General features: G+C 38.6%; 4 protein-coding genes across 10 annotated transcripts in view; 2 read left to right on the top strand and 2 right to left on the bottom strand.

The window, feature by feature from the left end:
• LOC148359621 (glutamate receptor 2) overlaps positions 1–4,006 on the bottom strand; it is a 72,245-nt gene extending 68,239 nt beyond the window's left edge. For 2 of the 4 annotated variants that reach the window (XM_088343280.1, XM_088343281.1), the window contains exons 1-2: positions 3,638–4,005; positions 3,403–3,543 (exon numbers count right to left, since the gene is read on the bottom strand). In XM_088343280.1, coding sequence (XP_088199406.1) covers positions 3,403–3,543; positions 3,638–3,740 — 244 coding nt within the window. In that variant the 5' untranslated portion in view covers positions 3,741–4,005. Of the gene's footprint in view, positions 1–3,402; positions 3,544–3,637 lie in introns of all 4 variants that reach the window. The other 2 variants (XM_088343279.1, XM_088343282.1) reach the window with 2 other exon arrangements.
• Positions 4,007–8,337: 4,331 nt separating this feature from the next.
• On the bottom strand, positions 8,338–38,106 carry glrbb (glycine receptor, beta b). The gene is made up of 10 exons (XM_088343283.1): positions 37,750–38,106; positions 32,204–32,347; positions 25,849–25,955; positions 23,927–23,994; positions 21,234–21,460; positions 18,096–18,178; positions 17,873–18,013; positions 16,291–16,443; positions 13,969–14,270; positions 8,338–10,242 (listed from the first exon to the last, which is right to left on the bottom strand). Exons 2-10 carry the CDS (start codon positions 32,326–32,328, stop codon positions 9,946–9,948), a joined length of 1,503 nt encoding a protein of 500 aa, XP_088199409.1. The 5' UTR covers positions 32,329–32,347; positions 37,750–38,106; the 3' UTR covers positions 8,338–9,945.
• Positions 38,107–45,010: 6,904 nt separating this feature from the next.
• pdgfc (platelet derived growth factor c) lies at positions 45,011–111,005 on the top strand. The gene is made up of 6 exons (XM_088344053.1): positions 45,011–45,539; positions 84,631–84,823; positions 94,777–94,957; positions 107,309–107,501; positions 108,577–108,794; positions 110,153–111,005. The coding sequence occupies exons 1-6, from the start codon at positions 45,425–45,427 to the stop codon at positions 110,294–110,296; spliced, it is 1,044 nt and encodes a 347-aa protein (XP_088200179.1). The 5' UTR covers positions 45,011–45,424; the 3' UTR covers positions 110,297–111,005.
• A 26,120-nt stretch (positions 111,006–137,125) lies between these two features.
• The window catches only part of ocrl (OCRL inositol polyphosphate-5-phosphatase), a 21,709-nt gene continuing 14,655 nt past the window's right edge, over positions 137,126–144,179 (top strand). For 3 of the 4 annotated variants that reach the window (XM_088343284.1, XM_088343287.1, XM_088343286.1), the window contains exons 1-6: positions 137,126–137,515; positions 139,270–139,349; positions 141,370–141,461; positions 141,673–141,711; positions 142,022–142,135; positions 143,928–144,128. In XM_088343284.1, coding sequence (XP_088199410.1) covers positions 137,474–137,515; positions 139,270–139,349; positions 141,370–141,461; positions 141,673–141,711; positions 142,022–142,135; positions 143,928–144,128 — 568 coding nt within the window. In that variant the 5' untranslated portion in view covers positions 137,126–137,473. The remainder of the gene's footprint in view (positions 137,516–139,269; positions 139,350–141,369; positions 141,462–141,672; positions 141,712–142,021; positions 142,136–143,927; positions 144,129–144,179) is intronic. The other variant, XM_088343285.1, reaches the window with a different exon arrangement.

A 144,179-nucleotide genomic window follows, 5' to 3' on the forward strand; every position in this document is an offset into this window, starting at 1 on the left:
TTGGCCGGTCCAGATTTTGTGAATGAGCGAGTGAGTTGTCTGTCTCTATGTTCCCTGCAACTGGCTGGCAACCAGTTGAGAGTGTCCCCTTCTCACTGGCCGGAGATAGCTGGGATGGGCTCCAGCACCCCCGTGACCCTAATGAGGGTAAGCGGTGTAGCTAATGGATGGTTAATAGGGCAGATTTTTGGTAATTTACCTAGTAATTTTTTTCTGTGAATCACAGTGAACACTCTTAACACGGTTTACTTTTCATTGTCTTGCTACTTGACAGATTTGTATTGTGCATCATGCTCTGCATTCTGATTGGCTAACGGGTGACTTCACATTGATGTTTGAAAGTATTCTTTGGATGTACTTGTAAAAACAGAATTTTGATAAGGTAGGTTTATTTGTTTGAGGGACACTTTTTGACCACTAGTTTTCGCTGTATTGTTTAGTGCAACCGAAAATGAGTACTACAAAGCACAAGGAAGAATATAAACTACTGAGACTCAGAGTGATCAACCTGCACCACCTTTCTCTTATTTTTTTTACCCAGCTTTCACAAGGTTTTTGGTTTTCGGGTACCCATTAAATACAAGATGGCGGACAATCTTGTAAAATACATACAAATTTCTTGACCAACGTTTATATGTTAGTTCATGTGATTTTCGTTATTATTCAAATCAATGTTATTTTTAATGTTTTTTTTACCACTGGGGGTGCTAAATAAAACACAATGTCCCTTAAGACAAATTAATGCGGCTGTAAAAACATTTGTTCTTGAATTTCAGTGTATAATAGAGTATTTATTGTAAAATAATTGGAAAAAAAATGTTTTTACATATGTTGACTTGGAGAGGGATGGGCGCCACCAGGCTGTACTTACCCAAGACACACCCCAGGAAATGGTGCCCCTACAGCCTTAGTGGTTAAGGGATCCAACCAACTTATAATAGCTTTTTTATGATATACTTCATTAATTCATTTATACTTTACAACTTTCGACAATCATGGGTTATTTTGGGAACAAAAACCCCTGCGGTTAACAGGACAACTCTACAATAGAATTCTTTCATTTTGATTTTAGAAATGTCAAGGTAACTGAAAATAAATGCAACATTGCACATCAGTATGTTCAAGTTGTGTTAGGCTACATCATGTAGACCTTATTGGCTTTATTTATCATTAGATGGCTTCATTTTGATGACTTTTCCTCACGTTAATCAAAGAAACAGAATTTGAGCTGCGCAGCAAACTGGGAGCTGCTCATTTTTATGCGGCAGGAAAAAAAATAACTGTGCTATAATTCTTCTTGTGGAACCACGATGGAGCTGAAGCACATTCAGGTTATGCTGCAGAGTGTTTGTATGCTGAGCACTTTGATAATGGTCGCCCACTTGCATCAGGCTGCAGAGTGTGAGAGGTTGCATGCTCTTGCTTTTTTAATGCAAATTAAATGGATTGGACGCTGCCGAGCACCAATCACACGGCTTTAATTTCTATGTTGAAAGGAGCAGTCGCATAGCAACCAAGTGTTTCTACGTGGACTATAAATGAGGAGATGTTATATAAAACCAATGGTACAAAGTCAAAATGAAAATAAATGATCATTAAAAAAAGTAAAAGCATATATGATTAAAGGTAGCAAGTAATAACTACTAAAAATGCCTGCCTTCGTTTCTTCTGGGCACTCCGGTTTCCTCCCACATTCTAACAACATGCCCGTCCAAATTGTCACTAGGTGTGAATGAGCGAGTGAGTTGTCTGTCTCTGTGTGCCCTGCGATTGGCTGGCAACCAGTTGAGGGTGTCCCATGCCCACGGTCAGAAGATAGCTTGGATGGGCTCCAGCACCCCTGCATCCTTACTGAGGATAAGCGGTGCAGATAATGGATGGATGGATGGATAGATGTCACTGTATTGTGTTGTGCAACCAAAAAAGTGCCACAAAGCAAAGGGAAAAATAAGAACTCCGGAGCCTCAAAGAGGCAAAGGGATTTTTTTTGCCAACCTTTACAAGGTTCTTGTTTTTTGGGGGTACCCATAGCAGCAAGTTGGTGGAAAATCCTGGACTGTCAAGGAGATGGGACCGAGATTAACTCCCATGGGCGTTATTTTTGTTTTCTGTTTTGTCAATTGTTTATCTAAATTGTTTATTTTGAATTCATTGTAACATTGTATCTGATAAACATTGGGGAAAAAAAAATGTCAAGCAATCACTCATCTCAGGTCCCTCTAGGTGAATCTTATGTTTTGTCAAGTAAAACCAAATTTTTTGACCTGAAAGTATTTTATAAAAAATGCACGGTATTATAATATTTCATGTATTTTTGCTTATTATTTAAATAAATATTTTTGTTAATTAATACATTCTTTATCTGTTTACCCCTAGGAGGCCCTTAATAATACACAATGTTCCCTTTAACAACGTGGTAGAAATTCAAATAATCTAAACTTAAAATAACACTTTGATCATATGTTATACTTATAACAATAATAAGTACAATTTAGCAATGAACAAAATGCAAGATTTAAAATATATATATATATATATTCGAATAAAGACATGGACAAAAAAACAATAACATCCAAATAAAAAACATTTGAAAAAAAAATAAAGAAAAACAACACAAGAAAGCGATTGAAAATTATTCATTTTTTAACTAACTGTAAAGAAAATAAAAATATATTTTAAAAGAAGATTTAAAAAATTATAATCTATTATGTATAGAAAGATCACAATTAAAAACAAAACAAAAATGAAAAACACAGTATATAACAATAATGAAATTTAAAAGCGGAATAAAAAAATCTATCTAGCGAAACAATATTATGAATCTCTGTTTGTGCGTCTGTCTGTGTTTGTATGTGACTTACAGGTTCCGAAACGGCTGAACTGATTTTTGTCAACATTTGTAAGGTTGTACTTTCATCAACAAAATCAATAAACATCTGCTTCCATGTGGTCTCGCACACCCTCTGGCAGCAAAATTGGATACTGCACCTCCTGACCACTGACCACTCCAAGCAGCTGAATCCTATCTTCTATCAGCCCGGCAATGCCAAGCCATTTTGTTTGTAAAGGAACAAATAAAGTCAAGGGGTGCTTCCATCCCAAAAACAAAGACACTCAATCTCTTGACAGGCACCTAAGGACTTAATTCCAAGCAATGAGAACGATGAAGACGACAGCGAAGAAGCTGATGCATTCGCTTGGCTCACTAACGACAAAGGCTGCTAGCTATGTGTGGTGTTAAGGATGTGAAGGAATGGAAAAGATGGATGCAGTCGTTGCCGTGGTAACCAACTTTACCTCCTCTCCCCACCTACCGCCATTTCCCTCCTTCCCTTGCATCCATCCAACCACGCATCCATACCATATGGCACGACACCATTTTTTTTTTCTTAAGGCACTCACAGCAATTGGTGACAGCGAAACTGTTTGCCACCTCCAGGTTGTCGATGTGAGGCGTCAGCCGGAACTCGGCCGTACCGAACTGGACCATGCCTATCCGGAAGGCGCTGTATTCTTGATCGGCGCCCCTCGGAAAGAGACCCCCTATGTGGGTGGAAAAGGCACACACCAGTCAGTCTTCCAAAAACGCAATGCGTTTCATATTTGGTGGACATTTTTTTCATTTTGGTATACTCACCGATTTGGACGCTGGGAGATCCTCCGTGTGCGCATCCCCACAAAACAAGGAGAAAGGACACGGAGAAATGCACAATCTGCTGCATGGCCGCGGTGGTCCGCATCTAACGTACACACACTCAGGGAGGGGAAGCAGGAATATTCCAGGAGAGAAATGGTCAATTAAGGCGTTAAATCCCTTGCATTGTTTGTTTTTCTTTTCCGGTGCAGCCGGGCGTGCGATTGATAGCGACTGATGTTGGAGGAAGAAAATCAAAAGGGGGGGTGACCCCAGTAGTCTAGGAAAAGAGGACCCTTAGCGACGGAGCTGCAAGCGCGGCTGATTCCTGCTCCGAGTGCGGCGCTCCTCTCTCAGCATCAGCCCCCCCCATCCTTTCTCTCCTCCTCCTCAAGCCAAGAGCCGAATGCTAATGAGGCAACGGCCGAAGATTGCCGAAAAGGGAGCGGGTCACTTGAGTGACGTCAGTTGGGTGCACCCTGCATGAGAGAAGTGTCGAGACAGGGAAGTTCCTATTTGGTTAAATTGTTTTGATAAATAATGGTTTCATATAAATTAAAATACTATTTCAAGACAAGTACTAACCCTTTTTTGGAGTGGTCATGAATGACAATGATTTATTTTAACTGGGCTAGCAGAAACCGATTTTAAAAGAAAAAAAACAATGAATACATTAATTAATATGTAATAAAGGTGGCATGGTGTCCGCCTTGCAGTTCAGGAGTTCCAGGTTTGATTCCAGCTCCTGGCCTCCTGTGCAGAGTTTGCATATTCTCCCCCAGTTCCCAGGTACTCCGGTTTCCTCCTTAATTTCAAAAATATGCGTGCCATGTTGGTTGGTGACTCCAAAATGTCTCTAGGTACGGACACACTAATATATATTATATTATATATTATATAAACAATGCCTCATATTGATTCTCACAGCCATTCTTGAAGAGTAAATACATTAAAAAAAAAGCAAAATCACCTTTTCCATTGTCTCACTATAACGATCTATTTTAACACACACCATCTTAGGGTGTATTTCAGCACCATGGACAGCAGAAATCCCTCATCACATTAATCAAGTCAAAAACATGGATTCAGAAAATACAGCAAAATGTGAGGCTTAAAAAAATCAAATTCTCCCATAAAGGCTCCCTACAGGACTTTCACAAGACCTGGCAACCCTTTTTATTACACATAGACACTCTAAAGTTAGATAAAGATGATCATGAGCTCTGAGCTTAACCCTTTCTAATATTGTAATTTATTATTATCATATTTCTTTATTTTAATTTCTTCTATTCCTAATATCATCCCAAATTTAATTGAATATTACTGTTATTCTCGAATGAATGTATATGTTTTGTTATCAAATATTATCTATCATAGTACATTTGTATCCCCTTTTCTTACTCTATGTATTTACTTAATGTTATTTTAGTTTTTTGGATGGTTTGAATATGTGGCTGAATGCGATGTTGAGGTGAGATGTGGCATATGTTCACGTTTTTTTCAATCGAGACACCTGTGTTTACAACCTGTTTAACACTAGCATGTATGTCCTCTGTTTCCCTATTTGTGTACAACCATTAAAGATAACATTTAAATAAAATATTTGAGAAAAAAAACCTCAATTTCATTTGAAAACAAAACACACAAAGCAAAAAGAGGCGTGAACATAAAGATGTTTACACTTGAAGCACGAAGGTGTTATGAAAGCATAGCCGTCAAGTTTAATGTCAAGCATATCCTGTAACGAGGGGTTCAGAGGAGCGAGTTCTAAAAATCGACAGGGGCGTTTATTGGTGTCAGCAAGAGTGCTGATAATGTCAAAGGGCAACACAAAAAAATGCATGAAAGAATGAAAATAGGAAAGCAAGGAAGGTGGAAAAGAACAAGAGGAGAAAACTGGACAAAAAGGCAATAAAGATGAAACAAGATATAAAGGAGTGATCTGGTAAAAAATATTTAAAAAACACCGAAACAAGAAAGGAAAATAGCCAAGAAAAGTGTGTAAAATTATGACGTGAAGAAAAAGGGTAAAAAAGTATGAAAACAAAGGCAAGACAATTACTTTGAACCAGAACTGGGGTACCCTACTTGGACATATCTGCTTTCAAAATACCAAAGGCTGGACCAACACAATTTTGAGATACTGCAAGTTATCTCTTAGCCCAGCAATACATGTTTGAAAAACCCTAATGATGGATGCTATGGCTTGTTAAAAATTATGGGGAGATTAAATGGGTCGAATGTGACTATTGAGCGATAAAATGACTTTGGTAACTTTTTATCCCATCTTGAATCTGTAAAACTATTTATTCATAGTGCATCGCACCACACTCCTAGTTTCTGTAAGTATACTGCTTTTTTCCACATATGATATTGAACTGCTTTATTGCCTATCTGATTTCAGTTTGTATGGGGTTGTATAGTATTAATGTGTGAAAAATTGTTGAAAAATTATTAAAAACTGTGTTTGAAAAAAGGCAATACAATTGTAAACCGTGGTTTGAAGGCAACTCCAAGTGCACATCATTGATGTACTATGGTTATTATCTGATGGTCCTCTACCCACCACTGCCTGCGTTGTGGCCTCCTGCGAGGCAGTGGCCTGGTGAGAGGTCATGTCTGATTAGTGCTTGCCCTGTGTGATATAGGTTAGCACGCTAGGATACCAAATACACACACACACACACAAGGCTACTCAAGAAGCAACAAAGCGTATCAGGGTGTATTACTAATGTCCTAAAACAACAGAGAGATCTAGTGGCCATCCTTTATTTTCTGCCAATTGAAACGCTGTTAAATTGCCCAAAAAATTGATAACATAACAAAAGAGGCATCGAGGCAAGTTAGGATGCACGACTTGGCTGCAACCACTAGAGGTGCTGCGTTTTTTAATGCATTGGATTTGTTCATTTTATGGATAATAGAAAAGGAATTTGGACGGGGTCACTCAGCAAGAAACCTGACTATGAGAAAGGGGTTCAAATATTAATTTTGTCTCCATCCATCATTTGCGCCGCTTATCCTCAGTAGGGTTGCAGGAAGGTTGGAGACCATCCAAAGCATGTACAGACAGTGGGCAGGGGACACCCTAAACTGGTTGCCAGGCAATCGCAGAGCACACTGAGGCAGACAACTCATTCACTCATTCTCAACAAGGGACAATTTGGACTGGCCAATTAAACTGAAATGCATGTTTTTGTAATGTATAGGACGAAACCGGAGTGCCCGGAGGAAACACACGCAAGGACAGGTAGAACATGCAAATCCCGCACAGGAAGGCAGGTAGCTCAATTTGAACCCAGGACCTCAGAACTGTGCTGCGGACATGCTAACCACTCAGCTGCTGTGCCACTCTTATTCCCTTTTCCGTCCCATAAAAATGAATCCTTAAAAATGCTTTGCCCTTGGCAAATTGGAAATGATTCCCAGTCACCCCTGTAAATTCTGTTCTATCATTGGTCACAAAAGCAAGAATGTTCGCCATACCTTTGGCTTTCAAAGTCGGCATCTCTCTTGATTCATTAAACCAAGGGTCTCAGACTCAATTTACTTAGGGGCCCGTCGGAGCTAGGGTGAGGTTGGTCCAAATTGGGTTTTCAACAAAAAAAAGTTTTGTTAAAAAACTTTACACTTTGAATAAAAATCCTAAACAAAAATTTAAAAAAACATCAAGATTTGATGAAAATGCTTCAATCAGTAATAAATTAATCCATGATCTGCTAGGGCTTCACTTAAAGGGGCAGTGTGCATTATTCAGTGCTTCCTAGTGGTGAGAAATGTCATATTAATTCAAATAATTAGCCAAAATATATGAATCATAATATCAATGTGCATTTTTCTTTAAAAAACTGACAGGTTCCTACTTATTTTCATAATATGATTGTCTGGCTTTGCTGCGAAAGGTACCAGGAAAAACAAAAAGGCTAAAAGGCTGGGGAAAAAAAATAGAAGAAAATAATGCTTAAAGGTCACTTTAAGTCTTTGTTGTTTGTATTCTTACTTGTGATTTTAAGCACTCGCATCCCGTTGCACAACAGAATACAGAAAAATTTTGTGGTCAAATAATACAGACCAAGGCAGGGGCCTCAAACTAAGGTTTGAGACCCTTCCATTAAACACCAGCAGACAATCAATCAGTGCAAGTATGATTAACAGATAATGAATTAAAAGTATTCCCTTGAAAAAAGGTCCTATTTATAAGAGGGACAGATTACATTTTAATATCTTGTTAACAAATAGTTTGGTCCAATGTCTTGTTTTGTGCCAATTTCCAAATTTCTACTAACAATATTATGCAAAAAGAACAATTCAGATTGTTTAGTCCTTTTCATATTTAAACATAAAGCTAAGCAAAACTGCAGGTTATAAATAAACAAATTAGCATTAAAAAAACTTAGCTCCTGGTTGTACTTCAAGCTACCAGTCCAAATGTTTTTCCCTATTCACACTGTGGTCTACTCGTAGTGATTACTCCAGGCAACTTTTGCCTCATTTGTCAATGTAATGGAACACATTCAGCATTGGACCTGCAGAAGCGGCTTCCTGAAAAAAAACATCCCGTGCTGAAAGAAAACATAGGTAAAAATGTGTGAGGTATTGTTTGTCAGGATAATCCTATGTGAACAAACCGCAAAAGTCGGCTGTTGGAAAACGTACACGCGTCTACTTTTCTGGGTCACATCAATGATAAGCATCCCGGCAGCTTTCAGTGTGCGTCACATTCTGTGAAAAGTTGTCTTTTTATTGAGATTTTGCTTGCAACCTGTGTACACAGGTGGAAAACATTACAGTAGAAGGGTAGCAGTGGGAGGGGCCTGTCACTCAAGAGGAAAAATATTAAGGAAACTCCCACCCGAAAAACGTTTTATTGAAAACGACTTCTCGGGTGTATTTATATGTTCACACGCATGCATTTCCCGGTTTTAAAAAACATGCAACATAATGACAGAACGTTCCGCTTGGCGAGTTGAAAATTAAACAAATAAGCTTATGATAAATAGAATCTATGTACATATGTTTATAAATATATATAGGATATTTATATAGAAGACAGGGGTGGGCAAACTGAATTTTCTCAATGTCAATGTTTAATTTTTACAACAGTTAAAGTAGATGCAGATGACAGGCATTCATTGTAAAATATGAAAAATATATTTTATTCAGATATTAATTTAATATTTTTGAAAATAGTGGTGTTCAATTTTGATTGCGTCAATAACCCATTGGCATTTTATAAAATATTGAATCAGATTCAGATCTACTTTATTGTCATTCTAGTACACGTGTATACAGAACAAAATGTCGATACATCTGACCCGCAGTTTCCTTGAATGTACAGATATAAATAAAATGTTGTATTGAGTTGGAGTATTGAGTACTAATAATATACTAAATAATTATGGCTATGTATAGTATTTTACAGTAGTGCAAATAGTGCAAGAGGAGCAGCTAACCATGCGCCTGAATTTTTATTCAATGTCATTTGCAAAAAATCAAAAGTTGACTTTGTGAAAGAAATTCCAAGTTTATTCTTAAAGCATGAATATACATAATTATTTTTTCAAATATAAATGGTTTATTTTACAATTTACCATCAACAAATTTATCCATAAACTGTTTTACATTTTCATCTAAGATGATTTTGATATAATTTTAAATTGGGACAATATATTAACAGATAAATAAATCTGTTCCCATACTAACCACAGTTTTGGAACACAGTGTTAAATGCAATATCCTGGTTGTGTATAGTTCTTATTTTAGATGGTAATACTTTATATTAGATGTGACTACTTAGTATATTTATATTTATTTTTTGTTGTATCTTTTGCCCACTGAAGTGCGAGTCTGATTTGGTTGTAGAAACAAATTAAAATCCGATGTGTTTCGGATCTTTAAAACTGTAAAGGCATATAGCGTTCCACATTATAAATCGAGAAAAAGTTAGATATAATTTGTAAAAACAAAATTGCTATGAGGATCTTGAGCTCAGAAATGTGTGAAGTGCTGTTCCAATAAATTATCAGTGGGCCAGAATAAAAATACAAATAATTGAGTCGGTATGTGTTCTCAAGCCTGTCCTTTGCCCACCCCTGATACTCTTTTCTCTTTTTATAGACATTTTGCATTTGGTAAAGCTGTTGACTTAATCATCAGCAATTATGATAAATAACATTTAGATAAGTTAAATTGATTATATAGTTTTTCTTTTGTCGGGGGCAGGGATTAACACGCTTTTTAGGGAAGGAAGCACCGTTTTTGTTTTTAAGTTAAAGTGGAAGGGATGTCGGTTTTGTCCAGGGTGTCAGCGATCACAAGTAACAGGACCAATAGATGACATTGAAGAAGAGGAAGGAAAAAGGAAAGAGGGCCCGGGCGTACAGGTCCACGCGCTTAGCGGCCGACGGGATGACGGGCTTTGGAGGCGGCGGCTTCTTGTTGTTCTTGGCCTGCGATTTCCCACCGCCGGCGGCCGTATCGATTGGCTTGCCGTAGCAGTCAAAGTTCGACAGCTCAAAGTCCCGCGGGAGCGAGCCCACGATGCTGAAATCGTTAGTGCGCAGGTCTGACTTCGAGGTGCACACCTTTTTGCAGCGCGTCTCTGCGACCTGAGAAAAAAAATACACTGCTTTTAATTTCTGTTACACAGTTGGAAATTAAATGATAAGGATCAGAATGTGTTTGTCTACATTTTGAAGCTGTTGCCATTGTGCATACATGTCAACTTAAACGTTTACCCTGGAGTTTATAGTTGTTATTTTTTATCATTTCAACTTGTATGTCCTCCAAAAAATTTTGAAAGGAGAAGCCCTCGAATTTAGTTTCACTTGTCTATAATGTCAATAAAACCAATTTTTTTCAACTGCAATAATGTGTTGTGTGTTATTTATTATTCGTAGATCTATAATTGTAATTTCGTTACGGTAGTATACTTTGAGTCGGTAATGAGATCATCTAAGTTTTACCCCTTGTGGGGCTTTTATGAAGGTGCGAAGCTCCTTTGTGGATTTTAACTTTTAGCTGGTGGTTCTGGTCCCCATTAACCACGAAAACAGAGGGGTCTCTTTATTCCAAAGTGTTTCTGTCGTGATCGATTAATCAATCAGTTATAATCGCGAAAGTAAGCAGGAAAAAAACGACAAATCCAAAGAGAAAATACTCAAGAATCAGAATGGGAATCTCTCCAAGATGAATATGCTGAATGGATTAAATCGTCAACAAAAAGGTCCTCATTTCTTGTTCTGTGTTCTGTGTAAAAAGGATCTGAAAGTTGCTGCTAGTGAATGCTGACAGTGAGAGTTTTCAACCATGTGAGGAAAGTACATACAGAGTATCGGAAAAAAATAGGAACTGATACTCTGATATCTTTGTTACAAGTTTAACTAAATTGTGACATTTTCTGTGCTAGAGTAAAAAAAACATCTGTAGAACATATGAAGTCTGTGAAATACTGCACTGCTACACTAAGTTTACTTTAAGTAAGAAAACAACTAAGAAAGATGCTAAAAGAATTGTTTGTGTTATTTATTTGGCAAATAAAATAACCTCGCTCACACAAATTATTATTCTAACATATTATAATATTATTATTATTGATTCTATATAGTCAGCTGTGGTTAAATAGGTGTCGTGTTGAATTTGCAAGGATTATCATCACTTAATAAGCGACATTGCAGTCCTTTATATGGGGAAGAATACGCTGTGGTTGACAGTTATGGTCGAAGTATGTATTCAATTACACTGGGAGAAGTACAGACCTGTTGGATAACTCCATCCATGCACACAACACTGCAGCCAGGGAAATTCAAATAACAGTGAGACTATTTATATGTATCCATGGTATTTCTTAGCCATCAGTTGCTATCCCTAAAGACCCGCGGGTAAACAAAACATAATCAGTTGAAGCCATTAAACTCATCTGAGCTTCATCATGTTGATTTGCTTTCAATAATCATCGCTCATTAAGGTACAATGGAAGTGGTGTCATCCTCCTAAAAAACAACTGAGGTGGACTCCAGAGGAGTCTTGTTTCATCCCTATTAGCACACGATTAAGCGGGTGAACGACATGCACAACATCAGACGCGAGTTTCACACAGAAATTGTACAAATTTTCCGAAAGAAGGCGCGTGACTGTTTTGCATTTAGATGACATCTGAGCTGTTTGCTACAAAGCCTCATTCCAACGTCTGAAAACACCAAATCTGTTTTTAAATCAATGTAACTTTTCACAGTTTGCCTGACATGCTCATTCAGGTTGAAAACTGCATTTTAGCAAAACATCTTTAAACAATAATCCTAATGCAGCACGCTTTTTTCATAAACAGAAAATCTTAACATAACTAAACATAACCCTCTCGTATTTTTCGGACCACAAGTGTTATTTTTTTTCCAGATTATTGCCGGTCTCAGATGTGATTTGTAATTGCTTTGGAATATTTTTGATTTGTAACAATTGTCACTCACACATGGCCTGCATTAAAATCCTTCATCAACCTCCCAAAAGATGCATTTATCAATGGTGGTGCCCGGCTTCATAACAGTTGTTTTGTAGGGTAAACCCTATAGTACAGTAACCTAATACTTGTGAGTAAATTATGCTTTTTTCTTTGTGAAACCCTAAAACCGTCAGGCTTTAATTATAATTAGATATACAGCATGAATGGCAATACATTTTTTTAAAAGAGGGACGTGAATAAGTATACCTTTGTCAGAGTGGATGTGGTGGACAGAGCACTGATGGATTATGTAGTGGTTAGGAAAGGGATGTTAAGTAGATTGTTGGATGTGCATGTTTACAGAGGTGAAATGAGTGGTTTGTCCGATCATTTTTATGCAGAAGGAAAACTGAAAATAGATGGATCGTGGAAGGCAAGTTATAAGAACAGTGTGAGGGAAGAGGTAAAAGTGTCAGAGTTGAATAAGGCAGAAAAGGAAAGAGAGTTTAAAGAGTGGATAGGGGAAGAGTATGAACGGATTAGTAGAAGAGAAGTGAAGGGTGTGGAAATTAAATGGAAGTGGTCTTAAAGAGGCAGTGTTGAGGAGTGCGAAAGAAGTGTGTGGAATGAGAAAGGTTGGTCGAGGTATTAGGAAAGGAAGTGAATGGTGGAATTATGAGGTCTCAGAGGCTGTGACAGAGAAGAGACATGCCTTTGAGGAGTGACTGCAAGATAAGAGTGGTGATGCGTATGAAAGTTATCAAGTGAAGAAAAGGTTGGTAAAAGCGGTAGTTGAAACAGCGAAAAGGAAAGCAAATGATGAATGGTGTCGAAAAATAGGAGTGAACTTTCATCCCATCTGTGCACTGATCTTCCTGTTGGTCACCCCTCTCTAGGGATATGACCAGGGTAGATAGATAGATAGATAGATTGATAGACTGTCGAGCAGTGGCCAGAAACGCAAGGCTTGCGAGGCTGATGTGACTCCGTTTGTTAGTACCTCTCGCTCGAATTAACTTTTGTTAAGGCATTTACGCCGGGAGTGCAACACTGTGTTACTACCACTAGCGGCAGAAAATGTCATGAGAATACATTTTCGTGTCTCTTAGCCAATGAGATAACACAGACTGCACAGGCGAGTGTCTTATGCCATTACGTAGTGATTTTTTTAAGGTTGCACAAGTTATTAAAATGATCAAACATTGCATTGAGGACTCTTAAGAGGAATATTGTAAATTTCAATGTCAAAGATTCACATCTGTGAAATGGAATGTAGGACAAATAATAACCACTGGTTTCTAAATGTTAAAACTGTGCCTACGATATATATCTGAAGGTTAACACATCCTTATTCTTATTACCAGTATTTAGCGACATTTGTACATAGCAACATAGCTCGTTATTCACGAACAAATTAACGTTCAAAATGAACCTCAAAGACTTTACGTAACTGCAGGAGGGGGACATTATTAATTGACATATTAAATGAAATCAAACATCACACAGTGAAATAAAATTAGAAATAATGTGGAAAAGAGACTTGGCAGTTTTGTTGAATTTTGTCTTAAATTATGGTGTAGCTCTCACTGAAAAAAAATCTAAATATTTCCTGTCTGCCATGGCTCTTTGAAATAAAAACATTCCCAACCTAAGTTATTTTGCAAGTCCTGATTTTTTGAGGGAGCAGATTAAAGTACTGTTATTAAGATAATACTGTAATTTCTAATAGCCCATCCGTGCACTGATCTTCTTGGTCGGGTTGTTGCTAATTTTGCATCCAAAAAGATGCAATCACATTTACATTATATTTCAATATTTGTGTTCTCTATATGGATTTTGAATGAAGATTATTTAGTTGCCACAATTAAAGAAACCCGTGGTAGCCGGATTTACTAACATGCAAAGTGCTGACATGAAGTGGCGTTCCCCCAGTGCCGTTGACGGTGTTGTTCCTGGTAGTGGCATTTGCAGCGACCTTGCCCGCCGCCTTCTCCTTGGAAGCTATCTTGGCCTTCTCAGCCTCAATGCGCTTGGGGCTGTTGAGCATGACCTGCACAACAGCATACTCCACCAGCGAGGCAAAGCCAAACAGAAGACAGGCTATCAGCCAGATGTCGATGGCCTTCACGTATGACACTTTGGGGAGCTCCGAAGCCAGAGATGTGCATTCCGAAGACAGCGACAGCACTGACAGGATACCTAAAATAGGTGATACACAATGAAGAAATCAGCTAACATGGCTTGTTTTGCTTTAGAAATGTGAACAGTGTATTTTTATTTAAGACCCTGACCCAAATCTGGAAGCAAACTGTCAAAGATGAATACTAATTTGAATCATATCGGATAAATGAACCACAAAGTTGACATCTTAATGCAAACAAATCTTAAACCTAATTTTAGCAGACTTGAATATAATGCTATTAACGTGAAACTCCAATTTTAGAAATGTTTTTGGTGTCAAGTGATAACATAGTGAACATTGTTTACAACATGACAAGTCATGTTTATTTGTATAGCACTTAATCATAAAGAGTCTCAAATGGCTGCACAAAACACAGATTAGACGTGGCACTCAAGGATAAACACATAATAAAGACTTAACAGAGATAAGATAAAGATAAATTGAAAGTCTGGATATTAAGGCAAAATATTTACAGGATAGTATTTGGAGACTGGTTAAGTTGTAATTGCGTCAAAAAATAGTGCAACAAAATCCCAAACAAGAAGATATATAAGAAATTAATACCCATTTTTCTATACATAAGCAAGATATATATTTTTCACAGTCCAGCGATGGGTGTATGAAACAGTCTCTGACCCTTATACCCTATAAGTAATCTTGGAATCTCTTTTCAAATAATAACCACGGCGTGAATACTTGATTTCAAAGTGAATCCCTTACTGTTATTTGAAACTTTAACACAGTTTTTAAACTATGTGTGCGGGGTTTGAAAAACTGGTAAGTAAACTTGACACCAGACTGGAACTTGTGTTTGAAATTCCAAACCATGTTTACAACTCCATAGTAGTTGGATTTATAAATATTAAATCTTGTTTTGCGTTTTAGTATTTTAAATAATACAGCTAAAAGCGTTTTTGTGTACATGCATGATTGCTTGCTCCCCTCTAGGAGGGCCTTAATTGCTTATATCTTGGCTACGGCTAACCTACCAAATTGGTAGGTGGCCATTTTGACCCCCATTAACCATAGCAGCTTCATTTCCTTTCTCATGGGATGCAATAAATACACATCCCCACCTCGCCTCATTACAGAATCTTGTTTTAATCACACTACAACTTTTCTTTGATGCGTTTGCAGCTGGTGGCTACATTCCCTTTGCGCCAAAGCACAACTTTGGACGATCAAACAGAGACAAATGCACAGAGCAACAAATGAGAGTGGCGGCACACACCTGAGTGTTGAGTGACCTGCAGTGATCCCATTTAGAGAGGAGTGAAGCCGATGCTTCCATGCGGAGTGGAGGTGATGATGACATGAAGGAAGTGATGATGGACGACTGCCAGTGGGATGGGGGATATGGATGACAACGCAAGTCATGCACTACATACATGCCTTTGATAAGAAGTTGCAACCCTTTCTTTAAAACTGCACTTAAGGCTAAAAATGATTCTTTGAAAACATTGGCTTGACTTGGAATATGGATTTGAAACCTTACACATTTCGTTTTTTGGTATCAAATTACTACAATCTACATTTCTGTTTGCTTCTATTATACTGTGTTTCATCTCGGCAGTCTTTTTGAAGCCATCCTATCATAAAGCAAACTAGATAATGTTGGGCTCCAGTTGATGTCATCAGTTCAAAGATTCACCTGGCCCTGAATATGTGTCTACGCAGTCCTTGGCCTGCTCTCCCTCAAGAAGGACTTCAATCCAATCTGTCAAGCACATGTATTGATGGATGGCATCCAGAAGCGCACGTGTGCATGCCTCCTGGATAAAGTCCTTCACGCTGTCCAGATGATTGATGGCACGTTGGCGTCCGTAAAAAAATCAGTGATCCGCCAAAACACACAAATGCCTCAAGAGTTTATCTATTTAGTAACACAGTTGGCTTTCACACCTAATTACCCCACTACAACGAATGTTGCAATTTTGACACACTCAGACTGTTCTCACTTGGATTTTTTTTTTTTTTTACTTTTCTCCTCAGCTGCAGTGGGTGAGTGCATAAACCAGAGAAAAATAATCGCCTTACCCAATGGCACTCTAGCAGCGCTCGCGTCGGGGTTAATCCAGAAGGATAGCCAGGAAAGCACCACAATGAGCAACGTGGGAGCGTAGACACCCATCATGTAGAAGCCCACCTGTCGCCGCAGGGTGAAGATGACCTCCACACATGTGTAGTAGCCTGCCGGAAAAAGAGTAATCATCCATCCATCCATTTTCTGACCAACTTATACTTAGTAAGGTCGCAGGGAAAGAATAATCAAACGTTTGCATTATAGACAAAAACATACAATTTGCTAAAGGTGGGGTGCATTGTTTGAGGTGTCCTTAAAATGTTAAAAAAGCAAATATTTTATCTGTTAAGAATGTGTTAACAATGCCCAGCTGAGTTCAATGAGACCTTATGCTTTATTTTACACTGCACCTATCTGCTTTTATCTTCCTTTTTGCAGAACTATTCAGGGCGGAACACATCAAGTTAGAGAAATGGGGCGGGAGGGAGTGCGTGAAAACGGTAAAAGTAACAAATGGCCGCCAACCCAAACCCCCAAAAAGTTGAAAAAAGAAGAGTTTATCGAGCGTGTCTAAGAAATGCACGTATTTACACGGGCATTATTAGTGAGCTGACTGTGGCTGCAATAATGACACAAACCAAGAGATGGTGGCAGAGAGTTCCAAATTTTATACAGCTTCTGTAAGGTTAACATTAGGATTCTCTGAACTAAAGTATTAGGGTTGACTAACTGCAGAAAAAAACACTTCTATTTGACGCAAAGCATTTGCTAGTTTTTCTTCTAACACTATAAAAAATCTTATTCAGTCCCTTAAATTATTATTACTATTGCAATTTTGCTACAATAAAGCTCTTGAATGGTATGTAAAAAAAAAACTTTGAAAGTAGAGTTAAGCCATATTCACATTTTACGAGACATTTGTAATTTCTTTCTGTGATAAATTCTTCTTATTTAAATGTGCAATGTAAAAAAAATGGAAACTTAAATCACCACTGCAACGTGTGGGAAAAAAATGCAACTGTACCTTTCATTATGCAGATCCAATTTCAGTATAAAAATATTAGCCAGTCTTGCAGGAGTAATGCATCGCAATTAGCTATAATGTTAATCTTTTCATGAACAGCTGTTTAATTCTTAAACGGTCCAATGAAAACGCTATTAGAAAGATATTTGTCAAAGACTTCACTATTGGCTGGTTTGGGCGTATCGTTCAATAGATCAATTTTATATATATATACAAACACATAAAAAAGATAAATACAAAAATATGATCTGTGAATATGGAGATTGATGGGCGCGACCAGGCTGTACTTGCCCGAGACACACCAAAGATAATGGTGCCCCTACGACCATAGCGGTTAAGGGATCCAACCAACATATGTTCAGTATGCTCTAGCTACATACTAAGGCGCCTCCATGTCTGGCCTCTATCATGTTCTCTAAAGTGTCAGTCCAAAGGGACGTTGATGTAATACATAAGTGTGAATCTTAAATGAGCCTTGCGCTGCAGCCTGTCTCACGTAGAGGCAATCTTTGCGTCTGGCCTTGTTGACATGGTAACAAACATCCAGATCGCTCACAACACAACACCGGTACCTGTTCCTGCGTAGAACTTAGTGCAGTTTCCGTAGTCTATGTCTTCCTGGCGGATGTCAAACTGGGGCAGGGCAATGGCGTCCATTTGCACGGGATCTCCCGTTTGCCACATGAACTGCAAGTCGTCTGTGGTATAGCCGACTGGATTGACACACAAATGTCACACATAATGAAGTTGGGTACGAATTGAAACCTCAATTTGTGCGATTCTGTTTTGACTTACAACTTTCCAATTGCATTTTACACCTCTGGGTGTCCATGGGAAACAACGCCAGGTCTAGCGGACAAGACAGAGTGACGGAGAGCCTGTAAATTAGAGGAAAATATTTTAAATGAAGTCTCATTTGCAAATGAACGGGAGACTCATTGGTGAGAGATTAATGGGCAGAATTTTCTAGATCAACAAACTATGAAATTACAACCGCACATGATTACCCCCTGTCTACAGACACCTTAGGGAAATTATCAAATAGTCTTATTGCTTTTCTTTTAGATTTTGCTACCGCTAACACACAGTCAAGTGAATTCACTGGGCAATTCTAGCTGATATAAAAATTATTGTTAATATGCAAGCGCTAAAGATGGGTCCCCTATATTGAGGCAACTCATCGAAGGGATTGTTTAATGCTGCATGCTACTCATAATTGGAATAAGCCTCAAAATTTTGCCTTGTCAATGTCGACTGAAGGACAATTTTTGTTGACATTTAAGTGTCCTGTTTTGAATGATTTATTTTTTAATAAATATATATTTATTTATGTATATCACACTTTTTTTCCTAAGGAAGAATTTACTGTTAGGTGCGCTTCATACATGAGGTTTTACAGTAGTATATTTGAGTATTTCTGCAATGATTGATCAGTTGAAAATATCCCTGACCATAATTGCAAAACACAGGATGCAACGAAAATCTAACCCGGGTTGCGGTGGTGAGAGCTGCAAACTCTAACCACTAGACGACCAGTGCTATAGATCAGGGTTTTTCAACTGGTGGGTCGGGACCCAGAATTGGGTCACAAACCTGTTATGAGTGTGTCGCGGGCCTTTTCCTTGGTAAACTAATGCTTAAAGGAAACAACAGGAGGTCTATTACACTCCTTAATAGTAGATGGAAATAATGCCCCGCTCGATCTTGTCTTCCTGTTCAGTTAATCAGCGCCATTCTGATAGTGTTTGAAAGGGACCCCATTTCATTTTATTGTGATTTTGTTGGTTTTATTTCTTTTTCCTTACAATAAAAATGAGTCACAAGAAAGTTAGTGATAATGGGAAGGAAAAGTGTAAGTGACAACGTAGAGGGAAACAATTGCAAAATATGCAAATGGACAAGTGTTCAGACATTGAAGCACTGCTGGAAGGTACAGTAAAGTGTTTAAAAATGTTTAGGTATACGTTTTATCAATATTTGTGATACAAATTTATTTTAGTATGTTACTAATTTACTTCACTTATATGAGATAGGCTTATATGCGAATATATACAGTGCCTGAAGTTGTTTTTGCTTTGCTGGTCATTTTGTTTTTTGAGAAATACGATAAATATATACTTTCCTATATCTACTTTTAACTGCACAATTCTAGAATTCGATACATTTGAGAATTGAAAATGTTTTTTTGATTTGGGTCTTAGCTTGTCATTAGGGTGGAATGGTGGGTCCTGAAGCATGACCATTTAAGAACTACTGATAAAGATGACGAAAAGGATTTTTATTTTATCTCATTATTACACAATTTCTATTGACGTACCAGTGATAAATATTAGAGAATGGAGAAAATAGAAAGTCGTACTGAGAATTATAAATCAACACACAAAAAGGGAAACATCTATTTGGTATATCGGATGATGAATAAGACTGTGATCATAGTCTATGTTTCAATAAAATATTTTAATATTGGCCACACACATTTAACGTTGTCACTTAAAGATTGTTCACATTACCAACTAAACGCGACTTGATTTTCCTGTGTGAACGTGCCACAAGAGGACACATGACGTCACACGCATACTTGTGACGTGACCATACCACTGAAGTTTCCGTCCGCGCACAGTTGACAACAGTTCTTTGTAGGGTCCAATGTGCCCTCTGATGGTGTTTCATTTGTCACATGAGAAATGTAACTGAAGCCTAGAAGTTTCCTGTAGCATAGCATCTCCATGGCCCCTTTACTGATATGACAGCTCTAAGATATTTAAATTTGGTGACAGGTATTAGATCTCTGTGGTTGATGGTGATGTTTGTGGTGATATCTTGGGAATTGTTAGTCAGTACTTTTGTTTTTTTCTGTGCTTATTTCCACCTCATACTGGCTTGATGCTTTGGCCAGGCGATAGACCAGCTCTCCAAGCTCCTGTTCGTCTACTGCCAATCTGGCAATATCATCCGCAAAACGAAGGTTAGTGATGTTGAGTCCTCCAATACTGATTGTACTTTCATGTTCCTCAAGAGCTTTGGACATGATCTTCTTCAGGAAGATGCTGAATAAAATTGGAGAGAGAATGCAGTCTTGTCTCACACCGACTGTGGTTTCAAACCACGCTCCAAACCATCGACCAGTACCACAATGTTGGAATTGGCATATAGCTGTTCACTCGCCTGAACCAGTTTCTGGCCTATGTTGTACTTCAGCATGGTGGCCCATGGACTGGCTTGCCAAACTCTGTCAAACACTTTCTTGAAATCAGCAAAAACATGATAGAGGTCTCTCTGGTTTTGTTGAAAGTTCTCACATAGGATGGGCAGATTAAAAATGTTTTCTGTGGTGCTCCTTCCCTCCCTGAAAACTGCCTGTTCTTCAGGTAGCACGTTTTCAGCTTTTGGTGTCAGTCTGTCGCACAGTTGAAGAATTTTATTTGTAACCCATGGTTCTTCTCCTGGTGTTTTATCTACAATTTATTTTGCTGTTTTAGTCATAGTCTCTAAGAACTTGGTGGTCAGGGTTTTGACATATTTGTCCAAGGTGAGCAAAGGAGCAAACTTCCAGCCAATAAATGACGTGAAGGTAGCATCTTATTAATGTTTTCGCATATTTAAGCCTTTCAAAAACTGGATTTAAAACATTTTAATGCCAATGAAGGCGTTATTTTTAAAATATTGAATTGAATATCTTTTAAGACTTTTCAAGGATCTGCGGGAACCCTGTCAGATAGACTTTACCAGATGGGATACAGGTCGTGCCTGTGCAAAAAAATCTGATTTTCCTGTGTGAACCTAGCCCTAAAATACTTATTTTGAGCTGAGAATAAGTTAAACTAAATTTTATACCGATTTTTGTTGAGAAAGTAGGGGTGCTCAAAGCACACGATTGCACATTATACTCAAAAATATACGGTAGATGATAAACAATTCCATAAGGTAAAATACCTCATACTAATGAGCACGTCACCGTTGCGGAAGATGAAAAGGAGGATGTTCTCCTGTGTGACATCGTGGAAGTTGGCACTTTTCTCATTGGCGAAAAACAAGTCTGGTTTCCACAGACATTTGAACATTGTAGGGTCCACCGTCAGCGAGTCGGACTTGAAGTCCTGCGGTAGTTTAAGCCGCGGGTCGTTCCAACGCTGCCGGAGGAAGATGTTGACACGGTAGTCCTGCAGATAATTTGAATTAACTCCATGTTATTTGGATAATTCAGTCGTTTGTGAGAGAGAAATTCAAAATGTTGGTAATCAAGAATAGTGCAGATTTAAAGAAAAAAATGCTGGAATTAATACAGCAAGCATTTAACGCATGTTTCAAATTATATTTACCTCCTGTCAAGCTTTGATAGCAACAAGTATCAGACATGGCAACTGTTGCATACACGTGTTATTCATGGAAGCATACAGAGGTTATCTGATGTTTTGATCCATGCGCAAACATACAAACATACACACACACAGATACACTGCTGACTTCATAGAAGCCCTGCAGCTGCACACCAGACGGCCTCTTCACATGCACACTCCTAACCCCTAATAAGCTGGACTAAACTCAGGTCTGTCCTCCCTGCTGCAGGCCAATACTATTTCCAGGGGAACACACACACACACAAATACACACGGGAACTGCAATCTGCTTCTCTACTCATGTTTGGCCCATTAGAATGATCGGGAATTGATTAAAAGTGACAGCAGCTCTAAACATACAAGACATTCTTTGACCTCTCAAGGCTGTTTCGACCTCCCCAAAAGAAAAAATGAATATTTTCTGCAGGGGCCACCTGTTGCATTGGCACAAACATGACAGGGTAGATGCACCATCAAAAAAATAATATAGCTTTTATTTTATGTGTGTTTAATGATATTTTCTATACTCTGATGAATCCCGCCTGCCCAAACTGAACTGTGTGTTGGGGATTTTTAGCTTTTTGTGATGCAGATTCATTAATCCCAGCCGTCTCTCATCATCAGAATACGTCTGTTTTGTTCCCTGGTTTGTCAGGGTTTTGTGCGCTTGTTCTATGTAATCTAATTTGTTTTTTTAAGAAAGAAAACTGGGAGTTAAATCATTTGTTTTTAACGCACGGCTGTTACACAAAACCACTTCAAGGCAGTGTGCCAATACTCCAAGTATGTTTCTACTTTAGCGAGATTTCAAAGGCCTGCTGTAATTTTTTCAGGTCCACTCCGGCTGCTCTGACACACCTTTTGCCTTTGTACAAAGGCGCAAGGTGATGAAGTAAATCTTTTCTTTGGCTCTGAGTCAAGCTTCTCTTCTGGAGAGATTTGACCCAGCCAGCAAATAGCAAAATTGAGCCGCAGCGCAAAAGGAAAACAACTGCCACGGCGTTGTATTAGTCATCCTTGAAGCGATGTGCTAACAGCAGCATTGGGTGGTGGGGTGAATGATGGGAAGAGGCTTGTCGTGACATTGCAGACATAACAGAGGGAAACCAGGGAAGATGAAAGGGTCGGACTCTTGTGTAACTGCTATTTGCTACCTTTTGCTAGGAACTTTAAATGAAAACTGATGCCATATACAGAGTGAGCAAGGATTTTCTACAATGTCGCTGTGACAGTTGCACCTGTATCCCTATGAATAAATGCCTCTGCCTCCACTGTCTCCATAGTGACTAAAGCCTATGAAGTACACTGGTGCCTTGCAATACGAGGTAAATTAATTGCATGACGGTACACCAATAAAAATGGTGTTTATGAAAATAGATTTGCATCTTATTACTTTAGTATTCAAAAACATCTTTGAAGAAAAAACTTCCCAAAAAAAATCTGCCATTTTTCTCAACTGTTAAACTTAATAAAGGAAAAAGAATTGTGAAACTACAACTATTTGTTTTATATTTAGAAAATATTTTTAAAAAATATTCGGTGGATTTTACTGATCAGAAATTAAACCTTCTTAATATCGGTAAAAACCTAAAAAATATTCTAACAAAACCTTTTTTCACAGTTTAATGCCACTGCTAATTTAGCCTATCTACAGTATTGAGTCTTTACATATAGGTGGTGTCTTCCTACAATAAGGTGATGGTGAAAAATGCTAATCTGGTTTTCTTTAGTATACTTCATGCATTTATGATTTTTTTCATGTTAACTTTGAGCGTAAACATCAACCAGGAGTGGCAACAAACAACGTAAATTAAGTTTTGAGGACTGGTTTTCGAATTATGGAATATGGCTTCATTTTGCGCTTGCAATTCAGAGCAGGAAAAAAACATAAATACAGTCAGACTGACCTGGAGTTAAAAATAAAAAGAAAATAAATAATAAACATTTTTAGTCTAAACTTAAACCAGATGAAATCATCAACTGATAACCTTAAGTTCACCTCTTACATTTTGAATGCATGTCCAAAGATTCAACGTGTTTAATTAAGTTTTGGTTCATCCTAAAAGGCTACGCCGGATTTTAGTTGTCAGTTTATGTCCACTATAAGATCTTCGTTGGTTGTTTTCTGCACTGTCCTTGAGTCCCATTCAGTAATTAGCATTCATAGTCAGTGTCCTTTACCAGAGATAAAGCCATCCAATGAGCAAGTTTTAAAAAAAAAAACTTGCCCTCACACTCATCGAATAAAAGCCAGGCTCTGAAATATAGCCTGTCAAGGTAAACACTCACCATGGTCGTCTCTTGGATGGAGCCAAAGCTGTTGATGAAAATGTTCACTCGGTCTTCCACAGGGATCCCTGCATTTGAAACAAAATACAGCAGCAGTGAGGTCATGTGTTTTACTTTTAGATATGGTCTAGTAGCTGCAACCTGATCAAAGGAAAAGGTTTTATAAGCTTTGGTCAAAGGAATGCACAGTTATTTTTTTTAAGAGATCATGACACGCTGCTAATGGATGACTTTGGGGGGGTCACTCTGGAATTGAGAGCAGATGTTACGCTCACATAGGCGGTCGATTAGGCGGGCGGAATCACCGGCCTACTCTTGCCAAAGACCTCAAATATGTATACCAGGGGTCGGGAACGTATGGCTCGCAAGCCAGGAATGGCTGTTTTGATGAGTACATCTGGCTCTAAATTAAAATGAGAATGCTAACCTTCACTCCGTCATCTCGAATGTATTGTACGCAAAGCTGATGCGACACTACATATGATCTGTTCAGTCCACAATATTGAGGGCATAATCTCAACTACAGTTTACAGTTACACCAACGGACCCCGTTTCGGCTGTAAATCTCTATGTCTTCATTATCAAACACTCTGAAAAATAAGCTTTTTTCTGGAGAGCAGGTTTGGCGGTTTTATTGAATTTTGTCTTAAAATAAATGGTGTGGCTCTCTGAAAAAACTAAATCAAAATATTTTGCTTTCATGGCTATCTAGGCCAAAAAGGTTCCCGATCTACCAGGAGACAACTGTTATGGACATTGATCAAATATTCTCTGCTTTTTCGGGAACGGTTGTGGTTGGACATTGAGCCTATATTTTACCAAACACGATGGCTGCACGATTAACCGAAATCTAATCAAAATTGCAATGCAACGTAGTGTTCTGCTTTTTTTTCAAAGATTGATAATTACATTTTTGTGCATGAGGTAGTGTTTGGCCAACCAGAATTATTGCAATGTTGGGTTTTAACAGCGCCGCCCAATCAGAGGCAAGTTTTAACAACACTAGCCAATGAAGGCGAAGAAAGGTCTGCAAGCGATGTGTGCGCAACTGTGATAGGCTGGTGTATGCGGTCAGTCAAACAGCCGTTGTGGGTTGATGTGCGCAGTTATCCAACAAAACAAACGACAGTGCAACGCGCCAGAGCCAAAGAATTACTGATCACCAGCGGGTGCCTCGGGACTTGTTGAAACGCTACATTTTTGACTTTTGCATTCCATTTATTGCGGAGACCTATCTGAAGTCGCGGTTACCCGATGCCAGGGTGCAGATTCTGAAGGAGAAGCACTCTAATTTCGTGATACTTTTGTTTCATGACAATAAAGACCATTTATTGAACTGCAATTCTGTTTTTATTTGTAGATCTTGAGTTATTTTTTTTACAGTCGTGTTGCCTCTAGGTAAGTTTGCACGTCACGATGATAGGGTCTTACAAAAAAGAAAACTAGCACAGAAAATGCACTTTTGTTTTAAAAGTGAAAATCTGATCAAAATTGCAATACAGGTCTGAAAAATTTAAATAAGGTATTTTTCCAAAATCATACAGCCCTACTATACTATACTGTAATATTTGGTAAAATGTATATGTGCCGAGTTGATATATATTTTGTTTTACATATTGTTAAAATGAAAACACGTTTCCCTTCACTCTTAGGCCGAAAAGTGAGCTTTTGAAATCTGATCTGGAAAAGATACCCCATTTAGAACACGGCATCAATAGATTGCAATCCAACACAGCATATAAGCGAGTGTGAGAGTTTTGGAAACACTACAGCTTTCCTTGATCCCTGCTCGGAATGAAGATGAATTCAGAAAATCTTCTGACTAGCTGTTGAGAAATTAGCATGGCAGCGGCAATCCAGCGGCCTTTGTAAAAGCCAGACTGACAGACAGATGGCAGAGATGAAGAAGTATTCAGACTTGCCTTTGAAGTTTGGCCGTATTCTGGGATCGTAGCTGATCAATAACCTGTTCAAGATGTTACTTGTGGAATTGGCAGGCACGCGGGCCAGATCCTCAGATGACAGTTGCCTGCAAATACCCCCAAAAAGGGAAAGGAGAGAGTGAGAGAGAGGATGGAGCCGTCACATTAATGCTCGGCACTCTACACTCTGATTTAATTAAGATTCCAGAACTGACTACCGACATTGGATTTAATAAACGTCTGGCTTAAATGGGACCACCCGAACAATGGACAAATTGATGCAATTTGTCCTTTGGCCTAAGAGAACGTCTGAATTTCAAAAGGCTACAGTCAAATCATATTTATGTCAAACTCCATCTACGAGTAGGTGTGTCTCTTGAGTGCCTGCGTACAAATAAAGCATTACACAAACGTTGATGATATTTTTCCAAGGCTACTTTTTAAAGACAAAATGAGTTTCTAAGCAGGCTGTCTAGATTTGTCGAATTGTGACATATGCTCTTATATCATTCAACAAGCCCAATTATAGGCGCTGCTCTCAGCAGCTGGTCAAATAACTATGCTTCTGTTTTTGGTAACTTTCCCTTGCAACACCCTGGCTTTAGCCCTGGTTGTCCAAACACAGTGGTACCTCTTCTTTCTAGCATAATTTGTTCCATTATCATGCTATTAACCCGAATTGCTCGTGGATTGAGCAAATCTTCCCGATATAAAATAATTGAACTACTTTTTCCGCTCCTGTCCTCCAAAAGCATCTAAGTAAACAGCTATAAAACACATCTTCCTGATCACTCATGACACATGTAAACAGAAATTACACAAAAAGAAACACAGTAATAAGATCAAAAAGATGATGCTAACAAAATAAAATGCAAGTTTATTATGAGCGGCATAAGGAATGTATGCATGTGCTGTGGGGGAAGGTGGGGCGATTACAAAGAAGAGGAACAAAAATCAACTTATATGTTTTCCAAGTATTGTATACCTTTTCTGATCGTTTCACACTGTGTACACCGTGTAACAGGTTTTTTGTGTGATTTTTTTTCTTTTTAAAAAGACAGATCTAAGCTGGATCAACTCTTTTACTGGTAGCAGATAATAATAATAATAATAATAATTTCCTTTGTATTGTCATTCTTTGTAACAATGTACACAGAACGAAATGTCGATACACCTGACCCGTTGTAGCGAGTCGATGCAGCCGCAGCCAGAGGGCGCCGCCATTATACCAATTAGGTATGTCTCGGCCGAGGCGCGAACCAGATGACAATGTCATTGTAAATTGCTAATATTTTCTGTTTTGCTTTGAGTAAAAAGATGCTCCTTTGTGTTTGTTAGGTTTATTATCGCTAAAATAAGAAGATTTGCAATCATTATTGGGGGGAGCAATTTGCTGAGGTCAAAAGGTATGAGATTGTTTATGATAAGTAAGCATCTACTGTATAGTTAAAGTTGAAGTAACTGTAACCAGGGATGTGATTGAGGTGAGGAGAAAAAGTCTGAAACCTAGCCGGGGGTTTGGGGGCCCAGGGCAGAGCCCAGTGAGGGGGGGCAATGCCCCCCCAAAGCTCCTGGGTTTTAAGCAATTTACTTGTCCAAAACCATGCTTAAATTAATAATTTAACATCTTTAGAAGATTTAAATAACAAAATAATTTGCCCACATACCTGATTTTTTTTGTAAATACTGCAAGGTCAGTTCAAATGCAGTTCAGACCCTGCAGCTTGTGCAACGATGTGCCCAATTTATGCAATTTTTCTAACGGCCACCAGGGTGCGCCAGAGCAATAAAGGAAAGAGTGAGACAGTCGGATTTGTTTGCTACGCAAGTGAAAAAGTCGGAATTCCGACTATAGTCGGAAAAATCACATCCCTGTGTAACTTTAAATAAACCTACACCTAAAAAATGTATAGCACTTTTTTTGCCTGTAGTAGTTTTATGTTCGGATGAAGGCCTTTTTGAATAAAATATTATGTAATGCAGAAGTGGTGGGAAATAGAATGGAAAGATGGATAGGGTGAAACGTGCTCTGGATGTGAAGTCCGTTAATTTAATGGATGCAAGAGTGTGTGCAAGACTGTGTGCAAGGGATAGATGTGAATTGCGAAAGATAGTAAGGAATATTGATAAGATATCGACGCACATGATGCCGAGGGGGTAAACCAGTGTATGCTGTCAGGCCTCTCGGCTAATGAAGGGTTGCATGGCACAGCAACTTACCCTTTGTTGTGCTTTGTGATTAATGTTCAGTGTCATGTTGGAAAGAGCCAAGGAGAATGAATGTGTAGTGAATGCGTTCTTGAGTCTAGCTAACTCCCACTAGGGGATTTGTCTTCAGTATTTATATGAAATGAAATGAAATGAAATGAAATTGTTTATTGAAGGTATTGTTGGATACATTAATCAAAACATGACACAAAAAGAAAAACTAATGCTGAGAGTGAGCATGGCCAAATATGGTCACCTTACGCCCCCTCCCCTAAGGAAATTTGACAGATCTGTTTCTGCCAACCTTTGCTTAAAGGTTTGCACCGTATTTGCACTAATAACCCGGTCAGGCAAAAAATTCCAAATTTTTGGTATCCTGAAAGAAATAAAGTTTCCGTGCAAGTTGCTGGTAGGTCTAGGCACCCGTAACTTATATCTGTGACCACGTAAACCATCAACACGACAGAACTCAAAAAATTGATCAAAAGGCACATCGATCATTCCATGCAGTACTTTGAACACAAAAATGAAATCAAATCGAATTCTACGGAGCTCCAAAAAGTCCAAGTTCAGTCTTTGTAGTCTTTCCGGATATGACAAGCTGTGCATCCCAGGTATCCGCTTCGTATACCGTCGTTGAACTCCTTCCAGTAGGTTAATGTCCTTGAGTAAGTAAGGGTTCCACACAACGCTGTTATATTCTAACCCGGGTCTAACATAAACGCAAAACATTCGAACTAAGAATGCTGGGTTCTTGTTGTAAAAGTTTCTGTAAATGTTTGATGCTATGTTATTGGCTTTGTTGGTAATTTTGGCGATATGCGTGATAAACTTTAAGTTTGCAGTAAGAGTGACACCCAGATCCTTATGTTCAGTAACAACATGCAAATCATGATCATTAATGTTATACAGCGGAACAGAACCATGTAAAAACGACTGTGCTAAGCATTTATGAGATGACAATTGCAGTTGCCACTTTTCGGACCAAAGAAAAACTGATTTAATGTCATTTTGGAGAGAATCAATTGTTCCTGTCACCTGGGTTTTTGGTAAGAAAGCCGACAGTTTAGCATCATCGGCAAAAATTGAGATGTCACTACTTTGAATGTCCTCAGGTAGGTCGTTCACAAAAAACAGAAATAATAATGGTCCTAGTACTGAGCCCTGCGGTACCCCACTACAAACTTCCGACCACGCTGAAAGAACATCATCAATTTTTACGCATTGTTTACGATTTGACAAATATGCTGTTATCCATTCAAGCAGTTTTCCCCGAATACCATAGCATTTCAGTTTTTGTAAAAGCTTGTTATGAGACACTTTATCAAAAGCCTTGCAAAAGTCTAAGTAAACAACATGACCAGCCATATTGTGAACAAAAAACATACTGGTAATATTATTCAAATGAGCTATTAAGTTAGTCATGGTAGAATGTCCGGACCTAAACCCATGTTGTTTAAACGTAAAAAGATTGTGCTCCTGTATAAATTTCCATATGGCATCTGAGATAATTTTCTCAAACACTTTACAGACGCAGCTAGTCAAGCTAACTGGTCTATAGTTGGCTGCACTTGTTGTGCTCCCCCCTTTAAAAATCGGTATGACAATAGCACTAAGCCAGTCCTCAGGCAGCTGTGAATCCTCAAAAGATCTAGAGAACAGGTAAAATAATGGTTCACATAGAAAGTCAGCTAGCTTTTTAAGCAAGAAATTTGGAATTTTGTCAGGGCCGGCTGAACATTTGCTGGGAAGTTTTATCAAGTATCTGTGAATTAACTCCTTTGAAAGTTCCACAGAATTTAGAACAGCTGAGGTTCTGCTGGGAAAGTCGGGTGAAACCCCATTGTCACGACCAAAAACACTGGCATACTGATCATTTAATATACGGACATTGTCAGCATTATCTGTAGCAACGGTACCGTCAGATGCCTTCAGGTTGGGAATAGATGCCCTAGAAATTAGTTTACGGTTGATGTATGAAAAGAATTTACGAGTATTATTAGCCTCTAAAACTTTATTTTCCTCAGCCACCCTTTCCCGCCTGATGGCCCTCCGCAGTTCCCTTGAAGCATCTTGATAACTTTCCAAGTATGCCAACTGATCACGTTTATAAAGCTTGTGAATAAACTGCTTTCGCCTATGCAATTCAGCTATATCACGATTGACGTGAGGTGTAACAGCAACTGAGGGTACGTATACAGATATCAAAGTGTAAACAACAGATTTAAATATTGCCCACATTTCTTCAATATTCCCACAACTATCAAATAAGAGGTACCAGTTGACACTAGACAGAAAGTATCTCATGCCATGTAGATCACAGTCTTTAAAATTTATGTAGTTCTGAGCAGCGGTATCTTTTTTAAGAGCCAGGTTAAGTTGGAAAGTAACAGAATCGTGATCACTGGTAGAGAAACTCGGCCCAACGTCAATGTTTTTAACCAGATATCTGTCAGTGGAAAACACAAGGTCTAATACATTGGACCCCCTGGTTGGTTTATCGACATATATATTATATTACATATGTATATATCCATCCATCCATCCATCCATTATCTGCACCGCTTATCCCCAGTAGGGGTGCTGGAGCCCATCCCAGCTATCAGTGTGCAGGGGATACCCTAAGCTGGTTGCCAGCCAGTCGCAGGGCACACAGAGACAGACCACTCTCTTGCTTATTCAAACCTAGTGACAATTAACCTGACATGCATGATTTTGGAATGTGGGAGAAAACCGGAGTGCCCGGAAGAAACCCACGCAAGCACGGGGAGGATATACAAACTCCCCACAGGAAGGTTCGATCTCATGACCTCAAAACTGCGAGAGATGGGCAGAGAGAGTGAGAGAGTGAGAGTGACAGAGAGAGTGAGAAAGAGAGAGAGAGACAAGCGGTGAGGCGTTTCAAGTGGTCTCTAGCGAGACTCCTCGTTCTTCGTATAGCAAAGTCTAATTTTGTTTGAAATAATACTCGTATACCGAAACTCTTGTGTTTGGAAATGCTCGTATAAAGAGACTGTTTGTCTCGCCTTACGAAATTGTTTCATCTTTTTTTTTTTTTTTTAATGGAATATGTTTTGTCTACCTAATATGCATGCAGATTCTAAATTAGAATCGGGAGTAGAAAAACTAGCTTATGAATCCCTTCATTTGATTGATAGTTTGATCTCAACTTATCAAGGATCCGCACGCTAAAAATCCCCTTGGCTTTTTCTAGCCAGCCACAGCAACATGTAAAGACAGTGCGGATGTTTGAATGGCGGAGGCGGAGAGGCAGCAGAAGCAGGTCTGGCAGGAGAGCAGAGAGGAGAAAAGCCTCCTCCCGTGGGTGGCAATGAAAGCTCCTGCCAAAGAATCCTTGCGCCCCCCTTCTCCAAGCACTTTACATGTCATTATATAAACGTTATCCTGCACACAGAATTGGCGTGAGAGCTGTGGAAAAGTGTTGTGTGCCGTTTGTGTGTGTGTTCTTGCCATGATCAAAGTAAAACACATAATTCCCGCCAGATAAACATCCTTTTTCCCTCAGCCTCACTCTTTTAACAACCGCTGCAATAAAGTGGAACCAAGTGGCTCTATAAGAGACGAGAAGTATGTCATACAGCTTACATTACATTTGCTACTATTTAAGGTAGCCTTTAAATATACCATCTATACTGTTTACAGTAAGTGCTTATAGGCATTTATACTTGTGAATGTATCGAGAGAGTACTTGGGGCTGGTTGGGACACTAAAGAGCCATTTACCACTTTAGTTGATCAAACAAAAACTGTCAGATTATCCCATCCATCCAATCCAAACCTTATTCTGTGGGCTTTGTAGTTAAATGCGCTTTAATATTGTCTTATAATTAAATACCACATTTGGATGTTTCAAAAAGAGCCAATACTGCGTCAAGGTGTTTTTTTTTTTTAAGAAAACCACCTAGGATATGTCCCATTAGAAATATGTTTTTAGTACTGTGGTCTTTTAATTTTGGCTTTTAACACCACATGAACTAAATATATATTGTACTATACTGGTGCCATTGCAGCCTACCCCCTCCCATCTGTAGTCAATAAAATCCCCTTGCCGCTATGGGTTTCAAATTGTAATCTAACCGCGCTGCAGCAAGTTTTGTATTGCAGTTGTGTTAGCGTGTTGTACTTACGACGGGCAGTAAACTTGCTTCCCTTTCTTCTTGCCCTTCTTGTTTCCCTTTTCTTTGGCGGATGCTCCTTGGAAGCAAACGCACAGGACAAGGAGAAAGACCACCAGCGACTTCTTGACACCCATTCTGTGTGTTGAGTGGAACCTGGCAGGGGGGTAATATGAGTTAAGAGGCTTAAAAACAAAAAGATGTTTTTGTCGTATTTTAACAGGGTAAAACAACCAAGATGAGAGGAGTAATCAATAGCAACATAGTTCCCCAAATTGGCACCCAAAAAGGAGCATAAAGCATGTTTATTTTACTAGAAATGCAAAAAAGTATATATAAAACGAAAACAGACATGAGAGTCAAGTCAAGTCATGTTTATTTGTATAGCCTTTGATCACAAGGCGTCTCAAAGGGGTGCACAAACCACAGACTACTGCAAACTACAGATTATTGTTACACCATCCCCTGATCTAAAACCGTCACCTGATCTAAAACCTCAATGTGACGAAAATGAAGAAAACTAAAGAAAGGACCGCACAACAGGCAATCCCTCTTCCAGGATAACCAAGCTGCAATGGATGTTGCAATAACAAACTAAACATTAAATTGAAAATAAAATACCAGAAATGTAAAGTATATTATGAAATAACAAATAAAATAAAAAGGTTGACCATGTTGCAATGGATGTAGCAATAACAAACAAATATATATTGTCAACATAAAATATATGACATTCATAAGGTAAAGAATATACAGAGTACATTGATTTAATTGGTCAATGAAAAAAACAAGCTTCTTGATTAAATGAAGTCACCAACTGCAAAAAATGACATTTAAGTGTTTTCATCCATTCCATACATCCATTATCTGCACCACTTCTCCTCAGTTGGGTCACGGGGGTGCTGGAGTCCATCTCAGCTATCTTCAGGCATTTAAGTGTTTTATTCATGTAAAAATAAAAATAACATTCAAAAGATTTATTGGTAGTAGAGGGAATAATCAAACTATCCTTCCTGATGTGATCGAGACTTTGTAAACTTTACTTCAAGGTAATAGCATCTCATCTTAGGTCTGGCAATCATCTAAATATGTGAATATATCTAAGTGCCATTCTCCAAATGCAATTGCTATCAACCTGCGTACCTTGACCGATTCCTAATTCAGTCTCTGTTGGAGCAATGTGACCTCCAAATGGGGACACCTTCAATTAGTGTCCATTTAGCAACAGCACAGTGTAGTACGCGACTATCATGCTAAGCAGTGCCCCTGTCATCAATACAATTTGATCCTGTGTTTATCGTACAGCCAATCCATGCGAGAGGTTGAAAACACAGCAAATCTATTAGGATGCAGTTTGTGTACGCAGCATAAATCGACCGTGTGATGCAGTGGCCATTGTAACAGTATAGGAATGTCGCAGACAAACTTGCATACCGGGCATTAATATAACAGTTTATTGTCCAGGCAGACTTTGTTGGCCAAGACCTCAATACATGCTCAGTTTATTGTCCAGGCAGACTTTGTCGGCCAAGACCTCAATACATGCTCACAGCTGCTCGTTTATCATAATATTCGTAAGCAGAAGTCGTCCCCATAGCCCTGCACACAGCATTTGATGTTATTTTGCCTCGGAAAGGTCAATGCCGCTTCATTAAACAGGGCAGAAGTGGAAATGATCTTGGTAAATCTGAAACATTATGTTAAATATGTTCCTTGGCTCATCAAGTAATCTTGTTTTGCTACAGGTGAGATATTAGTATCAGTGCCATTGGATGTATATTAAGTATTTGTACTTGTATTCACTGATAAGCACAGTCCTGTATTTACTTAATTTACCTTTTTTTTTTTTTATATACATACAAAATACGATGTATACATTTTTTTCTAGTGTCTTTATGATTCAGTGAAGACAGGGCATAACTGAAATAAGTAAGAAATTTGGAACTTTGTTACTCTCTGCCTTCATCTCCTGCCTGGCTTGTATCATCATTGCAGCCTCAGTCAGCTTATTCATGATGCGCTTCCATGTATGTGCATTTCTTAGAAGCCCTCGAATAAACTTGTTTTTTCCTATTTTGTGGGGCTTGGGTTGACGTTTGGATTCTACTAGAAGCAGGTCTTTTCTTACTTTCACCATTTTCATGCTACACTTGACAAATGGGGGAAAAACTGCTAGGACAAGCATCACGTCACTCTCCAACTATCCCCCAACCCCATTCCACAAACCTAATGTGTTTCGCCCTGAACACCTCTGCTAAAAAAAAAAAAAAAAAAAAAGCAAATAGGCGCGGTAAAAACTAAAGCATAAGGGCTCTTTGAACTTAGTTGGGCATTGTAAACGCATTGTATAAATATCTTCTTTTCAAGTCTTATGTAGACATTTAACAACGCACCCCACCTTAAAAGTTAAATGTTAAAATATGTGTAGCATTTTATAGTTATTAATCTTTACATGTGAAATACAATTGATATCTGATTGTCATCTCCTTTACTAACCCATGCATTGCTACTTTTCTGAAAAGAAATGTGTTAGATGTCGAAAACGATTTTTTCCCAGTTATCTAAAATCAAGTGTTATCTAAAAAATACAATGAAGTTATGAGAAATCCAATGTAATCATTGGTACCGCTGTGAAATTTGGTGAAAACTTATTAAGATTAAAGGAGGAATAATGCACTATTACTCAAAGGTTCATTGAAATATTTAATGAAAAATGATTACAAAATTCCCACATACTCCTCTAACCCTCAATTGTAGCTTTGTAACAGGTAGCATCTCATTCAGTCGGTTAATTAAAAAACAATTAAGGCTTAGTTGTCAACTTCAGCTGATGCCAGTGACAGACTGCGCTTCATAGAGAAAAACGCTCTTAGCAAATAATTAAAACGTCGCTGGACATGCCTTCAAAGCTGCGAGCCAACCAGAAATCTTTCCTAAGTGACTTTGCCTCTAGCTGAAGTCGTCTCTCAGTGACCAATGAACGGGATCGCCCTCGTTCTGTTTGATCACGTCAGTGTTTATAGAGCTGACTTTGTCGGAGTGGCAGTCTGACAGAGAAGCATGAGCTGTAGTAAAAATTCAAGGGCATTACTATATTACCACACGCTGTAGATGACACATATGAATGGTGTTGATCAAGACAGTTGCACTTCCCTCTGCACCTTTGACCGGAGATAACATACATTGTTTTGCAAAAAATGAAAAATTAAGTACACACTTTTGAATGCAACAGGAATAGCAGACTCTCTGTATTTTTTGAGTCCTGTGATTAATAGTACTTCTGACAGAACGATACAATATTAAAGCTGCCAGCAATGATAAATGGCCCCTTGAAAAATCCTCAAAATAATAATTAAATTGTTATGCTCTCACTGTGCCTTTACTTAAGGCCATAGGCTTTGGAATTTTGTATAACCCATTTGTGGGTTACCGAAGCTGACTGTGTCGGAGTAGCGGAGTCCAAAAGAGAAGCATGACGTGTAGTAATAACTCGAGGGTAATAACATAGCGCCACACGCTTCAAATAAGTACATTGGGGCTCATTTGGGGGAAAAAAGCCTATTACACAGTGACATTGATTAAAAATGCCAGGCAAGGCTAACACAGAAATAATCACCAAACATTGAGGTACATATAAGATTTTGAAACTATACTAATGTCGGTCTTTTCAATTTAGGCAATAAACTTCTTTGTTCAACATCCCTCCTTAATAAATACCAGTTGGAGCTTATATAGTACAATTGCTGGGTATAACTTTTAAAGTATGCTATCAGAGCGGCTGTTTGAGAGAAAAATTGTCCAGTTTAGTAGGGATGTATGATGGTAGATAGCCCATTTTTCTAAAAAGCAATGTCAGTATGTACCAGTATACAAACTATTTGAGTATTTATTGGCACAAATTTCCATTTTGTTTTGTTTCCTTGTCATATATGACATCTTAATCAAAACTTGTTCCTGGATTTATTTTAGAATATTATTAGAGTATTGCTGCTAAATGTCATTGCACTTTTTCCATTGCATTTACATTCCTATTGTTCTGATGCACTTACAATTCAGGCCACTCTTCAAGCACTACCTTGTAAATATTTTAGCTTATTTATCCTAACATTCCCCTTTTTTCTTATTTTCCTCTTTTAAGTATTTATAACATGTCTATCCCGGATTACCACACCTAATCTCATTGTAAATAATTCTTACTATGGTGTCTTAAATGGCAATAAAGCCACTCCTATTTCTAACTTAACAAAATGAAAACTGAGTAGTAAGTGGACATTAATTTTTGGTGCAGTGTTTGTGGTTTAAACTATTTATAAACAGGCCATACCTGATAACTTAAAGTTTTCCCCTGTATTTTATACTTTTTTTATCATTTTAAATTGTGTATGCCATATAACAATTTTATACGGGAAGAACAACTTAAAAACCTCGTTTTTCTTTAGACCGATATTGTCTTATCCATTTTGTCTCAAATACGGATCGTCTCGGTCACTGGTAGCAGATAACAATGTCATCATAGATTGCTAATATTGTCGCAGTACACTAGCAAATGTTATCCTTGATCAAGCGTTATGTTTTTATTCTACATAGTTTGTATGGCTGTAAGGAAATAGGTGCTGCGTTGTGTTTTTTTTCGTTTTTTTTTAATCACTTAAGGGGAATTGCAATTATTAAAGGAGGTGTACGGAATTTGGAACTTTGTGACTCTCTGTCTCCTGGCTTGTCATCATTGCAGCCTCTGTCAGCTCCTTCATGATACCGTGCAAGTATTTTCCTTTCTTAGATGCGCTCGAGTTGACTTCTTTTTTCATCTTTCTTGGAGTTTGGGTGGGCATTTGGTCTCTACTTGAAACTAATACAAACAGAAAAAAAATGTGGGGACGAGCATGAAGTCCAACCCACCGGGTAACCCCATTCCTTATGTGTTCCGCCCTGAACAGCCTTGCTGAAAGTAAGTTAAATGCATATAGGCATGGTGGGTAAAAAAACTATAAAGGCTCTTTGAACTCAGTCACGCAATGTTAACACATATTTTATCGAAAAATATTTGACTTTCAACGTTTTAAGGATATATAAACTACGCTATTATTAGAGAACATATGTAACTTTTGGCTTTTTGATGGTACCTCGGACAACACAAACCGCGCAATCCACCTAAATTGAGTTGATCTCAGTCATGCATTTAGATCAAATACGTATGCAAATATGTATTGTTATATACCCTAAAGGTGCAGTTGAACAAGTTTGGACCTTGGTGGAGGTCTGTTGTCAAGTGCCTTCCTGGTAAAACGTCACAGTTCTTCTATCAGCTTGTGCAGGTGTGTCAGCTCCGGGATAAACAAACAAAAACAGCTTTCTAGATGCATATATACAAGAGAAAATGCTGCATTGGAGAGAAAACGGCGACCACCATGTTGGGGAAGGGCGGGGATGGTGGTGCCAGCACACGCAAACACGTACACAAGAACCCCAAACACCCCCTCCCTCCCTAAAATGGCGGCCAGCACAAACGTAAACATTACAAACGGCAGGTCCCAAAAAGGGAAAGTTGAATTCATTACCTGTCAGACTTTTGTTGAAAAACTCCCAACCGGACCGTGTGGCATAAGCTAGCTTGTGCTAATGGTCGTTAACGTCGGCTTCCCGACCAGTAGCTGCTGCTCCTTTCCATCCTTTTACACCCACGGGGGCCTTTAAAGCGTACTTCCACGGCGGGGCTTCTATCTTTAAAGAAGAGTCACATCCCCGCGACCAAGTAGCATCTTGGCGGCGTCTCTTTTTTGCATGTTGTTGTTTTGGGAGAGAAGTGGACGAATTTCGGATGCCCAAGATGGAGGCTCGCTCGATGGACGGTTCGCGCGCGCGTGCACCTGTCATGCAACGTGCGCAGTAGCGGCTGCGCAGTAGGAAGCCCGGTCCCATCAGCACCACGGAGAGAGAACGCGCTTTTAGCTCCGCCTCCCCTGCTGCTTTTCCCCTGACTGCCGAACAATCACGTGATCCCCTGAGAAAGACGAACGACGTGGCCGCTTGAGGTGTGTCACGGAAGCTGAAAATATGTTCTGCATATTGTCAGGATCATGAATAATGTATGCACTTTTATGCTCATGAGGATTGAATGCAAACATTGTGCTTCGAAATTAGAAGCCGTTTGAGCAGAAACTTAGGTATTTAGTGACAGGATGTAGGTGTTTTCAAATGTCCCTACTTTTTAGGCCAAAAAAACAGTGAGAAAACTTTGATTTGAAGTAAGAAAAAGAAAAAGAAATGAAAATTAGAGATCATTGCTGTAAATAAGGTAAACAAATTCTTGAGATTATCAATTAAAAACTCATTCAATGCCAGATGTTTCTCTCAAAAAGCCGGTGCCAGACAATTTTTGACATTTGGAATCATTTTTAAGGCCTCCAGAAAATTATTTTTTTTAGCTTTATAGGAAATATCAAAGGGATCCCAAGAGCCAAAAGATATACGCAGGTTCGAGAGCGCTCTCCATTCGGGCCCCGGTGCTTTGGAATGCTCTGCTTTCTGATATTCCAACTGCAACCTCCGTGGAACTATTTAAATCTAGGCTAAAAACCCACGTATATTCTCTAGCTTATGAATGACCTATGTTCCATGTTGATAATGTATGTGTATTGTTTGTTGATGCCCTTGCGACATCCATTGCAGCCTGGTCATTCTGGAAGGAGGGTTACCTCATGTTTGATCAGTGCTCAAGGTTTTTTAATTGTCATCAAACTGCAGTTTTGACTTTTTCCTTGCCCTCAGATAGTTTTGGATCAGGGAATGGTGTAATAATGGTCTGTAATTGTCTGCAGCCCTTTGAGGCTTCTTTTGATCAAGGGCTAGAAATAAATAGATTTGACTTGACAAGACTTGACCATTATCATTCAATAGGGAAAAAACGTTTTAGGTAACTAATAGTTGAACATTGCTAAATTTCCCAAAAATACTTGTTTCCAAGAAAGCTTCCAAAAAAGCAGCTTTTTGTGAAAGGGTGCATTTTGAGCAGAACTTTCACTTCAGCGCTTTTATTCTTTTTTTTCTTTTTTTTTTTGCATTTCCAAAATCTCCAATATATAAACAATGCTTTCCATAAACACAAGGGCACATTGCTTGTAAAATCACATTTTATTGCGAGAACACTGAATTTATGCATAAACTTTGCAAGAACTTTTCAGTGCCGATATTTCTGCTGATCACAGAATTTCGGTCACCATGGGGATTGCGTTCCTGCAGACATGCGCAAAACGTCATCTTTCTCTGCCCCCACCATGATAAAGGAACTTCATCATATTTTTTAGAAAGAAAAAAACTCTGACATGGCGGGGATTCCACTATGAAAAGAAATACACATTCCTCGACCCATGATTTTTATCATTAAAATTAACATTGGTATAATAGCCTAGCATTCTGATCAATGTTTTTGTTTTAATACATTGGATGCAAGGTTTTTTTTACCACTAGGAGACACAAAATATTTAACACTGTCCCTTTAAATGTTTTCCTTAGGCACAGCAAAAGAATAGAGTGACCAACCTCATATCTTTCAGATTTAATTTAAGTACCTGCTCAGAGCCTTGGCTCGAAAAATGCTGGTCTACTAGTGGTCTTGAATTCACAGGTTTGAGAGCATACTGCATTTGGGCCCTAGTGGTGTGGCGATTAAATTTGCAAACTCAATTGAACTGTTTAAATCTAGGCTTAAAACACACTTATATTCTATAGCTTATACTACACACACACACACATATTATATATATATATATATATATATATATATATATATATATATATATATATATATATATATATATATATATTCACAACATAAGCATAAGGAAGAAAAGAGATCGTACATATTTCCTTAATTTTAAATATAACAAAAAAAAAGTTTATTTTCCATGATGCATCGTCTTTAGAAATGAAGAGGCCTACTAATCCATGAACAATTGAAGACCAGCAGTTTAAATTAGAATCTGCCAGAGAGGCCACAATGACTATTGATTCCCTCTTTTGGCCTCGGCAACATCACGTAATCAATCAATCGAGTTTTTACTGCGACCAAAAAAAGAAAAAGTCAGAACCTTAAAAACAATGAAAGTTTGAACGCAACATACAATAAACTGCTTAAATATCAAAACTTGCATCGAAAATATATATTTTGTTTAATTGTATTCTGATGATAAAGAAACAGTTTCAAGAATATTCAATCTTGGCTCAGATACTGTATAGGCGCTTCTTCAATGTTTTATCCTGCCACCTTTTATTCAAAGTATTCTGATTGCTAAGAACTCTAAGGCTTTTGTTCGGAATGCACAAATCAATATACTGTAACGGGATAATAATGGTATTGCTTTGTGATAGAATGCTGACTTGAATGTTTATTCTATGCTCCCGGATGCCCAAGGGCGTAGCAGACTGTTACAGTGGCAATCAAACTTTGCTTTCTTTAAATATTGATCATTTATCGAGTATTCTGCTTACTTCACTCACTGAACTCCTGGGGTGTTAACATATTTGTTCAGTGCTTGCCAAGATGATATAATTTATTTTATTGTATCAAGAAATTAGCATATTAGGTGTTAACAGGTGTTAATCTTAATTGCCATTTTAGGGATTACTATTTTAAAATTAGGAGATTAAAATATGCACATGTGTAAAAATCAACCAAAATTACCCAAAAGCAAAACATAGACAAAATATATTGTAGTAATGACAGCAGTATGTAAGTAAATAATTTGAGAAATATTTTATTTTTGATTTTCCCGATAAATATGATGCACATTCCCGTACAGTGTTTAATATTTTATGTACTAAAATGCATTTTCATTAAGTGTTTTATAGTAAATACATTTTGGTTCTGAAAAACAGTATTTTTGTATAAATGTTACATTACTTACAATATTTAAAGGGTGTATTATTTAGGCATCATATTAGTAATGAAACTTCATTCATTTAAAAAACAGTTTTGTTTTGATCAATAAGCAAAAATTGTATGAACTATGATGTAAATGTGCCTTTTTATATACTCCAGGCTAAAAAAATTGATTTAATTGACATAAACTGAGGCGGGAGCTGGAATGTCTGTCATCCCGCTGCTACAGGTAGCCCCAAAAAACAAAAAAACTTGTGAAAAAAGGAAAAAGAAGATCGGTGTGGTTTGGTCACATTAGGTTTCTGTAGTTTCTATTCTTCTTTGTACTTTGTATCACTCATTTTTGGTTGCATTACAGAATACAGCAACATCTCATGGCCAAATATTACAGTGTCCCATTAAATATTGTTCATTGTTATTGATGTTGTTTTCCAGGATTTTAATTATATTTCTGTAGCGCAGTTCACATTCACCTAATAAGCAAAAGGTCCCTGGTTCAAGACCAGGTGGAAACATATGTTGGCCTTGAGAGGGATAGGTGCCACCATGCCGTACTTGCCCAAGACACACCACAGGAAATGGTGCCTCTATGACCCTAAGTTTAAGGGATCCAGCCAACTAACCAACAATAAACCTCCACCAAAATGAATGCAGTTGTAAAACATAGCATATGAATAATAAATAAAATATGCATAATTTAAAAATCTAGGTGACGCATTTGACCCCAATCTGTCCTCCCAAACACACTTTATGAAAATTACTCAAACAGCTTTTTTCCATCTTCGCAACAGCTAACAGCTAAAATTCGCCATATGCATATGGGAAGATAATTTATGCATTTGTTTCCTCCCGTTCTCTATTACTCTGTACTACTCTCCGGTCCCCCGAAGTCCAAAATCAAGAGCCTGCAGATGGTACAAAATGCTGCAGCGAGGCTTTTAACTAAGACAAGAACGTTTGATCAAATTACCCCGATTTAAGGTAACCTGCATTGGCTCTCTGTTAGCTTAAGATGTGATTTTAAGGTTCTTTTGGTATTCTACAAAATCATGCATGGACTAGCTCATATCTTTCAGATTTGCTCTTAAAATGCTGGTCTACTAGTGATCCCAAGAGCCAAGAAGAGAACCGCAGGTTCGAGAGCATTCTCCATTCGGGCCCTGATGGTGTGGAATGCTCTGCCCCTTGAAGTTCGATCTGCAACCTCAGTAGAACTGTTTAAATCTAGGCTTAAAACACATTTCTATTCTATAACTTACGAATGACCTATATTTCCTGTTGACAATATCTATGTATTATTTGTTATTGCAACATCCATTCCAGCCTGGTCATCCTGAAAGGGGGATTACCTCATGTGCGGTCCCCTCTCAACGTTTCTTCATTTTCCCCATGTTGATAATTTTGAGTTTTTCTTTGCCCTCATGTAGGTTTTAGATCAGGCGATGGTGTAATAGTAGTCTGTGGTTTGCAATAATCTGTGGTCTGTGCAGCCATTTGAGACTCCTTGTGATTAAGAGCTATAGAAAATAAACATGACTTGACTTAAAAAAAAATGCACCGCATGAACTACAGTTCATTCAAAGATCGGAAAAACAACAAAGAAATTATCTACATGCAGCCAAAAGAATGCAGGTCAATCCGAATAAATAATGCTTTACAGCAATAATTTTTAAATGTTTTACATTACCATTCAATTTTATATTTCTTTTAAAGAAAAATAAGCAAAATAGCCCCTTCTTGTACACTATTTGACCTTCTGTGAGGACAACGCTACCATGTGTTTGTTTAGTTTGACGGGACCTGTCTCCCTTTTGTATACATTCTCATCAAAACCTGTCCTTTATGACCCTGCATGAACCCCTTGTTTCTAATTTGCTGTGTTTATTATACGTTCTCGCATCAAAGCTTGCGTCTCTGCTGGACCACCATGAAAGTGCCAATCAAAGGAGACAAAACAGTTCAGTAGACTAACCCTCGAGCGTTGTGTGTGCGTATTACTCTGTGTGTGGTGGCACAGAGAAAAAGTAAATGGGGAGATTCAACATTGGTGAAGTGCTGAAATCTGTTGAGGACCTTTGCGGAGCTGGAATGTGATCCAGTGCCGCTCTCTGCAGCAACATAATTTAGAAGAACAATTGAAATTCCTTAATTTTTATCTGTTTTTTTTATGCTATGCTATGCTAGGCTATGCTATGCAATTCAGTCTATGCTTATGCAATATGTCAATATTTAACGAAAAAATGTCTAGTTAATTACGGACTCATCCTAAATTTAAAAATTTCAAATAAATGGAGAGTAACAATATTTTTAGAGTTGGGGTGCCTTTTTTGAGGTGTCCTTATAAAAGTTCAAAGTTAAATATGTTCTCTATTATATGTATATATATATATATATATATATATGTGTTAATAATGCCCAACTTAGTTTAAAGAGCACTTATGCTTTATTTTCCACCACGTTTTTAATTTTAGCAAAGATATTCGGGGTGGCACACATTAGATAGGCGAAATGGGGTATGGGAGGAGTGCTGGAGAGTCAAATCATATTCAGGAGGTAGAGCGATCGTCTTTGATTCGATCGTTCGGTCTTTTGATTCCTGGCTCCTTTGAGTTAACTGTTGAAGTGTCCTTGGGCAAGACACTGAACTCCCGATAAGCAGGTAGGTGCCTTGTATTGCTGACTCCCTATCGGTGTGTGTGTGTGTGTGTGTGTGTGTGTGTGTGTGTGTGTGTGTGTGTGCCAATGGGTACGTGTGGAATACATTGTAAAGCGCTTTGGGAGTTCTTCAATGACTTAAAAAGCGCTATATAGAACCAATCCATTCACCAGTTTACCATTTTTTAGTGTTAATGTAGCGTGAAAATTGTGAAAGTAAGAAGAGGCCTCCTCAAGTACAGTCCAAACGCCAACCCAAACCCTAAAAACGATGAAAAAAGAAGAGTTTGTTTGAGTATGTCTAAGAAACGGTGTACTTGCATTCAAATCATGAGTGAGCTAACAGAGGGTGCAATGATGGCACAAGCCAGGAGATGGCAGCTGTGAGTAAAAAAGTTCCAAAGTCCGTCCAGCTCCTTTAACGTGATCAAAAAACACATTCAATGCACAATATTGAAAACTAGTATTTATCAATTTTATTATCACTTTTATTATAACTAATGATCCGCTCAAATAGTGCAATAATAGCAAAATAATTAGCATGCATTTTGTATATACTCATAGGCTAAAATGTTAATTCCCCTTGTAGAGATCAAAGAGATCAAAGCCAGCAGCCAGCTAATGTTGTGACTTATTTCATCTGCAGGTAAATTGTATCCGTTTTTACACTCATTATTGTTATTATTTCTATTTTCTCATATATATAAAAAGGATGATGTTGGTTAAAATTCAGACTAAAGAAAAATATGTTGAATTCATTGTAAACGTTAAAAAACCACTACACGATCTCTTGTTAAAAGTATCTTGTTAAAATGGACGTAAAAATGTATTGTGATATTCTAAAATGTATTTTATGTAAATTGAAAAGAAATATGCTTTGGGCAGTCTACAGAGCGAGCTGCCAACGAGATCAAAACCAGCAGAGAAGCTAATGTTGTGACTCATTTCATCTGCAGAAACTGTAATAAAAACCTAATCATCCAGTTCAGCGTGAATGTGGATCTTTGGTGGGACAGGTACACCGCGGTTACATATACATGTATGTAGTTTCTTAGTTGTATTCCGCTGGCAACTGTGTGGACAACAAAGTAAGAATTTCATTGAGCAGGGAAACGTGGTTATTTACTCTGCATGACAGTAAACACTCTAAATTTGTCTTCTAGCAGAGAAACCCTCCAAGTGAAAATGCTGTGCTCGCGCGCAGCACTTCAACAGTTAACATGGCCGGGGAGTTTCCTTTCCTTCTAGTTTCTCCCTCCTCCTTCCTTCCCAGTTCAAACTTCTTTCTCTGTTCGGCACCTGTTGAGCGGCCAGTTTCGCTCACAAACCGAAGAAGCTCCAAAGAACTTCTTAAACAGACTTCCACTCAACTCGACCCCAAGTGGGAGATGACGCCTTCTCACGCGCATTTTTACACGAGAAACAATTAATTGCTGGATTATTTTTATTTCCTATCATTTTGATATTTTAAACTGTTTCATTTTTGGCTTTTTCACTTCATGCACCTTTAAAAACAGAATTTATTTATTTTTTTAACATTTTTGACAACTTTTTGACCTTCCTCCCTATGGATTGATGGTGAAGATTATGCGGATTATAGCGCGCGTCCGTGCGCCGAAGCAGCACCGGTGCCCCTGCTGATCTCAACGGTCCTCCCCTTCTAGAACCCCTCGCTGCACCACCACTCCCAATTCATCCAAATGATCCCTCCATCATTCCTCCTCCTTCTCGCGTCGCTTCTGCAACCAAGTGGCTCGGAGGCTCAGTCAAGTCATGTCAGCAAATTTAACCCTGCAGGCGGCAAAGAGCAAAACGGTCAGTCGGCGTCTCTTTGCGTCATCTAACTTCTACACACTCACGTTCATTCTAACTGGGCTTACGGCCAGTTTTTTTTCCTTCTCTCCAAAAGCACATCTTGTTTGAGTTTACTTGCGATGAATGGGTGCGTTTCATTCACTTCAAACAAGGCAGGATATGGAAATTAACTTTTAAAATTTACCCCAAAAAATTCCATGTCAACCCCCCCATGTTCCCATGGAAGCATGCAATTACAAAACCAAGGCTTCTTGTACAACATGATTATAGGAAGTTTGTCCGGATGTTTTTTGCCCGGAGTGCCTCGTTGAGCACTCTAAATATTGGGATTCATATATGGTTAAAGTAACCAGTGTGAATTTTCCTCACCAATTGCAAGAATTTGAAATTCAAAAGACATGCAATGTATTGTTGGTTTTTGGTTGAGAGGTCTTTAAATCATTGTTTTTGTTGTTGTGGTTTTCTAATTAAAATTAAACAGATAACGTACTTGCATTTGGGCAGATTGGTTGGTTGGTGGGTTGGTTGCTTGGATGGTTGGACAGTTGAATGGTTTGATGGCTGGACAGTTGAATGGTTTGATGGCTGGACAGTTGAATGTTTGGCAAGTTTGTAAGGCTGTTGGTGGTCCATTGCCTGGCTGACTTGTTGGATTAACAGGATAGGTTACTGATTTAACGACTTCCTAATTGGTTTCTTAGTTGATAGGTTTGTTCCTTTATAGGATGGCTTATTGGATGAATCGTTGATCAGTTATAATTACTCGCTGGTTGGTTGGTGGAATGGCGGGTTATGGAATAGCAGGTTAATGGAATGGTTGGTAAGTTTTTGTTTGTAAGGCTAGCACTTGTTGGTTGTCCATTGCCTGGCTGACTTTTTGGCTTGATAGGATGGCCTAATGATTTTACGGCTTGCTAACTGGCTTCTTAGGTGTGTTCCTTTGTAAAGTGGCTTATTGGATGACTGGTTGATTAGCTATAATTACCCGCTGGTTGGTTGGTTGTTTGGACAGGTTTGTAGGTTGAATAGTTGGTAAATTTGTGTTTGTAGGGCTTACACTTGTTGGTTTTCCATTGCCTGGCTGACTTGTTGGCTTAATATGATAGGTTACTGACTTAACGGCTTGCTAAATGGTTTCTTAGTTGATAGGTTTGTTCCTTTGTAGGCTGGCTTTTTGGATGACTGGTTGATTAGCTATAATTAACCGCTGGTTGGTTGGTTGGTTGGTTAGTTGGCGGGCTGGTAGGTTTTATGGTTGGACGGTTGGACAGTTGAATGGTTGGTAAGTTTGTGTTCGTAAGGCTAGCACTTGTTGGTGGTCCATTGCCTGGCTGACTTGTTGGCTTAATAGGATAGGTCAGTGATTTAACGGCTTGCCAGAGGGTTTCTTAGTTGATAGGTCTGTTCGTTTGTAGGCTGGCTTATTGGATGAATCAAGGCTGGCTTATTGGATGAATCGTTATTTAGCTATTATTACTTGCTGGTTGGTTGGTGGAATGGCAGGTTAATGGAATGCCTGGTTAATGGAATGGTTGGTAAGTTTTTGTTTGTAAGGCTAACACCTGTTTGTTGTTCATTGCCTGGCTGACTTTGTGGCTTTATACGATGGCCTACCGATGTAACTGCTTGCTAATTGGTTTCTTAGTTGATAGGTGTGTTCCTTTGTAGGCTCGCTTATTAGATGACTGGTTGATAAGCTATAATCACCCGCTGGTTGGTTGGTTGTTTGGGCGGGTTTGTCGTTTTAATGGTTGGCAAATTTGTGTTTGTAAGGCTAGCAATTGTTGGTTGTCCATTGCCTGGCTGACTTGTTGGCTTAATAGGATGGGTTACTGACTTAACGGCTTGCTAAATGTTTTCTTGATTGATAGGTTTGTTCCTTGGTAGACTGGTTTATTGGATGACTGGTTTATTAGCTATAATTTCTTGTTGGTTCATAGTCTGGTTTGTTTACTGATTTTGGTGGATGGCTGACATGTTTTTTTTTGGGGGGGGTGGATTGGTTGTTCAGTTGGTTGGGTGGCTATTAAGTAAGGTTGATGGTAGGTAAACTGATTTAGTAGTTAGATAACTGACTGGTTGGCTTTTGTTTGGCCTCATTTGTCTGCATTTTTTAACTGGTTGGACTCAACTCAATTCATTTGTTGTTCACTCACTTCCTTGTCCAAACATCTTGTTAAGCACCAGAAGAGTTGGCTGCTCTGTTATGTTTAGCAGGCGTTGATCGAGGAAAGTATTAAAATTAGGCTGCTGCTTATACTACAGCACTTTCTCTTGAAGGATGATGCAGCCCAAACTCTCTTCAAGTCATACAAAGAGACTGAAGTCCTTTAAAAAATAGGGGGGAAAGTTGTTTGCACAGCGGTGTTAGGCTTGCCCTGTTTTGTTGGCTAAAGATTATACTCCAACAACAAGCACGCACATGGAGTGATAATCTGAGCGTGGAGCAGCTCTAATGTTTCACACTTATTAAAGTGAGACGACTTGAAAGGATGTCCACAGCTGCACTTCTAAAAAAGAAGTTTGTTTTTTCCTTAAAACCACAGCTAAGAGCAAAAGGATGTCTACGGCCGTCACCCGGAATGACCTCGTTTGTGGTCTGATTGCAGTCTGGTTGCCATTCTGATGCAACTCTTTTTTCAAACGTTTTATACTGATTTGACTTCAGGCTTGGTGTACCCAACATCTGTCCTGCTGCCTGCTGGTTTTAATGGTAGCCATGATTTTCAAAAGGAAAAAAAATGGCCGAGTGATGACCTTTTAGATTGGACAGAAACATCCCTGCATGGAAATATAGACTTTAAACGCTATGATGTTTGTCTTTGTGACTATCGTTGATGTCGAAAATTCACGCCATAGGAAGATTCTCTCAACCTTAATTGTTAAGGCAAACCCTTTAACCTTACCATTGTTACCTTAACACCGGACGTAAAACCCAAGTCAAGGCAAACATAATTCTTAGTTTCAACACTAAAGCTTTCACTCTTAACTCCCACTAATCCCTATTACCAAACTCACACCTTAAACCTCAATTCTAATGCAAACCCTATAACCTTTACTGCAAAACAAATCAGACTTATTGTTGCAAGCATTTGTTTAGTCTGACAAAAGCTCTAAATAAGTGACACACAAAAGTACACATTCTTTCAAATCTGTCAAGTGTCTGTTAATTGATTTTGACCATGTTTTATTTCTGGACTATTCATTTAGAATTGACTGAAATGGGTAGGCATTCCCTCACTACTGTGGAACTTTCTCACTCTGTCACTCTTCTACAAAAGAAGCAACAGTCAGTGAAGGTCTTTCAGAACATGACTTGACAATTAAACTGATGGATAAAAACTATATATATCAGTGCTTAGTATGTTTTTGGGCGGTTATTCATCAATTGTGATGAATTGTTGGTAATATGTGAATGTTGACTTAGTCATCACGGTTATAAGATCAACATTTAGAGATGGATATTCAATCAGGACTGACAGGCTGTCTGTATTTTGTCCAAATTACAGGCATCCTTCAGTGACAAACTAATAGGTCCCTAATTAGCACAGATGTAAACCTGTTATTTTGTTGTCCCTTTAAGTTTTTTGTCACTCAACATAAAAATGTGAACCTGTGATAAACTGAAAGTACTGACTGGGAATGAGGTAGTTCACTTTCAGTAGAAAGCATATACAGTGGCGCTAAAACATAGTAAATTCATTTGTTCCCAGATTGAGCTTGTATCTACAATTTCTGCTATTACAAACTGATTTTTCCCATAAGTAATAACTCAAAACCGATTAATCAATTCCCAGCCTCTCAAATTAATCCAAGTTATCCCTAAATAGCTATAAAATGCATCTTCTTTTGAAATAAGATGTAAGTTTTTTATTACTATGAGCATTTACCACAGAGGACGTCAATGGTTGCTAACTAAACACAGTTTTGCAATAACTGCGCGGTGATGGGGGACTAGAAGAGAAAGGTGCGAGAGGAGTTGCAGGATGATACGTAAGCACTAACTGTACACTTAGAATTAATTATACTCTAATAATAAATGAATTTAATCTAAATTCAAAGGGTTACTGAAATGTGTAAGGCAAGTGCCATTAAAAAAGCTGTAACACTTAACACTTTTCTGGGTGTTTCTTTTCAACAAAAGCAGCAATTTCCTCCTACCTAGCCAACACCTCTCTAACTTCCTTTGTAGACATCACCTCTGGCTTATCCTCTTCCTTGCTGCTGATTTCTTGCAACACCTCGGTATGTTGCCTCGCCTGTAGTTCCTTAAACTCCTCTGTTGTCAGTTCCCCCTCTAACTAGGACAAGATGATGCTAGCGGTGAGTGGTCTCAAGCAGCTGGCCTTCTAGGGGTAGCACCTGGAAATTTTGGGAACTTGGATTTTCTCTTGTGTGGGGATGAGATCTTGCCCCAAGTGGAGGATTTCATGTATCTTGGGGTCTTGTTCACGAGTGATGGTAGGATGGAACGGGAGATCGACAGACGGGTCAGTGCTGCGTCTGCCGTCATTCGGACCCTGTACTGGCCCGTCGTGGTGAAGAGGGAGCTGAGCCGAAAGGCAAAGCTCTCGATCTACCAGTCGATCTACGTTCCTACCCTCACCTATGTTCATGAACTTTGGGTTATGACCGAAAGAACACAATCCCGGATACAAGTGGCCGAACTGAGTTTCCTCCGTAGGGTGTCTGGGTTTTCTCTTGGAGATAAGGTAAAAAAGCTCAGTCATCCGGAGGGGACTCTGTGTAGAGCCACTGCTCCTCCGCATTGAGAGGAGCCAGTTGAGGTGGCTCGGGCATCTGATAAGGATGCCTCCTGGACGCCTCCCTCGGGAAGTGTTCAGGGCATGCCCCACCGGCAGGAGGCCCCGGGGGTGACCCAGGACACGTTGGAGAGACTAAGTCTCTCGGCTGACTTGGGAACGCCTCGGGATCCCGTCGGATGAGCTCAAGGAGGTGGCTGGGGATAGAGACGTCTGGGCTTCCGTTATAAGGCTGCTGCCCCCGTGTCCCGACCCTGGATAAGCGGAAGATGAGGGAGGGATGGATGGATGGATGGATTTTCTCTTGTATGTTGGGCAAGAATTTTGGCTCCAAAGACATCTGGTATCTCTAATTTCTCGCAACAAGAGGAGCACTTATGTAAAGGGGACACTTCAATGAGTTAATATTGCTTATTAGGGCAGCTAGGCAATTTAAAAAAGGTTGTCAGTACAGAGGTAAGATCTAAAGCCCTAGCCTAAGCCGGGCTTCTTTCTCGCTGCCTTTTTTTTCTTTTCTTTTTTATCCACCTGTCATTGTTTTTCTCTGCCTCTTTCTCACATAAAGTGCTGTGCTAGAGTCCTTAGGACCTACTGCTGCTAAAGTTTATTGCCATATTTTCAACCTGTCAAAATGACAGAGGACCTTAAAATGTTCACGCCAACTCCTAAAAAAACAGACAATGATGGAAAATTGTCAGTCAATGTAGGCTCTGCAGACACAGAAATAGTATAAAACATATACAATATTATACAGTCTTGTTTAACTTGGATCTGGCTACAAAAGGCGGGTTTTAATTTCTTATCAGAAATTACATCTCCTCCCGAGTCCTCACACAAAAAATATGACATTTCGGCTTTTTAAGTAAATTGTTCGTCTCAGGCTTAATTGGGCTTTAATCCCAGTGGGGCTGGGTCGATTTGGGCTGGGTTTTTTAGGCCAATCTTACCTCTGTTTTGGTACTCGTTTACCATTTTGGCCCTGTTTTTTTAAATCCCTCTCTCTCATAATTATTTCTAATTTCCTCAAATTTAAAAATACTTAACTCTGCACAGTATGCCAAAGTCAAACATCCAGCAATATACCCACGAAACACTCACTGTATCTGTAGATGAATCTCAGATTAGGGGAGTCTTCAAAACCCACATGGGAGTTAAGTGTTACCAGTTCACGTTCCCGTACAAGGCCAGGTTTCTCCGTGCCCAAGCCCACCCATAAATGCCGTCCCCCCTGGCCCTGATCTTATTAGTAACAAACCCTTCGCCGGAGATGCGGATTACCTCCATAAATACTCCTTCGTACCCCCCTCCTCCGTATCCCCTCTGCCCTGAGCAGCGCCGGAGGAAGGTATGCGTGCGCCGAACCCGACCCGCAAATGATCACAGGGGCCGCTGTTCCGCTCCAGATTACCAGATTAAACTGGAAGAGTGACAGGCAGGGGGTGAGCAGGGTCACTCGAACAAGCATTACTGAGAGGGGGTGCGGAGGGTAAAAATTTAAGGGTGGGGTTCAAAATAAAGAAAGATATTGTGCATTCATGAGATTACCTTGGAGACAAATACCTGCTTTATAGTGGAATATTTTAGGAAACATCAAAAGTGGGGATTCTGGAGAGCCCACTTGGCGACGCAGGCATGAGTCACGTTTTATTAAGGCAGGAGAACCCATCGGGGTCCCAAGTTTTCCAGATGTAAAGGTCGTGATTGGATGTTGGAGCATGTCCAAGTCCTGGGTGGCCGGGAAAAGTGGGATTGAGACATCAGAGCCAAAGAAGACCTGTCTGACTTGGGAATGTCTGGGACTGGTTGAGTAAATGCCACGCTCTAAATACACGCTGTGGGGCTCGGGGTTTAGGATATGTTTCATAGGATATAGACTAAGTGTTTAGAGGGGTACTAATAGTGCATTTTAAGTACAGTAGTTATTCATTTTTTCTGAGGCAAACGCAATCAATATTTGTAATTACTATGTAACAAGGATCGATACCTTTATTTTGAATTGAATTGAATTGTCTGTATTGTCATTGATTTCAACATTTTGAAACATTGTATGCGGCGACATTAGAGTTTATAAATACTTTATGTATTCTATTCAGTAGATAACAAACTAACTACATCATTACTGTTCTTAAAAATACCTTTACGTATCTACTTGCGTCCATGTACCTGTTTCAATTGAAAATGGTGTTTAAATTACTTACTAAAGATACTTTTAATGCTGTCTCGACATCGTTCAATTAACACTGACTCCAGCAGTAATACTGTAAAAAGCATTGTTGAGTTTGTTACTCAAAAATGTAAGTAGTTGATAATTACTTAATTTAAAAAGTAATTCCAACCAAATATATGCATATTAACTGTCTCTCTGATTTCAGTGTTTTATCTTATCGTTGTATGTTTAGGCTTAGATGAGAGTAAATACAGTAGGAAGAATATCTACATGATAAGAAATTCAGTGCTGCGGTATGGCGGATGAGTCGCGTCCGCAGCACAGTTTTGGGGTCATGGGTTCAAATTCAGCTACCAGCCTTCCTATGCGGAGTTTGAATGTTCTCCCCGTGCTTGAGTGGGTTTCCTCTGGGCACTCCAATTTCCTCCATAATTCCAAAAACATGCATGCCAGGTTAATTGGCTGGTTGAAATTGTCCCTAGGGGTGAGGAAGTGATTGAGTTGTCTGTCCCTGTGTGTCCTGCGACTGGCTGTCAGCGTGTCCCCTGCCCACTGCTCGAAAATAGCTAGGATGTGCTCCAGCACCCCCACCACCCTACTGAGGAGAAGCGGTGCAGATAATGGATGGATGAATGGATGGATGGAAGAAATTCAGTGGATCTACAGAGCAGAAGTCAATGGAAGGAGACCAAGAGGAAGGCCGCGTTTGAAGTGGGTGGATGGTGTTATGAGTGCACTGCAGGAAAGAGGTCTAAATATAATGGAAGCTAGAGCTCTTGCTGGTGATAGAAAGGAGTGGAGAGGTGTTGTGAAAGGATAGTCGGATTGTGGACGCATTCTTAAGGATGGGCTGGGCACCCGTATGATGCGGCAGGGGTAAACCAGTCAAAGCTGTCGGGCCCTGCTGTTGAACAAAAGAGTGTGTTGTGTCACCCTGCCCCGAGTGACATGGCCGCTTTCTGGTGTCCCATTCCATCAGGAGGGACGAAAGCATGACCGACTTGGGTGCCGAGGTGCCTAACTTGTTTGGGTGTTTGGGCAATTGGGTTGGCCATGGTCCAAAAATGTTTGTGTGTTTTTTTTGTTGTTATTTATTTCCCTTTTATTTTCTTTGTTATTGTATGTGTGTGTCTTGCTGTCGGTCACCCCTCTTGTGGGATATGACCAAGGTAGATGGATAGATAGATAGATAGATAGAAATATAAACACTTCTCAGGGATTGCCTCTAATGGTTTAAGACGAATGTGACAACATAAGTGAAGCAAGAGTATTAAACAATCAGAGGATACTATAATTAATGATCTGCAATTATAGAATAGCAGAGTATTGTAGCAATGCGACAAGTAGTAATGACAGTAGAGTTATAAAATGTTATTAATCGCGCGTTACAGTACTCGTTACTGAGAAAATGAAATGCATTCCAAGAATGTGTGGATTGTTCACATTTATTACTGTGACTTGTATGCAATCTTCTGTGACATTTCTTGTTTTAATACCATCATATCCCTCTTGTGTGGAAGAGGACGCGTGACGTCTCACACAATGCATTGTTTGCAGAAGTACTCATGGATTCTAACGCTGTAGCGTATCTAGCAGGTGGATTTATTGTGCTCCCAAATATCCAAAATAGATCCAAATTGTATTCAAAACTCACTTTCCCTCCATTGAATGGTTTCCCTCTTTTTGTCCACCATGACGTATTGATTTCTACGCTACAGTATATGGAAGAACATGGAAACTAACCTGCTGCCGTGAGAGAATTAAAGATTAATTAATTGAAGGTTCGCAAGTGGGGAAAGCTAAAATATGAACTCCGACAAGTTTTTATCCATGTGTTTTACTTTGTGATCAATACTTGAATAAACCACACCCAAACTCAGTTTGCAACACTTGTATTTTTGAATACGGAGACTGGTATGCTTGTCTGTGTTGTATGGCTGTGTTGTGCAGAAAAATACCCCTCTTAATTACCCCATCATGAAATGTCCCCCCTCACACCAACATTACTAAAACTTCTTTGCAATTTTTGTGGGACAGTAATAGAACAGTAAAGCACAGCGCATTTGCACCTTGTATGCATGCGGGGGGTTTGTACATGTTTTTTAATTGCAAAATTCAAGCACTCTTTAAGTATTTTCAAAGCCAATTTTCCAATTTATCCAGTGCCACTGAAAAAAATAAATCAGTTGAGATTCATGTATTTAAAAGATTCGCAGATATGTCTGTGATTTACATATGCAATTCTTAATCTTGCATGTGAATTCATTTGTCAGGACCAGAACGGAAACAGAACCCGCTTGCGTGACGTTTACCACAAGTTTTATTGAAGGAAAGAGAAAGGGGTGCGCCCACGATCCGGTGTTTGCTGTAGGCGGGAAGCAAATCGCTCTCATAATCGGATTGTGATCCGAATACGGAAATGGATCTTCTGTAGCGGGCGACGGAGGTGTCAGGAACGGAAAACAGGTCGATAACAGCGATAGGAGAGCAAAAACGTGGTCGTGGTCAGAAACGGCTCGTAATCCGGGACGGGAGAGCAGACGTGGTCGGGATCAAAAATGGGTCGTAAATCGGGACGGGAGAGTAGACGTGGTCGGGATCAAATCAGGTCGTTGCCTGAGACCGACGGGAGCAAAAACGGGACAGGTTGGAGTCAGGGTCGAAAAAGGCTCGCCTAGTGAAAACAGAGGTGCGCAGGTGGACTGACAACAGGGGATTGACCGGACTGGATTTAAGTAGTGACAGGGAGCCAATCAGAACCCGTGGCGGTTGGCGCCAAATGAGCGGGCACAGGTGATTCACATCTGTAATCATGACATTATTAAGGCTTGTGATTTATAGATCTTGAGTAAATCACGATAATACTTGTGGACCCGAACAATTCCTTTGTAAATATTGTTGAGACAAATCTCTCCCCTATAGGTGTTGGGTAAAAAGGACATGTAATATGTAGGTTACATTTTCAGAGGCAAGTTATTCCCATTACAATTTACTCCTGTGAAACTGTAATTTTCGTCATGGCCCATAATAAATGTCCATAACTGATACTTAATCCTTTCATAGAGCCCTGTTTAGATGTACCATGCAACTGTCCTCCTAGGCATGACCCATAGGGGGCAAGGACACTTCATAGGTCAATGCCATACAAACTAATGCCAGTTGCTGTTCTTCATGAGGGAAGAAAATATGCAACGGCAAATTGAAGCCACCAGAGAGTATTGTCTGTGTTATTTTTAAGAATAATTATTGGGAAGGATGGCAACAATTTCAGGCATTTCCAAGAACTTCACCCAAAAATGAAATCCTTGAAAACACAACAATAAAATTCAAGTATTTCAAGCACCCGTACAAACCCTGAACATATTTACTAGGATCGTCTATATACCAAAGTCCCAGATTCGCCTACCCCTACTTTTAAACTCCTGCCTTGGAGATCAATTTTAAAACCTTACACCTTCCTTGTAAAGGAAACTTAAAAAAAAAAACTCTTGTTTCTAACCCTTCAAACAATAAACGTACATTTGAAAAGGTGGCGGGCGACCCCAATGCCCTACCATAGCGTTCCCGCCCTACCTTCCAGACTCCTGAGCGTGCAGAATGCGCCGACTCAGCACACGTTTATATAAATAGCCGGCAGGCAGGGCGGCTGTCGATGAGGAAAGTGCCACTCGGGCCAAAACAATAAGCAGGATAAGTGATGTCATGAAATAATGTGGCGCCTCGCGACCCGCTTCCTTTTGGGGGCCTCTTATCGTTTGAGGCTGATGAAACTGTGCCGCCTCATTTCCGCCGCCCCTGACGGGGAACAATAACGTTGCGCCGTGAATAAAAACACTCCTTTTGGCAAAAATATGAAGGTAATATCTTGCACCTGGGGAATACTGGAATTTTCCTTTTGGCGGTTTTGAGGCGTGTCTGAAAAGGAGATGGTGATCTTCATTTGGCCCACAACAAATGTTTAATTTATTAGTCGGATAATCTGTTGAATAATCAATGAATGGGGTAAAAAAAAAAAAAAAATTCAATCAGTTATATCTAAACCAACATTAGTTCACATTAGGACCCATCATCTCATCTCATCAGCCGTACCGCTTATTCTCATTAGGGTCGCGGGGGGGCTGGAGCCCATCCCAGCCATCTCCGGGCAGTGGGCAGGGGACACCCTGAACTGGTTGCCAGCCAATCGCAGGGCACACAGGGACAGACAACTCATTCGCTCATTCACACCTAGGGACAATTTGGACTGGCCAATTCACCTGACATGCATGTTTTTGGAACGTGGGAGGAAACCGGAGTGCCCGGAGGAAACCCACGCAAGCACAGGGAGAACATACAAACTCCGCACAGGAAGTCTGGAGCTGGATTTGAACCCACGACAGGTTCCCATGACATGAACTGTGCCGCACAAGCGCTAACCACTGCGCCGCCGTGCTGCACTACATTAGGACCCATAAATCAATAATGATTTAATTACTGACTTGGCCCAGAATGCTTCAGAAAATATGCAAAAATGTTGATTCCAAAATAGAGTAAGATACTTGCGCGTAAATATCATCAACATTTTGTCAAGCATTTTTGAAAATTGCTGATAAATACTAAAGGCTAAATCTTATTCATCATTTGATTGACAGAGAAAAAAAGCAATATATAAATTTGGCATAGAGAAAAAAATGTTTTACTGTCCAACCTTAAAGGTTGTCTCCGTAACTTCAAAACATTCTAAGCGCTGACGCCATCTTCTGGCTGAAATCATCAATGCAGCCTCTGTCAAGCTTCTTGTATGGCGCATGCACATACGTGTCTCCCTAAACTCTTATTTTCATCTTTTTGGCAGTTTGAGTTGGCATTTGGACTGTTTTTTGAGTTGATGTAGTCCTTTTCTCACTTTCACTATTTTCATCTTGGAAAAAGGAATACCTTGAACATGAGTGTGGAATCGCTCTACTAGCGTCCACCCCGCAACCCCCTCACCCTACCTAGTTTCCCACAGGCAAAAGCGCTCTGTAGCTGGAACACCAATGCTAAAAGTAAGCTCAAAGCAGATAGGCGTGGTGAGAAAAAATATAAGGGCTCTTTGAACTCATTTAAGCATTAAAACATGCACGTTAAATTACGAACATCACTTGTAACTTACAACTGAAGTTTATGTGCTGCTCCTTTTGAATAAAAGTCTCAAAAGATGGGAAATCCTCCATATGATAAAAAATTCCAAACAATAAAAAAAAAAAAAAATGAATAAAGAAAAATAAATACAGATGGCTTGACTTGATGTAAAATTGCTAATACTATTTTTTGGAGCTGTGGTGTGCGGCAAATCAGAATCCTTTGTCTCACTACTTACGAACGAGATGTGTTACCCCGCTCTTTGTTTCAACAGTCTCATACATAGAAAATCGAATGTAAATGGCGTTTAGCAAAACCCAACTTTAAAATTTCGAGTAAAAATAAGAGCCCTCTTATATTCATCCAGGCCTGCTTGTCAGAGCACATAGGTGTCAATCATCTTCTTCTTAGGTAGTTTTCGCTTTTTTTTGTCTTTGTCTTCCCTCCTCGTCCTGACCTGCTCCCGCTATGTAATTTCATGCTTTTGTTTGCTGCATTCATTCTCTAATACCTGTTTTCACAGCATCTCACAGACGCTTAGGTAAACTGTTTCTCGTGAACTTTTTCAGGGAGACACTTTGAAAAAAGATCAATACTGATTTGAATAATGTGCAAAATACATGGACTATCATATAAACTTGCATTTTTAAATACTTGAAGGTTGATGAGTTTGTATTTATTTTACATAAGACGAGACTGTCAAGGCTGAACAAGTCAATGATAAGTAACATTGTGCAATTTGGTCACGTCTCTAGTTTGTATTCTTATTTGTGCTTTCTAGCACTCCCTTTCGGTTACACTACACAATAAAGCAACAGCTAGTGGTCAAATATGACAAAGTGATCTTTTATGGTGCATGTCAAAGTCCAGGCCTCCAGGCCACGTCAGGCCCCCGAGAAGGTTTTTTTCAGCCCCTAAAATCATCTTGATTCATTATTGTATCACATTCCGGTTACGTTGAAAAAGTGGATCCCTTAAATCAATTGTTTTCAACTTGTGGGTCAGAACCCAAAAGTGGGTCGCGAACCCATTTTCAGTGGGTCACGGGAAGGGTCAATTACACTCCTTAACAGCAGATGGCAATAAAACCCTGCTTAATCTGTTTTACCTGTTCAATCAATCAGCATGTTTGAAAGGGATCACATCTCATTTTACTGTGTTTTTTTTTTTTTTTTTTTTTTTTTTTTTTTTTTCTGCATACTTTTTCTTGTGTAATATTGTTTACCTCAAATGGTTTGAAGGGTTTTAATCTGGACTCTTTACTAATATATTTATTTAACTATATAATGGAATAATTATCGATGTTTATTTATTTAATGATATTTTGAATTTATATTAGTATATAGCTACTTTAAAGCATATTTGGGGGGTTGCTTATATGCGATGTAGCATTATATCTGAGTATATACTGCAGTGTTTTTCAACCCTTTTTGAACCAAGGTACACTTTTATTTATAAAAAAGTTCCGAGGCACACCGTCTGTCAAAAATGTTTGAAAATGAAGTTATGTCAAATATTTCACTCTACTACCTCATAAGCAGATAATTAGTATATAAAAAGAAAGAAGTACCTATGTTTTTATTTTTTACAGTGTAATCTTAACCCGCTTTGTTAAATATATTAAGTTATTAAATGTACTGTGCTACCTCATGAGCAGATAATTGGTATATAAAAAGTATGTAAAAATCTACTGCCACCTACTCATATGGATGACTATTACAGTTCCTCGTCTAAAGATAGCAAAAATACTCAATAATGGCCTGATTTTTCTGGAAAGAAAAAATTGGGCAAATTCCAGCGGCACACTAGACAAGGTCGCACGGCACACTAGTGTGCCCCAGCACTCTGGTTGAAAAACACTGATATACGGTACTTGAAGTCGTTTTGCTGGTCTCTGTATTTTTTTGTTGGTTTTTAAAGGGGATTGTTTTTCTACTATCTCTGCTTCAAATTCCACAAATTTTTCATTGGATACATTTTACAAGTGGATTTTTTTTCTTAAATGGCTTGTCATTAGAGTGGAATGGTAAGTCCTAAAGTCAGACCAGTTGAGAACCAGTGTACCAGACTATATCTCCATCCATCCAGTGCCTGGAGGAAACCCACGCAGGCACAGGAATAACATGCAAACTCTGCACAAGGAGGCCAGTAGCTGGATTTGAACCTGAAACCCGCAATACCCGTTCATCCGCTGTGCCCCCCAAAACCATATATGTAATTTTAAAAATGTTCAACATTCTATCAGTCTGGCCCTGGCTTGTAGCTTCAATTTTTTTGTTTCTCCCTTCCATCTGTTTGACTTTGAGAACCCTGCTTTAAGGTCAAACTAGTGGAAAATGTTCGAGGCGTCGATAAGTGTTGTCTAGTTGTGTTGTACTCTAGTTCTAATCTTGTTCCTGCCATATGATATAAAACACTTCAAAGTAATTAATGAGCATGTGATCCATTCAATTTTCTATACGTTTTATGCGTGCATGTCAAGTCAAGTTTAAAGTTACAAAGCTTCCTTTATAGTACCGAGCGGGTGGTTTTGACGAGTGCCCAGAACACAACACTGCCTTCACCGAGACTGAACTTCTTGGAGCGTCGCCCCAAACTTCCTGGTCCTTGTGCTGACCTTGGACCTCGTCTCTGCAGGGCATTTTATCGTGACCCCTGAAGAATCCCACAGTTGTATCCCGCATTGCCCCAAACTAGACTAAGCAGATCGCTGCAGTACCGCTATAGAAACGCGCTTATACCTGAGACGCATTTAATATTTCATGACAATTCTCAGTGCCTTCTATGAAAGAAATTGCAATACTAGCAGAAATTGATCTGGTTCTTTCTTTAAAATAACATATATTTTAAATTCCTATGTTAAATTTCATCATTGCATTTGAGTATGCAAATGTTTTAGTATTCTGTTATTTTTGAGGAATGATCAAATTGTATGTTTTTTTTCATTTAGTAGCAAAAGTATTTGAATGTAATATCAATAGAATTGTTTTTTTTGTCCTTGAGAACAATATAGTGAAAGATCGTATGCAACGAGATTAGACATGAGACTCCACGGTAAACACGTAATGTAGACTTTAAAGAGAAAAATAGGATAAAAGACTGTCAGGATTGATAGTCAAAAATAATTAAAGCTGAGTGCAATCATAGTGCAATGAAAAGTAGTGCAATAACATTTAGCAGCAACAAAAATAAAACAAAAATGAGTCACAAGATATACAGACGCTCTCCTACTTAAGAACATTCGAGTTACGAAAATCGGTAGAAACGAACATTTTTTTTCAGGATGTCGAAAATTACTAGGACATTGCTGTAAATTAGATTTTGTATTATGCACAGGACAGTACTGTAGTGCTTCTTTCCACCTCTACCAGCGAGTGGCACTGTGAGAGCTCACCCAGCTTCCACCCCGAAGAAGAAATCCGCCTTCCTCTTTCTAGTTTGTGTGTAAACATACTATACTATATCTCTAGTGCGCTAAGAACTTTGACATTTTTATTGTTTAGTATCTTGTGTATCCATTTAATACGGTTGGTGTGGAAGTGTAAAGAAGAGGCGAGCCGTTTCTTTTTAAACGAAAGTGGAATAAGAAAGCTTGATGTGGTTGGTAAAATGGTTGGATCGCCTTAATTCGGCCACTTTCTACCACGGAGAAGGAGGGCGCCTAACTCTTGAAGCTCATCTTCGAAAAGTAAGTTAAACTTAACCTTATTTATCTTTATAGAGCATATTATTTTATTCAATGTTTATTTTTTTAGTAAAAAACAATACATTTTTCTTATACAAGCCTTAAACATACTTACATAAACCTTAGACATACATTCCATACAAAATATAGCACTGAACCAACTTACAAACAAATTAAACTTACGAACGATCCAGTTCGTAAGTAGAGCAGCGTCTGTATACTTTTACAGTTTTGCGTACTTGTTTAGGATGGTGATGGCCCTTGGGGAACAAACTGGCCTTGAGCCTGTTTGTCCTCATTTTTATTTTCACTTTATTCTTTATACTTTTTAATATTCAGATCTTGAAAAAAATACTTAATTTCTATCAAGTGCGTTTGTTTTGGTCTTTTTTCATTAATACCTTCATTTTTTATTCAAACTTTAACATTTTAGATTAATTTGTATTTTGTATGGTATATTGGTTACCATTTGCATTTTAGTAACTAATCATTATTTTTCTTTTCTTTGTTTTGAAATTTTAAATTATAATCCTTTTTTATTATGTCCAATTTGCTTTGTGTTATATTCTTCTTATGTGTTAATTTTGTTAAATTTTTCTCATTCATATCTGATTTTTTTTAATCCTTAGTTTATTTTTAATTCTTCTTCTTCATCTTCTTCTTCTAAATCATCAATCATTAACCATTTCAATAATATGTACGGTATATGCAAGGATGTATGTGCAGGAATGTATATAAATACAATGCGCTTTGGGATGTCTTCATTGACTTGAAAAGCGCTATATGAATTCAGACCATTTACCATTCACCATTAATTGTTTTAAATTATTTATTTTTTTAATTCACATCTAGATAATTTTTGTATGTAGTTATTATCATTCAAACTTTTTAAGGGATAATTTATTATTTGTATACACTTTATTGAAGGGGTCTCCAACATGAGGCCCGAGGGCACCAGGTAGCCCCCAAGATCAATTTATCATTGTGATTTTCTAGTAAGTTTGATTTGTAAATGACTTGATGTTTTAATGGTTGACTCAACTTCTAAAAATTAAACCAGGTAACACCAGAGACAACCCGGTAATAACATAAGTTGTTGTTTTAAAGATGTACATCAAAATGGTATCTCTTTGCGCCAATCAGTAATGGAAAACAGGCTCAGCCTAAAAAAAGTTTGGGACTTTTGTTGAAACGTTTTAACTTCACAACATAAAAGTGGACAACTCCTTAATATATCAATTTTATGTACCGTGCCAATCTTGCCTTGATTACCATTACAAAAGCCGTGGTTGACAAATAAAGCGTTTGTGAAGGCGATAAAAATTTGGTTGTGAAGTGGCTTCATTTTGCGTGCGACTACACTAAAGCGCTGTGGCACGTTTCATGCTTACGGGAGCCACGCCGCTAATTTTAGCTTGCGCAGCCACGCATGAACAGCTGCATACATTTGACACCTCGGGCAGATGTGATAGGAATCTTCAAATTTCAAGGGCAACACAACCGAGTCGTGTTGCAGTAAAGAGACTCACTTTGAAGACATAATGAGCTACTTGTGTAGCGTTTGTCCATAGGTTTGATTCTGTTTCAGAGATGAAATATTGCCTCCTGGGAGTACCATAAATCAGGGACCAGTCATATTTGATAGAAGACGAAAGCTCTTAACCAAATTGTAAAAAAGAAAATAAATTTATTTCTGAATTTGGACACGTAAACCAGACGGGTTTGAGACAAAGAATCCCGGATTAAAAACAAACACTAGTTGCAGCCCGGCACCAGAAACTAGTTCATTTTTTATCCATCTAGTCATTTAATTATTTAATTACATAAATAATTTGAATACATATACAAAAAATTATGAAATGCAAATTCCTTTGAGCCTTTGAGCCTTTAATACAGGGGTGTCTCAATTTTTCAGAGAGCGAGCCACTTTTGATAAGCTGAAAATGTGTGTGGGCCGACTATTCAGCCTGGCATTCTTTGAACTGTCTTTAATAAATTTACACTCTGTCAAAGGTTTGCAGTACTTACCTTGTAGCTCGCCTATGTAGCATTTTCATTTGACTTGCATGGCCTCTTACAGTTGCTTCACCTTTTCACAGCGTTTGTTTCCAGATAGCTTTTTGTAGTCAGCATGTTTTGTCTGGCAGTGCACCTTGATATATATATTTTTTTTAAAAAGCCACAGTCTCTTGGCAAATTAGTCAGACGCAGTTGTTTTGGTTTTCGGTGAAAATACACATCAGATTCCACTTGTCTTAAGTGTCAACTTTCCTTTTTTTATTTACAGTTGCCATGTTGGATTTGGGGTGGGGTGAAACTCTTACAGAACGCCAAGGGCAAGGTGAAATGGTGATTTTAATTCTAATTTTGGTAATGTATTTTATACTGCGGTCAACATTACTGGCAGGCCACATATTATTAATTTCGTGACGGAGGGCGTCTGCTAGTAAAAATTTGATCATGGGCTGTAACTGGCCCCCGGGCCGGACTTTGGACATGCCTGCTTTAATATGTCACAAAAAGCAAAGGTTCAAACATTGCCACAAAGTTTTTTGGATCTTGTTGACCTGGAGAGGGATGGGCACCACCAAGTCACACCACAGTAAATGGTGCCCCTACGACCCAAGTGGTTAAGGGATCCAACCAACCAACCATACTTTGATCTAGTACGCTGCCCATCAATGTCGAGATCACGCTCATCTCTGAAGAACAGAATGACGTTTAACACAGAAGAAAATGGCAACCAGATGATGAAGGTGTTGTATCTTAGTCACATTAGGAGGCTTTCTCTGTCAATGGGAACTATGGAAACCAGAGGCGTGTTCAGGAGAGTGAGTGATTGCTATCGCGAGCTATCGCTAGCTTCTGAACGGCCAGTGATTATTGAGCGCTCGCGTGCCCGAGTAATCACGGGAGAAAGACCGCTTACTTTGATTTCCAACATGGCGTCGACAGTGCAGAAGATGGAGGATCTCACCCTGACGAGTGCTGTTGGCGATGTAATATATCGTCTTACATTGCCTGGTAATGTTTGTGAACAATGCAAGACAGGTATGACCCTTCCACTGCGTTTAGGATAACCTTAACTGTGTCAATATGCGAACTGTCGCTCATATCAGCCAACTCGCTCAAAGCAAGCTGTAGAACGAAATCCATTGTACTGTCGTCGGCCATTTTGGATCAGTAAGGCAATCACAGTGAGCGATTACAAAACGTTCAGCAGTGCGCGGCAAGCGATTATCAAGAGACTACATGTCTGATCACTCTCCTGAACACGCCTCAGGACTAACTGTTTCATGTAGGGGAGCAAATCCCCACCCAAAAAAACGGCCTGGAGATGGAATAGCACCGCAGGAAGTGGTGCCCCGACGATCCGAGCAGTTAAGGGAGCCATAAACCGTAAATGTGAACCATGTACCAGACCACCATCCGTCTTTAACAAGACACCACAGAAACTAGCACAAGGATAGCACCATTGAATATTTTGTTTGAACAATTTTATAGGTTAGATAGATATATAGATAGATAGATAGATAGATACTTTATTCATCCCCGAAGGGAAATTCACTTAGTTCCGTGTTGTTGGAATAGAATAGGTGAGTAGTGTTCAAGTCACACCTATTTGTATAGCCCTTAATCACAAAACGTTTCAAAGGGCTGCACAGACCCCCATTACAACATCCCCTGATCTGAAAATGACATAATAGAGATCAAACCTTTGGACAAGACTGAGTACCAGGCTCAGAGAAAATCAAGATTTTGTTCATGTCATTGCTAGACAGAAGCTAGCGCCAAACTGGCAATATGATTGACATAGAATAGTGTAGAGGCAAGGCTAGACCCTACTTGTTCAAGACTCCAGACATTAGTTTCATTCTAGACAACTTTGACCTGGATGCCAGGCTAGGTTTTGGGCTTCACTTAAGAATTTGCCTTATTAAAGAGTGCTAGCAATGTAAAGTTATCATTATGTCCATATGAGTTTGAGAACAATTGCTAAGCTAGACAATGGTAGGCCTGAGGTCTGTGGTATTTTGTTTAAGACCAGTAGAAAACAACCCAGACAAACATGGTGCGATTTCGTCACTTTGACTCTTTGAAGTTTGAAGTCCTCTTTTAGCTTTGTAGCACTTGTTTTCCCTAAATAATACAGCTACGCGAGTAGTCAAATATTACAAAGTCTCCCTTTAAAACAGTCTTCATTAAATGACTAAAATATGTTTTTATAAATGGTGGTGGTCTAACACAGAGGTTCTCAGATCAGCATACAGTGAACTCGTTAATTGTGAGTGGGATGTTTCAAAAAGAACCCGTGATGGGCAAAATCCCAGTAGAAACCTAAATAATGTAGAAGATTTCATTTTCTTCCAATACAGTATCATACAATCAAGTATTTAATAGTGCACATAAACCAAGGAACAAACCCCTGTCAAGTTTAAGCATTTTTTACTGAATACAGATTTAATTTTTTGTACTGTCAAATCATCATTTTATCTATCAAAGTGAACTGAAAGCAGATATACTGTTTAGCCAATCACAATGAAGAACATAATGCACAACGCATATCAGTGACAGAGTGTGCCCGTGATATTATAGTGACTTTTTAATTTTAGACGAAGACGAGAAAGGGACCAAACTAGTACAAACCTGGAACCAGACACTAACATAACTTGAAAAAACAAAACTAGCTCAAGGAATTGACTGGTGTCAGTTGGTGTAGGTTTGATTCAGTTTATTACTAAACCAGAGGGAGTACCAGGTTCAATGAAAATCAAGATCATGTTTATATTCATGCTAGACTTTGAGTCTGACTAGTCTAGGTGAAGACCAGTAAGAAAGGAAAGCCTGTTAGCACCACACTGTTCTTGAAACTCGACTCTGGACTATTACTAAATAAGGCCAAGCTTGTACAAGTTGAATAACTGTGTGGACCAGAACAAGTCGACACAAAGGAACACTTGTTGTTGTGCATTATTGTTGTCGCTGCAGTGCCCACATGGCCGCCTGTTGGGCTTCTCATTCTGCCGAAGAGTATTTGAAGGGCGGGGTACAGCTTCTAAGATAAGAAATTAAACAAGGCACCTGTCCCAGCAGTGGATGATGTCAACCGACACATGGCAAACGGAGATGCATGCCGCCGCGCCGACGTAACCCGATCACATTCGCTATTTAAAGAATGTTCCACTTTCCTCAAGTTGTTTTCACTGAGGGTTGGATATGCCTCACAACTTGGGAACCATCAAACCCCCAAACCTCAAGCCCGTGGGTGGGGATATCCATTACTACGACCCACATTAGTCGTTAGCGGGTCTCATCCGGTGCACGGCAGCCTGCTTTTAATCAAATTGCACTTTAGATTTTGTATGAAAGCGAGACCCTGCAAGTGTAGCAGATGGTTATGCACTAAAGACTTGTTTGACAAATCTGCGTGGGAAAGAAGTCCCAGAAACAATTTGAAAAAGGGAAAAGGTTCTAGTGTGAGGTGACTGGATCAAAGTTAAACGCATTGCAAATAAAGTGGCTAAGTGTTTTGTTCTCACAGTTTGCTAAGAACCAGTCAACTTCTTGGTTAGGGCAAAAGCCACATGAGCTTGAAATCTCTAGAATGAAACCTTTTCTTTTCATTTTGAGGGAAGCGTAGACTCCGTAGTCTCTAGTTTACTGCAGTGAGCCAACAATTCTCTTCTCTTAACTGTAAGCTTGCTTACGTTAGCTTAACCTGTTGCTGGGCCTTGAGTTTCCACAATCTATTTTTTGCTTCCTCTTACCTTTCCTAGTCTTTCCTTGCTGAACTTTGCTTATTATGTAACAAGCATGCAGTTTACTTTTCAAAAAAATAAGTATCCTTACCATGAAAATAATCAACGCAGAAAACCATCATAATCCGTCGTGTTTACGAGTGATGTTGCACCTCCTTATTCAATTGAGATAACATTAAAGTATTCAGAAATACAACCCATACTGTATTAATGTAGTAACTGAATATTTGAGCTACAAAGGTGTTGATTTTAACAACTACATAGATGTATGGAGGCAGATTTACAGCAAACAGCACTCCAGTATGCTAATATTACACTGTGTTTGCTAATTGTGTTAGAAAGTTAATAGATTATTGTAAAAACAACAAAACAAACAAACAAAAACCCTTGTTTAATAAAGGTAGCATGGACGAAAACGGTTTAACTTGTTAGAGAAGCAATTTATGTGACCTTCCTTTGAGCTAGTCCAGTATCTGGAGAATCACATTCATGGGTCTGATTAAGCTTTCAGAATGCGTCGAAAAAGAGAACCTTTATTTTTCTTCTTTAAGAGGATATCACAAAAAAAAATTCAAAGGACTGCACAGGCCACAATTACAACATCCCCTGAATAAATCACAAAAACCTCAGCATGGGGAAAATAAGAAACCTTGAGAAGGGGCCACACAAGAGGTAATCCCCATTCCAGGATGACCAGGCATCAATCATAAGCTATAAATTAGTGTTTCTATTCTACATTTAAACACTTCCACTGAGGTTGCAGATCATATCTCACAGGGCAGAGCATTCCACTGCACCAGGGCCTAAATGGAGAACGCTCTTGAGCCTGCAGATTTCTTCTTGGCTCTTGGAATTAAAATCAGACAAGCATTTTCCGAGTGCACAACAAAATGAGAAAGATAAGAGGGGTAAACCCATGCAAAATTTTGTGTATTAGCAGCAGAACCTTGAAGTCAAATCTTTAACTGAGAAGGAGCCAGTGCAAGTCAGGTAAAATTAGGGCAACATAATCAACTGTTCTTGTCCTAGTCCAGAGTTTCACTGCCGCAAATGGAATTAGATGGAAACCTATGATGCTAGACACCAGGGGACCAGAGAGCAATGCATTACAGTAACCGGGCCAAGAAGTAACAAACATCTCTTAGCTGTTGTTTTTTTAGGACTTCCCATTCTCGAGTCGAGCATTTTTTGGGGGAGTTGCGTTTGTCTCGGACGCACAGGAAATCTGATCAAGGTGTGTCACATTTGAACAAGTCAGCCAAGCGTCAAACATATGAACAAGTTCCAAACTGATTTGATGGCGCAAACATGCGATTTCAGGATTCAGACATGTTGTCGACTGGAAGTAATTGGGCGGCTGTAAAGTATAAATCAAGTGTGAACGAGCCAATCAGGTTGTCCAATTAATAAAATTCACGAGATTGATAACGCTGCAATATAACGGTGACGACTATGTAAGATTTATGAAGCACAGCTCAATTGGCTTTAGGCTAACGCGAAGCGTCTGTCGCTTCTCTTCCTGGTCATAATTGATTGCTACTGAATGTGTCACAAAACAAGCGCTCCTTCATATGTACGCTAATGAGCTCAACGAGAAGCAAGTCGATTCTAATTATTTTTATTTTTATTTACCATTGTTAGATATGTTACCAAACAACCTGCTGACTCAGGCTTTATGAGGCAAGATAAAGGCTATGCATTAAAAACATTTCCAAGCGGCTCTCTGCTCATAAACACGACACAACCGCCTCGCTAGCAAGCTTAGCAAATTACGGTCACAAAGGACACTTGTATTTAAATGCCTTCAACCTTTGGCTAATCTACTAAAGTAGCAGAAGGCTAATAGTAATAAGAGGGCTCATTATGATAAAGATAATAATGTATTACGTGGCAGCTGTTAGGCGGCTGAATGTTTATGTTTGTTTATAAATAAAGCTTCCAGATTCAAATCGATTGAAATCCCACACAAGCATTTTAGTGCACAAGTGAGGTTAATCACAGGCTATTGCTTTGGGCCTCAATTTAACCATGGAGGGCTTAAACGCTCATTAAATGCGTGGGTTGGCAGGCTCCAAAGAGTTTGCATTTAACCGCCGTATCCACCTAATTCCTCTCACACAAATGCAATATTATTAAAGTCTTGGCATTTTTGCCATTTTTGCAGAAAATCCGCATCATAACAAGTTCTAATGGAGGCCATTTCATAGACATTAAACTTAGATGAAGAGCAATCCACTGGTTAGCAAACTACTCGTGCAAGGCCGGGCAAAAAATTTAAAGGAAAGTGGTGTGGTTTGGTCACTTTGAGTCTCCGTGGTTTGCTTTCTTCCTAGAGCTTTCTAGCACATGTTTTTGGTTGCACTAAACACACAACATATACAGTATTGGTCAAATATTACACAGTATCCCTTAAAACTGTCTGGATGAAATGATTAATGGTTTTTAAAGGATGGTGGTCAAATGCAGTCGTTCTCATATTAGGATATAGTGAACCCTTATTAATTATGGTGGTACGTTCCGAAAAGAACACTTTATAGGCAAAATCCGTGAAATAGAAACCTATAGTTTTTTACAATTGAAATATTATTAAATATTATATATTGAAACCAAAGAATAAACCCCTTTTACAGGCTCAAGTATTTGTTTAACATATAAAGTACAGTATAAAAAATACTGTATAAACAATTTGTCCTTTTTCTTACAAATCACTACTGTACTGTCAAATATTAATTGTAATCATCAACGTGAACTGAAAGCGGCGATACTGTATAGCCAATAAAGATGAAGAAATTCAATGCGCATTGGAAAACAGTGAAGTAGCGGGACCGTGAAATTATAGAGAGGGTTGAGTGTACCTTAAGACACTCCAAGGAGTAACAGGATTTTTTTTTAAAAATTAATAAGTAGCATTTTTAAAATAAATATATTAATACTTAATAAATTATATAAAATCACAAACTTCAGAAAAAAAACATCGACAAAAAGTTTTCAAATAATATTCGTCGGGTTTTTTTGTAAGAAAAATCATCAAAATTATTATTAAAAATTAGCTCTCGGCCGTTATATCTATAAAATTATTCGTGTTATCTGTCTCGTTTTACAATAGAATTAAGAAGAAAAAAAAAAAATACAATATTGTTAAATTATCAATAATTTAAAAATACAAATATGATAATAATGATAATTCTAATCGTATAAAATTGAATATAATACATTTTCAAATAAGAACAATTAATTTAATTAGTATTAATACAATATTATAAAAATAGTAATATTAAAAATAATACATACAATTTTTGTATATATACCCCACGACCCTACTGAGGATAAGCAGTACAGATAATGGATATATATATATATATATATATATAATATATATATATGTATATATGTATATATGTATATATGTATATATGTGTGTGTAAATTAAAATGTAAAAAATAACACCATCAAATTCTTGTTACTAAAATTAATCTACCTTAAATCCATTTAACTTTAGTTTATGATAAACTAGAAAAATAGGTAAGGATACAGTACAAAAACAACGGTGGATGAATCAGAAAATCTGAAACATTTTGAGTTGGTTAGCACTTTAATCGAGAAATATTTCTCAAGGGTTACATTGCTGAAAAGAGTTTAAAAACCACTGGTCTGGTATAGTTGTCGAGCACTCTCACTCAGATTTATGGCACAAAAAGCACTCATCGTCCGATATTAATCAACGAGGATTTTCCCAAAGAACTGAAATGGAAAAGGTCCATAATAAAGAATTTGATGATCCCGGGTGGTTTGGTGAGGACAAATGGCCCCATAAATTTTCAATCAAGCGTTTAAAATTTGTTTACCCCGCCCAAGCTGTTTAATTACATAACTTTATAATGTTGGATGCTTTTTATGGTGCTTTTCCAGGTGCACAGTGATCTTTATTGTACTTCGTTGGACCAAGTTACTGAAATTGAAAGAGTCATGCAGTAAAGCATTTCATCATCTGTGGTCTATTGCGTCTGCTGCAACGTGCAATAAATTTTGGCAGCGGCCACAGCAGGCGCAAGTGGGAACACGTTAAGCGGCCTTATGACAAAATCCATCAGCAGCAAGACGCCTCCAACCATGTTCGGAGGGGAGAAGAATTTGAACAGAAGTTTGGGGGGAAGAAATGCTGTCACCGGTGTGTGCTAATGTAGGGCCGATCTTTGCATAAGTAGAAATAAATGTCTAAATAAATGAACTACCTACGAATATATGCTATATAAATGAATAAACGCATACATACATAAATATATGACTTTAATGCAATTTATTCATTTATTTATGGATTTTGTCATTTAATTATTTCTGTATTTATTTTGTTTTGTATTTTGTCCTGTACTCTACTGTGTATTTTGTTGTTAAACTAAATTGTATTCAAATGAATGGGGTAATCAAATTTGCTTAGCTTTCACCTAAAGCCGTTTTGTTTATCAACCAATAGATGAAACGCTCAAACCATTAAATGTACAAACAAATACATGACAAAAAAATATGACAAAATACACAACATAATACCTGACAAAATACACAAAAAACACACAACAAAATACATGAAAAAATACACAACATAATACATGACAAAAACATAACAAAATGCACAACAAAATATAAAAAAATACATGACAAAATGCACGACACAATACACAAAAAATATATGACACAATACACAAAAATCTTTGGCAAAATGCATTACCAAATACACAACAACATACTGTCATGATTACTGATGTGAATCACCTGTGCCCGCTCCTTTGGTGCCAACTGCCTCAGACTCTGATTGGCTCCCTGACCCTATTTAAACCCACTCCTTTCTGTCACCTGTTGTCAGTCCGTCTGCGAACCTCAGTTTACACTAGGCAAGCCTTTTTTTTTTTTTTTTTTACCCTGACGCCAACCTGTTTTCTTCTCCTGTCTGTCCCCCGGCTTCGACCCGTTTTTGATCCTGATCACGTCTACTCTTCCGTCCCGGCTTTCGACCTTTTTTGTCCTCGACCACGTCTACTCTTCTTTCCTGGCTTACGACTCGCTTACGACACCGACCACATTTTTGCTCTCCTGTCCCGGCTACTGACCTGTTTTTCCATTACCGACACCGCCATCGCTCGTCACGGAAGTCCCACTTCCACGTTCAGAGCGACCTGCTTCCCGCGCCCAGCGATCACTGGATGGTGAGGGCAACCCTTTCCTTTCTTCCAATAAAACTGAGAGAAACGTTACACAAGTGGGTCCTGTTTCCGTTCTGGTCCTGACACATACATGACAAAATACACAGTAGGATACACCATAAACTACATAACCAAATACACCTAAAAATACTTTTCAAAATACACAACAAAGTACACAACAAAACACGTGACCAAATACATGACAAAGTACATGACAAAATACATCACCAAATACGTAACACAATACACAACAAAATACTTAACCAAACACATGTAAAAATACATTTTAAAATACATGACAAAGTACACGACAAAACACATGCTAAAATACATGGACAAATACATGACGAAATACACAAAAAATAAACAACCAAATACATGTAAAAATACGTGACGTAACACACGACCAACTCGACGACGAAATACATACACATACCAAATACACGACGAACTAAAGATCGAAATGAATACAGAAAAAACAAAATAATAAATTGCATTTATGCCCTATACTTGCGCAGTATGTGATTTATGTACATGTTGATGTTTTATATGGAATACATTTATAAGTTATTTCTTTCTTTCTTTCTGCATTATTCTTATTATTGCTCTGCAACTGAGACTTGTTGGCTGGCATTTCTCCCACAAAAGGCCCCCATGGCGACAACAGCAAGGAGAAAGTGAATGAAAGTGATTTTGATCTTTTTTTGTGTTGTGTATCACATGAACAATCATTTTGAATATTCTGAATTCATAATAGGTCTCGCACATCCCTGCTCTACTTCTTAACAGCTACCAATGTTCAGCCTTGCCTCATATCTAATGCCTGAATTTCTTTTGGGCTGTCGCCTACAGATCAAGCTTTAAAGCGGCCTTTTTGTCAATGTTGTTTCCATAGAAACATCTCTCAGACCTTCAAAGCACTTCCATTTTCTTCTCAGGATTAAAAACTTGAATTACAGCCCGGTCGAATTATTGTGTTTTCCTCATGTAGAGGAGTTTTTCCTTGCCCTCATGCAGGTTTTAGATCGGGGGATGGGGTAAAGGTAGTCTGTCGTCTATTCAGCCCTTTGACACATGACTTGACTATTTTACTTTTTTGGGGTCATTTTTTTCTGTTTGTATTCATAGCAATTCATTTTAGATTCATTCAGTTCATTCGTTGGTTGCTTATTCATTTCATTTATTTATGCATTCATTTATCCATTTTCTTCGGGTTAAACATTCAATAATCATCATGCAAAGTGTCCAGTCTTTTTTTTTTTTTTGTCATTAATTTATTCTGAATATGCATCACAAGCAGTGCAAGGCGTCCTGATCATTGTCAAAAACAATTTTGGGAAATGAAAATATGTAAAAGTGCAAAAAAGAAAAATGAGGAAGCTACATAAACCACAAAAAGAAGTAATGGAAAACAAAATACATATTCAGAAAGGAGTGAGAAGAAGCATAGCTTATTAGCTCTAACCCCTTTACAAAAACTAAACAAATATGAATATACACCGACGTACATGCATATAAACATATACAATCCCATATGTATACTTTCACATGGATAAATATATATATATATATATATATATATATATATATGCATACATATTCACATGCACATACTGGTATTTAAATGTACACAGACCAATAAATTATATATATTATATGTATTACATATATATATCCATCCATCCATCCATTATTTGCACTAGTTCTATTCTATAACATATGAATAACCTATATTTTATCTTGACAATATCTGTGTATCTGTGTATTATTTGCCCTCATGTAGGTTTTAGATCAGGGGATGGTGTAATAATAGTCTGTGATTTGCAATGATCTGTGGTCTGTGCAGCCCTTTGAGACTCTGTGATTATGGGCTATACAAATAAACATGACTTGACTTATCCTCAGTAGGGTCACGGGGGTGCTGGAGCCCATCTCAGCTGTCTTCGGGCAGTGGGCAGGGGAAACTCCGAACTGGTTGCCAGCCAGTCGCAGGGCACAAAGAGACAGACAACTCACTCGCTCATTCACACCTAGGGATAATTTGGACCGGCCAATTAACCTGAAATGCATGTTTTTGGAATGTGGGAGGAAACCGGAATGCCTGGAAGAAACCCACGCAATCACGGGGAGAACATGCAAACTCCACACAGGCGGTATGATCTCATGACCTCAGAACTGCGCCGCACACGTGCTAACCACTTTTCCACCGTGCTGCCTATTACATATATACATATATACATATATAGTATATAATATAGATATAGATATATGAATCACAAGCAGTGCAAGGCGTCCTGATCATTGTCAAAAACAATACTATCTGTACTATTTATTTTGATTATTTTCTCAATTTTGGAGCAATATTTAATATAGCTTATCCTAAAATAAAATTATAACACATTTTTAAATGATATTTTAAGAAGCCTGTTTCTTTTGTTTTTTTTTTTGTTATTAGAGAAAAATTGTCATACAATTCCTTTTGGAAGTAGCCATTTATTGTTTCATTTATTAGCTATTAATTAGTTTGATTAATTTATTTAGACAGGCAGACAGACAGACAGATAGATGGTTAGATGGACAGATGGATAAATAGATTTTTATCGTCCCCATGGGGAAATTTGTTTTCACAGTACCTGCCAAATGAAGAGAAAACAAGGACAAATATGAACAATACGCTGGACATTACACACACAGATGACTGTATAAGAGTATTACAGTTAAGTGCAGCTTTAGCAGAAAGGACAAAGCTGTTACTGAAGTGTACCCACTTTTACCCTAATGAATCATTCTTTAGTATTCCTAGTTAACATTCAATAAGATGAAATATGTATATTTTTAATTGTAACTTAGCGTGTTAATAGTGAAAATCTTGCGCTAGAAGTCAGAAAACGATTCCGAGTCTTAATCCAGTCACCGACGGAATTCCGTCCGACACTCGATCTTGCCTTGGCTGGATGCCGCACAACAAGTGTTGGCACTAATGAGAGCCTCGTGCAAATCACTTGGGGGTGCTCACCTCTTGCAACCTGAGCCCCAGAAGGAAGGAGGAGGTCTACACTGGCAACTATCGGGCCCCTGGGGACCAAACCAAGCCCAATGAGGGGAGGGGAAAGCCATGTGCGTGCTGTGGTCGCCATTGACGTTATGCAGCTGTAGCACTTATGCAAGGAGAGGCCTCAAACCTGCATCCCGGGTGCTATTTGTAGCCCTGAGGATAGATAAAGGGCTTGCTTCGTTGTGAAAAGTCCTTGAATTTTTAGCGAAGTGCTTATAAATGTTCAACATCTAATCTCGGTAGTCTAACCCCGTACTAATCAAAGACAAATAAAACATATGTGCTTAAAAATGACGCTGGTATACCTGCTCTGGTGGCTTCACTTTGCCATTGCATTTTGTCTTCCCTTGTTATTAACTTTAGTTAGTGATGTTTACAATGGTTGTCATGTAAAATGTCATTGCCCCCTACGGGTGTATTAGTTCAGGTGTATCAGGACAGGTACATCAGACCAAAATGCCAGGAGGGTGTTGGGTTAATATAGGATGGCTCAAAAACGGAAAATTAAAACCATGGGTGAAACGTGAAACAAATCCATGCACCTCATGCTGCAAAGTGTGCAAAAAAAGAGATACAGTACATCTCGTAATGGGAAAGTCAGCACTTTCATTTGAAAGGGTAATTAACAAAGATGACTGGCTTCATTTTGATTTAAAAAAAAACAACACTTTTTTGCTAGACAGGGCACTATTAAATGTCTATTAGTGTAAGGTTTACGTTTGAATTATCGACAGTCAATTAGAGCCATGTAAAAAATTAAGGTAGCGTTTCCCAACAGTAAATTGTAATGGGGGGAAACTTCCTGCAACTGAAAATGTAAGCTACATTTTACTGTCAATTTTACCCAAAACCTATACTAGGTATCATGATTTGCCCATTGCCCTCACCTCTGCTCGCTTGTTTGGCTCCAGCTTCAGCTTGTTTCCTGATTGGTTCCCCCCTATTTAAACTCAGTACTCTCATTCACTCCAGGTCGGTCCGTCAGCCAACCTCCGCACTTGCAAGGCAAGCATTTTTTACTCTGGCTCCCATTTTGTTCCCGACCTGTCCTGTATCCTGTATCTTGTATCCTGTATCGATCCCCTGTGCCTGGATTCCCGATCGTCTCCGATTACCTGACTTGTTCCAATCTCTGACCACACTCCGATCTCCCGTCTTGGCTGCTCGACTCGTTTCCGCTCTCCGACCACGCTCCGATCGTGTGGGTTTCCTGCTTCTCCTGCCCAGTGATTGTCGAATCGCTGGTGTTTGTTTTCCCGCACCTGACTTCTCCGCTTCCGCAGTAAGGCTTGGTGTGAAATGTTACGCTTAGGGTCTATCTCATGCATCCATCTGATATGGTTGGTGTAAAGCTTAAAGAAGAGGCAAGCCGTTTCATTTAAAATGAAAGTGGAATAAGGAAGCTTGATGCTGTTGAGAAAATGATTAGATCGCTTTTTTTTCGTCCACTTTTTACCACGGGGGAGGAAGTCGCCTAACTCTTCCAAAAGTAAGTTAACTTTATTTATTTATTTATCTTTATAGTCAAGTCAAGTCATGTTTATTAGAGACGCCCTTAATCACAAGGAGTCTCAAATGGCTTTACAGACCACAGAATGTTTATGTGTAGCTTTATTTTTTAGTACTATGCTTTATCATTCTGCATGCTTTGTAATGTTATAGAGCATATTATTTTATTAAAAGTTTATCTTTCAGTTTCAAAACAATACAGCTACCTTATACAAGCCTTAAATATACTTATATAAACCTTAAACATACAAAATATAGCACTGAAGCAACTTACGAACAAATTAAAATCTTGTTTGTAAGTAGGGCAGCATTTGTATCACAAATGCAAAAAAAAGCATCACAGTTAATGTTCTCCTTAAAATGCACCCTGTCACGAAAATACGTTTTCATGGAGATGAGTAAATTCGAGAAACTTAACAACATTCAACTGTTGTTTAGTGAGGAATGGTGAAAGCTAGAAACACCTTTTTTTTCTAATTAAAGATGAGGCTACAGAACTAAATTTCCTTTAAGCCTTCAAAAATGAGCCAAAATGGCAAATATTGGCTGGAAATGGCTCTTCCCATTTGAGAGAAACGCCTGGCATCGAATGAGTTAACATGTTTTTGAAAAATAAATTCAAGCGCTTAGTGAGAGTCCGCAAGTGTCCTTATAACATGCCTGGCAGATGAACTCTCGGCACAAGTGTGCCACACATGTCCAATTATTAATATTTCAAGCTACCAATGATTCCCGCTGTGTGTTTGCAGCCATGTACGGGCAACTGGCTAAAAGCTTTAAAGCAATAAACAGTCGCTAAGCAGGGCCTGGGAATTGACTGCACCTGCAGGACTCATAACAGGTAACAGATGTTGGCATCAAACTTCGAAACAATCGTGAAAAAAAGTGAATTAATCCTTTGTTGGTTTACCCCGTCTCCGTAGCTGCAGAGATTCGAACACTGAAATGTACTCAATAGGGAGCAGGTATCCTAAATCAGAGTATTTTTACGATGCACGGTTATGACTTGGACTAAAAAGACTTTTACCTTATTATTGAAAACTCCATGAGACTCCCTGAGGATCTCAATTGAGTACTAATGAGAAAATGAAGGGTTATTAAATCTTTAGTTTTAATAAGTAGAAGAAAGAATAGAAACGTACGTAGACCCTAATCTGTGTGCCCTGCGACTGGCTGGCAACCAGTTCATGGTGTCCCCTGCCACTGCCCGAAGATAGCTGGGATGGGGCCCCAGCACCACCGCGACCCTACTGAGTGATAATGGATGGGTGGGTATATACACATGTGTATATATTTATTCAGGTTTACTTTTTGAATAATTCTCTTTCTTAAAGCGACACTGTGTATTATTTAATCGCTATATCTTTTTGCTGAAGTCAATAACTGCCATTTTTTTTTTTTTTTTTAAATCAAAATGATCCTCATGCAGAATTTTTGATACACTTTTGGTCCGCATCAGGTAAAAATCAATGAAAATCAAACCCACGAGGGAACTGAAAAACCCCCAGAACTGAGTAAAAAAATCTCGTTCTTTAAAGTGCACTGTCCTTCTGAACTATAGATGCTGCCCTACTTACAAACGAGATTGTAAATTGTTTGTAAGTTGCTTCGGTGCTATAATTTGTATGTTTTAGGTTTATACAAGTAGGTTTAAGGCTTGTATAAGTAACCTGTCTTGTTTTGTACTAAATAAATAAACATTTCATAAAATAATATGCTCTATAAAGATAAAAAAAGTTGAGTTTAACTTACTTTTGGAAGATGCGCTTCAAGTTCGGCGACTTCGTCCTCCGTGGTAAAAAGTGGCCGAAAAAAAGCGTTCCGACCATTTTCTCAACTGCATCAAGTTTCCATATTTCACTTTCATTTCAGATAAAACGGCTCACCTTTTCTTTACACTTTACACCAACCATATTGAATGGATGCAGATATTAAATAATAAAAATGTCAAAGTTCTCTGCACGCTAGCGATACAGTACACGTTATGTTTACACAAGAACCAGGAAGTAGAAGCCGGATTTATTCTTTGGGGTGGATGCTGGGTGACATCTCACAGCGCCACCACTCGCCGGTGGCTGCGGAAAGAAGCACTACAGTAATGTCCTGTACTCGGAAAAAGGTGCACACAATAGAAAATGTAACTTACAGCAATGTCCGGGTATTTTTCGATATCCAGGAAAAAAAGTTCGTATCTACCATTTTCCATAAGTCAAATGGTCGTAAGTAGGGGAGCATCTGTATTACACCTGATAGAAGTGGTGTACAGTCAGGGCAGGCAATTGAGACAGTGCCTTATCTGTCATCATAGAAAAAATATACATTTTATATACATTTTAAATGGTTACATTAATTCAGTGTTTAAGTTCTTTCTCATACAACCCTAATTGTATTGAAATAATGGCTTTGTAAAGAAATGTTTGCGAAATGATTATTTTATTTTGTTTTGAAGGAACTGGATAAAACCAACAAAATAAATATAAAATGAGATGTGGTTCCTCTTCAACGCACTGATTTTCTGAACAGGTAGAAGAGACTGAGGAGGGTATTTTTTCCATCTACCGTTAAGGAGTGTACTTGACTTTCTGTTTCTTTTCTTCTTAGCATTATTTTGTCAATGAAAAGGCCCGCCACCCACTGAAAACTGGTATGCGATCCAATTTTGGGTCACGACCCACCAATTGGGAAATACTGATTTACAGTATGCTGCTGTTTTGGTGAGCAACAGGGTTAAAACGGCAGAATTTTGGTACCCTATCCACACATTTTGTTGGTGGGAAAAGGTAGAAGTTCATTTGGGCATTAGCGAATGACCGCACGGCTTCTCATGAAGAGACAGCATCTATTTGAGGAAATTGACTGTTTTTTATAACATCGCTGTTAGGGGTCTAGCCGCCTTTTTCCTTCATGTCAAAAGTTATATCGAGCGGGGGTCCCTGGAAATCGCCGATGGCCCCCATGCATACACGTTCCTGTGGAAAGGTTAACGCTCAGAAGGCGCGAATGGAAGGTGCGAACAAAGCACAATGGCCGCACTGTACGTTAGCCTATTCATCCTCATTGACTTCCTGTCTTAATAGCCGCCTCCACTTTCCTCAGCGTTAAGGGGGGTCGGGAAGTAGGTCAATGAAAAGTCATGTTTGAGGTAATTCGCGCCCCCCGGGGGGAACGGCTGCGCCTCTGATCTTGCGAAGACCCCAGAGGTGAGGTCATTTCCAAGTCACATGGTGCACGCCCATGACGAGGGCCTTCAGTGAAAAGACCCTCTGTTGGTGGAAATAAAAGGCAGAGTTTTCTTTTACTTGATCGCATTTGGGGTCCTTTCGGAAATAAATGGCGTCTGATTTTGTGGGAGAACAGCAAGCATTTTTTTTGCTAATTTGGCAATACATTGAGGAACTATATTGCCAAGAAAAAAAAGCTTTGTTTTACACAAAATTGGGGACTTTTAGACCACTAACAGACACTCACTATTAGCGGCACACTTGTGATGCTAGCACTGTTAGCTATTGCTAATCAGCATGCTCGGTTAAAGCAATTCAGCTTTGCTTACCTCTTGGTTTGGGTTTGAAGAGGTAGGTCTCACCATGATAGTCTTTTAGAAAGGGTAGTCTAGATCAGGGGACGCCAGCCTTTTTGAAGGTGAGAGCAACCATTTGTTACCGATTGGCCCGAAGAACTACCAGTGTGGTATGAATTTCTAAGCTAACAACATATGATTTTGTTACTACAGTATGTTGTTCATTTTGCTATTACCAGGTTGTAATTATTAAAGGTAGCGTTAAAATCCACTCAAACATAATGCCGGTAAGAAATCAAATTTCCTGGAAAATCACAATAACCCATAAGCTATTTTCATAACAAGTTTGTGGGCTACTTTTTTAAGTGCCCACAAGTACCACGTTAAAGACCCCTGGTTTATATCTATGGCTCTCAAATCCCCCAAAAAGAGGTACCTGACATCAAAAAACACATTAAAAAAAGTATCATCAATACAAAATCATAGCTCTTTCCTTCCTTTTAGCAACACTGCCAAGAAGTTTGCTTTCTAGACATATTTTAAGTTTTGTAAATCAATTATCTAAAAAAAAATCAAATCATTCAGTTTATTTTAGCTAAAAACTGATGTTAATTTTATGTATTTTTAATGTATTTTGATCATTTTAATTATTATTTTTCCTATTAAAATTAGGTGTAATTGTTCCTCTTTTGATAGAAAAATAAGATAATAAATAAAGTACACAATTGTTTTATCTATCTAAAGAATATTTAAATATAGTGAGAGATTAGTAGACACTCAAAACAAGAAGAGAGGACATCAACTACTTTTGAACTAGGAAGAAAAAAATACAAGATACAAAAAACCAGGATGCAAAAAGTTCCTCAATTTTACACTTAGTGGTTTCAAGTAATGTAACTGGCAAAAATAAAATGTATAGCAATCAACACAGCCCATGGAATCATTGGCTGGCTTGTGACACCGCAACAGAGCCAACAAAATTATAAAGGACTTCTCTCATCCTGGCGTCTGGTAGGCGCTACAGGTCCTTTAAAACAAAGACAAACAGGCTTAAACACAGTTTCTTTAACACCCTAAACAAGCATGCAAGACTGTATAATTTTATATATATATATATATATATATATATATATATATATATATCATCTCATCTCATTAGCTACACCGCTTATCCTCAGTAGGGTCGCGGGGGTGCTGGAGCCCATCCCAGCAATCATCCGGCAGTGGGCGGGGGACACCCTGAACTGGTTGCCAGCCAATCGCAGGGCACACAGGAACAGACAACTCACTCGCTCAGTCACACCTAGAGACAATTTGGACTGGCCAATCCACCTGAAATGAATGTCTTTGGAATGTGGGAGGAAACCAGAGTGCCCGGAGGAAACCCACGCAAGCACGGGGAGAACATTCAAACTCCACACAGTAAGTCCGGTAGCTGGATTTGAACCCACACAGGAGGTTCCCAAGACCTTAGAACTCCACTATTTTTGTTACGATGTACTATTTGGAATTGTACTATTATCAAAACGGTCTCCAACCACTATATTCTAATAATGTTCTCTATTTTCCCTGACATTCTTCTTATATTCTCTTCTTTTAAGCCTTTATAATATATTGATCTTAGAGTGTCAAGTCCAATCTCATTTTAAACAATGTTCACTATGTTGTTATTAATGACAATACAAATAACTCTAATACTAATACATTAAAAAATACTAATACAATAAAAAAATCATTTTTATTTCTCTTGATTTCTGTGCCATTTTCCTCCTGATTTAACCACCATTTTCCAGTTTTGATTCCTTACCATGATGTTTTCAATTGCTTTCTATCGGGTGAAACCCATCCCCCCCCCGCACCCCCTGCCATGATAACGTCACTACCAGCGGCAGGAGAAAAATCGGTAATTAAAAACACGACTTCCAGAGGCCAGGACGAAGCGTGGTAACCTCCCGTGCCTGCAACAGTTAATTAAACGTGGCCCCCCTCCGTCGTCAGTTGCTAAGAAAACGAAGATAAGACTTCTGCAGAGTTCTGCGTGCCGGGACAAGCGCTCAACGGACGCGATATCGCTTTAATTGGATTCAGTGCAAAGAAAAGGAAGGATTATGCAGCGCTTTCACGCACGCGTGTTAGCCCCGCAGGAGGTATCGCGATGCCAAAAGTTGGTTTGGCGTCTTTATGAAAGAGTCTTTTCATGCAAAAAGTCCTTCTTTTGTTTTTTTTGGCGTGCAGTGGTTCGATGGCGTCCCACCTGGCCTGCAACCAAGCCCACATGAAAGCATCAAAGGCAATCCAATGTATTTTTTCTTTTTTTTTCTATTCAAGTTTACATATTTGTTTTTCTATCTGAAGTATTGAATGAGATTGAATGATAGCTGCGCTGTAGAAAATGTTACAGCTTGTCTTATTACTTAATAAGAACTGTCAATTGAAATCAAGAACATTGTGTCCGATTTATTTTATATCTTATAAGAAGAGTGCCATGCTACGACATTTCCAGATTCGGACCTGAGTTGTTTTATAATAGCGCACTTCACTCAGATGCTTTTGTTAACGTTTCCTAAGGTAAAAATAATGAATCACAGCTATTTGTTATAAATGTGTTTTGAAAAGCATGCGGAGTGAGGGGAAAGAGCTTAAACAAACAACAATTTCCATCAGCAGGATGTATCTGTTGGTTTCGAAGCTGATAATGTAAGCAGTCATCTCAGAGTGCACTGATTGAGGAGTTTCCAGTGACCTTGGCGCCTTTTATATTGTTTATTCACTGCTGTGTTTACGAGTTTGACACTCTCGTCCCTCATTCGGATTTTGATCTGTTTGTATTCACAGTATTAGCGTGAAAATAAGTATATTAAAGATTGCTTTATACGCCGCATCAGTACCATTCAAAAGTTGTAGAAATATTACCCAAGTTAAGTTAATCTTGCCAATTTTCTCCACAAGAGAATATTTTCTTTCTTTATTTTAAATGTTGAATCCAATGAGATTTTTTAAAATGGTGTGAGTTTTTTCATAAATCACACAGGATATTTTTGTATTTGGTCATATGAGATCCCTGCAAGTCTTGCATAAATGTAACTATGCTTAGATTTTGTTTTAAATCAGCCATGTCTCATATTTTGAAGATTTCTGTTGAATCACAATACTTGAACAAAGATTCAAATTATAATGTATTTGTGTGATGAATTACAATTTAAAGTGATTTATAAAAACAATGAATATACAATAAGAAAATAAAATACCCATCCCTTTTCCAAAAACAGACTACCGAATACACACACACACTCACACACACACACACACACACACACACAGCGTTTTAGATCAAATAAATAATACATACTCACAAAGAAAATAAACAATTATGGTAAGGCACAGATTTACCATGTGGTGAAAGAGACCTGAAGAGGGACTCATCCACACTCATTGGAATGGCAGCAGAGTGTCATGATGAATGGTTACATTCACTGCTGCTGGCTACCTGATTGGTTCCCCTTCCTACTTGAGCTAAGTCCTTTCACTCTCCTGTTGTCAGTCCGTCAGCGAACCTCTGTTTCCAAAAGGCAAGCATTTTTTGACTCTGGCTCCCGTCTGTCACGTTTTTCACCCGTTTTCACCTGTCCGTTCCTGATTTCCCCGTTTGTCTCCGGCTACGACCCGTTTTTGACCCCGACAACGTTCTGATCTCCCGTCCCGGCTATCGACCTGTTTTTCCGTCTACCTACGCTATGATCTCCCGCTCTGAAAGATCCACTTCCGCGTACGGAACACGCACCGATCCTGTGAGCGGCTTGCTTCCCGCGTTCAGCGAGCACCAGATCGCTGCCGCTGCCTTTCCTCTATATCTCAATAAACTTGTGAGAAAGGTTACGTGACACAGAGAGATGCAGGGAGGATTTTAAAGCCAGCTAACAATACTCAATAAGTGTGGAGGACCCCCATAAGCGGTAACACTGAAATTTAAAATCAAAAACTAAAGAACTGAACGTTAAAGTGTGAAATAAATAGCATTCATTGAGATTTGGGGGGAAAAGAAGACATTTCCCAATCCCACAAAAACTTCTAAATCATGCAGGACTTTATCTACATCTTTGATACTCAGCCAGATTTTCCTTGAGTAACTTGAGACTTCTACAGAATACTCAATGATACAGACTATTACAAAATAAACATATCTACAAATCCTAGAAATACAGTTTATGGTTTTCTGTTTGCTGTCTTATCCCGAGAGAAAATTCTCACCACCTCCAAACCGACTCATGCAGCAAACCTTTTGACAGTTTTCTGCCTTTTGAGATGCAAAGTGACAATTATATGTGATTTCTCTTTTAGGAGTGCAGGATTCCCATCAGGAGAAGGTGATCACAGTGTCTGGAGAGGGGAGCATCCATAGCCCGGATTTCCCTCACACATATTCCAGGAACGTCGTGCTGGTGTGGAGACTGGTGGCAGCAAGCAACATGAGGATTCAGCTTTCCTTTGACGAAAAGTTTGGCTTAGAAGACCCCGAAGATGGAATATGCAAGTAAGGACAACATTGTCTGCCACTGTAGTTGCAGTAATATAAATATAAATATAAATTTTAAAACTTCTTTTTAAGTGGCTGGTTCTTTGAGGAATAGCAAAAATGTTACTAATTAACACAAGAATTCCTCCACTATCGTGAAAATTCTTATAAGTCACATGAGTCATTTCAATCTAGTAAGACTTAACTTTTAAAAACAGACCTTCCTACCACGGTTGCTCATTGCCGCTAATTGGCCCCGCCCGTTTGGCGCCTGCTGCGGCTCGTTGACTGATTGGCTTCCCTCTTATTTAAGCTCAGTGCTCTCACCCACCCTTTGTCAGTCCGTCAACGAACCTCTGCACCCGCAGGACGTGTGTTTTGACTCTGTCCGATATCCTGCTTGTGTATCCTGTCCCGTATAGATCCCGTCTATCCCGCCCTGTTTGATATCTGACTCCAGTCTCCAGTGTTTGGTATCAATCCCGTCTGTCTCGTCCTGTCTGATACCTTGCTACAATCTCCAGTATTGGGTATCGTTCCCGTCAAACTTGCCCTGTTTGATATCGGTCTCCAGTGTCTGGTATTGTTCCCGTCTATCTCGTCCTGTTTGATTTCGGACTCCAGTCTCCAGTGTTTGGTATTGATCCCGTCTGTCTCGCCCTGTCTGACATCCGTCTCCAGTCTCCTGTATCCTGTCTGTCCTGTCCGGTATCAACCCCGTCGGTCCGGTATCTGCTCGTGTATCTGGTACCGATCCTGTCTATCCCGTCCTGTCCGGTATCGACCCCATTTGTCCGGTATCTGCTCGTGCAACTGGTATCGATCTCGTCGGCCTCTGGCTTCCTCCACGCCAGACTTCTGCCTTACTTCTTCCGCCCAGCAATCGCCGAATCACTTGCGTTTGTGTTCACGCGCATGATTGATAGATAGATAGATAGATACTTTATTCATCCCCATTCCTGTGAAATAAAGCTTGTGTGAGAAACGTTACGCATCTGGGTCCTCCTCCTGTTCTGGTCCTGACACTTCAATAAAATTGCAAAACTGTATATACATTCTCAGTTAAGCGCTAGAGATGTATTTACATATCAGGGAAAACTCCAAATCACCTGAAAATTATTCAAAACCACACAAGACTTGTTAAATGACTGTAAATTCATATGACACCTCATTCAATTTTGTTCTGACTTCTACTAAAGCGTTCATAATGTCAAATTTCACAAGAACTTGGCATCATCAGTACTTCTTTAAATCTCACGGGACTTCCTCTAGAATTTCACAAAAACTCCAACCCATTTTCATATACTTAGAAATTTTGAGTCATCGCAAAGCCTAGTAACATTTTTCTAAATCTCACACAAATAGCTAATTCCTGCCAAATATCTGCTAATTATGTGCTATGTCTTTCAAATATTTATTATATTATTATAATCTTCAAAAAGGTTTGAAAATATGTGATATAACTGGATCAAATATTTTAAGACTTTTATTAAATTGCTGTAGTATTCGAAACAACTTTACATATTTCGGCTTAAGTATTTAAGATTTAGCTTTCTGACATAATCAAAATCAGGGCTCACAAGCCTTTTTGAGGTTAAGCAAGTCTTTATAAACAGTCAGGGAAATAACAACCAGTTGTGGAGAGATTGAGCACAGGTGTGTCCAGTTCCATATCCAGTTAGCGCCCTCTGGGGGAAGGTGACATGCCAGATACTGACATTACTTCCCCCTCAAAAGCCGGATGCCAGACAAAAAAAGATCATGGAGGTTGCAGAAAACAGACTTCCTCCACCTGAACAGGAGATGGCTGGAGGTCCTTGTCCGTGCCCGCCGAAACGGGGTCAGAAGCATTCTTGACTCTTCCACTAGCTTCTAGGACAAGGACTTTCTCGCAACCGAGACAGGGGGCAGTTGAGGGTCTTTGTCCTTACCCACCAGAACAAGACCCAGAAGCGGTCAAGTGACCTTCTCCTCACCGCCCGGAGTGGAACGTTCTAGCCGTCGGGACAGGGAAAAAAAGCAGCCATGGGACTTTCTTCTCACAGCTGGGAAAGGAAGAGAGAGGTTTCCCGCAGGGTCCTTTGGTGGTCAGCTCAATCTGTCATGTATTGCTGGCTGTGGACCTAAATGTAGGGAAGCTAGAACAGAGGCAGGTGTGTCCGACAAAGAATGGCATTTACTAACAAAAATCATGTACAGACGCTGATTTACTTACGAACGAGACAATCGGACAATCGTTCGTAAGTTGAATTCCTTCATAATTTGCTTCAGTGCTATATTTTGTATGGAATGTATGTTTAAGGTTTATATAAGTATGTTTAAGGCTTGTATAAGCAACCTGTATTTTTTTGTACTAAAAAAATAAACATTTCATAAAATAATATGCTTTATAAAGATAAATAAAGTTGAGTTTAACTTACTTTTAGAAGATGCGCTTCAAGAGGTCCTTTTCTGTGGGAAAAAGTGGCCGAAAAAAAGCGTTCCGACCATTTTCTCAACCGCATCAAGCTTTCTTATTCCACGTTCCACTTTCATTTCATTTCGCCTGTTCTTTACACTTTACACCAACCATATTGAGTGGATGCACGAGATATTAAACAATAAAAATGTTAAAGTTCCTAGCGCGCTAGCAATACAATACGTTGTTATGTTTACACACGAACCAGGAAGTAGAAACCGGATTTATTCTTCGGGGGGGATGCTGGGTGACCTTTCACAGTGCCACACGGCGGAAAGAAGCACTACTGTAATGTCCTCTACTTAGAAAAGGTGCACACAATACAAAATCTTACTTACTTTACTTACAGCAATGTCCGGATATTTTTCGACTTCCCGACAAAAATGTTTGTATTTATCATTTTACCTAAGTCGAATGGTCGTAAGTAGGGGAGCATCTGTACAACCAAAAAAAACAAACAAATTATGTCTTAAAACAACTAGCAAAGTGTCTAATCCAGAAACGAAACCCAAACCTGACATGATAACAGAAGACAGGATGGAAGTGGCAATGGCCTTCCCCTAGTCTATTGTCTTTCTCTCTGTCAGTTCAAGATTCCATCTTCTCGCTGATGAAATCAGCAAGATTTCATCAAACTTTGAAAGAGTGCATCATCCTAAATCTTTTGTCGGTCAAACAGCATGACCTTAAAAACGAGAATGGTCGGTGTGTGGCCATCTGGGTGGCCTCCCTACTAGGTTGTCTTATATCAAGTCTGCGTTCCAAGATTTAGAACGCATGTGTGTCCATTTGTGAAATTACCTCTTGGTTAGTTGCCTCGTTGGACGCTTGTGAATATTGAAAGTTACGCAACAACAGATTTTTCTCGGACTTTGTTGATACAAACAGCTCACATTAACACAGGCTATGATTACCGTACAATCGTTACGGCGCGAGGCTTGCTTTCAATTATGGCTCGTGTTTGGTTCCGTTGTCATTTCATTTAAAGAAGGAGACAGTCGATGGCGGCCGCTTGAGCTGTAAGGCCGATATATCACCACCGACTAGAAGTCCCACAGCTGATAAGTCAGGGCTAGGTTGATAGATGGATGAAGAGGAGGAGGAGGAGGAAGAGGAAAGAAATGTGGGTTGTTCATTTCAAGCTCTTGCGTCTGGAAAGTCCTCTAGAGGAAGTTGCGGTGTACTGCAGCCTCGATTGTTCTCACATTTGCACTTTGCAACTGGATTTATCTGACTTGGTTGTATTGATTTTTTTTCCTCTCTCTCTTTATGAAGCTCTATTCCTGGCTTACCTGGAAAAATCTTTTTTCAATAATATAGAAACATATTCCCCAAAGTATACATTTTGAAGCTATTTTTTCCAGGGTAGCAAATATTGCATTGATTATGTAATTGAATTGTCTTTATTGCCAATTATATCAACGTTGTGAAACATGGTATGCAATGAGATTGGACACGGCACTCCAGGGTAAAATATGTAATAAAGACTTCGATGAAAAACCAAATATAAGACGATTAGGATAAATAGGCAAAACAATTATAATTACTGCGTAGTGTTTAAAAAAAACTGGCCTAATTTATAATAATTATGTAATGCAAAATAACTGTGCATCTAACAATAGTGCAATGAAAAGAGAAAAGAACTCTGCTTGCACCTTTTCTTGAAAGCATTCTTTTTGAAAAAATGTCAAAATGAGCGTCAACAATCATAAGTAACTGAGGGAGGGAGAGGGAGAGTTTAAAGCCGCACAGGGAAATAAAATGTGCTTAAAATTTTTATTTTGTCTAGAGAGCAGGTTTGGCGGTTTTACTAGATTATTTTCTTAAAATATATGGTATGGCTCTGTCTTTCTCCCAAAAAATCTAAATATTTTGCCATTACGGCTCTATGGGTCAAAAAGGTTCCAGACCCCTGGTATACAGGGTGAACATTAGAGGGCCCAGCACACATCCTTGGGAGGTATCCAGTGGAATTACTGTACAATAATTACAGCTCGAAGCTCACTTTCAAATACGGCTTGTGTTTACACTATGTTTATATTTAAAAATATGTAAATATGTCTGTATATTTATATGTAGATACATTTACATTGAAATATTTAGAAAACAATTACTCTTTGATGTGAGTGTTAATGATCCAATGAGGGATAATCGAGATCAGTGTTTCCAAACTGTTGGGTCGGGACCCTAAAGTGGGTCGCGGACCTGTTTTCAGTGGATCGCAGGCCATTGCCTTGGCAAATTAATGCTAAGAAAAAAACTGAAGGGCAATTACTTTCCTTAACAGTAGATGCCGATAATGCCACGCTCGACCTCTTCTTCCAGTCAATCGGAGCTGTTGTGTTTGAAAGGGACCACATGTCATTTTATTTTGATTTTGCTGGTTTTATTTCCTTTTTCCGCCCACAATAATGGGTCACAAGAATGTTAATGATAAGAGAAGAAAAAGTGGATAACAGTGACAACAACAATCAAGTGGAAGAAGGAAAATGATGTACGAATGTCATTGAAGCGCTACTGGAAGGTAAAGTAAATGGGTTAAAAAAATTTTTTTTTAGCTTTTTACCAGTACAATATACTAATTTGTATTATCTACATAATCAAATAATTATATATGTTTAGATACAGATATATATATCTAAAACCTACATGGGGGCAAGGAAAAACTCAAAAACCTCAACATGAGGAAAATGAACGCACCTTAAGAGGGGACCGCACATGAGCTAGAATATGTATCATACTTACACACAATAATTGTCCAAAGCAACCAAAGATTTGGAATGAGCATTTGAAAGTTTGCTCCTGAACTGCTGTCGAAGTTCTGTGCTTCCTTTTAGCAACAAACAATTAACATGTTAACAACAAGAGGGCACCCAAAGTCAATTTTGTTTCTCAAAGGCAGAACAGTTACCATTTGCAGAACACTTATCATTTAATTCTAAATGGATGAATGAATGAATGAATGAATGAATGAATGAATGAATGAGACTTTTATTTTGACCATAACAACAGGAAAAAACAAAACAACAGACCAAAAAAAGAAAATAAAACACGCAAACATTGTTATCGTATATGTTCTACATGGAGTAGGAAGAGACATATGCTTATAAAATCCTACCCCTTTGATTTCATTAATAATTGTGTCCCACAGTTAGCTCTTCTGTGTATTTACAATCAACTAACACCTCTCGAATATACATATTTACATTGGCTCTGTGGATACACAGTCTTTTCATTATCATCATCATCATCATCACCATTACCACCATCACTACTTCCATCACTTTTTTACTATCATCATTATCATTATTGCTATTTCCATACATTTTCAGCATATAACATAATTAGAGTATCTATTATAATAACAAGTTCTCTTGGGTGCTCATGGTGAAACTGACTGCTATGTGGTGTGTGTTGTGTGGCATCCAATTGTCAGTGGGCCTGCTACCTTAGGGGGTCTGCCCCCATGCAGCAGGACCACCACATAATTCTCACTATGCATATCCGATTTAATCCACTTCTACTTATACGGTATATAAGGCAAATCAAATTATAAGGCACACTTTCAAATGTCTAGGCAATTTCGGGTTGCAGGTGTACTTTATAGTTGGAAAAATATATTTCAGCATATACCTTTAAGTGTGGCACAATTTTTGTTTATTATGATTTTACATGTTTTTAACTTTTGAAATGTTACATCAGGCCCTATGAGAGCAGTAATTAAGCTGATGTAAATAATGGTAAAACAACAAACAAAACCTTGAGTTTTTTCCAACATGACCGTAAGGCTCTCTCTCAAAAACACGAAAACATTAACCAAACATAAAAAGGATATGTATTAAAACATCTGTGTGCACATGTTGAGGTCTGCTGGAGAAATCTGCATCTCGGCAAATAAGAGCGACCTTTTTTTTCCGGGGTCGACCCAGTCCAACTGAGGCCTTGAGACGTTTGATTGCATCCTGAGATGCTGCATGATGAATGCGGCATCCAATCCTCTGCACACATATGCATGCACCCACACACAAACACAAGCATTTGCATTCCACTCGCAGTGCGCTTGTCTGCGCATTTGGACATGCACTGAGAAGCTTCATTAGGGTGCTTGGTTTACAAGCACAAAAGGCCTCCAACCCTTATTTGTGATGGGGTTTTTTATTTTATTTTCATACAAGGTGACGGTTGCCATGAATCGTGAGTTGTTGTTGCAGATTTGTTTTCCTGCTCTGTGCATTATTTCCAGTCATGTTTGTTAAACATGAGGAAGATGTTACATTGGAAAATGTGGCCTTGCACAATGAATCCAACGCGCTGCATTATCGATGAGCCATCTGTCGCCACTGACAAGTGTTACGATACTTCCCCTCTGCTATGAGAGCGGCTTATGACGGGATGCCGTGTTATGGATCGACATATTGCCTCTGCTTTATCATGTTTTTTTATGAGTGTTATTACTGTATGTATGTTTGTTGACCGTCGCAGATGACGGTAGGGTTCGCAGGTCTTTGCTTGGCCCAAGGACTCTTTGATGGGTGTTCCTGGGCAAAAGGTGGGGGGCAAACGAGCAGCCTTCTGGTTATGAGGCAGGCTGTTATTGTTAACGTGATTTGTCTCCGTCCGTCCGTCCATCTATCCAGCCAGCCAGTCAGCGACCCAAGCATTTATTCATCAATCCGTTCATCTTTCCTATCTATCTATCTATCTATCTATCTATCTATCTATCTATCTATCTATCTATCTATCTGTCTATCTGTCTGTCTGTCTGTCTGTCTGTCTGTCTGTCTGTCTGTCTGTCTGTCTGTCTGTCTGTCTGTCTGTCTGTCTGTCTGTCTGTCTGTCGTAGAAAAAAATAAAATAAAATTGCCCTTTGTAAAAGCAGTGCTTGGTCCGTAGAGACATAAATCCATAAATAAATCGATTTCCATTTTTTAGGGACAGGAAAATAAATAATATATTCAAATCAAGGAAACGTTTGTTATCCGTGTAAACCAAGAGCAGGTACATTAGCAGCAGTGGAACAGTTGATCAAAAAAATATTGTATCGTGTACATTCAGAGGTCAACTGCAAAGTATTTAACAAAAGTGCCTAACGATTCTCAACACTTTGTACCTAAACAGTTTTAACAACTGACAATTGTCGTTTTTAACGTTTTAACCAAGGATCAACATGTATCTATTTCTCAGGACAGATACCGAGACCGATTATAAGTATTGAGAGAAGGCCGATAACCGATATTTGAAGACTAAATTAATTTGTTGTAAAATCTTAAAATTTGGCGTGAACATTTTTTAACAGCGCAAAAAACACTATTTGTTCGTTAATATTTGTTAAAAATTCAAATAAAACTTTAATAGTGCTCTGAAATATTTTACATAAATAAAATAATTTCAACACTAACGTGACTAAAAAGTGTGGTATTCCTCTGTAGTCTCCCAAAACCACACAACACAATATGTTTGAAGTGTGTCTTATTTTGTAAACATTTAAAACTTATGTCAAACATTGGTTTACACGGGGAAATCCAATAAAAGTAGGGTTTCATTCACAATGTGTCTCTGGTTACAGCGATCAGTGAAGAACAATGTACAATAAACATGCTTTACAATAAGACTACCATAGCACGCTATACAAAGCCTACTTGTGTACGACTAGTCGTGGTTGTAATTATTATAGTGTTTAGCTACATTGGGTCACCTTCAGTGTTGTTGAAGTATATCTTAATAAAGTTATTATATAGGCAACAATCGCATTTTTGTTTTTATTACGTTAATCAAAATATCTTAATGAACACATAATACCGACTACGATCGCAACACTTGTTTTATCAGAAGATCAGCGCTGTCAAGTATAGGAAAATCGGAGTTCACGTGAAGAGGAGTGAGACACCAATTTTGTCTGCTTCCGTGTGTGCGTCGCTGCACGTTGACGACATTTAATAGCAAAAGGGGTTGGAGAGAAAAAAAAAACAGTACTGTAAATGCGAATGAGAAAAGTATTTGCAAATATAAGAAATATTAGCGCCAGCCATAACTCTTAACTCTCACTACATTCTGCAGTCTTTGACTGCCGACAGTGAGGAGTGGGATTCCTGCTTCCGTGGTTACTCACTCACGCTTATCCACTCAGAAGGCGCGGGTTGGTAGCGTCCGCCACAGATGGCAGTAAAGAAAGAGAAAAGTTAGGCCCAGCTGTTGCTCGGTGTTGTGCTTAATGATCGGCTTAATCTGTTAAGTAATATGCTGATAGCGATATCCGTCAAATTTCCAAATATCGATGCTGATAATCACCCCGCCTGATGATTGTCAACCTCTAGTTTTAATTGATGTTTGTTTTTCTGACTGCATGAATTTACAGTAGTTTAATATATTTGTCGAGGACAGTCTGGGTTAATGCTCAAGCCATCTTTTATACTGAAATATACACGTATAACGTATACAATGCATGTAATCAAAACTGCATTGGCTTGAATGTTAGTTGAATCTTACCAAGGCGAGTCAGATTCTGACTCGTTAAACTGTTCATGGACCACTGAGGTATCACCATGATATGCAAGGTCTACTCTGCAAACCTATCAAGTAGTCTTTTATTGGCCGTATCCAGGCTAAAATTCTTGCAAACCTTTGAAGTTTTCGTACCTGTACGTGATATTGAAACCATGATTTCTGTATATTACCGCTTGAAACAATCAAGTCAAGTCATGTTTATTTGTATAGCCCTTAATTACAAGTGCTGAACGGACTACCATTATACCACCCCCTGATCTGAAACCTGATTCAAAAACCTCTCAATGGGAAAAATGATGAAATCTTGGGAAGGGGCCACACATGAGGTAACGCCCCTACCCTCTAGGATGACCAGGCTGCAATGGATGATGCAAGGGCATCAACAGAACATACACATACTGTACATCATCAAAATAAAATATAGGTGATAACAGAATGTATAGTTGATAGCTCCTCACCCCAAAACCAATGCAGCAGGTTCTATATCTTGATGATGGTGTTCATCTGGTACGATGGCTCAAAATGCATGCACCCTGCGACAACCAGGCTCATCCTTCTCCCTCAAGGACAAGAAGACAAGAGTATGAGGTTAACATCACACATAAGCTATTGAATAAAAGTGCGTTTTAAGCTGGGACACTATTGCACATGAGCCACTCTCAGCAGAGACTATATTCATGTAGAAATGGCAACAATAGTCGACAATAGAATTCATTATTCACTACGTCTATTATCGATTTTTTTCGACATTGACTTAATGTTGCGGCCCTACCACCAAGCCAAATATTTATTCATCCATCCAATTATCCATCCATCTATCTATTCACCCATCCTTCCATCCTTCAGTCCATCCATCCATCCATCCATCCAACTGTATCGTGATCCATTTGGGCAATCTATTATTTTGGTTCAGCTACGAGACATTTAAACTGTTTTTTTTAATAACTGTTTTGCTGTCCTGAGGAGTATTTTAATAACATTACTATATTTTGCTGTTTATCTCTTAAAGGTACGACTTTGTGGAGCTGGAGGATCCAAGCGACGGGAGCATCCTGGGTCGCTGGTGCGGGTCGCAGGCAGCCCCCACAGCCCACTTGTCCAAAGCCAACCAGGTCCGTGTCCGCTTCGTCTCGGACGAGTACTTCGCGTCTGAGCCAGGCTTCCTCATCCGTTACGCCTTGCAGCCTGCGGTAAGAATCTGGCCTCGTCAATAATGTCGATTGTAATTTCAGAGCGCAGCAGTCAAAAATAAACTTGTTATTTTATTTTGCTTCATTAGCGAGCTACGGTGGAAACAGCAACCGTGTAATATGCATGCTAAATTGGCAATTATATTTTTCTGATTCAGCTCCTATGCATTTGAACGACAAATTAAAACACAGCGCACGTTTAGTTAGTTCATCAAGTAGCGCTGCAATGAATGGTTTCAGCTCATTATTTTTTGTAGCACGCAACAAAACCAATATGGCAACAATCCAAGGGAATAATTCCAAGCTTCTGAAAACAGTATTACATCAAAATGAGTTTTTATTGTGCAGCTCAGAATTAGTAACTATCTAAATTTCCTCCACTATCTGGAATTATCCTTTTTTTTAACATAAATTGAATAGTATGTATCTTTTTGAACAAATTGTTTGAAACTAATGCATTACGACAGTCTTAGTTTTTATGTATCTTTTGGAGGTTATTTCCATTTTTTAGAAAATTACAGTTTATTTACATTTTTACAAGTTTATCGTTTAGTAGACACTCAAAATAAGGAGAGAAGAATAAAAATGTTGAACTTGCAAAAAGAACAGGAGAGACCTGTATAAGAAAGCTTTTTAATGTCAAATTCCTAATATGCTGTAAAAGCCCTCCCCTGAGCCCTTCTTTTTAATAAATCTTTTAGGTTACAAAAAGCAAAATCGAAAATCAAAAAACAGCAACATCATTGGTCGATAGTGACAATGATGTAAATGGTGCATAATATTCAAAATCACAAACAGCAATGAGTTGTAATAGTCAAAATAACAAACTGGCTTCTTAGACAATCTCCCTTACAGTTGTTCAATATTGAAAGCAGAGTTAACTTATCACATTTATTTGCATTTTATCTGTTATTTCTATTTAGTTTTATGATTTAGGATTGTTTTTACTTTACAATTTATAGTTGCACATTTACTCTGTATGTATTACTTTTTTATTGTATTGGATATTTAGTGTGTGTGTTTTAGGTTATTTCAAATGTATTATTTTATACATTGAGTTGTATTAGTGTTTTTATATGTTGTAGTTGTTTCCTTTTTGTGCATTTGAGCATGTATTTTGTTATTTATCCGAGCAGTTTTTGTTTTACTTTATCTTATTTTATGTTTGAATTACGTTCATTTGCCAGAGGATGTATTTCTTTTTTAATTATAGCGTGTTCTTTTCCTGTTCTCCAGATACTTTTATGTCTACAATTGACCAAGAAATGGCCTTTAGCCAACCAGCTCTATCTTTTATTTCTTTGTTAATTTTGGTGTGTTTTCCCTTCATTTTTCTTTTATTTCCGTTTTCCAGTTACCTTTATTCCTACAAATGACCAAGTAATAGCCTTTTGCCATCTAGTTCTACCTTTAAAGTCTCACAGCTGCGTGCTTATCGACTCTCTATCCAAAGGGTCCAAAAGTTTATTGTTCTCTATAGAAGCGGGCCCCTTGTGAAGAAAACAAAGTGCCTCATCGAAAGGTCCTTGACCCTTGCGCAGTTTCCATTGAGACCTCTGAAATCAAAGTGGAAATTTAGAGACCAGACTACCTTTTGAATTGTCTATCGTTTTGAAACGGCCTCAAGTAATATCCCCTCCTAATGTCTCTCTATATTTGGCTCGATGACGTATACTATATATCCTGGGATTGTTTCTTTTTACCTTTTATTAATGTGAGATTGATAGTCCCTGGGGACCTTTCCTCTCACCTTTCTTGAAGTTGTATAGCGACTTGGGGGGATGTCACAAAAGCCCGTCTGTCATTTATAAAAAGGCGTGAAAATTACTGTAAAATGGACAAATAATTACCGGTGAATGCAGCAAATATGTTGCAATTAATAAAACTTGGATAAATTGCCTGGTAGATGGTGGTGCGTACATTTTTTTTACTCAATAAACTCATTATTTATGTTCTGTTTCTATGAGGGTAATCAAGAATTATGGTTAGAAGCTTGTGTTTAGCAAAATACGATGATAGTTTAAACCAGAATACGCAGCCTTTATCTTGGAATCAAAAATACTGGTAAAAAAACAATTTTAATTCTGTTTTGTGTTGTAAACGATAAAAAATTGATAAACAAAAGCTTTATATAAAATTATCTTTAAATGAAAAACAAAAGAGGGTTCATATATAAAAATGTGGTCATTTCATATTTACTCAAAATATTTTTAAGGCATTACAAAACAGTCAAAATGATTGTGTCCTGTTCATCCTCTTACAGAAAACCACAAAATTGCAAACAATATTAATAAGTGTAAATTTTAGTAGAAACTCAAAATAAGGAGCAAGACTTCGATGAATTTTGAACTCACATGGAGAACTGGGAGAGTCCCAAAACCTTAGATAATAAACTCCAACCTTTTCTAAAGGCCCTCCACTTGAGCCCTTTCTTCTATGAAAGAAGCTAGGTTGCAAAAGCAGATTTGCCCTAAATGGTGTGGATATCAAAGAACAGCAACATGACTGGTTGAGAGTGAAAATGTTGCAAATGGTTCATAAAAGTCAAAACAATGAACAACAATGTGTAATAATAGTCCCAATTAGAAACTGGCATCCTATACAATCCCTAAACACTGTTTAAATGATTGATTTCCTGATTTAAAATTCTTCTTTTTATTTTTTGATAAAATATTTACTTGAATATGGGAACTTTGCTGGTATTATACTATAGATTATATAATGGAGCTGAAGCTTCTTTAAACTTCAGCACCCCGGTGATTTTTTCAATTGTATATTTTGCATATTGCCTTCAACACTGTGTCCGTGACTTTTATTTGAAGTAAAATAACATCGGGATGAGTTTCTTTGATGTTCTCTGGTTGATTAATGGTAGTCAGCAAATATAGCTACCGTGGGTGCTTTGCGAGAGGCGCTCGACTTTGGCGTCATCCTGTGGACATATTTAAAATTGCATATAATTATGTGATGCAATGCATGTCTTGTGTGCCACATAAAATGACATGGTAGGCCACACTAGGCCCACTGGCCAGGAATTTCACACACATTCTCATACTGGTCCATTAGTGTTCTGGCTCCATGCTCACTTCGAGACTTTTTTGAGATGTTCAGCAAATTCAGCTACCAAATTTCACAAGACGAACTCAAACTGGCTCTACTGTATAAGCATTAAACATTTCATGCCGAGTCATTGAATTTTGCTTGCGACAGCACATTCTGTCTTCACAAAAATAACATATCACATAAGTTTGAGAAGTTTTTAAGACAGGTGGAACAGAGACCCTACACTACTTTGTGCTTCACTTATCGCAGTTTCACTGGTTTGCGGATTTTGAATTAAATTGTCTTTGTTGTCATTGATATCAATGTATCGTGCATTGTATTTTGCCCAGATAGTGGACAGTAAATGCTATCACGGGGGCAGGTTAGGGATGACTGTGGATTGGGTGGGCATGACTGTTTGTAACTGTGATAGGCTGGTAAATGCTATCAGTCAAACAGCAGAGAGGACGCACAAGTCAATGTCTCCACCCAAAACAAACTGAGAAGCATGGCGACCACTAGCTTTTAGCAGCTCATTGCATTGAAAAGAAAATTATCGATTAAATTGGACTCTGACGAAAGTCAGAAGAATGCAAAGAAACGGTGATCACCACCAGCAGGTGCTCCGTGGATTGTTATCAGGTCCCGAAAGCGACTTTGGCGGCGGCGGTAGATAAGGTAGGAGCGAGGCTGCAGGGCCGGCCTACTGCTACGACTACGCTACGTAACAACCCTCACCCTTGGCTATCCTGGGATTGGATAGCCAATGCTGAACAGTCGCTCTTGATTGCTTACTTGCACAGAAAGTGGTTTTTTTGTTATATACTCATGGTCGGTAGGAACGTCATCTTGAGGTAAATTTGACCCTTAGGGGCTTTTATGAAGGTGCAATGCTACTTCGCGCATTTTCACTTTTTGCAAGGGGTTCTGGTCCCAATTAACCGTGATAACCAAGGGATTACCATATTTTCTGAAAGGATGACGCCATTTGAGGATGGCGGCCTCTCGGAAACACATGTGCACAACTCTGGACGCCGTTCCCATGCGCCGGCTAACAGCCTCCTTGCAATCCGCTTCGCTTCCATTAAGCCACAAAGTCCATTGTGCGTGAAATCATGTGGCTTGTGTTTTTTTTTCCTTCTTCGCTGCCACGTTCGCAGTCTGCAATTGAGGTTGGCTTAAAAACAGAATAGCCCCTTGATCCCGCCGAATCCTGCAGCACGAAACTGGAATGGATGTACACTAAATCGCTTTTTTGTCCCCTAAGTTTGAAAAAAACATCACACTTGAACAATAAGAAGTACTGTAGTATGTTCCTATTTTGTGGTACTTAAGTTGTGGGGCCTCCATTTTAGCTCATACACTTTGCACCGCAGAAGGTTAACACACTGTAATATTTGACCATTCGATGTCACTGTATTGTGTAGTGCAGGGTTGCTCAATAAGTTGATCGCGATCTACTGTTGGATCGCAGGGGTAGTACTGGTAGCTCACCAGAAAGTATATTCTTTGCATTGTATTTGTTGGGATATGCTGCTGTCTAATGCATGAGCATGAACGTCAAAGTTGCGCATGCTGCAGTAACAAATTAGAGAACAACGAATTTTGCGATGGAAGGTCTAATTGTCAGGACCAGAACGGAGACAGGACCCACTTGCGTTACGTTTTTCTCAGTTTTATTGGAAGAAAGGAAAGGGTTGCCACCACGATCAGGTGGTCGCTGGGCTAGGGAAGCAGGTTGCTCTGAACGCGGAAGTGGGACTTCCGTGGCGAGCGATGGCGGTGTCGGGAACGGAAAAACGGGTCAGCAGCCGGGACAGGAGAGAAAAAAAGGGGTCGGGGTCTCATGCGAGTCGTAAGCCAGGAAAGTAGAGTAGACGTGGTCGGGGACAAAAAAAGTCGAAAGCCGGGGCGAGAGAGTAGACGTGGTCAGGATCAAAAAGCCAGGTGACAGACAGGAGCAAAAAAGAAGAAGAAGAAGAAGAAGAATTTACATTTATTGTCATTCTTTGTAACCATGCACACAGAACGAAATGTCGATACACCTGACCCGTACAGTTAAACTGTAGCGAGCCGATGGAGTCAGGGTCGAAAAAGGCTTGCCTAGTGTAAACTGAGGTTCGCAGACGGACTGACAACAGGGGACAGATAGGAGTGGGTTTAACTAGGGCCTGAGAACCAATCAGAGTCCGAGGCAGTTGGAGCCATAGGAGCGGGCACAGGTGCAGCTTATCGGTAATCATGACAGTAATTTATTACAATTATAAATGTTTCTTAAAATCATATTTTTTTTAACTTATAATTTAATACGTGTAATGATTAAAAGGTCAAATTAAATGTAATATTAACATTTAGTAAAATGTATGACAATGAGATTTATCAAAATTCCTTACAAATCAATAAAGAAAAAAACATTGTTAATTAATTTTCAATTTAAATTTATGTGGGAATTTTGATTATTAACCACAAATGTAAGAACTCTATTTGCCTGGAGTACAGTATTACTTTTTTTTTTTCCGCAAAAGTATCAAAAAACATTGGCAACAAAAATAAAAGACTGACTTAGATTTAGAAATGGAGTTGACACTTATTACAAACGACTATTGCATTTCATATTTTTTTTTGTTTTGATGAAACTTATTTGATTTATTTAGGTGTGCATTGAGAAATATTGTGAGCATTCAATTCCACTAATTGACACTTTTTTTTAATGGGTAGATCATTTTGTAATTACAGTAGCTTGCTTGCTGAAAGTTTGAGTGTCCCCATAGTGTAGTGCAACTAAAACAAGTGCTACAAAGAACAATGACGATTACAAACTATGGACGGTTAAAGTGATATGCTAATAAAAGACAAAAGAAACTAAATGTGAATAAAATTATGACTCACAACACATGGTAAGCTTTCTCTCCTGGCTTTGATCTCTTTGATCTCCGGCAAAACTAACATAAAATGCGACAGAAAGAAAATGTAAATAAATCCAAACAGTTTGCCAACATCATTTTTGCCGTTCCATGTATTCCGTTACTCCCCAAGTCAGCACAAAATTTAGTAATTTTATTCATATTTAGTTTCTTTTGTCTTTTTTTAGCATATTTGGTATCGGAGTAATCCAAAAGTAATTGAAAGTAATCAAGTTAAAGTAACCCTACCCAACCCTGGTACAGTACACGTTGTTATGATTGCACACGAAACAGGAAGTAGAAGCCAGATTTCTTGATGGCTGACCTCTCACAGCGCCGGTAGCGGCGGAAAGAAGCACTGCAGTAATGTCCTGTACTTGGAAAAAGGTGCACACAATACAAAACCTAACTTACAGTAATGTCCGGATATTATTCGACATCCCGAAAAAAATGATGGCATCTGCTGGATTCCGTAAGTCGAATGTACATAAGTCGGGAGGCATCTGCATTTAGAAATGAATTCCAGCTTCATTTCAAACCAAACTATTACTTTATTTGCTGCCAATACCGTAGGTCAAAGAGTGTGAAATGTGTTTTATTCAAAAGATATTTCCTCAGTTTTTAGCTTGGTGCCAAGGAACATTTTGAAGAATCTTGTGTAAGCTAGTTTCTCAACTAGTGGGTCGGGACCCTAAAGTGGGTCGCGGGCCTTTGCCCTGGCAAAATAACTCTAACAAGAAAAAACAGAGGGTCAATTACACATTAGATGGCGATAATGGTATAAAAATGTGATATTTGTAGCTTTTTTACCAGTACATTGATATTTATTATCTACAAAATTAAGTACCGTATTTTCCGCACCATAGGGCGCACCGGGTTATAGGGCGCACCCCCAAAAAATAGTTTTTGGTCCTATATCTTCCATACATAAGGCGCACCGGATTAAAAGGCGCTACAATGGGAACGTCGACAAAACAGTCAGATAGTTCAGTCAAACTTATTACCCCCTTCACATTCCCAAAGCTTGCAAAGAAGCAAATACGTGTCGTAGACATGTGCGGATGCGGTGTTCGTACGATGTCACTCAAATGCATCGTTCCAAATATCATTCTGAAGGTTAAAGTCTTGGGATTCAAGAAATGCCAACCATTCCTTAGTTTCTATTTTCTTTTTCGCTCGCAACTTTACTGTGCATATGACAATAAACACTTGGAATTGAGTTTAATTTAAAAAAAGACCCATCACAGAAACATCAAGATCACTGGGAAAATATATAGCCGGAGTAGCTCACTAAAGTCATTGCGTTCAATAATAATGTGCAACCATGGTCCTCTTATATCCGTGAGTGTAGTAAATCCAGGAGAGTAAAATATTTACAAATACAGAATGGTAAAACAATGTTTGCTCTATGCCGTAGACAACCAAACCTGCTATTCACATTCATCTTTTTCGGCCAATTGCAGGCTTTGTTTTGCCCCTTTAGCCTATGCGAGCTTGTAAACGATAAAAAGGATCCGCCCCCTTTACCTCCGAATAACTTTAGCCAATAGTGATCGATTCAAATGATGATTAACACATTGGCTGGGAAATGAAACGCCGGCATATGTATCCCAGCATACACCGCGGAGCACATCGCCTACGAGGAAAAATCTAGTCTGCGGCTGCTTGTCTTTGTTGCGAGACCTTGCGACTTAATATTGATCCATATATAAGGCGCACTGTATTATAAGGCGCATGGTCAGCTTTTGAAAAAAATAAAGGCTTTTAGGTGCGCCTTATAGTGCGTAAAATACGGTAATTATCATTGGTTAGGTACATATTTTGAGTATATTGACTATTTTAAAACTGTTTCAGGGGGGCGGTTATATGTGATGTAGGCGAGTATACTGTATCTCTACTTTAAGCTGCACAATCCTTTCATTTGATACTTTTTTGATTTGGGTCGCAGATTCTCATTTGTGTGGACTGGTGGGTCCTCAAGTCAGACTGGTTGAGAACCACTGTTTTGGACATGGGTGACACTTTGCTAAATTTTGATACAAACGTTTAAACCGACTAACTAGTATCATTTAAACAAAAGCAATGCTATGCCTTTACCTTCTTTCGCATCTTTAAAGCTAAGGACCTATATTTAAAGAAAAAGAAGGAGCTCAGTTCATCCAATACTCCTTTTTTTAAACTCCAGTAAAAGTTAAAGTAGTCCACCCTGTACGTTTACGAGCATATTATTTTACCTCTCTTCGTGAGCAAATGTGCGTGAGAGTACTTTTGCACTGGATTCACGTGTCTCCTCCTACTCCTCTTGTGTTTTAACAAGCCGCTTGCCAAAAAAATGGCTTCCTGTCAATGATAGAGCGGCACTTGACGGGGCCCCGTTCGGCTTCCTGCGGGTTTCGCGAGCCGGGAACAGAACGCTGCTGTTCAACCGCGCAGAGTTCAAAGAGAAGGCAGCAATATTTTCGCAAGCTTTTCGGCCGTCAGTGTGACCCGGAAGACGGGTATGTTGGGTGGATGGGTTTGTTCTGAAGCCTACTCCAGCTTGCTGGGGTTGGAGGGTGAGAACTGTCGCCCACTTCCAAATAAATAGACATTAGAAAAGACAGAACAACCGATTAATAGAATTCAATAACCATTAATTATTCAATGCCAAATGTTTCTTTCAAATGGGAAGAGCTGGTGCCAGTCTTTTTTGCCGTTTTGACTCATTGTTGATGACCTTCAGAAAATTAAGTTCTGTAGCAATATAGGCATACTGTAGAACATTTCAAAAGAAAGCATCAACCCTTATCTTCCATCCATCCATCCATTATCTGTACCGCTTATCCTCAGTAGGGTGGCGGGGGTGCTGGAGCCCATCCCAGCCATCTCCGGGCAATGGGCAGGGGACACCCTGAACTGGTTGCCAGCCAGTCGCAGAGCACACAGGGACAGACAATTCACTCGCTCATTCACACCTAGGGACAATTTTGACCCGTCAATTAACCTGACGATCATGTTTTTGAAATGTGGGAGGAAACCAGAGTGCCCGGAGGAAACCCACGCAAGCACGGGGAGAACATGCAAACTCCACACAGGAAGGTTGGTAGCTGGATTTGAACCCATGACCTCAGAACTGTGCCGCACACGCGCTAACCACCGCGCCGCCGTGCTGCCCCACCCTCATCTTTAATTAAATAAAAAGTATGTTCATAGTTTTTACCATTATTCAGTAAACAACACGTTTACATTCCTTAGTTTGTTGATGGCGGCACGGTGACTGGGTGATTTGCTGTACAGCCTCACGGTGCAGAGGTTCAGGATTCAATTTTTTCAATTAATTTTTTGGATCCACAAATACAAAATACAAAATGTGAATTTCCCTCCGGGGATGAATAAAGTATCTATCTATCTATCTACGTCTGTAATTTTTAATCTTAGGTTTGTATTTATCAAGACATCATTTTTTAGATCTTGAGTATGAATATTTTGTTTGTTTGTACATGATTCAATTGTTTGTTTGTTTGTACATGATTCAAATTGAATCTTTTCTTCCGGCGCCGTCACGAATGGCAGCCACTCCAGCAGCTCCCGTGTTATTTTCGATTGTTCTCGATTGTTCTCAGCTCAGGGATGCTGCTGGAAATGTGAATTTCCCTTCGGGGATGAACAAAGTATCTATCTATCTATCTATCTATCTAAATTGTCATAATATTTGTCATTAGATATTTGTGGAACAATACCTGTGTACTTTTGAGACAAAATTCTACCCATACAAGCGTTGGGTAAAATGTCAGTAATATGTGGCTTACATTTACAGTTCTCGGGCACAATCTTTATGGGGCGCTGATGCTTCATAGGACAATGCCATACAGACTAATGCCAGCTGACGTTAATCACGAGGGAAGTAACGCAATGGCAAAGCAAAGCCACCAGAGAACAGTTTCTCGCTCATTTTTTAGCAGAATTTTTGTGAAACATGGCAACAATTACAGGCATTTACAAGCACTTCTTCCAAAATCCATGAACTTTTTGAACCATAAAAACACAGCATTAAGATTTAAGCATTTTCAAAGATTTCAAGCACACGTACGAAGTCTGAGGATTGGTCCTTCATACTTTCTAATTTCACCCTTCAACATCAACGGCGCATGTTTATATTGTAATTGTGAGCCGTTAAAAGTCGCAGAGGGCCCTGCTGGCCCGGTAGCCCACCGCCGCTAATTGGGGGAGGATTGCGCCGTCAAAATTCATAGGCTGTTAATGACTCCCAGTCGCTGGACCATGCCAAGAGTTAGCTAATTTGCCGCTCGTGCTACCTCCGTGCCGGCTGCCAAGAACTGTCGGCATCGGGTGCTCTTGTCGATTTAGCGTTCCTCCGGCAAAACCGAATGCTAAGCCACGAGATTTCTTAACGAGAGGCTTTCATTAAAGCCACTGCACAGATGGGCTTCAGATGTGTTTTTCTAGCCCAAATAACCCTCCCCCCCTTAACCACTTTACCGCCCCTCTTAAGGAGCTATCCCAAGAGAACATGAAGTTTAGTGGGCATGAATAAATTCATGTGGGAAAAAGCGGAAACTGTTTCAACAAGCTTGAAAACAATGGGGAATTTGACTGGATGGGAATTAAAGCTTTGGGTTTAAGATTTCAAGTAGGTTTGAACCATTGATTCTGAGTGAAAGGGACACTGTGATTTATTTGCCAACTAGATGTGTTGTGTAGTCCAACCGAAAACGGGTGCTAAAATCCACATGGAAGAATGCAAACTATGAAGTGACCAAACAACACAATGTTTCTACTTATTTTCTTGCCTCTGCCTTTTGTGAGGTTTTCTTGGTTTTCGGGTACCAGTATCTCAACCTAGGAGTATTGTTAAAAATGCATGTTTATGTTTATGTTATAGTTTGTGAATGTTTACCAATTGTTTTTATCCAAACGAATTAATTTTAAGCACTAGGAGGCTCTATAGAATACACACTATCCTTTAAAAGGTTATTAGTTTTGACAACTGACAGGAAAAAATCTCATTTTCCTTCTTATCCGGGCAAAATGTTTTTGTATGAATTTCCATTGCATAATACTGTTTTTAACCTGTTTATTTAAGTGTATTTTGTTTAATTGATAATTAGCAATTTGAAGGAAAAAACTCTGCTGATTAGCACCTCATATTTTTATTTCCTATATACACACATATATATATATATATATATATATATATATATATATAATTTGCTAAAACTGTGCTTGGTCATTCATTCATTTACTGTATTTATAGCATTGTTTGTAACAGTGTTTGACCTTCTTTGTACAACTTGAAATGGATAGTCAAGGCATATGGCCGCCCCAGCCTTGATTTCACTGCCAGCCTCTTCGTTGGCTGTATTTATTTGGGTCGGAAATAACTGTTTTTATTCACAGTTATCATAGGAAGTATAAAATACCGCTGAATATCCAACCTCACCTCAGACAGCTGAAGAATTCATTAGTTGTTTTTGATATTTATATTCATGACCATAAACACTTACTTAATGGGAGGTGTAATTCACATTAGTACCTCCGACGGGAACAAAAAAGCTAATATCACAGCTTCTTTAGTTTACAATTTTATTTTCAATCATTGATTACAGTATTTATGCAAAATGTTCTTATTTCGCTTTGAAAATGTTATGTAAATAATGTAACATCCTCTAAATGTTTTTGAAAAAAAACTGTCAAGTATTTTTATTCATGACGATTCTCTGTTCAACTTGAATATTCAATTTAACAAAGTGTAATTATTAACATGCAAATATAAATATAACAATGAATCATTTGTTAATTAAATATTACTGTTTAAGTACACTGCCAACTGTTTAGCCAATCAATTCACTATGAAAAGTAAACCAAAATGGAGCAAGGGATTACTGAAATTTTGTCACTTGAAATCTTGGAGGAAAAACGATAAACTCCATCCATCCTTTATCTGCACCGCTTATCCTCAGTAGGGTCGTGTGGGTGCTGGAGTCCATCCCAGCTATCTTTGGGCAGTGGGCATGGGACACCCTGAACTGGTTGCAAGCCAGTTGCAGGGCACACAGGGATAGACAACTCCCTTCCTCATGCACACCTAGGGACAATTAACCTGACTTGCATGTTTTTGGAATGCTGGAGGAAACCAGAGTGCCTGGAGGAAACCCACACAAGCATGAGGAGAACAAGCAAACTCCGCACAGGAAGGCTGGTATTTGAACCCATGACCTCAGAACTGTGCCGCAGACGCGCTAACACTCAGCTGCCGTGCCACCAAACTCATAAAATAATAAACAAAAACAAAAGAAACAAAAACAATTTTACATTTGTAAATGATCAGATCTTAGTTAACATAGTAACATAGTTTCCATGTTGGTTGTGTAAAATTCTGTGCTACATTTTTCACTTCATTTTTCAGCTTCCAAAGGAAGCTGAGCTTCCATCCCAGCAGGACCTGCAGGAGCTGTCTGCCGCTGTGTCGGGCCTGAGGTCGGTAGAGGAGGTGATGAAGTACTTAGAGCCTGAGCGCTGGCAGTTGGACATGGACAACTTGTATAAACCCACATGGCATGTGCTCGGAAAATCTTTCATCCATAACAAAAAAAACAGAGGTAAAGGACATGTATTTTTTATTTCCTTTCACACACAACTTGTTGAACAAAATCTTCGGTAAATTTGGCGCTTGGTTTGAAACCGACAAACTATGGTTTAGTCTGTTGATGAGCTCTTATACTACAGTCATGGGCAAACTATGGCCTTTCGAATTGAAATAGTAAAAATATCATGTAAAATCAGTACTGCAATGTCCACATTTACCCAAAAGATGACGCACTCAAACCACATTGAACATTGTTGGAAGTTCACCATACATTTCCAACTGCACAATTGGTGACCGGAACTACAGTGAGACTTGGGGACAGATAGTACCGTCATAGCTGCTCTATTTAGTTTTGGGGAGGACATTTAAGCCCTTCAGTAAACATAAGCGGACTAAAGCAAATAAAAAATGTACAATGCACCGACACGATTGGAGAGGTGACAGAACAATCATGACGGTAATTACCAGCTGCGATGCACTTCAACTTAAGTTTAAATATGAGATCATTATTTGATAACATGCAGATATGGTCCCTATTGACGGAATTAACAACCTTATAAATAAGTTGCGCTGATTTGTTGATGAAAAAAGTCACAGTGTCACAATTTTAGTTTTTAATTTCACCATGGTCATGCTATACTAACAAATCGATGAGAGTGACTTCACTCTTCAGCACATCCTCCTGCTCCCATTCCTCCTACCTAGTGTGTTCTGCTCCAGTTTTGCGAAAAGTAGGAAAAAGTACATAGGTGCAGTGGAAAATAAAGCAGTCTGACTAGTTGTGAGTAAATAGGTGCTGCGATGTGTTTGTACGGTTTATTGCAATTTAATCGGGGAGATTGCATTGATTTACAAGTGGAGCAATTGGCAGAGGTCTTTAACAACACACTTTTAATTCTCACTGTTTCAAAATCGATTTCATGACCAAGCACCGTTTTAGCAGATACCTAAAATAAAATCAGTCATTATTTTTTTCTTCAGGCCTGTCTCCTCTGCAAAATTTCAGAACCCACATGTCAAAAAGTTTGCCCACACCTAATTTAGTACAACGTTTGATGTTCACATTTTGTCTTTTTATCCCTGTGGAGGAGCTGACCTGAACCAGATTTGGGAGGAAGCTCAGCTGTACAGCTGCACGCCGCGTAACTTGTCAGTGTCTCTTCGCGAGGAACTCAAGCGAACGGACGTCATATTCTGGCCAAGCTGCCTCCTGGTGAGGCGATGCGGAGGAAACTGCGCCTGCTGCGCGCATCGCTGCTACCACTGCCAGTGCCAGCCCGCACGCGTCACCAAGAAGTACCACGAGGTAGATACAAGATTCCAAACCTCGTTCTGGTTATATAGCCACAAGGGATTTTCCCTATGAGAGCTAAATTTAAACAGTTTTTTGGGGGGGTTTGTTGTTCCTGTATAAGCCATGACATACCCAAACGACCCCTCATCACGTGCACCCTACAATTTGCTACTGGTGACATGCAACCAAATATGCACATATAAGCTAAGCTGAACCCCTGATTTCAGCGTAGTCTGTATTTTGTGCTTGAGATGGATGTATTTAGTTCTAATATAAAAAAGCGCACAAGTTAGAGAACCCTGTTGGTGTATGAAGGTCTGACGATGTGAGAGATACTGAAGTTAGTTCTTGATGTGCATTTAATGATGTAATAACATCAGAAATATTTTATATTTTTATTAATAACCCGCTCTAGTACTTGTTACAGAGAAAAGTACCAAAAACCCTAAATCGGCCAGAAAATTGAAATTGCGCCTTACATTCCAGTGCACCTTATATGCATACAAAATTGGAAAAACATTACCATATTTGTGCAATTATCACTGACTGCATTTCCCTAATTATGGTCGCAACAGGGATTTAACTGGATAGCAATGGTAAAGGCCCTCAATCCTATCCACCAAGTCATAAGGGACATGGAAGGTGGTTCACAGTTGCATAACATCGAATGCAACAGGTATTGGACTCGTATCATGGGCCAGAGAACCAGTTCCTATCCATTAGACCACTAAGGATACACATTAATAAGTATTAGGTCTTATCTCATTATCACACGATTTTTAGTAGTCTTTGTACCAGATATGTTAGAGTAGAGAGAATTATTTTTTTCACTTTTTCTCAGCTCAAACTAAGCATTGTAAGTGACAAATATTTTGAATATGTGCTGCCATGTGTTTATTTATATATTTCAGGACGACTGAATGACTTCCCAAAACACTGTTCTCTTCATTCAGTTCAGAAAAACCAAATTACTTCCCTCAATGTCTCTCATTATTCAGTTCAGAATCTCGTGCACTTGGTTAAGACTTTGCGTGTCGTCTGTATCACGAACTGGTTAAATGTCTAAAAATTTCCTCGCAGCCCGTCCCAACATTAAAATCAACAACTTTGGTACCGTGACTAAAATAGTGTGATAATGAGAAAAGACCTTATGCCTTTTCATTTTCGTCTGTATCCCTAGTGATCTATTGGCTGGGCTCTGTTGCAACCACTAAGTGTATTTTTTGTACCAACGCAGTCCTTAAAGTAGTTTTAATTTAATGCGCCTTATAGTACGGTGTGCCTTACAAAAAAATATAAACTCCGTTGCACCTTATAGTGCAGAAAAGACACTCAATTTGTCCCCTGTGCCCCCGTCCTGCACTCATCAGGTTCTGCTGCTGAAGCACCGCAGCGGAGGCCGTGGCCTGCAAAAGTCTATGACCGACGTGGCCTTGGAGCACCACGAGGAGTGCACGTGCATGTGCAAGGACGTCGATAACGCCAACAATAGCTCGCCCGTCGGCCGCGTTTGACGCTAAATTGGACAGAGAAAGTCAAACTTCGATTGGGACGGATTCAATCTCCGGGAACGTCGTGGGATAAATACCGCGACTACAAATTTCCACCAGAGTCTATCGGAGGCGTTCAAAGACAATTTGAGATAAGGACTTGCCTATTCTTCGCCTTTCTGGGGGTCTGATAGTGTCATCGTGAAAATGGGAGATTTTTTTGTTCTGTTCTTTAGGCTACTGGCTCAGCTCCAAAAGTGCTGGACCAGTAAGGTTTTTGCCCTTTCATTTTTGCTGTCCAGATCGATGTTGATTGAGAGCTCGGCAAACGTAAACAAACTGTTCTCTTTGTTCCAATTTTTGGGGCGGGAAGCAATCCTTTCAAAAGCCTTATTTGCGTGTAAATATTCCATTTGTAGTTATTTTCTCGCTGATGTGCCTTCTTTTCCCTACCAAAGTCCGTTGGTGCTTCTTTTGTCTCGTTTATGCATTTTATGTATTTATTTCTTGTTTCAAAATGAAAAAAAAAATGACATTTCAAAGCAAAATATCCAATGCCGTTGTACAGCAAGATTCTTCTTTGGTGTTTTTCTTATATACATTTTTAAAATGTGTTTTTCATTCATTCATTCATTCATGTTCAGTTATTTATCTTTGTCCCTCCTTCTCTGTAACATCTGTTGTTTTAATTGTGCAGGAAATTTTTAAATAAAAGTTATATTCTATCTACTTACCCTGGTCATATGCCTCAAGAGGGGTGACCGACAGCAAGACAAACACAAACATTAACAAAGAAAATAAAAAAGGGAAAAAGTAGCAAAAAACACACACAAACGTTTTTGGACCATGGCCAACCCAAATGCCCAAACAAGTTAGGCACCTCGAAATAAAGTTAAAAATATATGTATAGAATTGTGGATATCAACTATGAAATTGGTCAATTTCAGAAGGACTGCAGAAACAATTCTAAAATTAGTTTTTACATGTCTAAATCACACAGCGTACTGTAATCCACAAGCAATGTTTATAACAACTTACATAAATTCTTTAGGAGTTAAAGAGTCATTTTGGGGTTTAAAAAATAGTAAATCATCTTGAGGTTTAATTTTTCACGTAAATGTTATATAATTAATAAATAATTACTTAATACAGTGGTGCTCATACTTTCTCATCTTGCGAGCTACGTACAAAACAACCATGTCCAAATGATCTACATGCAAATCATGTACCGTATTTTCCGCACTATAAGGCGCACCTAAAAGTCTTAATTTTTTTCAAAAGCTGACCATGCGCCTTATAATACAGTGTGCCTTATATATTGCTCAATATTAAATCGCAAGGTCTCGCAACTTACGCAACAGCCGCCGACTCGATTTTCCCCCGAACGTGGAGTAGTCCGCGGTGTATGCTGGGATTTATATACCGGCGTTTCATTGGCTAACCTATGTGTCAATCATCATTTGAATCGATCGCTATTGGCTAAAGTTATTCGGAGCCTCGGATTGGCTAGAGGGCCAAAACAAACCCTGCAATTGGCCGAAAAAGATGTGTCAATCATCCGTTAAATCGATCGCTATTGGCTGAAGTTATTCGGAGCCTCGGATTGGCTAGAGGGCCAAAACAAACCCTGCAATTGGCCGAAAAAGATGACTGAATAGCAAGCTTGCTAAACTACGGCATAAAGAAACATGTTTCATTAGTCTGTATTTGTAAATATTTTACTCTCCTGGATTTACTACACTCACGGTTGTAAGAAGACCATGATTGCGTATCATTATTGAACGTGAGAACTTGGGTGAGCTATGCGGCTTTATATTTTCCCGGTATCTTGTTTTAGAACGATCTTGATGTTGCTGTGATGAGTTGAGTGAATTCAACTCAATTCCAAGTGTTTATTGTCATATGCACAGTAAAGTTGCGAGCCAAAAAGAAAATAGAAACTAAGGAATGGTTGGCATTTCTTGAATCCCAAGACTTTAACCTTCCGAATGATATTTAAAACGATGCATTTGAGTGACATCGTACGGACACCGCATCCGCACGTGTCTACGACACGTATTTGCTTCTTTGCAAGCTTTGGGAATGTTAAGGGGGTAAGAAGTTTGACTGAATCATCTGACTGTTTTGTCGACGTTCCCATTGTAGCGCCTTATAATCCGGTGCGCCTTATCTGTGGAAGATATAGGACCAAAAACTATTTTTTGGGGAGTGCGCCCTATAACCCGGTGCGCCCTATAGTGCGGAAAATATGGTAATTTTTTTTTTAATGCGTCAATGACCACAATCCTATTTTTACACAAAGGGGCTTAATTTGTTGAATAATTTGCACTTAATATCCCACTTCTAGTCTTTACATGAATGTTTTTATAGATATAGTATTTATTTCCGTTTTGTTGCAGGTTAACATAAGTTTACTTGATATCGCAAGACAGCAAAATGTTGTCTATGACGCTTTGAAAAGAAATTAATGTCTTTACTGGCGTTTTTTGGAGAGCCAAAATGTGTATTTTTTGCAATTCTTTATGATTGAGGTCTTAATTTTTTATGATTTTAACTGCCTACAATGTTCGATTGTTTCAACTCTAATGCTGATTAGCCCAGTGCTTAGTGTTGTTGTTTGCGCGTGATGTAAAATTCCGTCTTCATCTGACCAGTTGCTCTGTAAGTCAATCAAGTACTGGGATTTATTTTTGTCTGATATCATAAAATACTGTTTGTGGCGCTTGAATGTCAAATTTAGTTGAAATATAACCGGCTGTGTAAAGGGATGAAATGATAGGCTGATATTTTTTCTAATGTTATTCAGTGAACCACCAGTACTACTTCTGCAATCTACCAGCAGATCGTGATATACGTAATGAGCACCCCTAATTTCCATCCATCCATCCATCCATTATCTGCACCGCTTCTCCTCAGTAGAGTGGAAGGGGTGCTGGAGCCCATCCCAGCCATCCTCGGGCAGTGGGCAGTGGACACCCTGAACTGGTTGCCAGCCAGTCGGGACAGACAATTCGCTCGCTTATTCACACCTAGGGACAATTTGGACTGGCCAATTAACCTGACATGCATGATTTAAGAATAATGGGAGGAAACCGGAGTGCCCGGAGGAAACCCACGCAAGCATGGGGACAACATGCAAACTCCACACAGGAGGAACTGTGTTTCACACAAGCTTACCACTGCGCCACCCCTAATTTGACAAATATCATTTTTATAATAGATCATTTTATTTCATTTATCAGGGCAGCAACGAAGAAAATGTTTCATGTTGATATTTTTTTTTCACATGATTTTGAATCATTTTTTTAAATATACTTTGCGCTTCACAACATACTAAAACATTTTTAAGATATCGACACTTGGGACAGTTGCCTGTACCATACGTATGTTCCCATTTCATGGCCATTTTACAATTAGGATAAAAATATCTTTGGGTCATTTGTTTTATGTGATGTGTCATGTAAAAAATGTATTCTTTTTATAGTTCAATAGTTTTCCATGGAAATTGAGACTTTTATTGCATAGCATTGACATTACTGTATTTTCCAACATGGTAAGATTTTTTAACTCTCTGAAGTTCTGTTAATCTTGTATTGATATAAAATTTAAATTCATTCAGTGCCATAACATATGAACGCGTTTTTAAAGCCATTGTCCCTGAGTGCGAAAACGTAAAAATAAGTTTGTTTTTTTGTCTCAATTTAAAAAAAGCAACTATTGTAAAGGGTTTTAGTGCAACTCAACAGTAAGTATTGAGTCTCTGGGAATATTTTAGGAATGAAAAATTACTGTTAGATGGCAGGAGTGGCTTCGACCAGATCTTTGTCCACACATCGAGAAAACCCCCGGTTCCTAGTTTTGCTTCCAGTGTCCAGCGATTGAGAGTGTAGGCGGCCCCGAGCAGGAGAGTGAGAAGAGCAAAGATATTGGAGGACAGACAGATGCCTCAACAGAGTTTTTTCTTCCGAAAATGACGTCCCTTTGTCATCGTCGGGCTGAGAGGGATGTTGTCCATGCAAGTCCGCAGGAACAAGATCACCGTAGTGACCATGCAACGTTCATGCATAAGTTCAGTGTTTTTGCAATAAAGTGTTATTTTGCTAGAAAAGTGTCCTTGTGTTCATGGAAAGCATTGTTTAGATATTGGAGGTATCACAAATGAAAAAAAAGCACTGAAGTGAAAGTTCTGCTTTAAATGCATCCTTTCACAAAAAGCCGTTTTTCTCACTTTCCTTGGAAACGAGTATTTTCAAGGAATTTAGTAATGTTCAACTGTTGTTTACTAAACAAAGGTAAAAGCTATTTTTTCATTTTTTAAGATACTTATTCGATATCTTGCAAAAAAAACCTTTGTCCTAAACATACTTTTTTCTAATGTAAGATGAGGTTTGAAGCTTTCATTTGTATGTGCCTTTATAGTAAAGTAAATTTTCTGTAGGCTTTTAAGTCAAAACTCCAATATTAGGCTGGCTTCCCATTTGAGAGAAATATCGGGCGTTAAATGAGTTATTTTAGTAAATCGAAATGACACCTTTGAGGCCATTTCTAAGAATACAGTGTAATTCCACATGGTTTTTAAAAGGGAAATGAAACAATGTTCTCTCATAAAAAAAAAAACAGCATGCATTTTCCTTACCCATAATCCCCTGTGTGAGTATGACTCACGTTTACACACCACAAACATGCAACTAGAAAGTCCTATTTAGGTTCTTCAAAGTCCACTTGAACGCAGCCCACATGGTCCCAGTTTTCAATCAAAGGTTAACGCCAACTCTCACACATGCCCACGCTTCCTCCTCCAGCTCGTAATTATGCAAAATAAGAGGGCAATAAAAACATCGGGGTCCAAATGAGGTGTTTTCCTTTAACGAGACAGTACTTCCTGTCAGGGTTGAGGCACCCAGAGCATGGAGCTCAAGTCAAATCTGCCAAGGCACGTTATTATCTGTACTTTCCGGCTCCTTTTAAGGGAACAATTGAAAAAGCAGCTGCTCGGTATAGCGTTAGCTGTTTTTATTATTCTGTTTAATTTGTTTTCATTTTTTTTAGCCTAGACTAGGGGTGGGAAAACTATGGCCTGCCAAGCAAAAATGGTAAAAATATCATCATAATATACTTTAACCCTAATAGGTGCTAAAGATAAGATCGTGCCTGAAAAATCCAGCCCGTTCCGATCCACTCAGAGCTCCATTAATCAACTTGATTAAAGAGAAAGAGCCCGAAGTAAACCTGGAATTTCATTATTTTATTTGTAAGGAGACGGGAGGAGTTGGGGGAATATCGGCCAACTCCGGGGGTTTTTTTTTTTCAGAGTTGACCGTAACATTTAAGGTTGTCCGTCATTTTGACGGCCTGGAAACTTGATCGTTTACCACAACAACAGTACATTGTTATGACAAAGAAAAAGAAACAAAGAACAGTGACAGGTGGATTAAAAGAAGCAAAAAAGGGCAGCGAGAGAAGCCTGGCCCAAACCTGAATGCTATTATAGATATTTTAGGCCTGACCATGACCCAGTTTTCGGATCGGGCTCAGGGCGGGCTTGGGCTTAATATTTTACCTCTTATGAGTACATAACTCACTTTTATGGGCAAAATTTAAATTTTGACCAAATAAAATTCCCATTGAAAGCTTTATTTGCACATTTATTTGGGCGGCAGTAGCTCAGGAGGTAGAGCGCTCGTCTTGGGATCAAGAGATCGCAGTTCGAATCCCGGCTCCTCCGTGTTACATGTCGAAGTGTCCTTGGGTAAGACACTGAACCCCTAATGCCACCAATAAGCAGGTTAGCGTCTTACATGGCCGCTATTGGGAATATGTGAAGCACATTGTAAAGCGCTTTGGGAAGTCCTTGACTTGAAAAGCGCTATATAAATGCAGATCATTTCATTTCATTTTCACAAGCCCCCCTAGTTGATCAACCATTCATAATGCAGATAACAAAAAAAAAACATTTCTGCGCAAGTCGTGAACCTGACTTATACAGTTTTTCTCTCGAGACATGCAATTTTTTTCTCAAAAGTCCCAGAAATGACTTGGGCAATTGTGTTATTAGTGTAACGAAATGTTAAAAAAGGTACTACCGATACAAAACTGTTGTTTTGGTACTACTCTTGTCCCCAGTGTCCCTACTTGTGGGTTTCCTCCTTCACTAAAATATATGTTTGATTTTTCTGTAATTTCTGTTTTTATCATTTTTTTAATCATTTATCAAATGTATATCTTAAAGTAGTATAGAAAATATGTTTTGTTTGGTAAAATATGATGAAATGGTCCGTTTTTACACAAATATAGAATAGAATAGAATACCAGTATACCTTTATTGTCATTGTTACAAAATGGGTTAACATATTGTGACAACGAAATTGGGCATGACACTCCAGTTTTACACATTCACAGTGAGGTATGAGCCAAGAAGATAAAGGAACAAAGGAAGATAAGGTTATAAAACAAGGGGGATAAGGCTATAGTTATAATTTACATGGTATTTACACAAGAAATGTCGGCATGTGGGATGTTACATACAGTGTTGTCGTGATACCATTGGTATCGTAAGGGTTGTGCAATATTGCATTTGGTGCAAAGTCATCATAGTGCAAAAAATAGTCAGCATATGCATTGGTGCAAACATAGACATCATAGTGCAGAAAAAGGAAATGGTCAGACATTGTGCAAGGTGAGCAGTAAACGTAGTGCAGTCAACATGTGCAAGAACATGAACATGAGTACCATTATATTTGTATGAGGTAGTGTTGGCACAAGTTTACAGTTTTTTTGTGCGGTGTCTGTTTTGAGCAGTGAACAAACATAGTGCAGACAGCATGTATGTGAGTACCATTTTACATTTGTGTGAGGTAGTTTTTTGCAACAGTTTTCAGTTTTTTTGTGCGGTGTCTGTTTAGGGTGGTAATGGCTGTGGGGAAGAAACTGTCTCTGAGTCTGTTTGTTTTTGCCTTGTGTGACCTGTAGCGCTTGCCGGAAGGCAGCAGGTTGAAGAGGTGGTGGCCGGGGTGAGAAAAGTCCTTGATGATGTTTTCTGCTCTGCTGAGGTAGCGAGAGCAGGCAATGTCCTCCAGACTGGGCAGAGAGCAGCCGACGATTCTCTGGGCTGTTTTGATGAAATATAAAATTGAATATAAGGTGAAAAGCATTCTTTTGTTGAGAAAAACTACTTGTGTCTTTTTTTCCTCAAGTATTGCCAAAGTATTGGATTGCAGACTCAATTAAATCAATCAATCTCCTAATTTTTGTCCTCTTAATCCAGCCCCTCCTCCAAAGTTTTTAAACCAATGAGACCTGCCCACCACTGTGCTAGACTTACATATTTGTCTAATACGATTAACCGTGGAAGGACAAAGAGATTGCATTGCACAGTAATGAGCATTTTGTTGTGCTCAAAATATAACATATTTACTTTTTAAGTTACTTTAACTAAATAGGCTTCTGGTTGTTTTGTATGGAACTCGGGTTATTAAAAACATACAAATTCTAAAATAACAAGTTTACAGAAGGATTGCAAATTCAAAACTTCTTCAAAACCTTTTTAATATCCTCAATATCCTTTCTTCAAACATTGTTGTAAGGATAATCTTAATAGAATAGCTTTCTAAAATTACTACAGTTAAAGTAAAAAAGTATATTTGCAAAACAAAAAAAATTGTTACGTCCTTGGCAGAGAATTGTGTTCATTTTAAGCTTATGTTGTATCATTTAAACATATTCCAGAGTAATTTGTCTCATAAAATTAAAGAAAAAAGTTCATAAAATTTGCTGACTTATGTGGTATGGCTCTTGGCAAATCATATTTCTTATTTGATGAATTCTTATCCAACAGGAAAAACACTCTTTTTTCTTAAATGAATTTAACAAAAATTGAAAATGTTTTTTTCTAAAGATAGAATAATAATTAAAATTCTATCTAAAATGTTTTGTTCATTTTAATTATATTTTTTCTTAGGTTACAATTTCTTTAAAACATGTTTCAGTCATTAAAACAAAAAAGGGAAATTAAATATGCATAAAGATGTTGAAATTGTTATAACATTTTACTCCATTAATCCAGGAAAAAAACATTCATTTTTCTATTTTACTATTAAAATCGAAACAAAATCACAAAAATAACACTTAAAATAAATATAGTAACTAAAATTATATTAAAATTGTCAAAATTATCTGTCCAGGGGGCAGAATTTTTGTATGCATTAGGGTCTTAAATTACACATTAATGCATTTCTATAAGTCTTGATTTTGTAAAGATAAAATACACATAAGCCTATAAATTATATATTCCATGGACTATGGCTTTGCCTGGTATGCTGTTGCCATGGCGACAAACATCTCCGCGCACTCATAAAAGGAAACCAAAGGCCGAATTGCACATGCACTCAGAACTGGAGCAACCTGTCAAACTTGTCGAACTATTTTTTGACGTCACATTGTGAATGATTAATTCAAAGCCCACTTGGCCAACCCATACAATTTTTATGGCGTGAAACGCTCGCTTGGATCTTTGGAATTCAATTTGTGGATTTCATATTATCTGAAAAGGCCTGTGGAGGCGGTTGCCTGGCAACCGACCTAAAGTGTCTCGCCACTTCTAAGCGAGCCGATCACGATCACCCAACAACGTCAAGCATGAGACAGATGTTTTACTCATTGGGCTGAGATAGTGGTCATGTCAGGTAATTAAAACACACGCCTCTTAAAAGTATGTATATTTTTTTTTCAAGGCTCTTGTGACATGTAAGTGTGGGTACCATCTTTATTTCATATGTATTTTGTAAGTAAAAATTTGTCTTTGAAGGCACAACATGGGTAGGAAATGTGCATTATAAGAGTAAAAATCTCAATAATATCAGTCAACTTTGAATGATTTGTTTGAAAATAAAGTGATCCCTCGGATTTGTACTATGATCAAGCTCGTATCTCAAATTTCTCGTATTTTGAACGAATCGTCCCCATAAGAAGTCACCGAAAACCAATTTATCTGTTCCCGGCCTCCCAAAATCATCCAAGTTAACCCCAAATAATTATAAAACGCATCTCCATTGTGATAATGGAAAAACATATTGAAATAGTAGTTAAACATAAAAGCACAGCAATAAAATAAAAAAGGTTGATATTAACAAAATAAAGTGAGAGTTTTTTAAGCGCACTGTAGTGTTTTATCTTGTATTTAGAAGGAAACAGTTTTAGGATTTGTGTGTTGCAATTGCAGTTACATCAGATTACTAAAATAGGACGCCAAAGGTGCACTCTATGGTAAAATAATCAGTCTCACAGTTTTGAAGGAGCTACATATTTATTTATCAATTTGCGGTTCATCGGCTTGACGATGAATTACTAATTCGATCAAAGTAGAAGCACATCGATTGCTAAAAACATTACTAAATTTATTCCAAATAAAGCCAATCAAGCATTTCAACAAGATGGAAATTTGAATAAGATTCGTTTTCTGGAGTTTTTGAAACTGTTTAAATATCCGATGGAAGAAATGATCAGACATGTTCTGAGAAGCATTTGACCCCATCACCAAATCGGCAGTTACGTTTTTTTTTTATATTGCAGCGTATAAAAAACCTTCAGAGAGAGTGAGAGAGTGAGTAAGAAAGGGAGAGAGAGAGAAAAAAAAGAGAGAAGAGAAAAGAGAAAACGATTCAGTGCCCGCTGCCTGCTTTTAAAGTGAACTTTTGACATCAGCGACCCTCTGAATCGCGTCGTTCAAATCTGCAATGTGTCTTCCTCTCAAAGAGAGGTACTCAAAGCTTTCTTTACTAAAAACAACGTTCTCATGTAGACGCCAATATGGAACTGATTCATCAAACACATCATCATAAAATGCTCAAAATTAAAACATCTTGTAATTAATCTTATGGAATAAATCATGAATCATAAATCATCACACAAAGACAAATCGCCAATCTTTTGATCCCAAGCACACACAATTTGAATCTTTATTATAAATCTATCTTGGTATGTCGTTTTCCTGATAAAAACTGGAACTTCATTGTCCAGATGCACACTTGTGGACTGGTGTGCATTCTTAAGCTGTCCATCAGGGGCATGGAGAGACAGGTGTAGTTCTCTCCATCATGAGGATTAGAGAGACAGGCTTAAGTCTGTTTATCTGAAGACGTGGGTACTCCAATAATCCGCGAGAGGGGTTGTCTTGGGGGATGAATGGTGTTTCTTTTAAAGTTCCTTCTTTTTGACACATTTTATCTGTAGCGTTTCATAGGCATGGGCATAACCCTACAGCACTTACATATGCGTGGTAATGGAGCAGTGATGGAGAGCGGTTCGGGAGGAGTGAGGGAGCACAAGAAAATGTTGATTATATGTAATCACACTAGACTGTAAAATCTGGTCTGTATTGGGGGAGGTACACTTGTTACCTGGTATGAGCTGATGCTACCGGTGAGCCTTTTCGTATACTCTGCCCTCAAGTGGTGACGTCCGGACATTCCTGTACCTTGGATTTTCTCTTGTATGAAGGGTAAGATTTTTGCTTGAAATACATCTCGTATCTCGAAATTTTCAAAACTAGAGGAGCTCTTATGTGGAGGGGCCACTGTAAACATTTTTATGGGATATGGATGATCAGGTAAAAAGCTATATTTCCCTAATGGCTCCTTGCTTTAAACCTGAGTTTTAAAAATGGCTACTTTCCTTTATCTTTTCTAGCAATTTATTTTTTGTTATTCAAAACATGGTGTCTTTAATACATAATTATATCTCAGATCAAGTCCAGAAACTATAAGACTCATAGTGTTTATTACAGCGGAGGCCCCTGTTTGTGTGAACAGCTCCGGAACTGCTTAAAAGCATAAAGGAACTGAAACGCCCCATTTGGCCAGTGAGTCAGCTACTCAGACATGACAACACCCAGCCTTAAATAAACCCTCTTTCAACTGCGCTTTTCCAGCCTGTTTTTATTATTGCGACTGTGACCTAGAAAACGCCGCCTGTTTAAATACGGTTCAAAGGCCCATTAGAGACCCGCCGAGTGGTCCGGAGATAGTTCGGAAGCCGAACCCGATTTATGGGTTGTTAAGTTGGCCCGGGACCAGGATGACTGCATGGAGTCTGACTCCTTTGAGGTCGAAAGTTGAAATGGTTCAAGCCCAAAAAACACCTGCGTGAACTCATGAAAAAGTCGTTCCATTTAGGAAGGGGAACACATTTTGGGATTGAATATCGAAATATTTCAGATTTCTGATTTTTCTCCCCCAATTCTATAATCCATCACGTCAGTCTTGGGACAATCAAAAGTTACCTTTAAAACCTTAACTCTGAATTAAATATTTGGGTCTTCTTGCTACAAATGTTACAGTAAACTTTTTACCCAAGTATTAAAGTATCTTGGAAGTTTTAATCTAATTAAGAGTCAAAGAGAAATTATGCTTAATTTAGCTCCTCCTAGTGGTAAAAAATATTGACTCATAACTAAATATATATTCATTTGAATGGTAAGCAAAAATACCTGAACTCGCAGCCGACCCAAGGCAAAAACTAACAAAGCAGCCACCTAAGGCCCCGGCCACTAGGAGGCCTCAAAAGCGGTTAACTTTTTGGGTGCCAAATTTGTCCCCATTCTCACTTCCATGTGTCTACAACGAAAATAAAACTTCTACAAAAATATTACACAAAAACTACTATATGTTACCAATTGTTCTCTTTTATTATTCACTATGTTTGTGTACTGTGACCCAATGCTAAATCTATTCCACCCTGATCATCCTGGAAGGGGGATTACCACTTGTGAGGCCCCTTCTCAAGGTTTCGTTTTTCCTCACGCTGAGGTTTTGAGTTTTTCTTTGCCCGCATGTTGGTCTAAGATCAGGGGATTGTGTAATTGTAATCCTGTGCAGTCCTTTGAGATATCTTGTGATTAAGGGCCATAAAAAATAAATGTGACTTGACTACAATACCAAATATCCAATATAGTGCTTAAAAACAGGGACCTCATATATTTTTTGCTTTCATTTGGAAAATAAAAATAGTATAGAAATACTACAAAAATATTATGATACAAAATACAACAGAAATATTACCCCAGAATTACTACAAAAACACAACTACAGTAATATTACAAAAATTCTAAAAAAAATATGACAAAAACAATCCTAAGGTAATACGAAAAAAAAATACAAAAATATTAATTCTTCTACAGAAATACTACAAAAATACAACTTCATAATACTATGATACAAAACACTACCAGTAAAATGATACTACAGAAATATTGCTACAGCAGAATTACAACCGAAATACTGCAAAAATACAACTAGAGCGATACTACAAAATGTTACTATGGAAATACGACAAAAATTCTACAAAAATAAAATTACAGTAATACTTTACAACAGAAATACTACAGATGTACATAGATGTAGATGTAAATCTACAATAGAAATACTAGAAAATACAACAGAAATATTACAAAAAAAACAAAAAAATAACTGTATTTCTACAAAAACACAAAAATTATTAAACTACTGTAAGATTACGAAAATACCACAGACACACAACAAGAAATCTATCATCGTAAAACACTAAAAATACTACAGCAATACTAAGAATTTTCTATTATGGAAAGACTACCAAGAAAACTACTGCAGAAATAGTACAAAGATAAAACTACAGAAATACTACCAAAATCTACCAAACCTCAACAAAAAGCCGACTACAGAAATACTAAAAAAAGTACTTTAAAAAAACTACAACTACTCTAACGCTTGAAAACTAAATATCAATTGAATTGCTTAAAATAAAGACCTTATAAATTATTTTGGTTTAATTGGGATCGTTTAAAAACCAATTTGATGAGACTAATCTGGTTCAAAAGAACTATACCATGTACATGTCTGCATGTATATTTATTCCCAGATAAAAAAACTTATCTTTTTCCAAGATCGGCTCCTTGGCCCAAAATGTTGAACCCGATGCGGCCCCGGACTTCAAATAGTTGCCAACCCCTGGATTAGAACCTGGAATGAGTTCTAGTAGGTATGCAAATGATCAAGTAATAAGGGGCCCAAACTCTAATTTTGCTTAGAGCCCCATGAAAGCTCAGGCTGGCCCTGCATGAACTATCATCTAATTGTGCATTTTGCTTTACATAACACAAAGCTTACCTAAAGAAAGAATTGACATGATTGTCCACAATATTGCTTTCTCAGGGTACCCAAAAAACAAAAACTTTGTGAAAGGTTGGACAATAAATCAGATGAAAAAAATGGCTTTTTGGTCTCTTGGAGTCCCTGTAGCTTGTGTTCCTCCTTCTGCTTTTCAGGACTTCTTTTCAGTTGCACTACACAATACAGGGGTGTTTAGAGGTCAAATATCCCTTTAAACCAGCTCTAAAGCATTAAGTCAACAGTTACTCATTTTTAAAGCTTTTACTTTTAACAGTGCTCAAAATATAACTATACTGTTTACATCTAAATGCAATATTATAGCAATATTCTTTGAATTAAGGATGATAGTTTGATTTCCTGTTCTTGGGTCGTGGCATGGTTGGCACCAGTCCATTCCTTAATTTTGTCGGCCAAGTTTTTTCTCGGTCTTACTCTTGTGACCTGACCATACCACTGAAGTTTATGTCAGTGCACAGTTGGCAACAGTTCTTCCCAGGGTCCAATGTCTCCTCTGATGGTGTCGCGCACCCTTTTGTTTGTCACATGGGCTAAGTAGCTGATGCCTAGAAGTTCTATGGCCTGGATTTTCTTTTCAAGTTTGCTTTGAGAGTCCATGTCTTGCAAGCATAGAGGGAGATGGAACTAACTAATACTTGCCTGAGTCTGATCCTTGATTGTACTGCTATGTTCTTGTACCGGCATGAGCGGCCATTGTTCGAGCTATCCTGGCCATGGTCTCTGGTTCTGCCCCTTTACTGGTATGACACCTCCAAGATATTTAAATTTGGTGACAGGTTCTAGCTCTCTGTGGTTGATGGTGATGTTTGTGGTGATATCTTGGGGTTTGTCGGTCATTACTTTTGTTTTGTTCTGTGCTTATTTCCATCGCATACTGGGTTGAGGTTTTGTCCAGGCAGTTGACCAGATCTCTGACTTACTGTGCCAGTGCACTCTAAAAGCCATGATAAATGCCAAGTCTTACGGGTACAGTACAGCCTAACTACTATTAATAAGGTTTACTTGTCTGAATATGTTACATCGATACAGTAAAATTCAAAAATGTCACTAAAATATTCACCAAAATTTCAGTTTCCTTGTCATAAATTCCAGTCAACTCAAAGAATTTCTAAACAGTAGATAGTGTGGGCCTCTACCAGTCAAACCTGCCTTTTTTATTTTTATTTTTTATGGCAGGTGTACGCTATATTTGTACAAATCATTTTTGAATTGCCCTAGTGCTAATTATGCTTGTAAAGACTTTTGAAAATGATCTAATTTGACTTATTGCAAATTAATGCTGACCCCTAGAATATGATTTGCAGACATTTTGTGGTTTCCGGACAATGTTAGAGCATCTTAAGACTGTAAAGTGTGTTGCAAAAGGGTTAAATCCAGGAGACCAGAAATGGCCATTTGTCTTTGTCAGGCGCACTACCCCAGGACATGTTTACTCTCAGGAGCGTCCTAAGCCAAGCCTGCAGCATCTCCTTTTCTCACTATGATCATTTTCTCAGGCTAAGGGGTTTAATTTTCAAACACATTCTAGAGACTTTGCAGGTCCAGAAATAGCTTGCGTACCTTGCTGATTGGAGAATCGTGTTATGTTCTGAAAAATATGTAAAAATAAACCTTTTTTTTTTAAATCAGGTATCAACTTCTACGCTGCTTTATGAACCAGTGCTAGGATCAGAGAAAGATGACGGAGGTAGCCCAGTTTTCATTACAGCAAGTGCCGCCCTTCCAATCATTTTAACAAGATATGGTGTGGATGGCAACATGGAGTTAACACAGGCCTGAGTGATGCATTCAAATGCTCTCTCTCGCTCTCGTTCTCAAGCCATGATTCACACCAGCTTGATTTAATGCAGGTGCTCTGATGTCAAACCGGCCTTTTCATTGCTTCATGTTAGCCTGCTGAGTGCTCAAGAAGGGAGGGGGTAGTCCAGCTAAGGACTTTGGCAACAAAGAAAGAAACAGTGCCACCCAGAGGGATGTTTACCTTCCTTTGCCACTGTTGGGCAAACAAGTTGGCATTTCAATTATGAAATGATGGAAAATATGAGTTAATCGAAAATGATTAGTTTAAAATGTATATAATTCATTATTTATTCCCATGAATATTCAAATACATTAGTTTATTTCTTTAGGCTGCCACATTGATTTTATGCATCGACGCCAATGCACACAGCGCAGTACTAATCAATGGCACAATTAGAGTGTGGTCTGAAGCCACAGTCTGTGTGAGAAAAGGCTGCATATTATCTCTAACTTTATAATCCATCCATTATCTGCACCACTTATCCTCAGTAGGGCCACTGGGGGTGCTGGAGCCCATCCCAGCTATTTTCGAGCAGTGGGCAGGGCACACAAGGACAAACAACTCACTTGCTCATACACACCTAGGGAGAACTTAAACCGGCCAATTAACCTGACATGCTTGTTTTTGGAATGTGGGAGGAAACTGGAGTGCCCGGAGGAAACCCACACAGGCACGGGGAGACCATGCAAACTCCACACAGAGAGGCTGCGGTAGCTGGACTTGAACCCTAAACATCTGCACCGTGGAGCTAACCACCCATCCGCCGTGCTCTCCTTAACTTTATTATATCATGTAATATTATTGTATTAGTTTTACAATGGTTCATATGATACTAAGGATACCAACAAACTTGGAGATAAGGGACTATACCCTGATTATGTTTCCCTCTTATCTGTTCTACACGTGCAATTTTCAAATGTACTTATCGAAGACGCAGGTGAGAAAGTAAAAATGTCAAGTTTTAAAGCAGGCAATTTAGCACGTTCTGATTTTTGTGCATCTGCAATATCTTATCTGTTATGGTTGTTATTTGCTGTGCTCCAGTAGTCTCTTATTACATTTTCGTCGTTTTGAGGAAACGGCTCAGTGTGACTTATTTGTTTGGTATCTGAAACTGGATGAAAACAATTTAAAAGCCGTGCATGGGAGGAGTGAACCGTTTTCACTTGTGCATATACAAAATTGCATCCACAAAGTTGTGTAATTATTGCTTCATTACCCCAAATTGTACAGTCTAAATTTATGCAAGGGTAAATCTCTGAACGCTGCAAACATAAATAGAAACCTAAACTAAACTGTTTGAAAAAATATAAATTTGAATCCCCCCAAAAATGTTCAGGTTAACATCACTGTAAGGTAAATTGTGCGAGATCAGTATAGGTGAAGTAAAACTAGTATAAATATCCTAAAAGTTTCCCGATGAGCTTACATCTCGAGTTGTTCAAAGTCTAGTCAAATTACTTTAAATTAATGCAAATGCATGGATTTTATTATTTTGTGCAGACGGGTATTGCTATGCTAAGTGTTTTAATCATTCAAAGCTGTATTGGAAATAAGTTGAAAAGGGCTGTTTTAAAGTTGTTTTTTAGGCTTAGCCGCCAGACAGACAAAACAAGAACTGACGATGTGTGGGCCAAGGTTGAGCGGAAAATCCCCGCTCCTTGGAATCCAGATGGTTTGGTGTTTCCCGTAAGCGCACCCCAACCAGTCACCTATGCAAGATAGAGCGTCAATTGAGACTCCGGGAAAAGAGCCAATGACCATCTTGAGAAACATACTGCAGATATCAGGTAACTAATAAAATGGGAGTGGGTAGTGTTTTGCTGTTTTGATTTGAATATTGTATATATCACTCTTCGGGGCTCCCCGGGGTGATGTCTCTCCCTGATGGCCACAGGTGAGCACAGATTTGTATTGAGAGGGACCCAAAACCCAGATACTCGATTCATTTTGCTGTAAGGAATAAAATCTCGGGTGATTCGGCTGATTGGTTTTCTGGTCGTCTTTCTGACAGAACGAGCACACATAAATGTTAGGAAAGGTGAAGCTAAGGTTAATATCGGTTTGAACGCTAGATTTATGTTTAATAAATTGGAGTCAGATAATCAACTTGAGTATTGTGATATAGAACTTTAATCTAACAAACTGTAGGGAATGTTATCCACTACAAAACATCCTTACTTATTATTGTCCAGGTAATAAATACCATTATAGTGCACATCCACGAACACTTCTGCCCTCCCAAAGAAAATTGGATGTAGTGGTTGGAGCAGTCCAAAAAATACCAAAAAAAGACGAACAAAAGAAAAAAAAGTTAAAAAAAAGACCAAGAGAGAAAAAAGACAAAAATAGTAAGGCAAGAAAAAAGAATCAAAGAGCTAGGGAAAAAAACAAAAGAATAAAAGGAAAAAGAGAAAAAGAAGAAGAAAAAAAGCAAGAAAAAGATGAAAACAGGGAAAAGTGAGAACAAATTAAATGTTGGAAAAAAAGAAACAAAATGAGTCAAGTCAAGTGATGTTTTTATGTATACCCCTTAATCACAAGAAGTCTCAAAGGGCTGTACAGAAAATATACAGGCAAACGCAATTCATATGTGACGAATTTGGCTTGCTGTTTTATATTTCTGATTGTTTATATCAAACGGAGTTATTATTTATTTGTTTGGATATTATTTACCATTACAGTGGTACCTTTTACTTACGAATGCCTCTTCATACAAAGTTTTCAGGTTACGAAGTACCTAAACAGGAAAATATTGCTTCGCGTTACAAAGGCGTTTTCAGGAAAAAATAACAAAAATTCATTACAGTACGTGCTGCTTTTTGCTGCTCCCAGAGTTTCCAAAATGTAAAGGAAAAAGGGAAAAAAGAAATAAAAAAGAAAAAAAACAGTATTTATTCAGTATATGACTAATATTAAAGTTTTTTTTTGCACAATATAAATTAATAGATTTTTGAAAAATCTATTATTCTACTGGAATACAATCACATTTAGTTTCTCACTTTGCCGTGAACTTTTAACTCATTTAAACCTGTGTACTGTCTACGGAGCAACTTTAAACTGGAATTCCTGCATGACGCAACAAACTGTTGAAAATATTCACTTTTCAGTGCAACACCAAAACAACTACAAAATACAAGAATAAACTGTACATTTCTTAAAACGCTAGATGCGAAACACATCCCTCAAAAACACTGGATACAGTGCTGTGCAAACGATTTTTTGCGGTAATGATAGTTGTAAGTTATAAATGAAGGAATCATACAACCATGACTATACAGTATGTGCAGTGATGGACTTCAACATTCCAACTCCGTCCTAGCGCCTTTTTGGCGTTGTGTACAAAATATGATGAATGTTACCAGGAAGTACACTTCCACAGCTACATTATACTCAAAAGGGAATATTTGTCATTTGAAGAAAGTTCCAGGCAGCATACTTAAAGCTGCAGCACTATTAGCGTCCATCATACGCTGCCAACGCACATTGAAATGTGACCCTGGCACTGCACGGCGAGTACTTTTGAAACCCCAGTTGCGTAGCAACGCAATCTCCGGCTGCTCGGCAGAAATAATGAAATAAAACTTGTGCACAAAACATAAATGCCCTTTGCCTGCATTTATATGTTTCACTTTCGAACGCCTTTTGAGCTATTGAAGTTTGTAAAGCACTAAGAAACAAAAACAAGTCTGAATTTAACTTTTCTTTTGGGAGAGCTCAGAGCGGTTTTATTTTATTGCCTTGGTTTTTATTGATTTTCCTCCATAATTTATTTTCCGGCATAGAACTACTTAGGGGCTCCTACTTTATAAGCAACAATACATGAACGTGTGTTTTTTTTTTTATATACTCTCAGATCATGTAGTTTGTATTTATTTTTCGTAATATGAGGCTCACCTAGAGGGAGTTGCCATAATTGGGCGCCATCTTGCTGCTTAGGATATCCCCCTAAAAAAACTTTTGAAAAGCTAGGCAAGAAAATTGAGAGGAAAAATTGTGAAATGTTGTCACTTTAAATCTTTGTAGTTGTACTTTGTAGGGCTCGATTTTTCCTGTTACACTATACAGTGGTCAAATATTAGGGTCCCTTTAAAATAAAAAATATAAATACAAAAGCTAGATAAGATAAAAAAGAGTCAATGTAAATATACTGAAGTAAGTAACATAGACATTGATTTACTTGCAGTAACATCAATCCATAAACAATTATAAAATGCATAAATAAATAAATACTAACACTCCCATACTCATCTATGTACTCTTTTTGTTGTGTCCCTCACAGCTCGTAAGCGTCAAGACTTTAATCCCCATAATTTCTGAGCCCTTTTAAATAAATATGTATTTATCTATTTATGTGTAGTTAAGGACTTTGCGTTTTGTTTATTTAAGTTTCTAAATCATGCCAGCCAAATTATACATTTTCAACATTTTGAATAATTTCAGTCAGATCCAGACCTGGCCAGAGGGCATTAAAGCCCAAACCAGCCTGAACCCAACAGAATACCTTGATTAGAGCGACAGAGCCCGACAAAAATCTAAATTTTCATATTTTATATGCGAGGAGGAAAGGTGATTTTGGCCGTCTCCAATAACAAACAGCCTGGTGCCTAAGTGTGCACTTCTGCTCCGAGTTTGCAGCCTGCGCGCTACCGTGACTACCTTGAAAACTTGATATTCGCCATTTCCGACAAAGAACGGCTTGTCGGAGACGGCAAAAATCACCCTTACGAAGACATCAGGGTAGCGTGCATGCTGTGCAGATCCTCCACGAAGAAAAATAAACGTAGATACATGATGAGTGGATAAATATATATATACATATATTTTTATACCAGCAAGAGAAAGAAACCTGGGCCCAGCCCGACTTCATGATTGACATTTTTTGCCCTAAACCGGCCGAAAATTCGGGCCGGGTTCGGGCCGGTTTCGGGCCTGGGCCCAAGATCTTACCTCTATTTCAAATTGTCTACGTCGTAGTAGCATTTTTCATAGACCGATCTTGTCCTGCCCATTTCTTCTCTAATCTGAATTGTCTCAATCACTGTCTTGCTGTGTTTGAAAGGTTTGTTATTGCTTAATAAGGATAATGGCAATCATTAGAGGTGGGGTTCATTGTATTAGCTGTCCTTAAAAATTCTAATGTACAAAATGTTCTCTTCTATGTATGTGTTAACAATCCCTGAGTTCAAAGAGCCTTCAGCATTTTTTTCCTACTGGGCATATCTGTTTTACACTTACTCTTAGCTTGTGTGTGTGTGATATTACTGATACTAGATCCTAAATGACGGGGGCAGTAGCTCGGGAGGTAAAGCATTCGTCCTGAGATGAAGAAATTGCAGGTTCAATTTCTGCCTCCTCCTTGTTATATGTCGAAGTGTCCTTGGGCAAGACACTGAATCCCTAATGCCCCCAATAAGTAGGTAGTTGCCTTGCTTGGTTGACTCTGCTATAGGTGTGTGAGTGTGTGTGAATGTGTAAGTGTGAAGTAAATTGTTAAGCGCTTTGGGAGGTCTTCAGTGACTTGAAAAGTGCCATATAAATGCAGACCATTCATATTTACATTTAACTTAACTAAGTTAATGCTCGTCCCCGGGGTTTTTTGTCAGTCCAGCCTGAAAAGAGTAAAAGTGAGAAGAGGCCTGTTTCAAATACAGTCCAACCCCCAAAAGAAACCCTAAAAAAGATTTGAAAAAGAGGAGTTTGTTAGTACTTGAGGAATGAGCTGACTAAGGCTGCCATCATGACTTTAAGCCAGGAGATGGCAGCAGACAGTAGCAAAATTTCAAGTTCCGCACACCACCTTCTTATGGGGAGCAATTGGCTGAGGTAGACAATATGCTATATTCTCAAATTATTTATGCATTTAAATGAATAGATAAATAGATAGATAGAAAACAAATATGCAGCAAGTGATCCAATGTGTATTGTGAATATGGACAAAACAGGCCTACTCTAAATTCTGGAACGAGAAAGTATTCCCCCCAGTCATTTAGGATTTAGTATCGGTCATATCACACACACACACACACACACACACACACACACACACACACACACACACACACACACACACACACTCACCGGTGCCCGTCAATGCCAAAATCAGGTTCATCTCTGGAGAGTGGGATGACGTTTTGCACCGGAAAACTACAGCAACCAGATGATGAATGTGCTGTATCTTGGTTAGATGAGGAGGCTTTTCAACCATCGAAACCAGAAGGCCGACTATCTGTTTCATTTGGGGGAGCAAACCCTAACAGCCTGGAATGAGACGGGCGTCACCAGGCTGTACATGCCCAAAACACACCACAGGAAGCGGCACCCTACGACCCACGTGGTTAAGTGATTTGTGAACTGTGAACCGTGATTTATTTTACAGGAAAGAGGAGGGCATGGTTGTTCACTTGGCTGAAGAACACGGGTCTCTGTCTATTTATATCTTGGCTCACGGATGTTGTTTTTTTTGTAGATGGCAGAAATCCACCGCAAACAAGTTATAGCCAACGCTCCAGCGACTCATGAGAGCAAGACGGTTGCAAAGGAATTTAAATGATCGTTCATTTGAATTTTAATGAGCAGATGGGATCAGATTAGTGGACGGGCGGCGATATGAAAGGAAATAGAAACTCTAAAATTATTCTTCCTTGGCATATGAAACGTTATGAGACCATGGTATGCAGATGCAATCTTTCACCAGCATGCAATTTGTAACCCAAGACATGGATGCGAGGTTGGTGGGGAGCCCTGTAGTAGTCCTCTGGCTCTCTCTAGTGGCAACAGGGAGGTGAAGCCATTGAGGAAACATACCTTTTTGATAAAATCTACATTCATCTGATAATCGTCATCTTTAGCTAAGCAATGATGCATTCATGTGCAGCTTCAAAATACCTTTTACTATCCAGTATGCATTATCACCTCTAACACTGTACTGCTGCAGACAGAAAAACCCGAGTGAGTCGTTAACACAGCCTAGAAAATCATCAGTTGCTCTCTAGACAGTCTGGAGGACATTGCTAGCTTGCAATACCACAAACACTCCTCCCACATTGACCTCCACCTCTGTGACATGCGGTCCTCTGGCAGACACTTAACCACTAGAGTCGTAGGGGCTCCACTCCTGTGGTGTGTCTGGGGCAAGCACAGCCTGGTGGTGCGCATCCCTCTCCAGGCCAACACTACACACTACAGATCTCCTAACACAAGGACTAACAAATTCAAAGGAGGATTTTACCCAATGGCCATTACACAAGACTTTGCACAAAAAAGGAAAACAGGTTCTTTGCATATGAAATTGCAGAAGTAGCTGAAAGGGGGGAACCAACCATCATTTTCTTCTTTATACTGTGAGCCATAAGAGATCCATTTCTCTTGAAGCCCATCTGGAAGTTTGTCCACGACTGGTCTAATTCCACCTGGAGTGTCTAGATAAAGCAGGCCAGGGAGATACCCATCTTCCTTTGCACCTTTGATCCCCTGCAATAGATCCCCCTAGTTCCTGTAGCTTTGAATTGTCCTTTGATGTCAACTTTGGAAAACTGTCCAGCCTTTGAAAGAATGAATTTTTAATAATTTCAGAAGCTGCAGAACACTTCCAAAGTCTCTCCTATGCTTTCTTCAGAGCAGTTTGGGTGTTGTTGATATGTAGAGAGCGAATGTGTTTCACCTGGTTGCTTGGCTCTCCTTCTAGCCATTTTATCATGAGGTCCAGTTCTTGAGTTGGTGTAGGACCCACAAGTGCCTTTGTACCATTGAATGAGGAGAACCGTGCTCTGAAAATCTCTGGATTTTCCTCATACTTGTAAAGACATGAAGTGATGAGGTCTCGGCGTGCCTTACATTGTATAAATGGCTCAGCTGAATGTAACATGCCTTGTAATTTGGCACAGATGAGAAAATATCGCGCACTAGTCCCATCAACTTGTGTGTAGCTCACTACTGATGACAATGGATATACTGTATGTACCGCCAATAGGAGGCTAGAGTCAAGAACACATTCCCATTCTTGCATTCTTGACTCTTCCTGGGAGATTGATACAGATGAGGGCATTCCCAGCCCCCTCGCTCAACCCAACCGATGTCTCAACACCTGTCGTTGGGAGCCATTAGGTGACTAAACATCACAATTCTAAAGCCAAGCAACTGTTGCCGGTGTTGTAAGTTTCTAAGTCAGTGTTTTTCAACCAGTGCGCCATGGGCTTGTCTAGTGTGCCGCAGGAAATTTCCCAATATTATCTTTCCATAAAAAAGGATGCCATTGTTCAGTAGAGTAATCCCTCAGTTATCGCGGTTTATGGGGACCAAAACCACCCGCAAAAAGTGAAAATCCGCGAAGTAGCGGCGCCACTTCAAAAATGCTTAAAAATATATATATATGTATATTTATTTATTTTTTTTCTATTTTTTTAAAAATTATTATTATTTTTTGGACCTGCGAAGCTCTGAACCCGTGAACGTGGAACCACGAAGTAGCGACACCCTTTCAAAAATGCTTACGAAAAAAAAAAAAAAAAAAAGTTTGATTATTTATTTCTTTATTATTATTTTTTAGACCTGCGAAGCTCTGAACCCGCAAACGTGGAACCTCGAAGTAGCGAGGTCCCATTGTATATTTCTTCTTATTCCAGTGGTCGGCCAAAAACCTTTGACATTCATCTACCTGGCAGCAGTTTCCTATCCTTTTACCCTTTATATATTGATTATGAGGTAGACAGGGGAAATGCTATTTATAACTTATTTTGTTTGATGAAGCTGTTTAAGATTGTACTCCAATAGAAATTATACAATTAAGCAGTGTAAAAATATTGCTTTTAATTGTACTCATTTGGATTGATGATTTCTTATTTAAAAAAAAAAAAACGAAAAAGTTAATGTAGAAAAATAAAAAGTCGCCCTGGCAGATCTTATTGCTCATTTTAAGTATTATTTTTGTACTATTATTTTTTAGAAAAAGAAATTAACTATGTAGTAAAACTAATAAAAGTGATCAATCTAGTAAAATCCCAAATTACTGTAAAATTATTAACCAAAATAAATAACCTGTATTACCTCCAGATCCACAGGGACCGGAAACATCGACAAAAATGTCACACTGTCAATTTAGGCGACATGATCATTTAAACATTAAAATTAGAAAATAGGTAATCAATATCTTAACATTTTCGACAGAGAGTGTGCCTCAAGATTTTTTTCGACTAAAAAAGTGTGCCTCGGCTCAAAAAAGCTTGAGAAACGCTGCTCTAAGTTATGACTCGGCCGAGGCTCGAACAAGCGGCCTACCCGCCAGGCCACCTAGCTGGTTCAGCAACTGGATAATGACAACCGGAACAAAATCGGATTTAACACAAACACCCAGAAGCAGAATTATTTCACAGCATTTTTCAACACAAAGCTTGGGAAAAAAAAATGTACAAACACCTCTCAATGAACACATCTGTTTTTAGCCTGGTATTACATTTCAAACACTAACTTATTCGTTAAACAATAGATAGATAGATAGATAGATAGATAGATAGATAGATAGATAGATAGATAGATAGATAGATAGATAGATAGATAGATAGATAGATAGATAGATAGATAGATAGATAGATAGATAGATAGATAGATAGATAGATAGATAGATAGATAGATAGATAGATAGATAGATAGATAGATAGATAGATAGATAGATAGATAGATAGATAGATAGATAGATACTTTATTCATCCCCTAAGGGAAATTCACATTTCCAGCAGCATCCCTGAGCTGAGAACAGTACAATAATAAAGCCAAAAGAATACAATATACAAATACCCAGTGTGATAGAATAGAATAGAATACAATAGAATATACCTTTATTATCATTCTTACAAAATTGGTTAACATATTGTGACAACGAAATTGGGCATGTCGTAAGGATAACACGGCTCCTTTCTAAAATAAAGAGGAAATCTAATAGTGAAGTTCTTATATTCAAATGCAGAGTTGATATTTGCTACATGAGATTAAATCTTCGTGAAGGAAACACATATTGAGGAAAATACCCTAAATTATCGTTTTATAAATAAATCTTAGATGAATGAAACATAATTGAATTAGACCCTAGCACTCCAGCTAAGGCACACTTTTTATGACATCAATTTACTAGTTCCGCCCCCCGAAACAGTCTGTTTTCCCACCATGTGGCCCCCGGGCTAGAATACATTTGACACCTCTGCCTTGGATTATCTTCATTCATTGTTTTAGCATGCACCGGGAATCATTCTGTATTTGTTTTCACTTTATGTTACTTCTCCTTACTCTTTATTTCATTCAAGCTTAGTGAATGGTGAATTTTTTTTTTTTTGAAGTGATTTTGGGCCACCTTTGCTAAAATTTAATATATTGGTATCAGGACCAGACCAGAAACAGGACCCACTTGCGTGACGTTTACCACAAGTTTTATTGAAAGAAAGAGAAAGGGTTACACCCACAATCCGGGATCCCCCGAGGCGAGCGATGGCGGTGTCGGGGACAGAAAAAACGGGTCGGTAGCCGGGACAGTAGTACAAAAAAACGTGCTCGGGGTCGGGAGCGAGTCGAAAGCCAGAATAGGAGAGAAGACGTAGTCGGGGACAAAAAGAGGTCAAAAGCCGGGACGGGAGAGCAGACGTGGTCATGATTAAAAAAACGGGTCGAAGCCAGGGACAGACGGGAGCAAAAACGGGACAGGTGGGAGTCAGGGTCGAAAGAGGCTTACCTAGTGTCTACTGAGGTTCGCAGACGGATTGACAAAAGGGGACAGACAGGACTGGGTACAAATACTGATCGGGAGCCAATCAGAACCCGCGGCAGTTGGCACCAAAGGAGCGGGCACAGCTGAGTCACATAAGTACTCATGACAATTGACTTCCGATAATGCTCTTTAATTTAATGTTTATGTAACGGAGATTTTTATATCAAGGAAATTTGTCATTTGTGCCAGTTGAAGATTAAAATTTACTGACAGAGACATAAAAAAACATACAAAAATTCCACTGCAACGTTGCATTCATGTTACAATCGAACTGTACAAAAAAAATCCAAATTACAAGAGAATATAAATAAACAAATATGCCAGTGGTGGACCAAAAGGTTAAACGAAAATACCAAAATGATTACAAATGTTTTTAGCTTTAATTAACTTCTGGTTGCGGGAAAGCCTAATGGACAAAATGGATTTTCTTAATTCAAATTGACCAGCAATGAAAGGGATTTTTCTACCTAAAATTTTGCACTTGTGAATATAGAATTTAGCTCTGTTTATAAAAAACAAAGCTGCTTTTAGCCCTTTTTGTATCCCTTAACCACTAGGGTAGTAGGGGCACCATATCCTGTGTGTCTTGGGCAAGTAAATCCTGGTAGCACCCATCCCTCCCCAGCAGGGTTGAGTAGGGTTACTTTAACTTGATTACTTTCAATTACTTTTGGATTACTCCAATACCAAATATGCTAATAAAAGACAAAATAAACTAAATATGAATAAAATGACTACATTTTGTGCAGGCTTGGGGAGTAACGGAATACATGGAACGGCAAAAATGATGTTGGCAAGCTGTTTGGATTTATTTACATTTTGTTTCTGTCGCATTTGATATTAGTTTTGCCGGAATTCAAAGTGATCAAAGCCAGTAGAGAAAGCTTACCACGTGTTGTGAGTCATCATTTTATTCATATTCAGTTTCTTTTGTCTTTTATTAGCATATTTGGTATTGGAGTAATCCAAAAGTAATTGAAAGTAATCCAGTTAAAGTAACCCTACCTAACCCTGCTCCCCAGGCCAACAAAGGTTTCCAACTTTTAAAATTAGGAACTATGAATAAGAACACAGCTGTTTTGCCTCCTGAACGCAAGGGGGGGCTAACCACTTTTCAAGATTGTCTTGTAGCCGAAAACAGAACCATGGAAAAAGAAACAGCAGCGCAACTCTCTCCGGATTACCAATTTGCGCTCTAATATGAGCCACGCTGAATTATTTACCTAAAAGAAACTAAAAACAAACCGGAAATTTTCTTTTTTTTTGACGTGAACCAAAAATTCGAAGGTTTGTTGAATGTCCGAAGCCGTTCACCGGATACATTGGCGACCAACTACCGTGCTGCTTTCACCCGGAAGGCCGCCGCCGCTTGCGGTCGTCTTCCTCGCACCGGGCGGGGATTTAACTTTCTCTCTGCCGGATTTATGGACGGAGCCGACAAGTAGCCAACTACACACCCCCGAGATAAAACGCGTCTCTCCTTGGTAAGGATGGATTCGTCCTTGGGGATTGGCGGCGAGGAATGCTTGGCAATATCCTTATTTAAAAGTGGGGAAAAACGGAGAAGAAAAATCCAAGCCTTAAATGTGATGAATTAGCATGTTGGCTAACATAGCATGTATTCTTAGGCTGTTTACTTTAAAGATATTTGAACAATATGAGATGTGATAGTCATACATTATTAATTAATATTTTGCTTGTCTGTTATTTCTTAAGCATGGGGCTGTCAACCAAAACAATGATTAACTCAAGTTATTAGGTACTGAATCAGGACTGATCGTACAATCAACTTAGGCTCATTGTAATTTAAGTGTGTTTATAAACCTTAAAGTGGCAGTGTGTATTATTTAGTGTCTCCCAGTAGTCTATCCATCCATCCATTATCTGCACCGCTTATCCTCAGTAGGGTCGCAGGGGTGCTGGAGCCCATCCCAGTTATCTTCGGGCAGTGGGCAGGGGAAACCCTGAACTGGTTGCCAGTCAGTCGCATGGCACTGAGAAAGACAACTCACTTGCCCATTCACAGCTAGAGGGAATTTGAAGCGGCCATTTAACCTGACATGCATGATTTTGGAATGTCCGAGGAAATCGGGGTGCACTAAGGAAACCTACGCAAGCACGGATAGAACATGCAAACTCCGCATAGGAAGGCTGGTAGCTGGCCTCAAACCCGTGACCTCAGATCTGTGCCGCTGACATGCTAACCACTCATCTGCCATGCCGCCTGCCTTCTAATAGTAATATACCTAAAAAATTAAATCAATTTTTTATTTAAATACTGAGCAGAAAATTATAAACTATTGTACAACATACCTGTCAACCTCAGCAAATCCATCCTATCAACGTAATGAGCACCCCTAATTTCCATCCATCCATTAGCTGTACCGCTTATCCTTATTACTGTCGGAGGGGGGTTGCTGGAGCCCATCCTAGCCATCTTCTGGCAGTGGGCAGGGGACACCCTGGACTGGTTGCCAGCACATCGCAGGGCACACAGAGACAAACAATTCACTCGCTCATTGCATGCAAACTCCGCACAGGAAGGCTGGTAGCTGGATTTGAACCCATTGTATTCTCCTTTGTGCCTTTTTGCGTTCATTTTCGGTTGCACCAAACTTTACAGCAACATCTAATAATGCACACTGTCCCTTTAAAGGTTGTCTCTGATGAGGCTTGACAGGCTTGTTTTAGGTTTTGTAAAATTTTACTGCCACTGTCATTGCACAATTTTATATTCACATACAACTTGTGCCAGTTTACAAGCACTATGTTGTAAATATTACCTATCCAAATATGATTTTGTATCCTATATATAAGATGTATAAATCTCGTTGTACATACTTTTAAATTATGTTTTATCAATGAATTAAAAACAAAATGCAATTTAGCCTTGGATGACAGTCGGTGCAGTTTGTCAGCTCATATTTCTCCAAAAATTGTTTTTATTGCATTCTCTTTATGATTTCCTGCATTGTTTTGAATGATAGCCCCACGGTTAAGAAATCTCCTTAGATATTATTGAAAATTCATACTTGAATCACTTGAAAATACCTTCCACTAACGTATTCATCGACTGATGTGTTTCACACAAATATCACTGTTCATTTTTAAATTTTCCTTTTGTTTTTTAGAAGCATGGCTTCTTGTGACCACACCGTAACAATGCATTCCAAATCCAAAAGACATGTTATCTTTTTGAAATAGCAGCAACTAAAGTACTACTAAGGATCTCTACATATTAGAATTTCTTGTTCATACACAACAATTCCTTAATTGTGCTGCTCACACTGTAAGAGGTCTGGAACTGAGAGCTGGCCAGAAGGAGCCCAGGCTGCTGTCACTAATTGAACGTGGTGGACACTTTGTGTAAGTAACCTATAAACTAGAAAACTTTGAGTAATATGTTACAAACGCTTGGGACAGTCCACATGGAAGGTTTATTATGGATCAACCTCAAATCAGTTGACTTTGGACGAGAGGCAAGCTATACACTTATGTTCAAAATTTGAACCACGCGATGATTTTGAGCATTTTTAGCAGTGAGCTGGTACAACTAAGGAAATGGAAAGATTGTACATTCTGCAACATCGTTACATCATGGCAAAATCAAATCACTCCTAGTCCATCAGCTTGACACTTCCGTCAGGCGGCTTCTGTCATGAAGGTGTGGCCATTAGAGAGGATTAAAAAAAATAGTAAAGCATGTCTTTTATTGTTGTTTTCTTCCTTGTCTTCATAACATATCCCTATCTGCATCACAAATTGTTATTTAAAATGGAGACTTTTCATGCTACAGTATTTATTTTTAGTATTTATTCCTTTTACTGTATGGGCTTGTAACTTGTTTATCTTGCTAGTAAGTCCTTTTATTAAAACAGTCAAAAGTTCTAAGTTCTATTGTGCAGTGGTAGGTCTGGCGAACAGAAATTAAATTGGGCATAGGAGTTTACTAAATATTAAATCGGGTGTAAAGTCAATTTTCTTTCAAGACTGAGCTAAAAATTGCTCCGGGATATACATGCTTCTTCAACTCTTCTTCAACCTGAGAATAAAATGCCGGCTTACTCAAGACAAAGGTGCGATACACTACACTAGGTTTCCTTTTCTTTCATTAAAAAAAAATATTGTTGGTTTTACCTGTTAAGCTCTTCTCATTAAATAGTTTTGCTTTTGCATGTTTGATTTTTAGCTTAAATGTGCATGACTTTTAAAATTTACCAGGTTCTCTCATTCTAGCATGCAGCACAAAACAATTATTTCGCGCCAGTTACCAGATACCTTTTCTCATTATCTGGAATTCCTGAACTTTGTAATGAAACCCACATGGGAACACAAGCTCTGTGCCCATCTTATTAGATGGCGCCACTGTAGGGAGAAACTGACCCAGCGGGAGCTTTTTTCTTCTTACTGTGCCTAATTAAAGAGTAAAAAATATATATGCTGACTCAAGAAGGTAGTACAGTGCATTCTACTCCGTTACAAAGCAATACTTTGGAAGTACAAGAGTTTAGTACAAGTTTAAATGGTTCCAATATTAAAGTCTGCAAAATTGGCAAATTCTCACGGCTTCAAACTCAACTTTCATCACATACTCATGCAATTCAATTAGTAGTGAGTGTTTTTCCTCTTTTGGTGTGAAAGTGAATTTGTCTCTGTGCTGTGATTGGTTGCGGACCTATTCAGAGTGTAACACCTTCTCTTGCCCAAAGTCCCCACGGATCTCATATTCGAATTGCGATATTTCTTTATTGAATAAAACAACCTTCCATGTTATTTTTGATGAAGGGGTTGGCCATTTTTTGAGGATTACTTTAATATAAACCTTTACCTTTAGAATAACCGTAATTGCAATTGTTTAGATTTGTGTGGAAATACCATTTGCATGAAGACTTTAGGCCAAAGAGACTTGAATGTTCGTACAAAAATACAACAGTGTAAAAAAAATAGCTGCATTATAGAACCAGGATGTAGAGGCACAAACTTGCACTGAACTTTAAAAAGTTCGGGTCTGTGTGGTAATGTTGAAACGGACACAGTTAAGATGCTTTGTGTAGATGCTTATCATTACCTTATAATGACCATGAGTTTATTTTCTATTGATTATTTCTCCATAAAACACCATTGCATGTAGGCAAGATTATTTTATTTTTATGTTTTATATGTTACATATTTTCAATCTAAGTAACTCCTCTGTGTGACCAACTAAACAGTCAACTACTCTCTGTCTCTGCTAATATTCCAAAGTGCTCTGCATGAGAATGGAATGAGAACTCATTGCTGTGGCTGTGTTTGCATGATGAACAAATAATTTAATTGAAATATCCATAAATCAGGCAAGCAATTAAAGGAGCTATATTAAGCAGGATTGTGTTCTTTTGGCGAGCAGACTTGGTGTGCTGGCAACCCCTGATGCTGTCGTGGCTCGTCCTGTGGCTCAGCTCTCCATACCCATTAATGGAAAATTTGAAATTGTAAAAGGTAAGCTGCTGAGTTCTTGTTCGTATACATACTGACTGATTGCTTGGTAATTGAGCAATTCAATTGGTGACTGTGCTAAAATATGAGGTTTTGGTTTGCAGACCAATTCTAAAAATGAAAACGACAAGAAATAGTCTCCAGTTTGGCTTATCCATTGTAACTTTTTCCATAAGACCCGCTTTTTAATGCTGTAAAATATTTGTCACTGCAGAAGGAGAGGAGGCTTTTCTCATTGACTTCTCTCTAGTGTGTGAGTATGTCTAGTTTATTTTTAGCTAACAAAACATTTTTAATACCACGGCTGTCAGTGTAAAATAGTGGAAACAAAGCAAACTCCTTGTCATTTCTTTTACAGCTCAACTTAACTGCAGTTTTGGGGATTGTAGCGTTTATGTCTTTATCTAGTACTAGTCACGTGGCAAGCATTTCCGGGGCTTACTGAAAGAATTCTGAATGGGCATACTGTGGAATCAGTATACTTTGTTATTCTAAAAGTCTGTTTTTGGAGGCAATTCTAACTGGGTTCCTTTCTGTTTTGTGTGTTGCCCAACCGAATTTAGCTGGACTAAAGGTTCGAATAAAAGGCGACAAAGCCCCAGAACTTTTGTTAGAGCTCCAGGATGATGAACGCACGCAGACGTTCCTCACTCAGGTTTTAAGCGCTCAACAACAAGGTAGGTGAGCAAGTGTTTTAAGTGGTTGGATTATGTATTGTTATTACTAACTATTTACCTATCTCATTGATTAACTGAGGCTGTATTTATGATCTCCCTTGTTCCTGTTTCCAAAATGTATTTGTGTCATTTTTCAAAACCTATTGACTTAAATAAACCTGCAGATCATTAAAGCTGCAGTTTCCCTTTTGTGGTGACTAATTTAGATAGAGAAGCTTTCAGGTTAGAATATAAACCCTTTAAACTGTATTTTCACTTGTATAAGGCGCACCGAAAAACCATAAATTTGCCAGTAATCAAACCTAAACCGCAGTGGTGAGAGTCCCAACACTTAAGTATTAGACCACCAATGATACATATGACAAATAAAAATGCATTCGATTTTATCTCACTAAGAAACTATTTTTACTCACGTTGCCAGAAACGAATGTTAAAGAATAAATAAAACAGAAATTTTGTTCTGAAAGATATAAATAGGAGGCTCACAAGAACGAAAGTTTCCTCAGACTCCTGCGGAAGAAAATTCTCCCCGGTCCCTTTTTATAACTTTGGAATTTATTGTTTTTTATGCTGCTGCTATTTTTTTTCTTCTTTAACATGAACCTACATTAAACCGATACAAATGTCCAAAACAAGAAAAGCAGACGACATGGACTCGATAAATTCAGATATAAATGAGGGATTTAAATGGATGGATTAAAAAAGGGAGAACAACGCTGAGAAAATTGAGAAAATGCTGAACAAACTGATGGAAACAAAACAGGAGATTGAGGATTTGCGGAAATAAATGACAGTTTAAGGAAGACTTCGTGTGACTTAAGAACTTAAAAAAAGTAAAAACAGAAAACAAACTTGAGAGGATCACAGTGGAAATTGAGCCAATATCGACACAATATCAAAGAAAATAAACGCCCCCCCTGGCCCAACATGGAACTTGCTTCCACTTCATCTGTTTTACGGTCAATGGTTTGCTTGCGCCTTATAATCTGGGCTGCCATACATTTTTGAAAATACTTAATTCATTTTTTTAAAGGACAGATAATCTACTTTTTTTGTTTTTGATTGGCCGGTTCAATTTTCCAACCAATCAAAAAGTGCAATGTGCACTTGATTGCTGGTTGAATAGCTAATGATGCTCTGTAAATCCCAAGGTCAGACAATGATTGGCTACAGTCTAAGGACACTGATTAAAAATGGTTAGTTGCAGAGATACTTCTAAAATTGTATATTTAAAACTTTGTTATCTGCGATAACTCCCGTTCATGACCTCAATTTGGTGAGTACAATATGTCAAGGTTGCAATTTTTTTTTTTTTTTTTTGCATAACGCAAATGGGTTGTACAAGCTTACAGGAAGATGTGATGACTCACATCAGTTTGATGAGGTTTGTCTATTTCCTTTGCAAATTCATCAGAAAAGCTACAAGGGGTGACTTCCTTTTCAGTTTGATCTTAAGTTATTTGCACTACTGCACAACTGCATTGTAAACGTCCTTGACTCACTTCATAAGGAATGTTGGAAGTATGCCAGTATTACGCATTACACTACAACAAAATGAATCTACTTGTGTAAAAAACACTTCATATCTTTTTTAATGGCTCTCCCTGTTTCTTGCAATATGTACAAATTGCTTTCCTCCTAAATTTATAGTGTAGGACAAAATAAGCATTGGTAGTAATTCATGTTTCCTGAAGTAGCTTGAAACAATATCAGGAAAGATGTGCTTTAAGGGCATGCAAATATAAACATTTGTCATGCTTACCCTTGCACATCTTTGTTTCCTTTGCTACAGTTCAACTGAATCCCACCAGGCCTGCCGCGATGGATTCCCTTACTCAAAAATCTTCAAGAGAAGGTCAAGTCCCGAATCCACCTGGCAGAGGACATAAGACTGGCAACGGTGTGGACGCAGGAGTCAACACGCATGCTTTGACTAGTGCACTACCTCCCACCCTCAACAGCAACACAACTTCAGAGAACACTAATGCATGTGGTAAATACTCAAGAATGACGTGCAACTTATTATTGAAATGCTAAAATTATA

Source organism: Urocampus carinirostris, chromosome 9 (assembly GCF_059441175.1).
Source record: "Urocampus carinirostris isolate Australia breed hairy pipefish chromosome 9, RoL_Ucar_1.0, whole genome shotgun sequence".
NCBI lineage: Eukaryota > Metazoa > Chordata > Actinopteri > Syngnathiformes > Syngnathidae > Urocampus > Urocampus carinirostris.

Excerpts from the sequence above, each read along its gene's own strand:
- glrbb (XM_088343283.1), bottom strand. The coding sequence starts at position 32,328 with ATGGGTGTCAAGAAGTCGCTGGTGGTCTTTCTCCTTGTCCTGTGCGTT. Across the intron at positions 23,995-25,848 it reads AATACGGCCAAACTTCAAAG|GGATCCCTGTGGAAGACCGA; the intron begins GCAAGTCTGAAT and ends TTTCAAATGCAG. Across the intron at positions 16,444-17,872 it reads TAAGTTCTACGCAGGAACAG|GCTACTACACATGTGTGGAG; the intron begins GTACCGGTGTTG and ends TTTTTCCGGCAG.
- pdgfc (XM_088344053.1), top strand. The coding sequence starts at position 45,425 with ATGATCCCTCCATCATTCCTCCTCCTTCTCGCGTCGCTTCTGCAACCA. Across the intron at positions 94,958-107,308 it reads GTTACGCCTTGCAGCCTGCG|CTTCCAAAGGAAGCTGAGCT; the intron begins GTAAGAATCTGG and ends TTCATTTTTCAG. Across the intron at positions 107,502-108,576 it reads CCATAACAAAAAAAACAGAG|GAGCTGACCTGAACCAGATT; the intron begins GTAAAGGACATG and ends ATCCCTGTGGAG.